The 144,179-nt window shown below is 37.4% G+C and overlaps 1 protein-coding gene across 1 annotated transcript; it reads left to right on the forward strand.

Annotated features, from left to right (window-relative positions):
• Positions 1–34,261: 34,261 nt before the first annotated feature.
• On the forward strand, positions 34,262–101,918 carry LOC111159948 (ethanolamine kinase 1). Its single transcript, XM_022522653.1, is given in 9 exon segments — positions 34,262–34,318; positions 34,321–34,689; positions 56,753–57,012; positions 71,243–71,383; positions 74,074–74,216; positions 83,358–83,441; positions 85,344–85,504; positions 95,711–95,784; positions 96,125–101,918. Coding segments are annotated over 9 exon segments (1,362 nt in total). The 3' UTR covers positions 96,198–101,918.
• The last annotated feature ends 42,261 nt before the right edge of the window (positions 101,919–144,179 follow it).

The following is a 144,179-nucleotide window of genomic DNA, read 5'->3' on the forward strand; positions in this document are numbered from 1 at the left end:
ATGGATATTAAAATTAGTAGGCAAATATATGCTGAGAAACAGGATAGCCATAGATACATAGCCATAAAGGATCTCCCAATAAGATACTTAGTAATTATGAAGAGAAAAATAATTTTATGGTGGAGAAACATAGTGGACATTATCTTAACCTAGAAACTAGAGCGATATCAGCATTATGCTTTTTCTGATATGATGCACAGAGGTGGACAAAACATCGCTTATATCGTATCCTTCTCAAAAGTACAAAATTTGATCACACCTGTTAGAATGGCTATTATCGGGTGCACAGGTGGCTCAGTTGGTTAAGCAACTGCCTTTGGCTCAAAGACTTGTACACTGTTGGGAATGTAAACTGGTGTAGTCACAATGTAAAACAGTATGAAGATTCCCCAAAAAATTTAAAAAAGGGGTGCCTGCATGGCTCAGTGGGTTAAAGCCTCTGCCTTCGGCTCAGGTCATGGTCTCAGGGTCCTGGGATTGAGATCCGCATTGGACTCTCTGCTCGGCAGGAGCCTGCCTCTCCTCTCCATCTCTGCCTGCCTCTCTGCCTACTTGTGATCTCTCTCTCTCTCTCTGTCAAATAAATAAATAAAATCTTTTAAAAAATTAAAAAGAAAAAAAATTAAAAAAAGAACCACCAGGTACAGCTCGGAATCCATTTCTGGTTATTTATCCAAAAAAAATGTGAAAACACTAATTTGAAAAGCTATATGCACTCCTAGGTTATTCAAGTGTTATTTATAAGAGCTGAGATAGGGAAGCAACCTAAGTGTTTATCAATGGATGAATGAAAAAAGAAGATGTGGTATATATACAAGGGGATACTACTCAGCCATAAGAAAGAAGAAAATCTTGCCATTTGTGACAACGTAAATGGACCTTGCAGACACTATGCTATGTGAAATAAGCCCGATGGAAAAAGGCAAATATATGATTTTACTTATATGTGGTACCAAAAAACAAAATAAACAAATAAAACATAACAAAAACAAACTCCTAGATATCGGTGGTTACCAGATGGGAAGGGGTTTGGGGGTAAGCATAGTCGGTGAGGAGCTTAACTGTATGGTGATGGATTGTAACTAGACTTATGGTGGTGATCACTTTGTAGTGTATGCAAATATTGAATTACAGCATTTTACACCTGAAACTTATTTAAGATTATATACCAATTTTACCTCAATGGAAAAAAAATACCCTTAGGATGCCTGGGTGGCTCAGTTGGTTAAGCATCTGCTTTTTACTCAGGTCATGATCCCAGGATCTGGGATCAAGCTCCACATTGGGCTCCTTGCTGGGCAAGGAGCCTGCTTCTCCCTCTGCCCGAAGGTCCCCCTGCTTGTGCGCTCTCTCGCTCTCTCTCTCTCTCTCTCTCTCACAAATAAATAAAATCTTAAAAAAAACCAAAAACTTGAGTGTCATTATAAGGAAAAACTAGATAAACCCAAATTGAGGGAGTTCTATAAAATAACTGTGCAGTACTCTTCAAAACTGTCAAGCTCATGAAATACAAAGAAAGACTTAAAATTTGTCAGGATTAAAGAAAGGAAATTTGACAATGTACTGGATTGAATCTGAGCCTAAAAAAAATGACATGAGTGGGCAATTGGAAAAATTTAAATATATCATTAATTAATGATGTGGTATTGGTGTTAAGTTCCTGATTTTAACCATTGTATTGTGCCTATTTAAAATGTAAACACTTGTGGGAAGCTATGTGAAAGGTATATAAGAATATTTTGTACTATTTTTGCAACTACTTGCAAGTCTAAAATTATTTCAAGATAGAAATTCCTAAAATACAAATATATGCTGTTTTAAAAGAGACATCTCAAAAGCAAAGCAACATGATAAGGCTGAAAATAAAATGGTGAAAAAAATTAAACAAGGAAATGTCAAGTAAAGAAAAATACTACACAAAAGATGAGTAATATAGAAATATTAACAGCAAATAAAAGTGTAAGGCAAAAATATCAACACAGTTAAAAATGAATGCTGCATAATGAGAAAGGATCAACTCATGGAGTTACAATAATGATGAATTGGAATATTCCTAATAATATAGTTTCAAGAAAAACTGTCAAATCTCTGATAACTCTACCAGAAACTCAAGAATCAGATTAATGATTTGAAACAATATAGAACATTTGAGTAATACAATTGAACATGTTTTTAAATATACCTATATACAACAACCAGAGAATATGTATATATTTTAACCACACGTGGAATGCTTACAAAAAGAATAATAAAGTATGCCAAAGAGAATAGAAAGAACTAATAAGAGTAGAAAATAATGAAAAGGAGAAAAAAAAAAAACAGACAAATTGAGAAGCTGAATGTTTGAAGAAATTAATAAAATAGTTTTGCATTTAGTGAAAATGAAAAATAAAGATATAAAATAATATTTGGGTGAAAAGAGAGTATAACTATAGATACAGTTTAGATTGTTAAAATCATAATGGAAATATGTCCCACTTATATCAAATAATATAAACATATGATGAAACGGATAATGTTTTAAAAAATTAAAACTTCCCAATATTTATTGAAAAAGTATTTGAAAAATCTTAAATATCAACAAAACAAAGAATACTTCAGAGTTTTTAAAATGTGAGATAAATTCTGTTGTAATCAAATTGTTTTAGAAAAAGAAAGAGAGGGGGGTGCCTGGGTGGCTCAGTGGGTTAAAGCCTCTGCCTTCAGCTCAGGTCATGGTCTCAGGGTCCTGGGATCAAGCCCCGCATCGGGCTCTCTGCTCTGCAGGGAGCCTGCTTCCTCCTCTCTCTCTCTGCCTGCCTCTCTGCCTGCTTGTGATCTTTCTCTGTCAAATAAATAAATAAAATCTAAAAAAAAAAAGAAAGAAAGAAATAGAAAGAGAGGGAAAGCTCCCCAAATTATTTTAGAAGGCTCTATAACCTTGGTAATAAATCAAGGACACTCTAAGAAAATAACATCATAAAAAAAAGAAAATAACATCATAGGCAAACCTCACTTATTTTTAAAAATTTTTTTTATTAACATATAATATATTATTTGTTTCAGGGGTATAGGTCTGTAGTTCATCAGTCTTGGACAACTCACAATACTCACCATAGCACATATCCTCCCCAGTGTCCATCAACCAGGCCCCCACCTATCTCCCTCCACTCCAGCAACCCTCTGATTTTTGAGATTAAGAGTCTCTTACGGTTTGTCTCACTCTCTGGTTTAGTCTTATTTCATTTTCCCTCCCTTCCCCTGTGATCCTCTGTTTTTTTTCCCCAAATTCTGCATGTCAGTGAGATCATAGGATAATTATCTTTCTCTGATTAATTTTTTTTTTTGCTTAGCATAATACCTTCTAGTTCCATCCACTTCATTGCAAATGGCAAGATTTCTTTTTTTGATGGCTGCATAATATTCCATTGTGTGTGTGTATACACACAAACACACACACACACACCCCATCTTCTTTATCCATTCATCTGTCAATGGACATCTAGGCTCTTTCCATAGTTTGATATTGTGGACATTGCTGCTATAAACATTTGGGTGCATGTGCCCCTTCGGATCACTACATTTGTATCTTTGGAGTAAATACCCAGTAGTGCAATTGCTGGGTCATAGGGGAGTTCTATTTTCAACTTTTTGAGGAACCTCCATATGGTGTCCAGAGTGGCTGCCCCAGCTTGCATTCCCACCATCAGTGTAGGAGAGTTCCCCTTTCTCCAGATCCTTGCCAACACCTGTCATTTCCTGACTGGTTAATTTTAGCCATTCTGACTGGTGTGAGGTGGTTATCTCATTGAGGTTTTGATTTGTGTTTCCCTGATGCCAAGTAATGTCGAGCACTTCTTCATGTGTCTGTTGGCCATTTGGATGTCTTCTTTGCAGAAATGTGTGTTCGTGTCTTTTGCTCATTTCTTGATTGGATTATTTGTTCTTTGGGTGTTGAGTTTGATAAATTCTTTATCGATTTTGGATACTAGCCCTTTATCTGATATGTCATTTGCAAATATCTTCTCCCATTCTGTCAGTTTTCTTTTGGTTTTATTGACTGTTTCTTTTGCTGTGCAAAAGCTTTTGATCTTGATGAAGTCCCAGTAGTTCACGTTTGCCCTTGCTTCCCTTGCCTTTGGTGATGTTTCTAGGAAGAAGTTCCTGTGGCTGAGGTCGAAGAGGTCACTGCCTGTGTTTTCCTCAAGGATTTTGATGGATTCCTGTCTCACATTGAGGTCTTTCGTCCATTGTGAGTCTATTTTTGTGTGTGGTGTAAGGAAATGGTCCAGTTTCATTCTTCTGCATATGGCTGTCCAATTTTCCCAACACCATTTGTTGAAGAGACTGTCTTTTTTTCATTGGACATTCTTTCCTGCTGACAAACCTCACTTATGAATGCAGCGCCAAAGTCATAAAAAAACCCTGAAAAAGTCATGACCAAATAAAGTTTATTTCATGAACATAAGCATGGTTTATCAAACATCAGAAAATCAGTAATGATTTATCATATTAACATTATTTCATGTTCTAATATTTACACTAAAGGGATTTGCATACATGTCAAGTCAGATACAAAGATATTTACTGCAGCTCTTTTAGTTTAATTTCCAAAACTGGAAATAATCTTTTTTCTTAAAGACTTATTTATTTAAATGAGAAAGATAGAGAGAGAGAGAGTACACATGCACATGTATGGGGGGAGGGGTAGAGAGAGATAATCTTCAAGCAGACTCCCCACTGAGCACAGAGCCCAAAGGGGCTTGATCCCATGACCCATGAGATCAAGACCTGAGCTGAAACCAAGAGTCAGACACTTAACCAACTACATCACCCAGGCATCTCAATCTTTTTTTCTTTTTTAAGTAAGCTCTATGTCCAACATGGGGCTCAAATTCACAGCCTCGAGATCAAGAGTCCTATGCTTTACCTACTGAGTCAATCCAGTGCCCCCCACAACTGGAAATAAATTAATGCGTTTCAATAAGAGAATAGATAAACAAATCGTATATTATGAAATATCTTATGGAATCATATGCAGCAATTTAAGGGAATCCACTGCATATATTTGTATGCTTAAATCTCAAACACATAATTTCTAATGAAGAAAGTTTGCAGAACACTGTGTATGCTATAACATTTGTGTAATATTTGTAAACATGGAGAATAATCTTATATAGCGTTAATGGGTATATAGATGTATGGTAAAATATATACAAACATGGAGAGGAAAAATCTACATATATTAATATCAACTTTGGGATAGCTGTTCTTCTGGGGAAAGAGAAAAGACAAGGCGAGAGGGCTTTGTCTCTGTTTTATTTCTTAGGAAAGATGGCTGAATGTTAGTATTTGTTAAATCTGCCTTATGTGCACATGGTTGGTTGTCACATTGTTCTTGGTATTCCTCTAGTCAGTCTTCATTACTTCATTTTGTGAAAGTTAGAGATGTTTGCTTGATGTGACTAAAAAAAAGTGTTTGATTATAAAGAGGGCAATAATAGCTCCTACCAAGACCATAAAGCCACAGTTAATTATACAGTAGTTCTAATATTGACATATGATTTCAGTTTATATGGAAATGTACTCTGTTTTAATACTACCTCCTTAGTTCCATTAGTTACCATTTCAAAAGCATGTATCTTCAGGGTTTGTATCCTTGGGAACCCTCCTGGTTGCTAGGTACACTAATAAAAGCCCTAAGACTCACAATCAGTTGTCTGTGACCGTTACTAAGCTAAAAAGAACCAAGGAGAGGTAGGGGAAGAACTTGTGTGTTCTGACTAAATTAGAGCTTTAGTCTAATGTTTAGCCCATATCTAAAATACCACAGTAAGCCCTTGAAGAGTGCAGAGAGATCTAGAATGCAGTCATTGCTCTCAAATAAGCTCAATTTTAGTTTATATATATATATGTATATACATATATATATACTTAAAATGTAGTAATAGAGAAGAGTATGAAAATGAATGGTAAAGGTAATAGGAATTCAGAGGCAGAAGAGTATCTTTGTGAAGTGAGATGCTTGGTGAGCTTTCAAGGGGGAAATGAGGCCTTGCATGGAAATCAAGGGTGAGAACTATTCGGATAAGGAAGCAAGTTGGGAACCAAGTCAGGGTTTAAGATGAAGAAGCTGGGGACCATAGAGCAGATTGTATGAAATTTGAATACCTCTTGCTTTGTCCACTACAACGGAATTTAGAGCTGAATTTAGGTAATTTAGAGCCGAATTTAGGTAATTTAGAGCTGAATTTCCAGATGATTTTAACGCAGTAGGTGGTGAAGGATGGGAAAATTCAAAGAGAGGTAAAAGTTTTGTCTTATTCAAGGAAAGGATGTTAAGTGCCAATTAATGGTTTATGTGTAAAACAGTATAAATATGTTTATTACTCTGCTTCTTTCCTTTTTTAAAGTGAGCTCTACACCCAACACCCAGAGATCAAGAGTCACATGCTCCACTGACTGAGCCAGCCAGATACCCCTTTCTCTACTTACTTTTGTATTATTTATGCATCATGAGTTAGACCTGCTAGTACAGATAAAAACTCCTTTCTCTACATTAATTGTATTTTAGGAGACATGCTGCCTTTTCCTACCGCTGGCCCTTGGATGAATGAAGTCTGCCTTCTCCATTCCAGTAGCATTCTTTAATTTGTATGTCAGAGAGGAGAACGTAGTAGGATATCCTCAGAGAGAATATTTAGGATTTATTTCCTCCCAGAAGGTCCTAAACTCTTTTTTTTTTTTTAAGATTTTATTTTTATTTATTTGAGAGAGACAGTGAGAGAGAGCATGAGCGAGGAGAAGGTCAGAGAGAGAAGCAGACTCCCCGTGGAGCTGGGAGCCCGATGCGGGACTCGATCCTGGGACTCCGGGATCATGACCTGAGTTGAAGGCAGCTGTCCAACCAACTGAGCCACCCAGGCGTCCCGGTCCTAAACTCTTTATACAAATTCATCTACTTCTGCGCTACATAACCAGATTTACATTTGAGGAGTCACAGTTAGTGACAGACTTGATGAAACAATGAAAGATATTTGCTCTACTCTTATCACAAGAGCATTACACCTCTAAAGATCTCTATCTGCCTGACATTTGAATAAGCAATAGGGCCATTCTAGTGACTCTCAAGAAATAAAAAACAAATATTTCTCACAAACAATATCAGAAAGTGTCTTACTCTGCTGTATGTAAAATATCCATAATACTGCCTTGGTCCATAATAGAGGACTTGAAACCTCTCTTTATTTACAACCACTCTTATTATTTGTCCTAGTTCTTCTAAAATTCTTTTTGATCCAAGAGTCTTTTTCTCTTGGATGTTATGTAGCTTATTTTTTATTCAAGTAAGTCAATAAGAGCAATAAAGTAAAATAAAAGGGTGTTTAGGGCTAAATCCAAGACTAAAATACAAGAAGAGGGGTGGGGTGGGAGGTGGGAAATACGGAAGAATCTGGGTATCGGGAGCGTTTGGATTTTTCACTGTGACAAGTATAAATTGGTGTTACTGTTAAGCATGCTGAATGTCAAAATGTCTTGAATCTGATATTTATCATTGAATAGGTTTTTTTTTTTTTCATCTTTAGAGAGTTAGAAAATTTTCAGGTATCAGAAATGTTCAATAGTATTCTGGATAAATTAAGATGCAACCAATCAAATTCTTCTTTGGTTGAACATGAACCTTTACTCTTTAAAGCTAAGAGCTTGATTGCCTTCAATGTAACCATAGATTTTAATCTTATGAAAATTTTTAACACCACAAAAGTGAAGAGGCTGGTACACTGAATGCTTATTAATACATGTTACACCTAGATTTAAAAATTATAAATTCTTTGCCATATTAGATTCATCTACCATCCTTTTCTTTCTTTTTGTTGCTAAAATATTTTAAAGTAAATTCAAGACCTCATGAGACTTCATCTCACCTACTTATAATTCTACTGACTTTTAATTGAATTATCAAGTAGTTAACAGAAAACAGGATATTACAGGAAGTATCTAGTGAGGTGCCAAGTGTAGCAATTAATCTTTTCTCATTTAATCAAAGAGAGCAGCAGGGCTCTAGTAATATCATTATATTTAGAAATGGAAAATTTTTTAAAAATCAAAAACAAGGAAGCAATATTAAGCCTTTACTTGTTTTCCTTCCTCTTGACCTATTCCCTATTAACTGGCTACTTCTTGGCACTCTGCTCCTCAGTGTAAATAGGATGTACGTAATCATACTTATGTAAACCATCAGGGAATTGGCAGGATCCTAGGACACAGTTCAAGTAGAAGTCTTTATTTTTATAGCAAAATCCTGGCCCTTCTGTCTGTGAGAACTTTGTAGTCCTTTTTATTTTAACACTTCCATTTAGGTTACTATTAATTTAAGTGTATAACAGTAACTTAAAACAATTTTACTTAGTTTCACATGAAGAAAGTGATGAAGAAATACCCAATGTTGATGAAGATATAGATGATGAATTTCTGGGGGAATACAATGTATCTGGTGGGATACATTGAAACCCAAACCTAGTTTAATAACAAAACCTGAAAACCAAGTTTCAATATTTGGCATCTAAAGTTCTGTTACCCTGTTCATAATTGAACAGGATGAAAAAGTCTTAATGTAGAAATGACCTTCCCTTGCTGAAAGATAGAATGCCAATGCTGACTGCTTTTTCTCCCCCACCTCATTCCAGCTTCCCACACTTTTCCTCCAGAGAAAAGGTCACTCTGCCAGCCTGGATTGAAGGACCTTTGAGATGTAAAATTCAAGATTGTGAAGGGTGTTAAGAAAAGAAAAAGCTAATTGATCAGGGTCATTTAAAATAGAGGAGCTGGAGGGATGCCTGGGTGGCTCAGTTGGTTGGCGGCTGCCTTCGGCTCAGGTCATAATCCCAGGGTCCCGGGGATCGAGTCCCACATTGGGCTCCCTGTTCATCTGGGAGCCTGCTTCTCTCTCTGTCTGCTACTCTCCCTACTTGTGCTTGCTCTCTACCCACCCCCCATGTCAAATAAATAAATAAAATCTTTAAAAAAATGAAAATAAAACAGAGGTGATAGAGAGAAAAGGAAAGCAGCTGAGAAAAAAGGGAAGAGAATATTGCAAAATACTCTCCAGAAGTGGCTCCAGAATAACATGGTGTTACAGAAAATCGAAAGGAAAGAAAAAGAAATGTGGGAAGTACTGGTGGGATTTATGAATTGAGTTTATTAACAACTTTAGAGGAGAGCCAAGTAAATTATTAGAATTCCTTTAAAAATATTTTGGCTATTTGAACTACACATCTCTGAGAATGTCTCCATTTATCAACAAATATTTTTCTATGCTGGTACATATTATTTGAAAACACCTTTTGGATGATTGTGTTGCAGGATATCTTTTTCTTTAGCATTCCCTGTTCTTGGTTACACTGAAGAATGAAGAGGTAGACCAGATGAAGAGTGGTGGGCAGCAAAGCAAAGCTTATTAAGCGATAGTACAAAGATCCTGTAGAGGGAGGGGACGCCAGGGGGTTGTCAGTTTGGTGTTTAAATCTATGGGTTTTTATGGGCTGTTATAATCTGATTAACCCTTCATGTACCTGTCACACCTAATCAGGTATTTTTCCTCTACCAGTCTCGTGGGAAAGGGTGGAGGGCTCCTTCCAGTGTGGTATTTTGTAGCCTTAGGAATCAAGTGGACAGTGGCTACCGCTGCCCTCAGGCACAAGCCACCAGATCAAGCTCTTTGTTTAAATATCCCATTGGCTATTGAACTGACCCTTGGGCCTGGGTTAGGATGCTCAAGACCATTCCCTTCCTTTCTGTCACATTCAAGATGTAAGTCCCCCCAATAGGATGTCTCAAAGCTGGCCACTGAGTAAAGAGCCTAGAATAATAGATGGGCTCTTTTCCTTTTAAGGGTAGTTTTCCTCTTAGAACGGGGGGCCCCTTGTCCCTGCTTGCCTTTCTTCCGACAATCCTTCATTAATAGCTTAAGCTTCTACCAAGTGCATATATTGTAGTTAATCTAACATTGTTCTATTATTGGATTGATATTATTTCCATTCTTCTACTACTTACAAGCCCTTGTTATGAATATATTTGTAATCATGGTTTCTTTCTTGTTTTAAATATTTCACTAGGATAGATGCACAGAAATTATAGGATGAAAGTTATAAATATTTTATATTGTAAGTTTTTTTCTTTTTTCTTTCTCTCTCTCTTTTTTTTTAAACTGTCTTGAGGGTTTTTTGTTTGTGTTTGTTTTTTATACTTATCATGCTGTGAGTTCATAGGGAATGGGTTCCAGGAGCTCAGGCTCCCTTCTATTGGTTCTCACAAAGTGTGTTTCTCTGGGCAGAACAGGCTGGAGCTTCCATTGAACCCAAGTACCTTTCTCTTTTGCTTCCTTCTTTTTCTGATCATTTTCCTTCATACCTTGCAGGCAGCTATCTCTGCTCTTTGAGTGCTTAATATGCATTAATCCTCTTGGCAACAGTCTTAACTCTTGTTTGTTGACATCGCCAACAGCATGCTGGGTAACATTGTAGACTCTTCCAGCTTTGCCACAGTAACATGTGTGGGTGTTCCTTTTTGAACAGTGCCTGTTCCCTTGATGTTCACAATATCACCTTTCTTGTAGATTTGCATATATGTGGCCAAAGGAATCACTCCATGTTTTCTAAAAGGCCTAGGGAATGGGGGTTGGGGGGCTCCTCTTTCCCTCTGTGTTGGTTATTTTGCGAGTTACTGGGAAATGGCAGTTCCCACGTGTTTTATTGCTTAGTGGCTTACTGTCTTTTTTTGTTTAAGAGAGTGAGCTCAAGCAGGGAGGGGCAGAGGGAAAGGGAGAGAAAGAATCTTAAGCAGACTCCATGCCCAGCATGGAGGTGGGTGAGGGAATGAGTGAAAGAAGTGAAGGGGATTAAGAGTACACTTATCTTGATGAACACTGATGTGACCACTGCTATTGGCAATATGACCCAGAGGCAGGAAGCTGGGCCTATTGATTTGGGGGCTGGGGGAGTCTTCAGTACTGACTCCATGGAGGACTATAGGACCCCTGGTGACCCCTTATGCCTCTTTGGCCCTGTTAACTCTGCTTTTAGACCCACTTTGTTCTTTTTTCCTCAAGATGTCTTTGTAAATCTCCAAAGTCAAAGATCACAAATTATACAAAAACAACTGTAGCATTTAAAATGGCAATCCATCAGCTACTCACTATTCCTCTTTTTTTTTTTTTTTTTAAAGATTTTACCTATTTATTTGTCAGAGAGAGAGAGCGAGCACAGGCAGACAGAGTGGCAGGCAGAGGCAGAGGGAGAAGCAGGCTCCCCACAGAACAAGGAGCCCGATGTGGGACTCGATCCCAGGACGCTGGGATCATGACCTGAGCCAAAGGCAGCTGCTTAACCAACTGAGCCACCCAGGCGTCCCCTCACTATTCCTCTTTCTCTGCTTTGTTTCTTCATCTTTTCACCTTCCAGCACGCCATACGGGGACTTGTGTGGGTATTCATGGTTCTACTCTCTGCACTAATATGGGTTTGTGTCACTTTTGTTCACTGTTGAGTCCCCATTACCTAACACAGGGCCTGGTATGCAGTAGACTCTCAATAAATGTTTATTGGCTCCAAATGAAGATGCTCTGTTGTTGGGCTCCACGCAAATGTCATCATCCGCCCCTTTCCCCTGGGCCACCGCAAGGACAGTCAGATCACTCACAGGGAGCAAGGACTCCTGCTACAGTTTTCTGATTGGTCTTCCTACTTCTGCCCGGCCCCCAGTGCTTCTGTGCTTCTGTATGGTGGTTGAATCTTTCTCAAACCACACTAGATCCCGTCACTTGCCTATTGAAAGAAGTTCAGTTTCTTTCCATTCCACTTGAAATAAAAACCACTTCTGGCCTATATACTTTGGCTTTCGCCTCCAAACACTTTCACCTCCAAACACTTCTTGCACTACTTTTACTTCACTACTTTCCAGCCATAAACACCAACTTTTAGGGTTTCGGGTGTTTTTTGTTGTTGTTGTTGTTGTCTGTTTTGTTTTGTTTGGTTTGGTATGAAACAAAAAACTTTTTCTCAAAGATTTTATTTCTTTATTTGATAGAGAGACAAAGAGAGCACCAGCAGGGAGGAAAAGAAGAGCAGGAAGGAGAGGGAGCAGCAGACTCCCCACTGAGCAGGGAACCCAACTTGGGCTGGTTCCTAGTACCCTAGGATCATGACCCGAGTCCAATGCAGACATTTAACTGACTGAGCCACCCATGAACCAAGCTCTTCTTACTTGAGAACTTCTACTTCTGTTTTTCTGTTTTTCCCACTGCTTGCAGCTCTTCTTTTTTTCATGCTGCATTTACTGTACCCAGCTTATCTTCTTTGGAGATTCTCTCAGATTATGAAAAGACTTGTTCGGTCAAAGAAAGTCCCTACTTTCTTGTCTTTCCTTCCTTTCTTTCTTCCTTTTCTTTCTTTCTTTTTTTTTTTTTTTTTTTTTAAGGGAGGAAGAGAATCTTAGATGGCTCCATGCCCAGCATGCAGCATGGAGCCCAACATGGGGCTCAACCCAATGACCCGGGGATCATGACCTATGCCACCCAGGTGTCCCTCTTAGTGTCTTTTTTTATGTGATTGTTTTTCTGATTTTTGTTATGCTTGTTAAATAGTAAGATTGTATACTTTCCTATTGTCGGAAAACAATGACTGCAGATGTGCCTGGGTGGCTCAGTTGGTTAAGCAACTGCTTTCAGCTCAGGTAATGATCTCGGTGTCTTAGGATCCATGTCCTGCATTGGGCTCCTTGCTCAACGGGAGTCTGCTTCTCCCTCTCCCTCTGCCTAAAGCTCTCCCTGCTTATGCTCTCTCTCTCTCTGTCAAATAAAATCTTAAAAAAAAAAAAAAAAGGAAAAGAATGACTATCATCTTTGAAAGACATCTTCAACTACTTCCCTCCACATCTCCCTCGAACTTTCTAATTGATTAAGTTTTTCTTACCAGCTTATCTCTTAATTTTGGCAAAATACCCTGTGGACAAGTGTCCCCTTTTAAGGCCTGCCCTGAACCAGCAAGACCCCATCTGTGACAATGATGACCTGATCTTTAACTGCCCGGCTGCTTGTACTCACCAACTTTTGTTCCACATTTTCAGTATACAAACCTTGAAGTATTTCAGCACTTTGAAGAGACAGTCTGAGACATTAGTCCATTGTCTTTCTGGTGTTGGCCTCACTGAAATAAATTCCTTTCCTGTTGCACCACTGCTTGTCTCTGTGCCTTTGGATTTTGTGAGCAGCGAGTGGCTGAACCTGGGCTGTCTGGGACTCCTGGATCCAGGTGTTTTTGTACCTCTGTGTCCTGGCTTACATCTTAACATTACTTTGCATTTACTTCTTAAAGTAATCTTTGATAGATTATCCCTATGTTTATCTCTCCTTTCCTCCCTTCAGTCCTCCTCCCTCCTTCCTTCTCTTCTTCCCTTTCTTTCCTTCCTCTCCTCCCATTTTTTGGTAAAGTTGTTTTATATTTTGAAATACATTTTAAAAGAACACAAATAGGGGTGCCCAGGTAGCTCAGATGGTTAAGCATCTGCCTTCAGCTCAGGTTCTGGGTCCTGGGATGGAACCCCACATTGGAACCCCACATTGCCTCTCCCTTTCCCTCTGCCTCTCCCCCAGCTCATGCTCTCTCTCATTGTCTCTCTCTTTCTCTCAAATGAATACAATCTTTTAAAAGAAAAGAAAAGAACAAAAACAAACTCTCCCCTCCATGTTAATCTTGAGTGCTTTCAGTCATGCAAAGGGACCCCATTCATTCACACACTCTCCCTTTACCTTTCTCATCTCATTTAACTTGTTTGTGCCTCAGAGCAACACAAAAATAAGATCTGATTTGTTTTGTACAAAATGCCCTTCAAATATCTAAAGATAGCTATAGAAGTTTTCTCTTCCCTGGGCCACAGAGCTACAGTGACGTTAACTTTTCCATAAGGAACAGCATTTGGAAATGTTTCATTAACCTGATCAAACTTCTCTTCTTCTCAACCATGCTCTTCATCATTATTTTCCCGAACTGACAGCCGGATTTCAGATGCAACATTACACATCATTTGTAAAACTGTGGGGTGCTCTGATTGGATGGAGGCTGGTGGCACTGTCAGTGGAAGTCTTCGCCAAACGCAGAATGAAGAACACAGAAGTTTATCAAATACACCACAAACAATTGGCAGGCAGGACAGTCAAGGAGAGACTGTTGCCACAAGACGGTGGTGACGGGCCCCAGTTATAGGGCAGAGTGAGGAAGTATGGGGACATATGTAATTTTCCCTTTTCTGGCAACTGTGCTTGGTTGTAAGTAGTTACATTGGTTAGTTAGGGACTATGGCTATTTCGAGGTAGGTTACTTAATGAGCTCGTTTGCATTCAGCTTGGCAGTCCCCGTGGGCCCTTAGGCCCTGCTCAAACATCCATTGCTCAAACCTGTTGCCTAAAAGCAGGTTCTACAAAAACTACAACTGAAAATAACTGGAGGGATGCCTGGCCAGCTCAGGTCATGATCCCAGGGTCGTAGAATCAAGCCTCACCTGGGGATCCTTGCTCAGCGGGGACCCTGCTTCTCCCTCTGCCTGCTGCACCCCCTGCTTGTGCTCTTTGTCTGTCTGACTTTGTGACAAATAAATAAACCAAATCTTTAAAAAAAAAAAAAAGAAAAGAATTGGAGATATCTTTTAAGAATAGATTCAGTTGCCTAAAATTGTGAAGTTTTAGTGAAAAGTTTTTCTCTCCTTGAAGAGAGCTATGTACCTCATCATGGTTCTCTCTCGCAGAGTGCTTGTGAAGATCAGTGATGTTCATAAAATGTGCAGAGCACTGGCTGGCATAGAATCATGTTCAATAAACGTTAGTTGTGTACTAGTACCTGACCTATTACTTTAACTCCCAGGAGGCACACATATAATCAGCCTAGATTTTCTGGTTATATTTATCCACATCCTCACTAAGAGTACTTATTCTTTTGTCTTTATTTTAATGGCATTATAAATTACTAACAATCCTATAAGGGTCTGATTTTAACTCAGTTCAGGGGAACTATTACTTTCTTTCATTGAGATACTCATCCATGTGTGGAAAACAGTTATAAGATTCTTTAATTGCAGTTCAGTTCAAATACTCTTTTTTTTTTTTTAAAGATTTTATTTATTTATTTCACAGACAGAGATCACAAGTAGGCAGAGAGGCAGGCAGAGAGAGGGGAAGAAGCAGGCCCCCCGCCGAGCAGAGAGCCCAAGGCAGTGCTCCATTCCAGGACCTCAGGACCATGAACCAAGCCAAAGGCAGAGGCCTTAACCCACTGAGCCACATAGGAGCCCCTCAAATACTCTTAAACTGTAAAATAATTAGTCAGGTTCCCTTCTTTGTCAGGAAACAAAAGATGAAAATATTCCAAATTATTTGAGGAAATTTTATGTCTACATTAGACAATTTATCTAAGTCAACAGATAGAAGGAGATGTGTAGCCAGACTTGTAACGCTGAGAAAATAGCCGTATTAAAACCAATGTTACTTTAAAGGTACACCATCATGTATAAGATCCTAAACTAAACAATATTAACTTTGCTTCTTACTAAAATGTTTTTTTCATTCATCACTGCATCACTATGTTTATTTCTTTGAAGAATATTTCCAAGCACATATTTAAGTATGTGCCAAATGGAAAGTTCCATTGTTATGAGAAATGAATCACAAAACAAAGTTCAAATGAAGGCTTTACAACCCTAACCACACCACATTTGAGGCTGTAATAGTTACATACAAAGGAAATATTTGAGGGAATATCCCAGTGAATGAAAGACAACTCACAAGCAGTAGAGCCCTCTGAGAGCATAAAATTATGAAGAATTTCCTATTTCCATAAACATTTATTAGTCTATTTAGTTACTTCAAAATCATCATGCATTTTCTATTCACAGTACAAATAGTTAATGAGTTACTTGAAGAAGTTAAGCAATCGTGTAGAATTGCAAGCCTTAGGTCATATTCCACCACCAAACTCGCTCTCACGTTACCAGGAAATTAAGATCTCTTAGAACTGTTTCACTGACTTCATGGTAATAAATTCGTCACAGCCTGAAGTAAACAAAGTGATCTTTAAAAAGCCAACAAAAGTTAGATGTTTTTCATAATTTTAACAGGTATATTAGTGTCAGCAATTTGGTGAGAAATGAAATCAATTATCAGCTCTGTCAGGTAAATCTCCTGTAATCTTATGAGAAAGGTCTGAATAACCTGGCACCTTCAGCATGTCATACTCAGGAACATCAATGACTTTTCCAAAATGTGCTAGCTATCCAAAACTTAACTTCAACTTTCTTGATAAAAATACATAAAAGGAAGGTGGTTTTTTTTTTTTACAATTAAAACCAAATTGATTTGTTTATTCCTCCAATCTTGTTAACCATAGAACACAGTTTATTTTCTCATCTAGAAAAGACGTTTTCATTTGTCATAGGTCTAAAATGGAAATAGTACAGGACATATAATTGGGTACTATTTTGCCACCAATATTAAAATTTTGTTTAAAAATGCCTCTTGTAGATTATTTCTATCACAATTACAACTTACTTTTTAACTCAGTGATTTTCTAAGTGCCTGCTATGTGGTAGGCATTGTGCTAGGTAGGGGATAAAAAAACAGGTAAACGTAGTTTCTATCTTTACAGAGCATACATCCAGTTAGGGGAAAAGAACATGGACAGATAATTATCACATAGGATGAAATGGAAGTATATTACCTGTGACTTTACTAAAGACGACATTTCTACTGGTCTTTTACTTTCTGTTTTCATTAAAATGAAATTGACATAACAAAAGTAACCATTTAAAACTGAACAATTCAGTGACATTTAGCCATAACATTCACAATGTTATACAATGACCATCTCTATCTAGTTCCAAACAGTTTCTTTTATTTTTTCATAGCTTTATTGAGATATAAATTGACATATCATATTGTGTAAGTTTAAGGTGCACAATGTGATGATTCGGTGTAGGTATATATCATGAGAGAAGACTAGTTAACATACGTAAGGTTAGTTAACACACACATCACCTCATAAAGTTACTTTTTTGTGTAATAAGAAACTTCAAGATTTACTCTTAGCAATTTTCAAGTATATAATATAGTATTGTTAGTTATAGTCACCTTGTTATTCATAAGATCTCCAGAACTTGTTCGTCTTAAAACTACAAGTTTGTGGTCTTTGACCATCTTCACTTATTCTTTCCCCATCACCCCTCCTCCTAAGCACTGACCAATCTGCTCTTTGGATATTAACCCTCTATAAGATACATAGTTTGCAAGTATTTTCTACCCTTCCAAAGGTTGCCTTTTCATTTTATTTTAATTTTTTTAAGATGTTATTTTTCAGTAAGCTCTACACCCAATGTAGAGCTCAACTCACAATCCAAGATCAAGAGTCTTATGCTCGGGGCGCCTGGGTGGCTCAGTGGGTTAAGCCGCTGCCTTCGGCTCAGGTCATGATCTCAGGGTCCTGGGATCGAGTCCCGCATCGGGCTCTCCGCTCAGCGGGGAGCCTGCTTCCCTCTCTTGCCCTCTCTGCCTGCCTCTCTGCCTACTTGTGATCTCTCTCTTTCAAATAAATAAATAAAATCTTTAAAAAAAAAAAAAAGAGTCTTATGCTCTACTGACTGAAACAACCATACACCTGTGCCTTTTCATTTTACTAGTCTGTACTGATCTTGAAATATGAGTAGGAGTTTGGGGGGGTACAAACCAAAGGAAGGACATGTTTACAGTGTTCCACTCCTTTTATGAAAAATTATTAATCACAACTCACAAGTGGCATTCTAGCATGATAAAATTAAGTGAAATAAATAATGTAACAGTTTTGGTATACAAGTTATTTGTTAAGAATGTTGGGCTCCTGAGTGGCTCAGTTGATTGAGCGGCTGCCTTCGGCTCAGGTCATGATCCCGGACTTCCAGGATCTAGTTCTGCATCGGGCTCCCAGCTCTTTGGAGAGTCTGCTTCTCCCTCTCACCTTCTCCTCTCTCATGCTCTCTTTCACTCATTCTCTCTCAAATAAATAAATAAAATCTTAAAAAGAAAAAAAAAGAATGTTGGTATCACATGATTCATATGTATTATAAGTTATTCTGAAGTATCTTATGGGCTCTTAAAATCTTTAAGGGCTCTGAAAGGTTTTCAAAGCCCTTTTACCAGAAAAATATAAAATAATTAAATTAATAAGCAGTCTCCCCTCAGTATGGTATAAACATAAAACTTATATTTTTCTAAATGATTTCAACTCTCCTATCAAAATCCCCTGATTCATCTCTTACTGACATCTCAGTCAGATCCCAGAGCTTTCCAGTGGTATTCAGTTACTAAAAGTTCACCTTAGTTTGACCTGCTAGGGTCTGGGTTCAGCTCACCAGAGTGTCTCCCTTCTCCTATGTCAGCTAGTTTGTGGCCTGAGGGATTTAGAATGGGAAGGAAAGCTCTGTTCCTTTTGCTCTTTATTGCACATCTTGTCAGGTAAGCATGGTAAGATGTTCTTCAGCACAACCCTAATGAAATATGTACTGTGGACTCTATTGTTTATTTATGGGAAGTCAATGAACTCATTAACATTTTATTATCTATCATTATCAACCCCAAGGCTTTCAGTGATATGTATCTTGTATGGACTCAGAATCAACATTTCACAGTTGGAAGCATGTGGTTGCCTCTTTATAACTTTGCAACACTGTTCATTCAAGAAACATCTATTGATTACCTACTCATGTCACCATGTTATGGAAACCACAGCACAAGAAAAAAATGGGTTTCATTCGCATATATTATTTTTTTAAAGTTATAAATACAGTCCTATGTACTCCAGACAGATATTTTCTTTCTTTTTTAAAAGAGATATTATTTATTTACTTATTTATCTGAGAGAGAGATAGAGAGAGCATGAGCAGGCATGAACGGGGGGAGGGGGAAAAGGGGCAGAGGTAGAGGGAGAAGCAGACTCCCTGCTGAGGAGGGAGCCTGACTCAGGGCTCTAACCCAGGACCCTGAGATCATGACCTGAGCCAAGGGCAGACACACTGACTGAGCCACCCAGTCACCCCAGATATTTTCTTTTTACTGATGCAAAATCTTCGTTGCCTTAAAGTATTTCAAGGTTCGCATTGTGATAAGTATTTCAGGTTGACATAAACTGACTAACTCTGTTAACAATAGCAAACATATTGAGTAGATACTATATGCCATTGTGTTAAACAATTTACATAACTTATTTAATCGAGGTAATAATCTGATGAGCTAATTAGTAATATCATTCATATTTTACAATGAGAAAACTAAGTATGAATAGTCATTAAACTAGCTTTGTTTTACCTCCCTGCTAAGCAAGCCTTGACCTCTGATTCAAGAGCCCGCTGTCTGACTGTAGCAGTGATAGGAATCTAGGTTTCACTCCTTACTAGCTTTGTGAATTATTTCACCTTTCTCTGTGTCAGTTTTCCAACCTGTAAAATAGAAATAACATCTGTACCTCTCTTCTTCTAAGTATTGTGAGATGAGTTAAGTTAAAATAAATAAAGCATTTGGAGTAGTCTAGTACAGACTATACATTAGGAAAAAAACTTAAATATTACAAGCCCATACCCCTTATCAAAAACCCATGAGGTCTGAAGTGTTTTGGAACTCAGAATTTTTCAGATTTTAGAAAGGTAAACCAGAGCATACAGCAAATTTGTATAAAATTTCCAGCAGAGTCTGAGAATCTACCTATAAGCAAATAAATGAATATACCTGATTTAAACTTATGAATTCACACAAAGTGGAATGAATGAGGACAATAAGTAATTTGGTTTCAGTTTAGCTCTGAATTGTTAATTAGTCTGTGGCAAATGTCAAAAAGAACTTTTGGTTTTTAGAGCTTTTAGGATTTGAGAATTTTGGTAAAGGGCCTATTATTAATAACTAAATTATATAGCTTAACCCATAATGGTCAGAATCATTTTTACTTTAGGCTTTAAAATTTCAAATGGAATTCGAAGGAACATTTCCCATATAAATTTTACCAGTTACTTGGCAGAATTCAACACAGTGATATTGTTTGACAACCAATTTCATTTTATCTGCTTCATAAAAGGGTCTTAATTGTGTTTCCATTTCAGAGATTCCAAAAGACATCATTTTAAATCATTGTAAAATTTTGACTAGCTCCCCCAATACAAAGAATTTGATTCATATTTAGATTTTATATTGTGCCATGAAGTCTCAAAAGCCATTTTAATACTTCCTAAACCTTAATCATTTGGTGCAGTAATCTGAAAACTTAAGTCACAACTCTCATTCAGAATAGACTGGGTTTTATTGCAGTTAACATACAGTTTCCCAAATCACTATGGTTTAAACAATAAATAAAAATAATATAAATAGGGGTGCCTGGGTGGCTCAGTGGGTTAAAGCCTCTGCCTTCGGCTCAGGTCATGATCCCAGAGAATTGAGCCCCACATCTGGCTCTCTGCTCAGCAGAAGGCCTGCTTCCCTTCCTCTCTCTCTGCCTGCCTCTCTGCCTACTTGTGATCTCTGTCAAATAAAGTCTTTAAATTTAAAAAAAAAAAAGGAAAAAAATATAAATAAATACTGACAAATTGTTAAATGGGACATCGTGTTTGAAAATTAAAATTGCTTTGAGGGGTAGGGAAGGAAAAAAATGAAACAAGATGGGATCGGGAGGGAGACAAACCATAAGAGACTCTTAATCTCACAAAACAAACTGAGGGTGGGCGGGGGGTATGGAGAGGGTGGTTGGGTTATGGACATTTGGGAGGGTATGTGCTATGGTGAGTGCTGTGAAGTGTGTAAGCGCCTGAAGATTCACAGACCTGTACCCCTGGGGCAAATGATACATTATATGTTAATAAAAAAAAAAAAGAAAATTAAAATTGCTGGGAATATGTCTTGGCCAATTGCCATTTTGATTAAATAATTTTAACCAAATCATCTGATACTAATGTTACTGATAATTATTGCTGAGCAGAAAAAAAATACAGGATTTTTTTCGTTATATATATTAATATTTTATAGTTTTTTACAAAATTAGTATGTACTATAGGAAAAAAATCCTTGCACATTTTTAGTTCTGGGTAATTTATTCTTTTTGCTATAATTGCCAATATAATCTTTTAGAAAATATTTTTTCTTCCACATTAGTTATTGGAGGTGTATAGATCCCATTTACTTTTTTTTTTTTTTTTTTTTTTTTTTTTGAGAGAGAGCATGAGAGAGAGAGCATATGTGAGTTGTGGGGGTTTGGGGGAAGCAGGGAGGAGCAGAGGAAGAGGGAGAGAGAGAGAGAATCTTTTTTTTTTAGATTTTATTTATTTGACAGAGACAGAGCAAGAGAGGGAACACAGCAGGGGGAGTGGGAGAGGGAGAAGCAGGCTTCCAGCAGAGCAGGCAACCTGATTCGGGACTTGATTCCAGGACTTTAGGACCATGACCTGGGCTGAGGGCAGCTGCTTAACGACTAAGCCACCCAGGTGCCCCAAGAGAGAAAAACTTAGGCAGGTTTTATACCCAACACGGAGTCTGATGCAGGGCAGAATCTCACGACCCTGAGATCATGGACCTGATCCAAAATCAAGAGTTGGACTCTAGGGGCACCTGGGTGGCTCAGTAGGTTAAGTGTGGCCTCAGCTCAGGTCATGATCCCAAGGTCCTGGCATCAAACCCCATGTTGGGCTCCCTGTTCAGTCAGGAACCTGCTCTCCTTCTGCCCCTCCCTCCAACTCGTGCTTTTTCTCTCTCTCTCAAGTGAATAAATGAAATCTCTAATAAGAAAATTTAAGGGGAGCCTGGGTGGCTTAGTTAAGTGAATGCCTTCAGCTCAGGTCATGATCCCAGGTTCCTGGGATCAAGCCCCACATTATGCTCTTTGCTTAGCAGAGAGCCTGCTTCTCCCACTCCTTCTGCCTGCCGCTCCCCCTGCTTGTGCGCTCTCTTTCACTCTCTCTCTCTCTGTCAAATGAATAAATACAATCTTTTAAAAATAAAATAAAATAATTTAAAAAGAAAGAGTCACACTCTTAACTGACTTAGCCACCAAGGTGCCCATTCATTTTTATATTCTATTGTAACTAAGGTAGCCGTGGCTGAGTTCAAAAAGAGATTGATTTTATGGGTCTCGTCGTGCCCCCACCTTTCCTTCCTTAGGGTGTTTTAATTTTATTTATCTATTTATTTAAGTAGGCTTCATGCCCAATGTGGAGCCCGACTCTAGACTCAAACTCATGACCCTGAGATCAAGACCTGAGCTGAATTCAAGAGTCAGTTCCTGAACCAACTAAGCCACCCAGATGCCCCTCCAGGGTGTTTTAAAATTATAAACACAGTGCTTACTAACTCTTTTCCTATTTTGATGACAAAACAGTCATTAATTAACCCACAAGTATAAGTTCTGATTTGGCAGCAGCCCATCTTGTATATATTGTTTTCATATCAATTACTTCCCAAATATTGTTAATGAATTTAAATTTCCTTTTCTACTCAGTTTTTATTTAGAGGAATGTTTCTTTGTTTCTGAATTTCTGACCCTTATTTTCAACCATAGGTTAATAATTTTGATTTTGTATGACTTAACATGTGTCCTGTTTTAATGTTTATTATTTTATGATCAACACAAAGTACAATTATATTAAAAGAATCAATTTGTATCTATAGAATACATACGTTTTAAATTTCTTTTATGGGTAGCTAGGACACTTTATATTAATTGGATTTTCCTCCCATTCTGCCTCTTCTCCTTCTCCCCCCAACCCAACTTTTAATTTTCTTTTCATCTGTTTTCTGCATATTGGTCACCTCTCATATGTTTATTTCAGACATATGGCTTTGGGTCAAGAAGGTGTAACTTGGTTTGACTACTATTATTTCTGGACACTGACTCAAAGTTGTAGGAGTAGGTAGAAACTATTACTGGTTTTAAAAAAAAAATGTCTCATACTTGTCACAGATTGAAAATCCCTGGGACTGATCCTTTAGTAGCCCCATTTGGCACATTTCGTCAGCTGTTGTACTGCAAACCATTTGGACAAGATATCCAGTCAATTTTCTCTTTACTGTATAATTCTCTCTACTGCATAATACCAGATTCTAGATCTTATGGTCCTAACATGTTGACAAGAAGAATCACATTTTACCAAAGTCCAAATACATGAAATCCAGTGTTTCCTCATTGTCACTAATGGCCTGACACCATCATAAAAGTTAATTAATTAGTTCAGTAGGCTTTGTCCTTTTTAAGCCATCAGGATTTAGCCTTGCTATGCTTAAAGCTCTGCTGGGTTGTTATATTACTGCATTGCCTGATAAGGTCTTATCTAGTGGTTACCTAGGCATCCTGGTTTATCTTGCCAGTTTACAATTAAGAGGGCTCATACTACCCATCTTCACTTAAAAAACACACCAAAACCAAAAAAAACAACTGGTATTTCACTTAACTCTTCAGCAGCAATCTTCAGAATTTTCATATCCGTAAATCCTCCAACAAAACAATTGCCAATCTCTCTGCATCTGCTTTGAGTTTAGGTGACTTGCAGACATTATCACTGAGCCGTAGTCACTGTGTCAGTCCTCATTCCTTGCTATTGTTCTCTTTCCAGGTCATGTTACTCAGGGCAGGTTTAAAATACACCATGGGAAGAAAAGGAGAGTAACATGAGCAGACATAGTGGATTACAAAGGGCCAGTGAAAGCAGGTCCTTGATATTCCCCTCACTGTTCTCCCAGAATATTCTCCTTTAAGCTCCATTAAATCTATCCCTAGAAAAGAAGAAAGAAATATCCTTGGGATAGGCAGACCCCAAAGCTGTAACTCAGTTTTGGGTTTTGAAACTCATTTACTGAACTAATGTCAAAACATTGGAACAACTCCCTGGGTTAAGAAAGTCTTTTTCCTTCCACGATTTATTAATAATAAAACCATCTCATTTTTAAAAAATTTTTAAAGATTTTACTTATGGGGGCGCCTGGATGGCTCAGTGGGTTAAAGCCTCTGCCTTCGGCTCAGGTCATGATCCCAAGGTCCTGGGATCGAGCCCCGCACAGGCTCTCTGCTCAGCGGGGAGCCTGCTTCCTCCTCTCTCTCTCTCTGCCTGCCTCTCTGCCTACTTGTGATCTCTGTCTGTCAAATAAGTAAAAATCTTTAAAAAAAAAAAAAGATTTTACTTATGTACTTGACACACAGAGAGAGAGGGCAGGGGAAATGGCAGGCAGAGGGAGAGGGAGAAGCAGACTCCCCGCTGAGCAGGGAGCCCCCTGTGGAACTATATGCCAGGACCCTGGGATCATGACCTGAGCTGAAGGCAGACATTTAACCAACTGAGCCACCCAGGTGCCCAGAACCATCTCATTTAATAATAACTATTTATTATGTACCATTTCATTTAGTTCGGATAAACATTTAGTAATAAGGACTCATAATATAAAATTTGAGATTTGAGCCCTTATTAGGACCAGAGGTTATTTTGAATATCCGACAACCATCTACTTAAATCTTCTTGACATCCCTGTTATTATCACTATTTTGCAGATAAGGAAACTGAGGTTCAAAAAGATTAGATAAGTTTCTCAAATTCTATAGCAGGAATTCTAACTACAAATCTCAAATCCTTTTAAACTCCTTCATTACCTCTCTAATCTCTGCGTAATATGCTTTAAAGAGCTAGAAAGCAAAACTATGTTTTGGACAAGATAGAATAAAATCTGAAGCTGCAGTAAGTGGTCATTACTTGATGTGTGTTTTTTGTATGTGGTGGTTACACAGGTAGTAGGCAATGGCCTTTTGTAATTCGTGTGCACACAAAGTTGCTCTGAAACCCTTACCTACGACTATCAAAATATTGCTTCAAACACTCCTTATGTGATATGGAATAGGCATAAGAGGAGAGATATTAAATGTTTAACTTAGGAATCAATGTTAAAGCGATTAGGTACATCTGGTAAAGTTGGAATGGTAGTAAAACAATATAGAGTGATTATTCAAATCAGTATGCCTTAGGAGTCTGAAAAAATATTTTTTTCTTTAGATCTTATTTATTTATTTGTCAGATTGAGAGAGAGAGAGAGAGAATGCACAAACAGGGGGAGCAGCAGTCAGAGGGAGAAGCAGGCTTCCTGTTGAGCAAGGAACACGATGGGGACTCTATCCCAGGACCCTGGGATCTTGATCTGAGCCGAAGGCAGACACCTAACCGACTGAGCCACCTAGGAGTCCCTAAAAAAAATTGTTTCAAACTATAATGTAGAACATATTTATCTTATCACCCATTTCATCATTTGACAAATTATTATTAAGTGCCTAGTAAATGCCAATCATCAGCTAAATCCTCGGAAAAATGAATTTAAAAAGAAAACACAGGATTTAAATAGGCAAAATATTTGTTCTTTTACCTGTAAGGTGATGTTTTTGCCACTGATTTATATAGAATTAAGATGAAGTATTGATCAACACTTGTGAACTTTTAATTAATACCACTTGAAGAACAATAATAAGCACTGCTAAACCCACTTCATTAAATTCTATGAAAAATATGATCTCAATATGATTTTTAAATTATTCTGTTTTCCCACTGATTTAGAATATTACCTTTATTGCATATTAGCTACCCATATATACTTGGGTTTTTTTCTTTCTCTTCTTTTTTCCTTAGGTCTAGTCCATGAATGATCTATTTGTTCCTGTGTTGACCTCACAATTTATGGCTTTATGAAATGACTCAACATTCGGTAAGGTGCATCCCCTTTCCTTACTCCTATAAAGATTTTTTTAAACAAATAGTCTCTTATTTTATTTAATTTTTAAAAGATTTTATTTATTTTGAGAGAGGGAGAGAAAGAGAGAGAGAGAGAGAACACGAGCAAGGGGAAAGGAAGAAGGAGAGGGAGAAACAAACTCCCTGCTAAACTGGGACCCCGACACGGGGGGGCTTGATCCCAGGACCCTGAGATCATGACCTGAGCTGAAGGCAGACACTCAACCAACTGACCCAGACAGGTGCCCCTGTTTTTTTTTTTTTTAAGTAATCTCTCTGCCCAACATGGGGCTTGAACCCACAACCTCAAGATCAAGAGTCACATGCTCTACCAGCTGAGCCAACGAAGTGCTTCATTCCTATGCAGATTTTTTTAAAGTTTTCCACTTATATATTTCAGATGGTTAAAACATTTTTTTAAAAAGATTTTATTTATTTATTTGTCAGAGATACAGAGAGAGCACAAGCAAGGGAACAGCAGGCAGAGGGGGGAGAAGCAGGCTCCCGTCTGAGCAAGGAGCCCAATGTGGGACTCAATCCAAGTACTCTGGGATCATGAGCAGAGTTGAAGGCAGACAGACGCCTAACCGACTGAGCCAACCAGGCGTCCCTAGATGGTAAAAATTACAATAAAACTTTCTCTGTTCAATTAAATCTATAATTGTATTTACAATATGCAAGACATTGCTTTGAGACCATGGAGGATGATGTAAAGAGGAAAATGATAGAATTCTTGCTCTCAAGGACTTCATCTATTGTGTGAAATAATGGAGTAATAATCTGATTATAGGAATATGAAAGAGAGGCAAGCTAGAACAAGCACTAATAGACATGTTTTATAGAGTTAAAATTAATTAGCTCTTATAACTGTGTATAACATGTGTAAGTAGCACAGCCTTTCTCCGATGTTTAATGTGGCTGTTGTAGTTTTAAACATGCCCAGGCCCCTTAGGCTGTCTTAAAATTGTGAAGTGCAGAACAGGTGTAGCCTCATTTTTATGCAGCATCTCTGAAAATCTAAGCATGTAGAAGGTCTTCCTTTTTCATTTTGGTGGGAGAATAGAAGAACAGAGTATTCATATCTTTTACATTTTTAAAAAAGTTTAATTTTTTTAAAAGATTTTATTTATTTGACACAGAGAGTGAGAGAGGATAGAAGCAGGGGGCACGGCAGGCAGAATGAGAGGGAGAAGCAGACTCCCAACTGAGCAAAGAACCCACATGGGGTGGGTCCCAGGACCCTGGGATCATGACTTGAGCTGAAGGCAGACACTTGATCCATTGAGCCCACCAGGCATCCCTATTTATTTATTAAGAAATCTCTGTACCCAATGTGGAGTTTAAACTCACACTCCCAGATCAAGAGTCATATGCTCTTCTGACTGAGCCAGCCATGCCCCACTACCACATCCTTTAATGTCAAGTATCACAGATGTTTTTGATTTCTGAATTTTCAATTCACTTTACAATGACATTAAATAACTCTGATTCTCTGTTAGGCACACAAGGGTGATTCTTTTTTTTTTTTTTTTAAGATTTTTATTTATTTATTTCAGAGGAAGGGAGTGGAAGGAGCAGAGAGAGAGGGGAGAGATAGACTCTTAAGTGGACTGCACTGAATGAGAGGCCAATGTGGGCTTGATCCCAGAACCCTAAGATCATGACCTAAGTCGAAATCAAGAGCCAGCTGTTTAATCCACTGAGCCACCCAGGTGCCCCAAGAATGATTCATTTTAAAGATTTTATTTATTTATTTATTTCACACAGAGAAAGAGAGAGAGATCACAAGTAGGCAGAGAGGCAGAGAGAGAGAGAGTGGGAAGCAGGTGCCCCACTGAGCAGAGAGCCCGATGTGGGGCTCGATCCGAGGACCCCAGGATCATGAACTGAGCCGAAGGCAGAGGCTTTAACCCACTGAGCCACCCAGGTGCCCTGAATGATTCATTTTAAACGTTTTCTTTTCTTTTTTTTTTAAATATAGTTAGACTTTTTTTTTTTTTAAGATTTTATTCATTTATTTGACAGAGAGATCACAAGTAGGCAGAGAGGTAGGCAGAGAGGAAGGGGGAAGCAGGCTCTCTGCTGAACAGAGAGCCGCACAGAGAGCCTGATGCGGGGCTCGATCCCAGGACCTTGAGATCATGACCTGAGCTGAAAGCAGAGACTTAACCCACTGAGTCACCAAAGCACACCTAAATATGTTTTCAATTTGATGTCTGATTTAGCTATTAGATGTCACCATATAATCTTGTCACAGAATATTTTCTTCTGCAAATTCTTTGTGAAGTTAACTCCACTGTAATTAAAAAATTTATGACCAGAGCCTCTGGAATTATATTCAATGATCCTTTCATTCCCTCATACAAAATGCTCATTATGTAACAGGTCTTAAATGTTTTACTAGTCTTTTATGTGTAGCACAATCTTTATGACTTACATCTACAATGTGGGTGGCATATGACAGAATTTGTTAGGTGTTCTAAAAGATGTATAAAAGAGAAAAGTAAATTTGGACTAGGGAAATCCAGATAGGTTTTTATAGGGATAGAAAAATTTTCCCTTCATCCATTCTATGTTTTTTTCGGTTGGTCTAAATTAAATTGATATAAATCAGGTTAACCGAAGAAAAACAAACAAAATTATGTATGTGGAAGCCCTATAAAGATGGGGATACTCAAAGGACAGCCAGGTAACTGAAGCTCATGAAACATCCTGAGCTAAGAAAAGGGGTAATGATTTGGGAATATGAAAGGGAGGAAGACCATCCATAGGTAGTCAGAGGAGATGTTTAGAAAACAGTTTGCCCTGCTATGCAGATAAGTTTCCTAGGGAAAAAGATACCTCTGGAATAGCTCTTTTTCCAGCCCCCCCTTCCAATGTAAATTTAGGCAGTTGAGGGGGAGGTAAAGAGATTTTCCTGAATCTGCTGGGTTTTGATTGCCTTTAGCTCAAAATAATCCTTATGCCAAAGTGACATGTTTTGAGATGGTAAATTCTGCTCCCCTTCAGCTCGATCAACCTGATCATTGGACAGTTAAACTCCGAAAAATGAGTGGGACTTTAAGAACCAGAGATAGGAGGCAGGTATTGGAGACCCCAATGTCATGCTAAATGCGGGAAGGGGATTAAAACATGTCTGACATTATATATCAGTGATGTATGTATGTATGTATGTATGTATGTATGTATGTATGTATGTATGTATTTGCCAGAGAGAGAGAGAGCATGCACAAGCAGGGGGAGCAGCAGGCAGAGGGAGAGAAGCATACTTCCTGCTGAGCAGGGACCCTGATGTGGGACTTGATCCCTGCACCCTGGGATCATGACCTGAATCGAAGGCCCATGCTTAACCAACTGAGCCACCCAGGTGCCCCCGATGTTATATTTTCATAACTATCTTCTATACTCTAGACCTGTTGCAAAGTGCTGGGCAGATTTAATGATACCCTGCAGTGAAGAATTTGTTCCAAAGCCAGAGATAATTTATGGGCTGGCCTGTGGTCTAGGAAGTAATCAGGTAGAACAGCTCAACATAATCAGAGTACTCCTATGGGGATGAGAAAATACAACCCTTGACTGAGGGCTATTCTTATGTGAGACTGGCGGAATTTCAGGAGCTAACTAGGTGGGCTTAAACATTTATTTATTGGGTACCTTTTATGCTCTAGGCACTATGCCAGTCAGTATGGCAACAGACAAGACAGACTGTGGCTTTGCTCTCCTGGGGGTAACATTGTAGTACAAAAGATAGATTCTAAAAAAGTAAATATGTTGATTTTAAGACAACTTACATGGTCATAAGTGATACCTAAAAAATAAAACAGCTTGGGGGGGCCTGGGTTGCTCAGTTGTTTAAGTGTCTGACTTTAGCTCAGGTCATGATCTCAGTGTCCTGGGATCCAGGCCTGCTCAGCAGGGAGTCTGCTTCTCTCTCTTCCTCTGCCCCTCCCCGCATTGATTCATATACATATTCTCTCTCTCAAATAAATAAATAAAATCTCAAGAAAAAAATTAAAAAGCTTGTTGTGATAAAGGAAGCAATGGGAAGGGCTCCCTGGGAACAATTTTTGGGTAAGATCTGAATGATAGGGACATACATGGAGAAAACCCAGTAGGAAGAAATCACAAGGAAGCACAAACAGATAATTAGAAGCAAAATACAGATAAAAACAGAGAGAAAAGACAGAGAAGCCAACTGTTTGCAAACTAAACAGAGGTGCTGTTGGATTCCCAGAGCTACTGCTTGATTTCTGACTTCTAGGGTCACTGTTATCTCCTAAATATATGCATATATACATGCATATATTTCACCTGCCATCTTTATTTTTTTGTAGGATATTCTTACCTACCTTCTTATCTTCATCCAGTCATTTCCCTAATGAAGGATAGCTAGGTTATCGATAGTTTTAGCTATTTTGAACAATACTGCAGAATACATTCTTACATACTTTCTCATGTGTATATGTGGGACTTTTGTATAATTTTGGAATTGAAATTTGTGGGTGGTAAAGAACACCTATCTTCATCTTTATTAAATATTACAATATTGGGCTGCCTGGGTGGCTCAGTGGGTTAAGCCTCTGCCTTCAGCTCAGGTCATGATCTCAGGGTCCTGGGATCGAGTCCCACATCAGGCTCTCTGCTAGGCAGGGAGCCTGCTTCCTCCTCTCTCTCTCTCTCTCTCCACTTGTGATCTCTCTCTGTCAAATAAATAAAATATTAAAAAAAAATTACAATATTGCTCTCCAGAGCTTTTTTTCCAAATAAATTTACTTTCCCATCAATAATGTACAATTGGAAAGAGAATAATAATGTAAAATTGGGATTATAGGAATTCATTTTTTTTCTAATCTAAAGGATATAAAATGGTATCTCATTATTGTTTGGAGTTACTTTATTTTCATAAGCTTATTGACTGGATTTCATCTTCTGAGAATTGATATTCTCTGCCCATTTTTCTACTGAGTGGTTTGGTTTTCTTGTTAGCAGTATTCTGAATAATAGTTCTTTTTTGATTATATTACATAGACAATTATATTACAAAAAACTTACCTGTCCTGTGTTGACTGGGTGGCTCAATCAGTTAAGCTTCTGACTCTTGATCTCAGCTCAGGTCTTTTTTTTTCTTTTCTTTTCTTTCTTTCTTTCTTTCTTTTTTTTTTTTTTTTTAAGATTTATTTATTTAGGGACGCCTGGGTGGCTCAGTTGGTTAAGCAGCTGCCTTCAGCTCAGGTCATGATCCCAGCGTCCTGGGATCGAGTCCCACATCGGGCTCCTTGCTCGTCAGGGAGCCTGCTTCTCCCTCTGCCTCTGCCTGCCATTCTGTCTGCCTGTGCTCGCTCTCTCTCCCTCTCTCTCTCTCTGACAAATAAATAAATAAAATCTTAAAAAAAAAAAAAAAAAGATTTATTTATTTATTTGAGAGAAAGAGGGAGGGAGAGAGAGTACTTGGGCAGTGGGGCTGAGGGAGAGGGAGAGAGAGAATCTTAAGTAGGCTCAACATGGGGCTCAATCTCATGACCCTGAGATCACGATCTGAGCCAAAATTGAGAGTCTGATGGTTAGCTGACTGAGCCACCCAGACACCTCCTCCTTTGCCCATTTTGAAATTGTTTTTTTCCCTATTGTTAAGAGTTCTTTGTGTATTTTGGACACAAGTCTTTTATTATATACGTGTTTTGAAAATATTTTCTCCCAGTCATGTAGTTTGGCTTTTCATTTTCTTAACTGTTCTTCACAGAGCAGAAGTTTTCAATTTTAATCAAGTCCCACTCACCATTTTTTCTTTCATGGGTTATGTTTTTGATATTGTGTCTAAAAAGTCATTGCCAAACCCAAGGTCACTTAAATTTTCTCCTATGTTTTGTCTTAACAATGTAATAGTTTTTCTTTTTTTTTTTTTTTTTTTTTCTCTTAGGTTTATAATTCTTTTTTTTTTTTTTTTTTTTTTTTTTGCACTTAGGTATATAATCCATTTTGAGTTAATTTTGGGAAAGAAATAAAGTCTATGTCTAGATTCCTCTTTTCGTGTATGTGGACATCAAGTCCTTCTAGCACTATTTATTGAAAAAATTATCCTTTCTCCATTGAATTGCCTTATGCTTTTTCAAAGATTAGTTAACTATATTTATATGAATCTATTTCTGCACTGCCTATTGTGTTACACTGATTTGTCTATTCTTTGCTAATACTTCACTGTCTTAATCACTGTAGCTTTATAGTAAGTCTTGAAGATGGGTAGTGTCTGTCTTCTGACTTTGTTCTTCTTCAGTATTTCATTGGCTAATCTGGGTCCCTTTCCTCTCCATATAAACTTGAAAGTTTGTCAATATGCACAAAAATAACTTGTTGGGATTTGGACTGGAACTGCATTGAACATATAGATCAAGTTGATAAGAATAGACATTTCTTATGTATTTTAAAGATTAATGTATTTATTTGAGAGAGAGAGAGAGAGAATGCAAGTTCTTGCAATTGTATAGCTAGGGCAGGGGCAGAGGGAGAGGGAGAAGGAGAGAAGCAGACTTCCCACTGAGTGTGGACCCTGATCCAGGGCTCAATCTGGTGCTGCCAAAATCATGACCTGAACGTAAATCAAGGATTGGACCCCCAACCAACTAAGCTACCCAGGCACCCCTTTTATGTAAAGTTTTGCTTATAACATTAAAGTTTATAATCTTCCAGAATTAATTTTTAGGTAATCTTTATATCCTACAAGGGGGTCAAATCAAAACCCCCGGATCAAGAGTCATATGCTCTACTGACTCAGCCAGCCAGGTGCCCCTCAAAATATTTTTTTAATAATTTGCTATTAAATTATTTCACAATTCAAAATACAATTTTTAAATTTTTGAAACGTCAACTGTTTAGTATAAAATACATACAAATTGTACAAAAATACAAGAGATAGTATCTGAAATGTGAAAGCATTAGTGTATTATTTCTCTCCAAATTGGAAGGAATAGATAGTTTTTTAAAGTACATGATTTAAAAAAAAAGCCAAAGTCTAGAAAATGTTGATTTAAGTTCCTTGCTGTATTATAACTCTATTTATTCTTCTTCCTTTTTTAAAGATTTTATTTATTTGAGAGAAGGAGACAGAGAGTGAGAGAGCATGAGCAGAGAGAGGGGCATAGGGAGAGGGAGAAACTGACTCCCTGCTTAGCAGGGAGCTGAAGATGGGGCTCAGTCCTAGGACTCTGAAATCATAACCTGAGTCAAAGGAGACACTTAACTGAGCCACCAGGGGCCCTGAAATTGATTTATTTGAGAGAGAGAGAGAGAGAGAGAGAGAGAGCGCGAGAGCGTGCACCTACATGTGGTGGGCAGGACTGGGAGAGGGAGAGAATTTCAAGCAGATTCCCTGCCGGGGCTCTATCTTACCCCCCTGAGTTCTTGACCTTAGCCAAAATCAGGAGTTGGAAGCTTAACCAATGGAGCCAGGCAGGTGCCCTTCTTGTTCTTTTTAGTTTATGAGTTTACTCTCATTGATAGTGAGCTGTTTATGATTTACAAAACTAAGTATGTTCATTTTGAATAATCAGAACGTAAACTCATGCTCAGGAGGCATTTAAGCATTTGAATGTTAGTTACGCTGAATTAGTGATTTAATTTGCCACTAATAAAGATATTCACCATGTCCTAAGTATTTCAGGGAAGACAGATTAATAAGTCACATCTCAAGCCATTTTCCTAAATCATAAAGAAAATTAGGAGGCCCCAGTACATTCCTTGTGGATTATTCAGTTTCCAATATTACGTTAACAGTGGAAATAGCTGTTATAAAACTTGTAAGCTACAAATCTTTAAGGTAGCTATTTTAAGGTCCATGCAGGGATACCCTGAAACAGGCAGGGAGCCACTGCAGCGCTGAGTCTCCAAACTATTTTTCTTTCCTTCCCTTTCATCTTCATCCTAGACTACAACCTGTTTTTCCTGGCTCTGAATAATTCTCAGTATGGTCAAACATTTGGCCTTAAAAATAAATCCTGAAGTGCTGTCGTTGTCTTACACAAGTATCTGAATTACATTTGCCCCAAATACTGTGATCTCAGTATACAGCTGATGGGAATGTGGTTGCCCACTCAGCTGTGCAGTCGCCAGTACAGGGCAGCTCCGTGATCGGGGCCCCGATCCAGTGCCTCCCCCATCGTCCATCCTCAGGCCAAATTCAGAGACTTTTCCGGGGGTTATCTCAGGACAGGCCCCTCGCTTCCCAAAACGACCTAGTCCCCAAACGCTCCTGATCAGCCGAGCTAAAGCTTCACTGCCCTGCGAGTCCTGTCGGAGCTCAGGCTCGTGCCTCATGGGTAGCCTGCGTTCTCAGACTAGCAGCACGCCCGGCGGGCTGTTGTAGGAGCAACAGCCCCCAGACTCCCGGCAGCCAGCCCATTGTGCTGGCGTTGGAGAGCCGGCGTTAGCCGGTGACGCAGACGGAGGCCCCGCCCCGCGCATGACGCCAGCGTCAGGCCAGTCCCGGCATGCTCCGCGGTGGCTGGCGGTGGAGCGCAGACGAGCGGAATTCTTCCCGTGAACATCCTCTGCTCTGCTCAGCTCAGCCGCTGTCCAGACCCGGGTCGGCGAGAGTGCCGTGTCCAGCCCTTCTCCTACCGCTCGGCCGTCCGTTGGAGCGCCCCTAGCCCTCCTGCGAGGGCGCCCCGGGACGGAAGGGTCCACCAGCCTGTCGGCGCCCGCCGTGCTCGTGGTCGCCGTCGCCGTCGTCGTGGTGGTAGTCTCTGCCGTCGCCTGGGCCATGGCCAATTACATCCACGTTCCGCACGGCTCCCCGGAGGTGCCCAAGTTGGACGTCACGGTTCAGGATCAGGAGGAGCAGCGCTGCCGGGAGGGCGCCCTAAGCCTCCTGCAGCACCTGCGGCCGCACTGGGACCCTCAGGAGGTGACCCTGCAGGTAACGCCCTCATCCCGCCCGGGGTCTCCCAACCTGGACTCGGCCGGTGGGGGGTGGCGGGGGCGCTCAGTCCCTTCAGTTCCCGGATGATGGGGCAGACCCGACGGGAGCCCTTGGGCAAGGGGCCCTGTGCTTCCTTCCTCAGACCTGCGAAGGTCACTCCCCCTCCCTTCACAATTGCTGATTGAGGTTGTCCCTAGGGCAGATTTCTTTCTGGAAGCAGCTACGTAAGTGACGCATCCATTCACCCCGGGAAAATTTCTGTTGATGGTCGCCCCTCCTCCCAGTCTCCGGTCCCTTCTAACTGCAAAGGAACCTTTTCCATTCCCCCTGCAAGGGGTCCTCTTCAGTCGGCCCTAGGTACCTTCTCGCCTGCCACAGATGATGTAGGAATTAATCCTTGTGATCTTTTCCTTTCCCTTCCCGCCCCTCCCCCTCCCCGGCGGTTTACTCCCATTGATGTCTCACCCTGCGTTGTATCTTAAATCCTCGGATGGGCGAGAGTACTCGATTTCAAAGTCATAACCATGGCCATGCATCACTCGATTGGCTTCTTGTGTAGCATTCCACATATTTTATTTGAATCGATATTTCTGAATTTTTTTAGTCGTATTAGTAAAATTAACCCTATTTGATGTTAGGTCAATCAGTGTGCCGTTGTATTCGTAGAATAAAAATTGGGAGAAAAAAATCCTTATGGATCTGGGTGTTTTCTAATAACTTATTTCTAATAAGTTATGATTTAGTATAGATGACATTTATTTTGAATATTTTAACTTTCAGAGTTTCAGGGTGTACAACAGTGAACCTCCATTTTCCTTGCATACTCTAAATATAAAGTCAATAATTTTGAAGACTGAGATATTTGGGGTTTGTTTCACATCTGAGCAATAATGCAAGAAGTAGCCAAATTATCTGCTTTATTTTGTTGACTAATTTATTCAGCAGTGTTATTGAATTAACAGTATCTCAGATTCTTTGCTAAAGTAGTCACCTATACAAAGATGAATAAAACATGAATAGTGCTCTAGGGCCCAGAACAGTTCCTGACACTTGGGCTTTCAGAAGTGTTAGTTTCGGTTCTTGTTGCCTAGAAGAGTTTTGAGCATATTGAAAGGACTCACATGTTCTGGGAAAAAAAAATTGTTAGACAAAAATTTTGAAGTTTTAAGGGAGTATTAGCTAACTAAACAGGACATAGTGAATCCAGAATGATTCTCATGTGTAATTTGAAAAAATAGTATGGCTGAGAAAGTTAAATTACTTGAAACTTCCCAATTGAAACTCTGAGCTTTGGTTTATTATTCATTAACTCTTACTACAGAAGAGTTTTGTATTTATTAAAATGATTTATATTCTGGCAGTCAACTATAAACTAAACAGATGCTAACTAAAGGCAGTGCTGCTTCCTGGGAACCTTTGGTACTGGCAGACTATGCTACTTTTTAAGTAGAGACTTTAAAATTTGAAGCTTTGAAGATTTGTGTTTCCATTGATGATGTATTTGTCTGTAGAACAGGAATAATAGATACCTTTAGGTACCAGTGTGCCAGGTTGTGAGTTAGGTCATGTATATATTTTATCATTTAATCCTACAAACAACTGTATTAGGTAGATATTTATTTATTTATTTATTTTAGAAGTGAAACTCCGTGAAATAAAGCCAGGGTATAGGTAAAAAAGGGACAAAATTTGGTAACATCAAACTTTTTGATTGTCAGAAAGTATTTGTGATTGAATCTTACCTTTTATTATGCAGCAACTTTTGACTTTAAGGCCTTTGGACTCCTAATCCAAATTTGTAATATACTTATTTGTCAGTGAAGGTAAATACTACCACTTATTTTGCTCTAAGGATGATTATGGGTTAGAAATCTAATCCTTCCCTATGCAAACAATGCTTTTGATCTAGAAGCTGAGACAGCTGTTATTCTGAATTGGTGGTCATTCATTGGTGGTTTCTCAACTCGAGAAAATCTGACTCCCATATTCTGTCATTCAAACTCTATGATGCTTCAGGATTTCTTTTGTAATTCTCAGTGGGAATATTTCTTTTTTCTTTCTTTCTTTTTTTTTTTTTAAACATTTTATTTATTTATTTGAGAGAAGAGAGAGAGCATGAGCGAGGAGAAGGTCAGAGGGAGAAGCAGACTCCCCGTGGAGCTGGGAGCCCGATGCGGGACTCGATCCCGGGACTCCAGGATCATGACCTGAGCTAAAGGCAGTCGCTTAACCAACTGAGCCACCCAGGCGCCCAACAGTGGGAATATTTCTTTTGAGATTTGCTTTTATTTCCTTTGAAGTATAAAGATAATACTTAACATTTCAGAAGGGGACGTATGTATCATATATTCAACAGATTAATACTGGTATATAGCCAATTTTTTCAAAGATTATATATTTAAAATTTGCTTTAAACATACCTTAGAAGCTTAGTGTAGTAGTACTTATTTTACTTGGTGATTACGTCTGAGCTGAACTATTCAGAACATACTGGAAAATCCAGAAGCAAGCAAAAAAGACTTTGATGCAGTCAGAATGATACAGGGCCCAGTCTTTGCTCAAAACTTACAGTCACATGGAATGCTGTATCTCTTTTTAGATGGGATTTTAACAAGTTCATTTTTTGGTTTTCCTATTCACACAAGATTGAAAAAATAAAGTATAAAAGGGGTGGTAAGCTTTTTGGAGTGTATCCTACTTAGAGTAGGCAGACTAGATCAGAAACAACTGTACCAGTCACGTGCTTTTTGTTTCATAATTTATTGAAATTCCTAGTCTAATAGGGAAGAGAAAACAATCACAATGTAGTGTTTTTGGAATGAACATTCATATTCATGTGCAGAGACTACAGAAGAACGTTTAAAAATCATACTATTTTTGCTGTACTATAAGTTTATGTTTTTGGATGCATAGCTTTGATATTCCTTTATTTTTTAAGCATACATATGCTACCTTGGAAACCAGTATTTGTGTTTGGTTATGTAGCTGCATAGCAGTTTTCATACCCTCTACCTTCTCTTTATTCAGCTGTGTTGGAGATAGTCACTAAAATATCCTATTAATAAATCTAGAATCCCTCTTATTTTAATATTGATATTTGATATTTCATATTTGATAATATTTTATTTATTAAAAAAGATTTTATTTATTTGATGAGAGAGTGTGCACGCACACACACTAGCAGGGGTAGAGGGAGAAGTAGGCTCCCTGAAGAGTAGGGAACCTGATGAGGGGCTTAATCCCAGGACCCTGAGATCATGACCAGAGCCAAAGGCAGAGGTTCAAGCAACTGAGCCACTCGGGTAGCCCTTTAATAATATTTTAAATGAAGAATCAAAACCAAAATATATATAGTTCTTTTTAAACTATGGGGCACCTGGGTGGCTCAGTGGGTTAAAGCCTCTGCCTTTCAGCTCGGGTCATGATCCCAGGGTCCTGGGATCGAGCCCCACATCGGGCTCTCTGCTCAGCGGGGAGTCTGCTTCCTCCTCTCTCTCTGCCTGCCTCTCTGCCTACTTGTGATTTCTGTCTGTCAAATAAATAAATAAAATTAAAAAAAAAATAAACTATATCTCCTTTAGTGTTCTAACTTTTTAAAGTATAGTTGGCACACAAGGTTACCTTAGTTTCAGGTGGGTTTTGTTTTTTTTTTTGTGTGTGTGTGTGTGTGTGTTTTTTTAAGATTTTATTTATTTATTTGACAGGCAGAGAGCAGGAACACAAGCAGGGGAAGTGGGAGAGGGAGAAGCAGGCTTCCTGAGGAGCAGGGAGCCTGATGTGGGGCTCAGTCCCAGGACCTTGGGATCATGACCCGAGCCAAGGGCAGATGCCTAACAACTGAGTCACCCAGGTACCCTTTTTCCCTGTTTTAAAAAATATGAGTTTGTGGGTGCCTGGGTGGCTCAGTAGGTTGAGCGTCTGACTTGATTTCAGCTTGGGTCATGATCTCCTGCTCCAGGCTCCATTCCATGTGGAGTCTGCTTGAGATTCTCTTACTCTCCCTCTGCACACACTGCTCCCCTCTTGTGCCTGCTCCCCCGCCCACCCTGGCTTGTGGCACACAGTCTCTCAAATATATAAATAAATAAATCTTTCAAAAACAAAACAAAACAAAAACAGAGTTTGTTCCTTACTTTAAGTGATAGAAGTCTCTGAAAAGTCTTACATAGATTTAAGTAATGTATTAAGTGTGCCAAAAGGATATGATATTTATAGGAATCTTGAATCCTGTAGATAAATATAAGGGGTCATAGTTTTTATTCAACACAACTTTTAATATTAGCACTTATGTCCAGTTTTCCATTTCTTATTCCTCCTCTTTTTGATTTCAGTGTTTTATAATAATAAAATATTTGATGGGTGGTAGGCCCTAAAACTTTGTTGAATATAGCTAAGAGAGGTGTATGTTTGATAGGCTGCTATCAAAGATGTATATATACACATATATAAATACATATTTTTTAAGTAATCTCTATACCCAGTGTGGGACTTGAACTCATGACCTTGACAGCAACAGTTGATGCTCTACCAATTGAGCTAGCTAGGCTCCCCAAAGATATAATAAGCTCCCATGTCTTTTACTGAGATGTGACTAAAAAGTTAGAAGCCTCACACACTAGTTCATTTTCAAGTATTAATGGCTGTGTGACTTGGGCTAAGCAAATAACTTGTCCTCTTTGGGGCTTCAGCACAATGTGGTAGAAAGAGGATGGTTTTTGAATCCTGATACCAGCTATTTGTAACCTTTGGCAAGTTTTAAATCTCTGGGAAATAGTAGACTAGCAGAAAATAATAGAATTTTCTACTCTAATATTGCTTTACTGTTAATAGTAATTTTACTACCAGCACCAGTTTTTACTATTTTACTACTAATAGTAGAATATCCTGAGAAATGAAATACATGAAATTATGCATAGTATATTTTAGTATTACGTGCCTCCTGCCACCTCCCATCTCCCTCAGGAAACCCCTCCATTTGTAAGTGAAATAATTGATTAGAAACCGTTGTAAACTCCTAAAATTCAGTAATTCTGACATATATGTATTTATTTATTTTTTATTTTAGAGAGGGAGAGAGTGAGCGTGGGCAGGTGAAGAGGGGGTGGGGGGGGAGAGAAAAAAGCAGACTCTGGATGAGCAAGGAGCCCGATGCAGGGCTTGATGTCACACCCTGAGACCTTGACCTGAGCCAAAATCAGGAGCCTGATACTTAACTGACTGAGCCACCCAGGTGCCCCTGATACATATTTTTTTGTAGCAGGTATGATGCTAATTTTAAGCAGCATTCTTCTGTACAACTAACCATAACAGAAGGTAGGCATGGGAAAACGTAGGAGGGGAGGCTTCATAGAGGAGGGGATACCTGAGCTGAGTTTTGAAGGAAAGATATGGTCAGATGGAGTGGGGGAGCAATGAAAAATCATTCTGGGCAATGAAAAATATGTTCACAAAGTTAGATTGTGAGGGGAAAAAAACCACAGCGAGGCCATAAGTATTTTGGGCAGAATGGAGTGTAAACCAGAAAAGAAGTGGGACTGATTTTTGAGAAACTGAGTTGTTAGATATGAAGGTTTTGTGCTTCAATAAGGAGGTGATATTTTATTATCTAGGATATAATGGGAAGCCAGTTAATATTTTTAAGCAGATGAGTTATATTGTGTATTTTTTAGAGCAGTGGCAGGCTGTATTGCAGGCAGCAGTAGTTGAATGAGATGTTTTGAACTGAGGAATAAGTGATTGCTTAGGACATTGGTTTTGAACTGGTGGTTACCCCACACTAATAGGATGTTAAAATCAATATAGTAGGTTGAAACCACTACAGTTTAAAAAGATGAATTAAAATAGGATGTGATAGGATAGATCTGAGAGCCTTGCATATAATAAGGTAAGGACTGATTGGTGAAGCTTGTTTTAGTTTCAGATGAAAGTATGTACTGAATTAGATGATAAATATATATTTTGGTCTGAATATCACATTAAAAAATGTTTTAGAAAGACTTAACCTGGGAGAGACTGTTATATTAGTCCAGACAAGAGGTGCTGTGATCCAAATTAGGACGGTGGCTTTGGAGATGAAAATAAAGGACAGATTTGATATTTCAGAAAATAAATATGCAGGAGTTAATTGCTTGCAGGTGAGAGAAAAGGGAAGCCTAAATATTTGTTGTTGTTGTTGTTGTTTTCTGTTTCTGTTGGTGATAAAGATGGTGAAATAATGGAAGACCCATGTTTAAGGAATCAGGTTATTTTTCATGATTTTGTCTTCTCAGGAGTTACTTTGCTCTTTGATATAACAGATGGGCCATAAATACATTTTTATCACCCTTTTAAAAATTGTTAGAACAAACATACAGGAAAATACATGAAACATAAATTTTTTTTGTAAAACAAATACTGTGTAACCCAAACCCCAGCAAAGAAAATATCAGCAACCCAGAATATTTCCCATTTTCCTTCCTGGCCCTAATCTCTCCCTCCCTCTAGTGGTAGTAACAATAGCAGTTTTTGTTTTTGTTTTTTGTTTTTTTTTTTTTTAAAACCAATGGACTATTTTGAATTAGTCATTTTTTTTGCAAGTCAGTGGTATGAGAAAATAATATATTAAGGGTATTTCCTTTCACAAGGGACATGAACATGAAATAATTTAGTTTTACTAAAAAAGACATCATAATATTGAAACTGACTAGGAAGAAAAACCATTTCCTATCCATATTTTATTTAAAAAATCAACTGTTCTTTTATTATCTTCTGTTTTTTCCATATATATTTTACATAGTTATTATCACACCATACGTACAGTTTTGTATTCCTTTTTTTCATGCTGCCTTTCTTTCACTTTTCCATGTTGGTATGTTACTGACTTTAGTGTTTGATAGCTGTAAACATAGTATTTGGTTATGTTAAACATCATGTGAATTAATTATTAAAATTAAATTTAAAAAATTCTGGAGAGTATTAAGTAGAAAATTAGAAAGGTTCATAGCCTATCTAAACCTCTTGACTTTGTTTAAAAAACATAAAAAAAACCATAAATAATATATGCTCTTTTGAACAGAATATTTAAAACATATACAAGGCTATGAGATGAAAAGTAAAAAGTTTAACTCCCTCAACTTCCAAGTCACTCATTCTCCTCACAGCAATTTGGTGAGCAGTTTTTGAACTTCTAAAAAATTAGCAGATACAGATTTATTACAGCACATACCTACATGTGTTAATAAATATCAGTAAATATAATTATATTCCTTTTGTATACACAACAAAGTTATTCTGTATGTTGCGCTTTAAAATAATATATCTTAGACATCCTCTTTTGTCAGTATATGTAGTCTGCCCCATGTATATTTTTTTAAAAGATTTTATTTATTTATTTGAGAGAGAGTGAGCATAAGTGGAGAGGAGGGGCAGAGAGAGAGAGGAAGCGGACTCCCTGCTGATCAGGGATCCTGGTGCGGGGCTCCATCCAAGGACCCTGAGATCATGACCTGAGCCGAAGATAGATGCTTAGCCGACTGAGCAACCCAGGCGCCCCTGCCCATATATTTTTTTAAGGGTTTATTTATTTGAAAGAGAGAGCCTGTGCACACATTGCATGCATGCTTGCTCAGATGGGGTGAGGGGCAGAGGGAGAGGGAGAATCTCCAGCAGACTCCCTGCTGGGCTTGGAGCCTGATGTGGGGCTCGATCTCATGATCCTGAGATCATGACCTGAGCGGAAACTGAGAGTTAGAGGCTCAACTGACTGAGCCACCCATATTTTTAAAATAACTGAATTGCCTTTATTTTTTGCATATTAAAAACAGTATTACATAAACTGCTTTTATATGTATATTTTGGAAAGCTTTTCTAAATGTGTCCTCAGAGTAAATTCTTTTTTTTTTTTTTTTTTTTTTTTTTTTTGAGTTTATTTAAAGTAATTTCTACACCCAGTATGGGACTGGAACTCACAATCCTAAGATCAAGAGTCACATGCTCCTCTGATGGAACCTTCTAGACACCCATAAACCTTATTAGTGGAATTAAAAGGGTGAAAACTGCCAGTTATGGTCGTTGTATCTGGGCTTTATTTCAAAGAATTGGCTTATACCAGTTGTAGAGGCTGATTAAGTCTGAATTGTAGCGCAGGATAATAGGTTAGAAACTTAGGAGTTGATTCTGTAGTCTTTTTTTTTTTTTTTTTTTTTTTTTAAGATTTATTTATTTGAGAGAGAGGGAAAGCCTGTGTGTGTGTGTGTGTGTGTGTGTGTGTGTGTGTGTGTGTCTGTGTGTGCGCGCGCGTGCGGGTGGGTGGGTGGGTGGGGGGGATATGAGTCAGGGGAGGGTCAGAGGGAGAGAATCTTCAAGCAGACTCCCTGCTGGGCATGGAGCTCCAGTGCAGAGCCTGATGTGGGGCTCAACCCCACCACCCATGAGACTGTTACGTGAGCCAAAACCAAGAGTCAGATGCTTAATTGACTGAACCACACAGGCACCCCAATGGCTGTAGTCTTAAGGTAGAATTAATTTCTTTCTTTCTTTCTTTTTTTTTTTTTTTTAAGATTTTGTTTATTTGTTTAACAGAGAGATCACAAGTAGGCAGAGAGGCAGGCAGAGAGAGGGCGTAGCAGGCTCCCTGCTGAGCAGAGAAGGCTGATGCGGGGCTCATCCCAGGACCTTGAGATCATGACCTGGGCAGAAGGCAGAGGCTTAACCCACTGAGCCACCCAGGCCCCCCTTAAGGCAGAATTTCTTCAGAGACACTTAAAACTTAGTTTTACTTTTACATTCCTTGAAGTGATTGGATGAGGCCCACCCATGTAACTGATAGTGGGTGTTAAGTGCATCTACAAAATACTTTCACAGCTGCATCTAAATTAGTGTTTGAGTAACTGAGTATTATAGCCAATCCAAGTTGACACATAAAACTATCAGGCTGTTTCTCACTTTAATATTGCTAATTGTCATGAAAGGTGTGTTAATTTATACTCCTCAACATAGTGTTGGACAGTATGTTTTTCCTTATACCTTATCCAATCCCTGATAACCAAATTAAAAAATTTTTGCCAGTGGGAGACACGAAAATGGTATTGTTTATTAGATTCCTTTTAATTTTGTTGTTTTGGAAGATGATGGAATCCGGTGGTTTCTTCTAACTGATAGGTATTAATTTTTACCTTTCTAGGCTTTATGGTTTGTTTAGTAATCATTATCTTAATTGTAGGTTGTCTTCATTATTTAATTGGCCTGAGATTTTATTCATTTAAATTCTAGGCCATAAATACATGTCAAAACAGGTTCCCTCCTTGGTATCTTAAATCATCCTTAGGACTAAAGAAGTTTCATAGTGGCTCGATAGAGTTTAGTATTTTTATCATCTCAGGGTTTGTAGTTGCAGGACAGTGCCACATACTGAAAGGAGTGGATTAATGTTTTGGGGGTCTTAAGATGACCTTCAAGTTTATTGATATTTATTTAGCTTCTAAGGTATCATTAAAGCTATCAACTCTTTTTGCCCACCAGGTATTCTATATTGCTGTAAATAGCATCCGTGGTAGGTTTGGGCAATTCTGTAAGTTTCCAATTGATACGGTCAGTAAGTCCAGACTGAAGGGTGAATTTATGTGTCTTCTGTTTTACAATAGTAGTAAATAATGGAAGCATTCGTATAAAAATAATTATTTAGTAATACATTCTGGCAGAGGAGACAAAACCACCTCATATAATATCTGTTCCAACACTTAATTTGCATCCAAAGGTTCCCATCAACAGTAGCATCCCCATATCTCTAGTTTTAATTGTTGGTCCTTTTAGAATCTCTCATGTAGGTGTTAGATTCAGTGCACTGGGCTTCCATATTAAGGAATCTCAAAAAGATTTCTTCTCTCCAACTCTAGGCCATTTTACCCACATATGTGCATTGGTCTTGGATCCCTGGCTACTGAGGGTCAGGATCCTACCTTCATAGTCTTTTTTCATCTTGATTAAGATCTTGAATAAGAGTGTGCCCCACATTGATGGCACACTCTTATTAATCATCTTTGTATTCTCTTCGTGTTCTGGTTTTTTGAGGTATCCCAAACTAGAGTAAATAGAATGAATTTGTTAGGGGCCCTTCAATGCTGGGAGACTAGTAGCAGCTCCTGTCAGTCCACCAAGTCTCTGATAATGTTGGATTAAAAACTTTTGCTTCAACCTCATCGATACCTGCTTTATTTATCTGCTTTTTCGATACCACGGAAAACTGACATTTTGTTGGGGCAAGTAGATTTGCCAGCTTCCGTATCTTTTCCACTTGCTAGTGAGGCATTCTAATTTTCTTGGTATTAATTCCTAAGACCCATGACAGAGAGCTTGAGACAGCAAATCTGATCCAATATCTGAATAGTTTCTTGTGTTGGTAACAGTAAAGGTATATGGGGGACCCATGTAGTAGGAGCAATCTTTATCACAGTATTCACCATGTCTTGGGGGTGGGACATATTAAGTGGTTGAATATCTTGGTCACTATAAAGCAAGTCTAGCATGGCCTGCATGTTTAGCATATCAGCTACTTCATCTGGACTATTCCACTTTGCATGCGAAGGACAGGACAGTTCTCTTCTCAGGATAAACAAACTTTCTAGCCACTTTGATTCATTGTACCAGACTAGCACTCTTGTTTGGGTTAGTCACTGCCATTAAGAACGGTCATTAGTGAGGTGTGGATCCTGCATTAATGCAAACATGCCAGGGTCTTCAAACCATAGACTCCTTATTAACAATCTTTATGGGCCATATTAATACAGTTTTTTTAGGGAGCTGGCTTGAGCCACTGAATGAGACAACTTTGACACTATATGCCATGGTTTCAGTAGTTTCCTGATTCTGTCTCCTTGCCACCTGAATCATTTTGGTAAGCAGCTCTAAATCTACTATTCAGCATGATTTTTCTCTTTTGTGTTGGTTTTGAGGTTAGCATCTTGATGTTGCATTGGACCAGTTGGAATCTGGGTCTGTGTAACGTCACAATCCACCCTAAAAGTGTCTTTAGTTTTCTGTTCTAGGTACTGTGCTAACAATAGCCAGGGAATTGTGTATTTAGCCAATTTCTCATTTTGCATCTTATTGTGGATTCAGTGACTAAACTCCTGGGGTTAGGTCTGTCATTGCTAGGTTTCATTTACTTTTACCTCCTGTAACAGATGGCAGCGTGCCTACTGTTTAATACTCTGGGTGATTTGGCAAGCAGCTGGCATCAGGAATTTATCATCCTCTAACTGCTTCTTTATATTTTCCCCCAAATAATGTTTTAGCAATATTACAGTGAGTCTAGGATCATGCTAGTGAACTTGATTGATATCCTTGAAGCAGATTAAGAGTCACGATACCAGCTTTTTAACCTGTTCTGCCATTGTATAACTTTGGATAAATAAGGGAACTTATCGGGGTGCCTGGGTGGCTCAGTGGGTTAAAGCCTCTGCCTTCGGTTCAGGTCATGATCCCAGGGTCCTGAGATTGAGCCCCACATTAGGCTCTCTGCTCAGCAGGGAGCCTGCTTCCACCTCTCTCTCTGCCTGCCTCTCTGCCTACTTGTGATCTCTGTCTGTCGAATAAATAAATAAAATCTTTAAAAAAAAAAATAAGGGAACTTATCTAGGCCATAGTGTTCTCATCCCATAAATTGATTATTTCCAAGGTATTTTACAATCAGTCTCTGCATAAGCAAACATTTATTGAATATGTCTGTGTTGTAGGCCATTGTTTCTCAACCCTTTTAATAATTACTCTCTAAACAGAAAGTTGAAATTAATTAAAAAAAATTTTTTTTCTACCTAGCAGAAATTATCTACCAAAGAATAGGATTTTGTCATTGTTGAGTTTTGGTGATCCACAAACTATTTTAATACCTAAGATTTTTTTTTTTGCTCCTTTGGTGGTGATCTGTGTTGAGAATACATGCAATAGGCTGAGAAATTTCATTTCATTTCATATCCTTTGACTTAGGTTGTAGTTACGTCCTAATACCAGTGTAAGTAAAAAATATCCTAAATCAAAAATGCATTTTACACACATGACCTACTGCACATCATTAGTTTAGCCTGGCTTATCTTTTTTTTTTTTTTTTAAGATTTTATTTATTTATTTGACAGAGATCACAAGTAAGTGGAGAGGCAGGCACAGGAAGAGGGGAAAGCAGGCTCCCTGCTGAGCAGAGAGCCTGATGCAGGGCTGGATCCCAGGACTCTGAGACCATGACCTGAGCCGAAGGCAGAGGCTTAACCCACTGAGCCACCAGGGTTCCCCTCGCCTAGCCTACCTAGCCTATCCTAAATGTGCCTGAACAGTGATACTTGCCTACAGCTGGGCAAAATCATCTAATACAAAGACTATTTTATAATAGTGTTGAAAATTCTATGTAATTTATTGAATACTGTACTGTAAGTGAAAAATAGAATGGTTGTATGGGTACAGAATGGCTGTAAGTATATCAGTTGTTTACTCTCATGATCATGTTGATTGAGAGTTGCAACTACTGCTGCCCATCATCATGGGAGAGCATCATATTGCATGTTGCCAGCCCTAATTCAGATTCAAAGTATGGTTTCTACTGAATGTATATTGCTTTTACAGCATTGTAAAGTTGGAAAATTGTAAGTTGGACCATCCACTGTAAGTTGGGGACCATCTGTATATATTCATATCTGTATCTCCTCTCTAAATTACTAAGGTGGAAGGCACCTGGGTGGTTCAGCTGGTTAAGTGTCTGCTTTTGGCTTGGTCATGATCCCAGGATCCTGGGATGGAGTCTCCAGTCAGGCTCCCCACTCAGTGGGGAGTTAGCCTCTCCCTCTGCCCCTCCCCCCGACTCATGCGAATGCTCTCTCTCTCTCATTCTCTCTCTCTTGCAAAAATAAATAAAATCTTTTTTTTTTTTTTTTTAATATTTTATTTATTTATTTGACATAGAGAAGCAAGAGCGAGCACAGGCAGACAGAGTGGCAGGCAGAGGCAGAGGGAGAAGCAGGCTCCCTGCCAAGCAAGGAGCCCGATGTGGGACTCGATCCCAGGACGCCGGGATCATGACCTGAGCCGAAGGCAGCTGCTTAACCAACTGAGCCACCCAGGCGTCCCAATAAATAAAATCTTTTAAAAAAATGGAAAAAAATACTAAGGTAGAAGTTAGAGAAGTGCCAAAGGACCTGTATAATTCTTTTTAGCTTTAAAAACCATAAAGCTTTGGGGAATATTCTCTGAGAATACTATGAGAAGATTTCTGTGAAAGTACGTTCTTCCTGATCTGAATATTACATTAACGCTTTCTAATAAAAATTTGTTTGTTGATAAGTGATAATAAAAAGTATACATCATTAAGCATAGAACCTGATGAAATGCTATGGGTATTGGTATGTGATATAATTACCGTAGTCCTTGGTATAGGATTCTGACTTTGTTCTTTAAAATTGCTGTGACTGTTCTTGACTTTTTTTTTTTTTTTTAAGATTTTACTTATTAATTTGATAGACAGAGATCACAAGTAGGCAAAGAGGCAGGTGGGGAGAGAGGAAGGGAAACAGGCTCCCTGCCGAGCAGAGAGCTCGAAGTGGGGCTCAATCCCAGTACCCTGGGATCATGACCTGAGCCAAAGGCAGAGGCTTTAACGTACTGAGCCACCCAGGCGCCCCTGTTCTTGACTTTTTTTTTTTTTTAAGATTTTGTTTATTTATTTGACAGAGAGAGATCACAAGTAGACAGAGAGGCAGGCAGAGAGAGAGAGAGAGAGGCGGGGTGGGGGGAGAAGCAGGCTCCCTGCTGAGCAGAGAGCCCAATGCGGGACTTGATCCCAGGACCCTGAGATCATGACCTGACCCGAAGGCAGCGGCTCAACCCACTGAGCCACCCAGGCGCGCCTGTTCTTGACTTTTTAAATTGCCATATAAATTGCACACTTATTAGCTTTTCAGTTTTCACGAAAGAAACTGGATGACAGTTTGATACTTTGTGGAATCTATAGATTTTTGAGAAGTAAAATCATTAATAATATTGTTTTAAAATCCATAAACAAAGTATATCCTATTTATTTAGTCCTTTTATTTCTCTCAAACTTTTTCTTAAAGTAAACTCTACTTGAACTCATGTGGGACTCGAACTCATGTCCTCAAGATCAAGAGTTGCATGTCTTACAGCCTGAGCTAGCCAGGCACACCTTCTCTCAGACTTTTGAAGTTTTCAATGTAGTGATATTGCATGTTTCATTTGATCTCCTGCCCAGGAATTTGATGTTTTTTGATATTATAAAAGGTTCATTTAAAAAAAGTGGATTGTTGGTATATAGAAATTCAGTTGATTGTTCTGTATTGAATTTTTCTTTTTAAAAAGATTTTATTTATTTATTTGACAGACAGAGATCACAAGTAGGCAGAGAGGCAGGCAGAGAGAGAGAGGAGGAAGCAGGCTCCCTGCCAAGTGGAGAGCCTGATGTGGGGCTCGATCCCAGGACCCTGGGATCATGGCCTGAGCCAAAGGCAGAGGCTTTAACCCACTGAGCCACCCAGGCGCCCTGTATTGAATTTTTCAAACATTAACTAATGTTTAATCTGTATGCTTTTTGCATTTTTTCTATCTGCAAATAATGACAGTTTTGTTTTTCCCTTTCCTATTTCTATTCTATTATTATTATTATTATTATTATTATTATTATTTTTGCCTTACTGCACTGGCCAGGATGTCCAGCACAGTGTTGAAATAGAAGGTGATAGTGGGCATCTTTATCTGGTTCCCAGTCTCAGGGAGAACACTTAGAATAATTTATTATGAGGTATGATGTGTGTAGGTTTTCTTTGGCTACTCTGTCAGATTAAGGAAGTTTCCTCTTTTAACTTAGGTGTGTATGCATTTTTAAGTGATCTTTGTACCCAGTGTAGGGCTCGAACTCAGAACCCCCAGATCAAGAGTCCCATGCTCTATGGACTGAGCCAGCTAGGGGCTCTGAGTTTTCATTTTATTCTTAGTTTGCAAATGTTTTCATCATAGATGAGCATTGAGTTTTGTCATGTGGTTTTTTTTCATCTAATAATGGTTGTATGATTTGCCTCCACTTTTCGTTACTCAGCAGAATAACATAGAGTTTTAAAAAAAAATTTGAATGTTGGGGCGCCTGGGTGGCTCAGTGGGTTGAGCCGCTGCCTTCGGCTCAGGTCGTGATCTCAGGGTCCTGGGATCGAGCCCCACATCGGGCTCTCTGCTCGGCGGGGAGCCTGCTTCCTCCTCTCTCTCTGCCTCCCTCTCTGCCTGCTTGTGATCTCTGTCTGTCAAATAAATAAATTAAAAAAAAATTATAAAAAAAAATAATAAAAAAAAATTTGAATGTTAAAAACCTTTGCTTTCATAGAGTAAGTCCTATTTGGTTCTGATGTTCTTTTTTAAAATATTGTATTAGTTATTAATACATATTTTTAAGTTTTTATTTAAGTAATCTCTACACCTGTCTTGGGGCTTGAACTCACCACCTTGAGATCAAGAGTCTCATGCTCTTCTGACTGAGCCAGCCCAGTGCCCCCGTAAATAATATTTTGACTAAGATTTTGCAACTATGTTCATGAGAAGAGTGGTCTTTGTAATTTTCTTGTAATGTCCTTGACATGTTTTGGTATCTTACTGATAGTTTGTGGTCTTTTTTTTTTCTTTGATAGTTTTGCTCAGAAGTAATCAACATTATCTTGAAAAAGAACAATTTTTGATTGTTGAGTTTTTCTGTTTTGTTGATAATTTTCCCCTTTGTTTTCTTCCTAACTTTTTCTTTTTTCTTTTTAAGATTAATTGCCTGTTCTTTTTCTAGTTTCTTGAGCTGGAAGCTTAAATCATTAATTTTCTGCCTTTTTTATTTTTATATTTTCTTTTACGTGACCCTTCAGGTACCCATACGTTTTGAAATGTCTTTATTATCATTCAGTTCAGAATGTTTTCTAATTATCTTTTTTCCTTCATCCCATGGATTACTTACATCCATTATGGCTTCATTTCAAATGAGTGGGAGAATTTTAAAGTCTTTTTCTTTACTGTGGTGAAAAACAACATAAAATTTACTATCTTAATCTATTTGGGGTGTATAAGTTTATGTGCAGTTTGTATTATTGATGTCCAGTACATATTCTCTTGTAGTTTGAGAAAGTACTCTGAATGATTTAATCTTTGATGTTTGTTGAGGCTTGTTTATAATCAAGCCTTTAGTCAATTTTGGTAATATTTAGTGTAGGCTTGAAAATTGTGTGTATTGTTGGATACATCATTCTGTGTATGTCAAATAAGTTGGATTTTTAATTCTGTTGTTCAGATCGCTTGTGTACATAATGATTTTTTTCCTGTTTTTAAAAAATCAGCTCTTGAGAACTGTGTTCAAGATTCAAACAGTTATGGGGCGCCTGGGTGGCTCAGTGGATTAAAGCCTCTGCCTTCGGCTCAGGTCATGATCCCAGGGTCCTGAGATCGAGCCCCACATTAGGCTCTCTGCTCAGCAGGGAGCCTGCTTCCCCTCTCTCTCTGCCTGCCTCTCTGCCTATTTGTGATCTCTGTCTGTCAAATAAATAAATAAAATCTTTAAAAAAAAAAGATTCAAACAGTTATGAAATTAATTTGTCAGTTTTACTAAATATATTTGAAGCTGTGTTATTGGATGGATACACATCTAGAATTGTTACATCTTCTTAATGATCCATTCTTTCATTATTATAAAATGTCCCTTTATCTCTCAGAACATGTTGCTAAGATCTATTTTGTTTAATATGGTGTAACTACATCAACTTTCTTTTGCATGTCTTTTGTAAAAGAAGCATATATAAATATATATTTTTCACACTTAGTGTTTTAATTGGATTTAGTTCTTTCACATTTAGTGTAACTACTTACAGAGTTGAGTTCTTCTCTCAAAGTAATCTTTTTTTTTTGTTTGACCTATTTGTCAAACATTCCTGTTTTTAACTTACTTTTTTCCTTTTTTCAGTTTGTTCCAAATCTCAGAGGAGCTTCTAGTAGAACATGGAGTGGCAAATATAATTAAGCAATTACAGTGCATTTTAGTAAATGCTATATATAGGGTTCTAGTTAACCACTGAGAAGTATTTATGCCTTACCTGAGTTTAGGGACTGTGTCCTAGAAAAGAGAACTCTTGTGTTGGATGTTTTTAAAAGATTATTTATTTGTTTATTTATTAGAGAGAGAGAGAGAGTGAGCGAGCGAGCACATGCACGTGAGCAAGCATGGGCATGGGGAGGAGCAGAGGGAGAGGGACAAGCAGACTCTATACTCGACCCCACGACCCTGAGATTATGACCTGAGCCAAAATCAAGAGTAAGATGCTTAACCACCTGAGCTACCCAGGTGCCCCTTTTGTGTTGGAATTTTATTTTATTTTATTTTGTTTTATTTTTTTAAGATTTTATTTGAGAGAGGGAGAGAGAGAGTGAGAGAGAGACGAGTGGGGGGAGCAGGGAGAGGGAGAAGCAGTCTCCCCACTGATCAGGGAGCCCAGTGTAGGAAATCATGACCTGAGCTGAAGGCAGACACTTAACTGAGTCACCCAAGTGCTCCTCATGTTAGAACTTTAGAAGAGGTTAGACGTTGGTGAAGTGAAGAAAAAAGAAGGGTGAAATCGTGGGGTAGATTGCTAGATAACTTGAGGGCGGAGATATCAAGGAACTTGTGTGCCCTAAGGAGCTTGAAATTTTCCTCGGAGCAGTGTGGGGCCATTTGAAGATTCCCATTTATCATGTTCATATTTGTATTTTATTTATTTATTAATTTTAAAAATATTTTATTTGAGAGAGAGAGCAGAGCGAGGAAGAGATGGAGAGTGTGTGCACAAGTAGTGGGGAAGGGCCGAGAGGAAGCAGACTCCTCACTGAGCAGGGAACCCAATGCTGAGATGATGACCTGAGCCAAAGGCAAACTCTTAACTGACTGAGCCACCCAGCCATCCCAAGAAACAGAAGTTTTTTTTTTTTTGTTTTGTTTCGTTTATTTTATCTGTTTGAGAGAGCGCGCGTGCATGTGAACAGAAGGGAGAGAGAGAAGGAGAAGCAGATTCCCTGCTGAGTAGGGAGCCCCATGTGGGACTTGATCCCAGGACCCAGGGATCATTACCTGAGCCACCCAGGCACCCCAGAAACAGAGGTCTTAAGAATTACATCTAGGTTTTAAGAATTATCTATTTATGTGGGGAATGGAGGGAGAGGGTTCAAGGATGGCTCTCTGAAATTTGCCTGAGTAGATGGAAAGTAAGATGAATGGGTACTGTTACCATTAAATGATTCATCTTTGGTTTTAAACAATTTTATTGTGAGATGTGTTGGTATCGTTTTCCTTATATTTCTTGGGTTCAGGCTTATTGAGTTTCTAGGATCTTTGAGTTTATAGTTTTTCATCAAATTTGGGTAAATTTTGGCCATTTAAAAAATACTGTTTCTCTTTTCCTCTTTTAAGGGATACAGATTCTCTCTGCTCATGGATACTTTGCTTATTCACTCATGCTCACTTTTTCTCTCAATTAGCTAATTTTCCCCCTGTGTTTTGTTTTGGATAGTTTCTATTGCTCTCTTTCCAAGTTTGCTTTTTTGGGGGGCAGTATCTAACTTACTGTTAAATACATCTAGTGTATTTTTCTCCTTAGACTTCTTGAGAAGCTTGACTTTTGTCTTTTTATATTCAGTGTTTCTGCGTACGTTTTTGTTATAGAATGCAGAACATATTTGTTTTAATGTCTGCTGATCCTAACATCTGTGTCAATTCTGGTTGGTTTCAGTTAATTGATTTTCCCCCTCATTATGGATTATATTTTTCTTCCTTTTTTATATACCTGGTAATTTTTAATTGAATGTCAGATTGTGAATTTTTACCTTCTTAGGCACTGAATAGTTTTTGTAGTTATTTGGGAATAGTTTGAGTCTTTTGGGTCTTGCTTTTAAGGTATGCTATGTGGGACCAGTGTAGCTTAGAGTCTAGGGCTAATATATAAATTTGTAACATAGGTTTTATCTTAATTCATTCTTTTATTGTGAATTATTTTGCTGTTTTTTGTTAAAATGTGAAAAATGTAGTTCTCTACATACATGTTAAGATCTTAGTGTGTGCCAGTCACTGTTCTAAATACTTTTATGTATATTAATTCATTAATCCAAATAATGCTATGAAATAGATTCCAGTATGTTAATATTATATGTAAGGAGAATGAAGCGCATAGGGGTTAAGTGACTTGCCCAGGGTTACTCAGCTTATAGATAACACAGCTAGAATTTAGACTCATGTCTTGCTTTGTAGCTCCTCCTCTGAGCTAGTACTATCCTAAATACGTGATAAACAGTATAGGATAATCCTGGAGAAAAGGAGCTCTGTGAAATTTGTGTTAGTTTTTTGTCCCACCTCCATTGAGATGAAATTTTACATTTTTTTCCCTTAAGATTTTATTTGATGGGGGGAGAGAGAGAGAGAGAGCACGAGCAGGGGAAGGTGGGGGAGGACAGCAGGAGTAGCAGATGCTCCACTGAGCAGAGAACCCGACTTAGGGCTCTATCCTAGGACCCTGAGATCATGACCTGAGCTAAAGGCAGATGCTTAACTGACTGAGTCACCCAGGCTCCCCTAAATTTTATATTTTTAGTATATATCTAGTACACTGTATGTATCTAATAAATATCGAGTGTATTTTGTTGTATGTTTCAGAAGGTTCAGCACACTGAATTTCTTATAGGTGTATATATGAGGTGGGAACCATCCAAGGGCAAAAATCATTTATCCATACACCTTTAAAGCCAGTGACAGACCATCAGGAACACACTGATAGGTGAACAAGTTGGGTTTAAGAGAGAATGTATATTGCTCAGAATGGTAGGGCTCTTAGTAAGTAGGTGTTAGAAGGGACTTAATATAGAATTTGGTTTGCTGATTTGGGAGAGTGTTCAAGGAAGCAGGCTTTCCTCTGGATTGGGAGCTGTCAGGAAGAAAGTGGGCTAAGTCTGTGACTGATATCTTAATCTTACCTAGAAGACCGAAGGAATGAAGCAGGGTCAGAGCTGTGGCTGGAAAAGGAACAGCAGTCATTCATATTAACCCAAATAGGGGGATATTTAGTCATTTTTGTGTCTTGAAAATTTTTTTAATTTTGTCTATGTTCAGACATGATTACAAAGTGCCTTTGTTTTTGTCTTGGTCCATTGTGGTCAGAGTGGCCTCATCTGATGTTGGTGTTGTGTAAAATTATTTATGTTCAGCAGAACCACAAGGCCGTACTGTGTAGGCCTGGTCAGTTCCTCACTTTTGGGCCTCATTGCAGGAAAAAGAAAGTGAGAAAAAATACATAAGCCAAAAAAAAAAAAAAAAAAGTTTAAATTAGAGAAACAAAAGAAAAAAACCAAGATTTAATTTTCCTAAAGTTTTGTTGAATATCTTTGCAGGTGTTTTTATCCCTTATTTATACATAAAATATTTTTATAGATGCGAAGTTTTATTATTCGTGTGTTTGTTTTTACTCTAAAGGATTTATTGTGACTGTCATTTCACTGGAAGTATGTGGCTGTTGTACAATAGAGGATGTTAGGATTAGTTTCTCAATCTTTGTTACAGTAAATTGAAATATTTTATCTGTACATGACATCTGAAAAAGTTACAGAATAACTTGTGTAAATTGACACGGCTTTGTAATAAACAACATGCTTTTCAACACAGTTTTTAATAAAATGATTAACATTTAGTTTAAGTGAATATACTTCTCGTCAATGCTGTATACTATTTTTGTGAAATCTAGGTGGAAAGGGATACTTGTATCTCTGCATACCTGAAAAAGTAGATATTTAAAATAAGTCTCTTTACATTAGCTCATACAATTTACCTACATTGGGTAAGGTAGTCAGTAATAGTCAAGTCTTGTATACAATAAAGAAATTTATATAAAAACTAGTAACTAGTAACTAGTATTACCTTAAGAAATACCTTTAAAATTTTCATCTGAAGATGTAAAGCCTTTTCCAGTGTCATTTATCATTACAATAATCTTCTTGAAAGAGAAACATTTATATTCTTTCTCAGGCATTAGGTAAATATGTGTTCATTTAAAATTTACTCTTTGGCCCTTTTTCCTTTTGCTTTTTGCCAGTTTTCTTGGGAAAAAAATTTCGTTAACTCTTGGTTACACTTTTATCCCTTCATTCCACCTGAGAGCCTCCAAAAGCTTTAGATTATAATTGAGCAAATAGAAAAATTAATTTTAGTATCAGAGGAAAATGAAAGTTGCACTTTTTGAGTGGATTTGAACTAATACTGCTAATATCTGTTTGCTTTTTAAAGGTACCATTTGTGCTCAGATATAAAAAAAGAACTTGAAATTTTTGACTTAAGCTCTTGAAAAGTCCCAAAAGTCCCTTTTAGAAACTATTGTAGAAATCTCTACTTAACCTCTCACTTCCTCTAATTAGGGTTGTGCATTTTTAGCCATAGCATTCAAGTTTGAATTATAATCTGAATGCTTAAAAACAATTTCTAATGCATGTTGTATTAAGTAACCCTTAAAATTAACATTTAAAATTAAATTTTAGAAGTTGGAGATTTACCACAATGTGTAACTTATGGTAGATTTATATTTGTATATTTGTGTATACACTTGTAAACAGTATTAAAGATCTTTTATATGTTATATGCCATGCTGGAGGAGAGCAGTGTCTCTGTCTTCAGAGACTTTTGAATTTATTAGACATAGGAGAAATTGTGTGTGTGTGTGTATATGCACACATTTGCAATGATTGCAGTACAAGCATACTTTGAGATATAATAGGTATCAAAACATTGTGTGGAAGTACTGAAGATTGAATAATTAACACTTTTGGATCAAGAAAGATATAATGTTATAGGAATTATAGCATTCCTTTATCTTTATATCTAGAATTAAAATTATAGACATGTTAGATAAAATTGTATTTAAAAGTTTTTTATGTTAAAAAGTAGATACTTTTAATTAGTACTTAATTATTTTAATCTATCTGCTGTTTCATTCGTTAAATAATTGCTTTTTCCCTCATTTTTTCTTTTCTTTCCTTTCCTTTTCTTTTTTTTTTTTGGCAGCTTTTCACAGATGGAATCACAAATAAACTTATTGGCTGTTATGTGAGTAATACAATGGAGGATGTAGTCCTGGTGCGAATTTATGGCAATAAGACTGAGTTGTTAGTTGATCGAGATGAGGAAGTGAAGAGTTTCCGAGTGTTGCAGGCTCATGGTTGTGCACCACAACTCTACTGTACCTTCAATAATGGACTATGCTATGAATTTATACAGGGAGAAGCATTGGATCCAAAGCATGTCTGCAACCCTGCCATTTTCAGGTACATTTCTTTTTCTAAATAATTTTTCTTTTTTGAAAAATAAGAGTGTTAAGTATGCTAAAGAAATTATTTTTTAAAACTGCCTTTTCTTCCTTTGAGCAACTATTTGGTTATATTAGAAACTTTCTTTAGTTAGGGTTCTGTTTTGGTTTTGTTGAAGAAAAAAATCCTGTTTGCTCTTTCATCGTTGACTGCAAAAAAAAGACTGTGAGATGTGGTTTTGGATTAGTCTTCAGAGTGTCAAGGCTTCCCCTTAATCAATTAATTATTTATTTTACTTTATTTTGTTTTTTAAAATCTTAATTCCGTTAATTAACATATGGTGTATTATTAATTTCAGAGGTAGAGTTCAGTGATTCATCATTTGTATATAACACCCAGTGCTCATTACATCGTAATGCCTTCCTTAATGCCTATCACCCAGTGACCCTGTTTCCTACCCCCTCCTCTCCAGCCACCCTCAGTTTGTTTCCTGTAATTAAGTTGTCTCTTATGGTTTGTCTCCCTCTCTGGTTTCATCTTGTTTTATTTTTTGCTGCCTTCCCCTATGTTCCTCTGTTTGTTTCTTAATTCCACAAATGAGTGAGATCATAAAATTATCTTGTTCTGATTGACTTAATTCTGCTTAGCCTAATATCCTCTAGTTCCATCCATGTCTTTGCAGATGGCAAGATTTCATTTTTAAAAAAATTATTTACTTATTTATTTGACAGAGAGCATGCACATGTGTGAGCGCACAACAGGGGGAGCAGCATGCAGAGAGAGGGAGGGAGAAGCAGGCTCCCGCTGAGCAAGGATCCTGATGTGGGGCTTGATCCCAGGAACCTGGGATCATGACCCTAGCCGAAGGCAGTTGCTTAACCGACTGAGCCACCTAGGCGCCCCCTCTGCTTTTTTGATGGCTGAGTAATATTCCATTGTATGTGTGTGTGTGTGTGTGTGTGTGTGTGAGTACCACATCTTCTTTATCCTTTCATCTGTCGATGGACATCGGGGCTCGTTCCATAGTTGGGCTGTTGTGGACATTGCTACTATAAACATTGGGGTGCAGGTGCCTCCTCAGATCACCTACATTTTACCTGTGGGGTAAATACCCAGTAGTGCAATTTCTGGGTCATAGGGCAGCTCTATTTTTACCTTTATGAAGAATCTGTATATTGTTTTTTTGCTCTAGTTTGCATTCCCACCAGCACTGTGAGAAAGTTCCATTCTCTCCACATCCTTTCCAACATTTGTTGTTTCCCTGACTTGTTAATTTTAGCCATTCTGACTGCTGTGAAGTGGTCCCCTTAATTTTTTAAACTAGTACTTGGACTAAAGAATTACACATTTCTCATTGCTAACTTTTGTAAGCCAGTTGCTTGTATTTTCAGAGTTTCTGCTTACTAAGATTCTTTAAATTCTGTTAACACTGTTACTTTTTAAACTTGTTATTTAATTTAGTGTGTTATGTCTTTTTATTAAACTTTAATTCAGTACATTATGTTTTCTGTAAGAATAATTTCTTGAATATGCTAGATCATTTGTTCAATTACAGTTCTTTTTCTGCTCTTAAAAATTAGTGTATGAGCTTAATTTGAAAACTGCAAAAGTTCTTAAGTATTTTTTTCTTAAGACCCATTTATAACTCTTAAAGGTTATTGAAGACTGAAAGAGTTTCTGTGAGTTTTACCTATCAGTATTTACCATGTTAGAAATGAAAACAACTTTTTTTGAGTACAAAAATATCAAGCACACATTGTTAGCTGTCAGGGTGATAACGTTATCACACCACTTCATGTAGCTTCTTGAAAACTACAGCATTTACTCATGAGAGAATTAGAGTGAAAAAGGTAAATAGTATTTTATGAAAGTAGTTTTAATTTCATAAACCTGAAGTTTTGAGTTAAACTTAAACCAAGTGTTTGAATCTCTAGGGTTCCTGGATCATATATATTTTTTAAAATTTTATTTATTTACTTGAGAAAGAGAGAGAGCAATTGTGAGCATGAGCAGGGGGAGGGGCAGAGGGTTAGGGAGAGAGAAGCAGACTCCCCACAGAGCGGGGAGCCTGATGGAGGGGTCCATCGGCCCTGGGATCAGGACCTGAGCCGAAGGCAGTTGCTTAACGACTAAGCCACCCAGGCCCCAGGCCCCCCCTCTTCTCTTCTCTTTTCTTTCTTTCTCTCATTCTTTCTTTCTTTCTTCTTCTTTTAAATATGTTTATTTATTTGAGAGAGAGAGAGAGCCTGGACCATATTTTAAGAGTTGCTTCATTAACTGATGAAAATGAAATGGCCCAGTATTTACCTTTTTTTTTTTTAAAGATTTTATTTATTTATTTGACACAGAGAGATCACAAGTAGGTAGAGCAGCAGGCGGGGCGGGGGGGGGGGGGAAGCAGGCTCCCTGCTGAGCAGAGAGCCCGATGCGGGGCTCAATCCCAGGACCTTGAGACCAGACCTGGGCCGAAGGCAGAGGCCTAACCCACTGAGCCACCCAGGTGCCTCAGTATTTGCCTATTTTAAACTGGTTTCAAATAATATTTTAAAATATTTTGGCATAGAAATCTATCTACTCAAACCCCAGTTTTTACCCAGGTAAGAGTCTCTTCCCTTACGTGAGTGTACTGTTGAGAATGTATTGAAGAACTCTGATTAATAGATAATATGTTTTTTCTTTTGGGTCACAATTTTTTGTGGTCTTTAGTTTTGTGTATATCAGATTCATTTATAAATTCTCAGCCTTTTTTTTTTTAATATTTTATTTATTTGAGAGAGAGAATGACGGGGAGAGAGAGAGAGAGAGAGAGAGAGAGTGAGCGAGCACATGAGCAGAGACAGAGCGGGGAGGGAGCAGCAGACTCCCCAGCTGAGCAGGGAGCCACACATGGGGTTCAATCCCAGGACCCTGGTATCATGACCTTAGTGGTAGGCAGATGGTTTGAGATGTTTGAGATACATATATATAACAGGATTAAAAGTGATTAGATGAAATTAGGCCAAAGGAAAAGCTGGAGTTAGATTCAGATACAAGAAGTATATTCCATAAGGTTGTTAGAGAAGGGCCATATTAGCTTCTTGGTAACTAAAGCAGGAAGAAGAATACTAGTTTTAAGAGTCAGTGTCCAAAAGATGTAAGAAGAAAGTTGCTTAAGGGTAATACCACCTTTACTGGTGTAGCAGTCTTAACTGCCTTTGTAAAACCCATACTTACATGGATTTGACGTTGATATTCCTAAACTGTCTTTAACACACCAAATTTTAGCTTTCAGTTGAAAGAACTATCCAGTGGTTACTATTTGTTGGTCAGAGTTTCGCATTCAGATTTCTCCTTTCTATTTACTTTGTAGCCTCATGATGAAAACTGGATGCCTAGGGCAGGTTTTTTTCTCTTTGAGTGATTGTGGAACGTTATGGAATCTAAAGCCTTGTGAAATTCTATATATGGCATTATATCTTCATCACGAAGGACACACAGTGGAACCAGACTGCTTCAGATTTACGGGCTATGTGAATTTGGGCATAGCCCTTAAACATTTTGTGCCTCAGTTTCCTTATCTAAAAAATGAGAATAATAATAGCACCTACTTCTAGGGTTGTTGGAAGGATTAAAGTTGTTAGTATATGTAAAAAGTTTAGAACAAGGCCTGGCGTATGTTAAACACTATGTAAATGTTAGCTTTTATAGTTATTACAATTTTTTTTTCCTAAAGACTTTTCACATTTTATTTGACTTAGGCAGATCTTACAATAACTTGGACATTAAGGTATTAAAGTATTTAGGCAAATTATAGATATTACTAGGATATTACTAATCAGTTGACTTTATTATGCTTTTATTATTTATTTAAAGATTTTATTTGTTTGAGGGAGAGAGAGTGTGCAAGCACAAGCATGGAGAGAGGGAGAAGCAAACTCTCCACTGAGCAGGAAGTCTGATGTGGGGCTCCATCCCAGGACCCTGGGTTCATGACGTGAGCCAAAGGCAGACGCATACCCCACTGAGCCACCTGGGCATCCTTTATTGTGCTTGTAGAAGCATATTTTCTGAATTTTAAAATTCATAGACTTTTTTGCTGTTATGTACTGTTTATTATAACATATTCTGTAGTATTCCTTAAGGTGAACCTTAGCAGCATATAGATGTAGCATAGCAAGTAATTATTGCCATCACTAAACCCCCCTTCTTGTTTATGACAGACAAAACTAACCAGTCTTGAAGCTCTTTACCTCTGAACATAGATGAGATTTCGGAATCTTTCTTAACTAAGTGATTTTGGGTAATTACTACCCATGAGTTGTCCCTTGATTTGGTTTTTATTTTAACTTCCTCTGAGAAACCATTTTATGTTAAAAAGTCAAGATTTTAGGAGCACCTGGATGGCTCAGTTGGTTAAGCGTCTGACTCTTGGTTTCAGCTAAGGTAATAATCTCATAAGTCATGGGATCTAGCCCTGCATTGGGCTTCACACTCAGGGGAATCTGCTTGAAGACTTTCTCTCTCTGCTCCTCCCCCGAACTCATGTGCTTGCTGTCTCTCAAATAAATAAATCTTAAAAAAAGAAAAGAAAGCTGGGGTTCCTGCGTGGCTGGCTCAGTTAGTTATGTGGTTGCCTCCAGCTCAGGTCATGATCCCAGGGTTCTGGAATCAAGTCTGGCATTGAGCTTCCTGCTCAGCGGGAAGTCTGCTTCTCCTTATCCATCTGCCTTTCTCCCTGGCTTATGCTCACGCACGCATGCTCCCCCACCCCACCTCTCTCAAATAAATAAGTAAAATCTTAAAAAAAAAAAGGTGCATGCTTTTATTAAAAAATTTAAAAAGTCAAGGTTTTATTTTTAATTGATACTAAAAAAGTGGAAATAGGTATGTTAACAATTCTTATTAGAGAAATAATATATTAAAGTGATGGAGGCTAATATTGATTCAGCACTGAATATGAACTGGACACTCTTCTAAATACCTCTTTGTGTGTGTGTATGTGTGTATTTGTTTTTAAAGGTTTATTTTAGAGAGAGAGATTGGAGGGGAGGGGCAAAGGGAGAGGGAGAGAGAGAATGCCAGGTAGACTCCCTACTGAGCATGGAGCCTGAAGTGGAGCTCCATCTCACAATCCTGAGATCGTGACCTGAGCCAAAACCAAGAGTCAGACACTCAACCGACTGACCCACCCAGGCATTTCTATATATGTTTTTTAATATTTTCTTATTAAGTAAACTATGCTCAGTGTGGGGCTTGAACTCATGACCCTGATATCAAGAGTTGCATGCTACACGACTGAGCCAGCCAGGTGCTCCAAAACTTACCTATTGTGTATTAATAAATTCAACTCACAATAATCCCAGGGTATAGGTAATATTAAGATCCTATTTTAATAGATGAGAAAAATAAGGTACAAAGATTTTAAGTAATTTGCCAAAGGTCACGTGGCTAGTAAAAGTATATCCTAAAGATACTAATGAGTATCTTTTTACTTACTGGGAAAAGCTCATAAAATATAAAGGAAAATAGTAAGGCCTTTGTTAATCACATAAAAAAATAACATTATGAAAATTTGTAGGATTGAAGTGAAAAGACTCAAGAAGAAAATAAATGCAGACTTTCTCCCATTTATTGACTTGTGATCATTTTATATAATTAAATAATTGTCATTAAGCTTACTATAGAATTTCTGTTTTAAAAGGAAAGGTTTACATAATTGATTTTAAATAATCTTAAGTACAAAGAATAATTATAGTATTTTTTGAATTTTTTTTTAAAGGTTTATTTATTTTAGAGAGGGGGAGTAAGAGCGTGAGATGGGGAAGGGACAGTGGAGAGGGAGCGGGAAAGACAGAATCTCAAGCAGAATTGCTGCTGAGCGTGGAGCCCCACACAGGACTCAATCTCACAACCCTGAGATCATAACCTGAGCTGAAATCAAGAGTTGGATGCTTAACTGACTGAGCCACCCAGGTGCCCGAATAATTAACAGTATTTGATCAAGAACAGTGAAATTTTGGTAAGGCTCACTTTGGTATTTGATACCATGTCATAAACTTGTTTGCATTAAATTAACTATATGATATTCAGAAAAAGATAAAACTGTGGAGACACTAAAAAGATCAGTGATTGCTAAGGGTTAGTGGGGAAGGAGGTGAATAGGAGAATAGGTGAAACAGGATTTTTAGGGCAGTGAAAATGTCTGTATGATACTTTATGGTGGATACCTGTCATAAATTTGTTCAGACCCATAGAATGTACACCACTAAGTGTGTACCCTGATGTAAACTATGGACTTTGGGTGTCAGTGTGTGTTCTTCAGTTGCAACAAATGCACTGCTCTGGTGTTGATAATGGAGGAGGTGATGCTAGTGTTGGATAGGGGGAATTTGGGAAATCTCTGAATCTTCCCCTCAATTTTGCTGTGAACCTAAAACTGCTCTAAAAAGTCACTACAAGTAGCCTTTTCCTATACTTTGTTAGATCTACTTATTTAGAGTATATGATACTAATACAGGCATATACACCTTTCATTTAAAAAAAATGCTGTTAGAGACCAAATAGCAATAGTTTTAATTAAGTTCTGTTATAATTGGCTTGAAATGAATGATACACGGAGTTGACTCACAATTTTGGAAAAAAAGCAGAATAGAGTTTGAGAAAGGAAGGAAAAAAAGATGATAGTAAGGATATAGTTAGTTGACACTATGAGTAGTTAATACTGGCTATTTATTTTGCAATTAAATTTATTTCAGGTAATGTCATTCTCATGGGATAGTAAAATGTTCATACAGTTTTGCTAATTACTATAAAACAAAATACAGAAGGAACTCATTGAAGGAAGGGCATATTAATAAAATAGGTAAATTATAAATGATTTCAAAAGGAATGTTTTATTATTTTTGAGTATGTACAGTGAAGTATTTTTTAAAGAAATATCAAGTAAGCAATTGAATGAATGATAATTATAGAGCCCCAAGAAGAGGTTAGGGATGTAAATATAGGATAATGTGCTTTATATATTTAGCTTTTCTCCTTTAAAAAATGAATTTTGGGGTGCCAGGGTGGCTCAGTGGGTTAAAGCCTCTGCTTTCGGCTCAGGTCATGATCCCAGGGTCCTGGGATGGAGCCCTGCATAGTGCTCTCTGTTCAGCAGGGAGCTGCTTCCCCCCACCCTGCCCTCTCTGCCTGCCTCTCTGCCTACTTGTGATCTCTGTCAAATAAAATCTTTAAAAATTTTTAAAAATTTAAAAAATGAATTTCATATATTTATGATAAAAAGGGTCTTTCATTTATCAATTTATAGGGCTTATTACTAATTTTGGATTAGTTAGGTATCACATTTTGAGCCATTGTTATTAGGTGAACTGATACACAGCCAACAGTAAATGTTGATTGAGCCTTAGATCAAAGTCCACAGTGCTCTTTTGCTATGGTTCATTCAGACATAGCTACTTGCCTGTGTTATGATTTTTCTAGAGTATCTGCTTTGACTATTAAAAATCTGACATGTATTTATGTTTAGTCTAGGGAAAGAAAAAGAATTCAGGTAGTCCCTGCCTTCCTTCCAAGTAATTTGCAGTGTGTGACAGACAATAATCTTGGAAAAAAGTAAGCAAATAGTATACACAGAAGAACAGAAAAGGTTTTCAAAAAAAGTAACTGTGGGAAGTTAGGCAGTGTTCCACTGAGATCACATTTGAACTGGAGTTTAAAGGAAGAGGCAGAGCATATGGAAGAGGCAGTGAGGGAATGGTATGATAAAGACCACCAGGTTAACGATTAGCGAGTAATTCAGCTTAAGGAAATTTATCATGACGTGTTTTATTTGAACTTTTCTGTGGCAATCAAGCTCCACAGAGATATTCAGAAAATTTTTAAAAATTCACAGTTTAGGGATTTTCTCATCTGGTATTTCTTTAAAACTTGCCTTTTGCTAGGAATCCTGTCTGCAGTTTAATTAAAAACCACCCAGCAACAGATATAATAGGACAAAATGCAGTTTAAAATTAATTATTGCACATTTATCAAAAAGCATAAGTAGAAAACACTGACTTCCAGTGCTGGATTGTATTGTAGTGTAACTGGTACATTGTGAGTTACAAGTAATACTGGTAATATTCTCTTAGAAATTAATAGGGCAATATATAATAATTCATAAAAGTTATATGTTTATGTCATGACAGTGCTTATATTCAGATATAACCAAGGCATATCAGCACAAATACTATGCTACTTGTTGAAATGATAATTTTGATTATTGTCTAAAATACGCAGAATGGCTGATGCAGGGTTAAGATGGAAGAAACCAGCTTAATTGCTGAACTGTGGCTATAATCACAATAATTGGCTTATGTGAAAATCCAAAGGGTGTATGTAAAGATGAAGTAAACTATTGGAGTGGTAGGATTAGGGATTATTTTTCAGTTAAAAAATTCTTGTTATTGTTAACAATGCTCTTAAATTTTTTTTTTAAGAATTTATTTATCTGGGGGAGAGAGATAACACAGGGGTTGTGGGGAGCAGGGAGTCTAGCATGGGGCTTGATCCCAGGATCCTGGGATCATGACCTGAGCCGAAGGCAGCTGCTTAACCAACTGAGCCACCAAGGTGCCCCTTGCTCTTAATTTTTTAAAAGCCTCCAAGAGTGGGGACAGTTAGTATTACTGGATATTTAAGAAAATTCTCTGAAGTGTTGAAATTTTTAAATGTTTTGCTTTACTGAGGATGGGATTTTAAAGTAGCATTTGCCTTGGATGTTAGTGCAGTGAAGCCTTATTTATTATTTTTTTAGGGGGGCAAGTTTTTTAAAAATTGAGATTCAGTTAACTAACATATAATGTGTTACTGGTTTCTGAGGTAGAGGTCAGTGATACATCACTCTTAAATAGTACCCAGTGCTCTTTACATCGTGTGCCCTCCTTAATGCCCATCACCCAGCGACCCCATCCCCATGCCCCCTCTTCCCCAGCAACCTTCAGTTTGTTTCCTATGATTAAGAGTCTCTTATGGTTTGTCTCCCTCTTTGATTTCTTCTTGTTTTCATCTTTTCCTCTCTTTTCTTATGCTCCTTTTGTTTTTTAAGTTCCACATATGAGTGAGATCATATGATAGTCTTTCTCTGATTGACTTTTTCGCTTAGCACAATACCCTACAGTTCCATTTACGTTGTTGCAAATGGCAAGGTGTTTTTGTTTTTGTTTTTGTTTTTTTTTTTGATGGCTGAGAGGTAGTCCATTGTATATATATGCCACATCTTCTTTACCCATTCATCTGTTGATGGACATATGGGCTTTTTCCATAGTTTGGCTATTGTAGACATTGCTGGTATATAAACACTGGGGTGCATGTGCTTCTTTGGATCACTACATTTGATTCTTTAGGGTAAATACCCAGTAGTGCAATTGCTCGGTTGTTAGGGTAGCTCTATTTTTATCTTTTTGTGGAACCTCCATATGGTGTCCAGAGTGGCTGTGCCAGCTTTCATTCCCATCAACAGTGTAGGAGGGTTCCCCTTTCTTTGCATCCTTGCCAACACCTGTCCGTTTCCTGACTTGTTAATTTTAGTCATTCTGACTGGTGTGAGGTGGTATGTCATTGCGGTTTTGATTTGTGTTTCCCTGATGCCGAGTTGAGCACTTTTTCATGTGTCTTTTGGCCATTTGGATGTCTTCTTTACAGAAATGTGTGTTCATGTCTTCTACCTATTTCTTGATTGGATTATTTGTTCTTTGGGTGTTGAGTCTGATAAATTCTTTATGGATTTTGGATACTGGCCATTTATCTGATATGTCATTTGCAAATATCTTCTCCCATTCTGTCAGTTGTCTTTTTGTTTTGTTGACTATTTCCTTTGGTGTGCAAAACCTTTACATCTTGATGAAGTCCCAATAGTTCATTTTTGCCCTTGCTTCCCTTGCCTTTGGCGATGTTCCTAGGAAAAAGTTGCTGTGGCTGAGGTCAAAGAGGTTGCTGCCTATGTTCTCCTCAAGGATTTTGATGGATTCCTGTCTCACATTGAGGTCTTTCATCCATTTTTGAGTCTATTTTTGTGTGTGGTATAAGGAAATGGTTCAGTTTCATTCTTCTGCATGTGGCTGTCCAGTTTTCCTGACACCATTTGTTGAAGAGACTGTTTTTTTTCCATTGACATTCTTTCCTGCTTTGTCGAACAGTAGTTGACCATAGAGTTGAGAGTTCATTTCTGAGTTCTCTGTTCTGTTCCATTGATTTATGTGTCTGTTTTTGGGCCAGGACCGTGCTGTCTTGTTGATTATAGCTTTGTAATAGAGCTTGAAGTTCCAAATTATGATGCCACCGACTTTGGTTTTCTTTTTCAACATTCCTCTAGTTATTCGGGGTCTATTCTGGTTCCATACAAATTTTAGGATTATTTGTTCCATTTCTGTGGAAAAAAAAAATGATGGTATTTTGATAGGGATTGCATTGAATATGTAGATTGCTCCAGGTAGCATAGACATTTTCACAATATTTGTTCTTCTAGTCCATGAGCATGGAACATTTTTCCATTTCTTTGTGTGTTCCTCGGTTTCTTTCCTGAGTACTTTGTTGTTTTTTGCGTACAGATCCTTTGCCTCTTTGTTTAGATTTATTCCTAGGTATCTTATGGTTTTGGGTGCAATTGTAAATGGTATTGACTCCTTATTTCTTTTTCTTCTGTCTTTTTGTTGATTTATAGAAATGCAACTGATTTCTAAAGATTTCATTTATTTATTTGACAGACAGAGACCACAAGTAGGCAGAGAGGCAGGCAGAGAGAGAGGGGGAAGCAGGCTTCCCGCTGAGCAGAGAGCCTGACTTCTATGCATTGATTTTATATCCTGCCTCTTTACTGAATTCCTGTATAAGTTCTAGCAGTTTTGGGGTGGAGACTTTTGGGTTTTCCACATAAAGTATCATATCATCTGCAAAGAGTGAGAGTGTGACTACTTCTTTGCTGATTCATGTGCCTTTTATTTCTTTTTTTGTCTGATTGCTAAGGCTAGGACTTCTAGTACAATGTTGAATAGCAGTGGTGATAGTAGTCATCCCTGCCATGTTCCTGAACTTAGGGGAAAAGCTCTCACTTTTTCCCTATTGAGAATGATATTTGCTGTGGGTTTTTCATAGATGGCTTTTTTTGATATTGAGGTATATACTCTCTATCCTTAGAGTGTGAAGAGTTTTAATTAAGAAAGGATGCTGTACTTTGTCAAATGCTTTTTCTGCATCTGTTGAGAGTATCATATGGTTCTTGTCCTTTCTTTTATTAATGTAGTGTATCACATTGATTTGTGGATATTGAACCAATCTTGCAGACCAGGAATAAATCCCATTTGGTCTGGTGATTAATCCTTTTAATGTACTGTTGGATCCTATTGGCTAGTATTTTGGTGAGAATTTTTGCATCCATGTTCATTAGCATGGGTCTGTAATTGGTCTATAATTCTGTAATTCTCCTTTTTGGTGGGGTCTTTGGTTTTGGGATCAAGGTAACGCTGGCCTCATAAAATGAGTTTGGAAGTGTTCCTTCCATTTCTATTTTTTGGAACAGTTTCAGAAAAATAGGTATTATTTCTTTAAATGTTTGATAGAATTCCCCTGGGGAGCCATCTGGCCCTGGGCTCTTGTTTGTGGGAGATTTTTGATTACTGCTTTAATTTCTTTGCTGGTTATGGGTCTGTTTAGGTTTTCTTTTTCTTCCTGGTTCAGTTTTGGTAGTTTATATGTCTCTAGGAATGCATCCATTTCTTCCAGATTGTCTAATTTGCCGGTGTATAGTTGCTCATAATATGTTTTTGTAATTGTTTGTATTTCTTTGGTGTTGGTTGTGATCTCTCCTCTTTCATTCATGATTTTATTACTTTGGGTCCTTTCTTTTTTCTTTTTGATAAGTCTGGCCAGGGGTTTATCAGTCTCACTAATTCTTTCAAAGAACCTCCTCCTAGTTTCATGTCCTACTGTTGTTTTGGTTTCTGGTTCATTGACTTCTGCTCTGATCTTTATTATTTCTTTTTAACTGCTGGGTTTAGGCTTTAATTGCTATTCTTTCTTCAGTTCCTTTAGGTGTAGGGTTAGGTTCTATATTTGAGACCTTTCCTGTTTCTGGAGAAAGGCTTGTATTGCTCTGTATTTTCCTCTTAGGATTGCCTTTGCTGAAACCAAAAGAGTTTGAACAGTTGTGTTCTCATTTTCATTTGTTTCCATAAATTTTTAAAATTGTTCTTTCTTTAATTTCGTGGTTGACCCATTCATTCTTTAGTAGGATGCTCTTAGCATCCATGCATTTGAGTTCTTTCCAACTTTTCTCTTGTGATTCAGTTCCAGTTTCAAAGCATTGTGGTCTGAAAATATGCAGGGACCTAATCTTTTGGTACCTGTTGAGACCTGATTTATGACCCAGGTTGTGATCTGTTCTGGAGAATGTTCCATTTGTACTAGAGAAGAATGTGTATTCTGTTGCTTGGGAATGGAATGTTCTAAATATATCTGTGATGTCCGTCTGGGCCAGTGTGTCATTTAAAGCCCTTATTTTCTTGTTGATCTTTTGCTTAAATGATCTGTCCATTTCAATGAGGGTTTGGTGTTGAAGTCCCCTTCTATTATTGTATTATTGTCCATATGTTTCTTTGATTTTGTTATTAATTGGCTTATATAATTGGCTGCTCCCATGTTAGGGGCATAAATATTTATAATTGTTAGATCTTTTTAATGGATAGACCCATTAAGTATGATATAGTGCCCTTCCTCATCTCTTATAGTCTTTGGTTTAAAATCTAATGTCTGATACAAGGATTGCCACCCCAGCTTTCTTTGGATATCTGTTAGCATGATAAATGTTTTTTACCACCTCACTTTAAATCTGGAGCTGTCTTTGCATCTAAAATGAATGTCTTGCAGACAGCATATCAGTGGGTCTTGGCTTTTTTTTTAACCGACCTGATACCCTGTGTCTTGATTGTGGCATTTAGTCCATTTACATTCAGGGTACCTATTGAAAGATACGAATTTAATGCCATTGTATTGCCTATAAGGTGACTGTTACTGTATATTGTCTCTGTTCTTTCCTGGTCTATGTTACTTTTGGGCTTTCTCTCTGCTTAGAAGGACCCCTTTCAATATTTCCTGTAGAGCTGGTTTGGTGATTGCAAATTCTTTTAGTTTCTGTTTTGTCCTGGAAGCTTTTTATCCCTCCTTCTATTTTCAGTGACAGCCTAACTGAAGAAAGTATTCTTAGCATAAAATTCTCATTTAGTACCCTGAATATATCATGCCAATCCCTTCTGGCTTGCCAGGTCCCTGTGCATAGGTCTGCTGACAATCTAATGTTTCTACCCTTGTAGGTTACAGACCTCTTGTCCCAATGTGCTTTCAGGATTTTCTCTTTGCTTTGAGATTTGTTAAGTTTTACTATTAGATGTTGGGGTGTTGGCTTATTTTTATTGATTTTGAGGGGGTTCCCTGGGCTTCCTGGATTTCGATGCCTGTTTTCTTCCCCAAATTGGGGAAGTTCTCTGCTATAATTTGCTGCAGCATACCTTCTTTCCCCTCTCTCTTTCTTCTTCTTGGATCCCAATTATTCTAATATTGTTTCACCTTATGATATCATTGATCTCTTATTCCCCCCTCATGATCCAACTTATTTCTCTTTTGTGTGCTTATTCTTATGTTAATGTTTGCTGTTCTTGGTTCTACAGATACAAAGATAGCATGGATACATGTATATACAGCTTCAAATTATTTTATTGTTGAATAAAGAAGATTAATTCTGACATCATAGAATCTTAATGTTTGTTCAGGAAATTTGTCTTTAACACAGTTACAAGAATGAACTTCTGTAAACCATTTTTCTGCCCAGTTACCTTTTTACTTTAGTCCCCTTTTGTCCTTTAACCTCATTGACGAGGCTCAAACTTTAAATGTATCCCTGATTAATGTCTAATATGGGCTTTGAAATTATTTATAATTGTGTTTTGGTCCTAACCATTGTTTATGTAATCAGAATAGCCCCCCTACTTGCAGACACTCAACCTGTTTTGGACACAATATTTATTCACTGAATTAATTGTAAGTGTTTCTTCCTACTAATATTTTAAACATTTCCTTGCCTTTCCTTTGTGAGAGTTGACTTGACAAATTATTTTGACTCTTATATTAGGTAAAAATGAAATCATGTTATAAAATGAATGCACACTAAGTTTACTCATGAATAGACATGAACTCTATGATGCTTAACATTTTCTTTTTATGCTGCTTTGTTTTAAAACAGGCTAATAGCACGTCAGCTTGCTAAAATCCATGCTATCCATGCACACAATGGCTGGATTCCCAAATCTAATCTATGGCTAAAGATGGGAAAATATTTCTCTCTCATTCCCACAGGATTTGCAGATGAAGACCTTAATAAAAGGTAAATTAACTATTACATTTGAAATTGTTTTACCTTGTTTTGCTATGAAGTTTTTGAGAGAGCTTACAAGGTTTTTGTATATATAATCTGGTTTGGTTGCTATCTTTGCATTTGATTAAGTTTGCACTGATTCATTTGACTCTCAGGTGGCACTACGTTAATATGACTGTCTACCTCAGCCAACTCAAAAACAAAAGAGGACAACAACAACAAAACCCTACAAAAGCCTGGGGTACAGGTGGGGAGTGGGTAGAGGTGACCAGCCAAGAAACAAATATAGAACATTTATTTGGAAGTAAATACAGTGATTGCTATGAATGGTACTTTTTGCACAGAATGAGTTGGCCATGGAGCCCTTTTTATAAGAATTCTTTTTTTTTCAAAGCTGTTTTAAATAGACCTAGAGATTTGCATTGGGGCAGTATAGTAATATTAGAGTGTGAAAAAGTTTAGCTTGTCTTAGTTTACTGAGACTATTCAAGTCCTAGATAATGAGGTTGAAAATTCAATTACTGGAGTCCTACTCAGCTTTTATAAATCTTACTCCCCAGGTTCCAAGTAAGGTATTTCATTATTTTTTATTAAAAAATTTATAAATTAGCATTTAGAGTCTAAATTATATGAACATGTTTTTATAGTGTGATTACTATTGGTACAAAAATTAGGAATTCTATTTTCTCCTTTATATCCAAAACATACTCCCAACTCTTGTATTTAGGAATTTTTCATTTTAAGAATAGTAGAGACAGGGAGGACCTATAGAGTTTTACTTATTTCTTCCAATTCACAATTCTTTTTACTTCTTATAATTCATTGCTCTGTTGAGTTATTATTTCAGAGTTTAGTTTGATTCACTCAGTGAATATGTTTTTATTTGTAGGTAGTTTATCAAACTCTGAATTTGTTAGGAATAGTATACCCTTTTAACTGGGATAGGCAAACATCTGCAAATGTGTCCGTTGTGCTAGATATCCAGGAAATGACAAAATTCTCTTTTGAAGTAACTATTTTATTGAAAAATTTAAAAATAATGAAGAAGTAGGTGACAGTAGTGAATGTATGATTTTCTCAACTTTTTGAGATATAGCAGTATAGTATTGTGTAGGTTAAGAGTACCAGACTGTGGAGCCAGACTGTCTAGGATGAAGCCTTAATTCTGCCACTTAATAGTTCTGCTGTGATGGGGCACCTGGGTGGCTCAGTGGGTTAATAAAGCCTCTGCCTTCGGCTCAGGTCATGATTCCAGGTCCTGGGATCAAGCCCTGCATCAGGCTCTCTGCTCAGCAGGGAGCCTGCTTTCCCCTCTCTCTCTGCCTGCCTCTCTGCCTACTTGTGATCTCTGTCTGTCAAATAAATTAATAAAATCCTAAAAAAAAGAAAATAGTTCTGCTGTGTTATCTTAGGCAAAATTAAAATGGAAATAACAAGAGTAGTATATTTACCTTTTAGAGTTTTTATGAGGGTTAATTGAGTTAGTATATACAACATATGTAGAACAGCATGCAAAAAGCACCCTGCCCTAATAGATCATCTAAAACTAAAACTTTAAAAACAATTAAAATATTAAAAAAATCTGTTCACATTCTGTTCCTTTTTGTTTGTATATGATTGTAATTATCATGTTCAGTCCTTTCAGTTCTGTTACTTCTAGTCAACTCTGTACCTTTCAGATAGATTCTTGAACCATTACACCATCTTGAAAAAAGTATATAAGGATTATTTTTGGTAGCTGTATGTAAAGAAGAATACAGTAGTGGGAAAATAACAGGCAGCAACCACCTGAATAGGCAAATTCATTAAAGTTAAGTTCACTAGTAGAGAATCTTTATTATATTGTAAAATGGAAAAGTAAGGCTGCAATTTGAGAGACTGTTGAGAGAGAATGAAGAAAACAGTGCTAAGAGGAGAGAAAGAATAAACTAACAGCAATTTTTAAAGCCAGATGGTGCTATTGAGGAATGAGTGGTGGCACCATATTTTTGTTTCATTTTACTTTTATCAAATGAATATACATGTAGTGTAATGAAGAGTTCAGAAGACTGAAGAATTAAAAAGCCATGATCTCCAGTCCTGTTTGCCACTCTACCTACCATACTTCCCAGGCTCACTATTCTGAGACAGTTTCTATAATAGATAATGGAGTATTCTATGATATGATTATCATAGATAATGTCTATGATTATCATAGAATTGATAAGGTATATCAATAGTAGTTGTCTGTTGACTGTGATAGGTAAATTTAGCTGATTTGTACAGCATTCACCCTTCAAAGCTTGAAATAGATGTTTTAGTTCTTTAATAAACTGTCTTGTAACTTTAAATAATATACTTAAACTTCTTTTTATTAAACTTTTTTTGTCTTGGAGACAAATGTAAAACATTTAGAATAGTGCTTACTAAATGTTATCTATTAAGTATATATATTACTTTTCTCCTCCAATTTTGTAATAACAGATTTTTTACTTTACTGCCCTGCATTTTAACTTGCTTAGTTTGTTTTATTCATATTAAGTTCATTAAGTAAAGATTTTCCTTTATTCCAGCTTTTGTAATAATTGGCTTGGTTTAAATCAGGAGTCTATGTAATTGAATGGAAAGAATTCACTAAAAATAGATGTTAGTCTTTAAATGTGAAAAAAGTTATTAATATAAGCAATATATAACTTTTTTTTTTTTTTTTAAACTAAAAGGTTTTTAAGTGATATCCCAAGCTCTCAGATTCTTCAGGAAGAAATGACTTGGATGAAGGAGATTCTTTCCAACCTGGGCTCACCTGTTGTGCTTTGCCATAATGACCTATTGTGTAAGAATATAATCTACAATGAGAAACAAGGTAGGTATCTGACCTTAGCAGTAAGTAAAGTTGATTTCTTTGATGTTTTTAACGGTCCTTTGATCTTTATACCGCTAAATTTAATTCAGATGTAAGGATTAAAAACATGAAGTCTTAAAAGATTTTCTTTTAGGTTGTAAAGTCATGGTAACTGCTAAATTAGGAATATATATTCTTTATATATTTGTATAAAATATGTTTCTTAGAAAGTTTGTGGTTCTTGTTAAGAGTTTTAAATGAAAAATGATAAAATGACTTTGTTTTTAAATTTAACTGTGAAACCTATTTGGTAATTCATGGTTTGAAAATGGACCTGCTTGTAATTGGGGTTATTGAAAAACCAACTGACATTGCACTGCTCTTAATAAATACAGAATTTTCTCAGTATTAGGAAGGACAACAATATTAGAAGCAAATATGTCTCCAGATTTTCTATTACCTGTTGATTCTGATTTGTTAGATATTTTGATGTTAAGGAGAGAGCCACATATGGAGGAAATGTTATTTGTACTTGTTGAAATTTATATCTGTTAAAGTAGTAATCAAGAAGCTTTGGAAATAGTTTTAGTAATTTTGAGGTACAGATAGTGATAGTTTTTGGTGAAATGTTTTCTGTGATTGTTCATATCTTGGTGTATCCAAATTCTCTGTTTCCGTATTTAGGAGACACTGGTTGTATTATATTATTGGATAAAGTGGTTTGAGGTTTGGTTGCTAAAATGTAGATGCCCCTTCAGTGCTGAATTGAAATTTGAAAATACAATTTTGGTTGAAGGATTATTAGTATTAATTCAAAAAGTCTGAAACATGAAACTTGCATTTTAAAGGAAACCAGTTTTGAGAAGAGGCATTATAGTTGGAAGACTATTTTCAGTCAAAATTGTGCTTTTGTAAAGATACTAAAGTCAAACAGTTTGATTAAGTGGTCATAATACTATGAAATTACTATTGTGACCATTCTTAATAGAGTTTAAGTTGTTCCTGTTCTAATGCAAAGGTGGTTTATATTTATAACTAACTTTAACTTGAAGAAAATCAACCAAAGAGCACTGTCAAGGATGGTAGATTGAAGCACGTATTCTTAAAAACATGTTTGAATACATTTTATATTTTATATTTTAGTGTGGATTAGAGATTCTATTTTTTAAAAATACATTGAGCTGACATCTTTATTTTGAATGTTGTGAAGTCTTTGTATGGAAACTTTTTAAAAAAAAAATCTTCAGGTGTACCCTAAACCATGGTGTACTTGACAGTGTTCTTTATTATTTATTGTCCATAAATTATATATAATTGTTATGTATAGAATATGTTATATACTAGTAACCAAATCTCAATGCCATTTGTGAGACAGAGAAGGGTATTAGTTATACATTAAAACGATGTATTAGCTTTTAAGCTCAGTGCAAGACCAAATAACACATCCTATATAATGGAATTTCAAATGAGGGACTTCATCTTGTTGAAGTGGACACTCAGCTTTATTTTTAACTGCAAGTTAATCAAAGAGAATCTGTTATTTCCTTTGGAATATATTTTAACTTCATATTTTTATTTTATAAGTTTCTTTTGCATATTCATTTCACAGAGCAAACTTGTTTATAAAACTAAAATATAAGGGACCAAAAAAATCAGATTACTTTGTCTTAGGTATTAAAAAAATGCATTTTTATTTTCAATCAGTTGCCTATCTAGACTGTTGATCAGTGATATGAAAAGTTCTCATATTTTCAGACAGAATCTTTCTGTTTCAGTTTGACTCTAAGATTTTAAGATTGTCATTTGCTTATTTTACCAGGAGTTACCTAAATCATATTTTTGTGCCTAATTTTTCTTCCCTACACAGAAGAATGAATTTCACAGTTCAACAAATGTAACTATTTTGTATATTTTTTTTAGAGTTTTCCTTTCTTCAAGAAGTCTGTTATGCACCATTTGTTTCTTCTTGTCTTTGTGGTTATATTTGTGTGTTAGTTATGGACATGTTCTGTTGTTTTTCCTTACCAGTGGTTTTATAGTGTCTTTTAGGAAGGCAAGTTTGGACTTTATGGCATCCATTAAAAAAAAAGAATCAATTGCTATGTGATTAGTTGATACATAGCATTAAGAAAATACAGTTGGAATGTTCGAGTAGAATCTAAAACTCATGAGAGTGTGGCAGAAGCTTTGTTCCGTGTATTATTATGTGTTTCAAATTAGGAGCTAATTGTTTAAAGTAATATAACTGTATGACATATTTGCCTTTAGTTATAAGGAGAACATAGCATTCCTTGTGCTTAAGAAATTATAAACTCTGTAAATTTAGTTATTAATGAACAAAAAGTTTAGACTATAGATTTAGTACTTAACAGCTGCAATCTCAAGGAGGATAATTATAATTAGAACTAGGAACTGCAAAAATTCTTTACCTTAACTGGTTAACTTGTTACAGTATCTAAAAGCTAAGGGTGAAGTCTTTTGAGATTAAAATAATTTTTACGTAGAATAAGTAAGTTGTATATTATATTCACAGATGTGTTTAATTTGTTATCACTTGTTAAGTCATTCATGTGGTTTGAGTTCAGCACTTCACTATTTTGTACCCACTTGAATTAAAAATATATAAATATAATAAGATGAAAGCTGAGAGATGGGCTTTAACATCATCAAGCTCAGTATCTCTCTGTAGTATGTTTCAGACCCTTCATTTCTCAGAAGTGCAGATTTTAGTTAAACTTCATGAATTTATACTGGATCAATTTGTAGTCTCCACTGTAATTTTCAACCATAATAAGATTTTTTATATTGTCACCAGATTAAACATTTCTAAGTAACTCTTAAAAGCAGATGTATTAGAGCTTAGTTACAACTAAGAAAAAGTTGGAAAGAATGTAGATGTTGGAACTGGTGCACTTAAGTTTACATTCTTGCTCAATCACATACAGAACTAGGTGATACTAGACAAATTATTTTAAATTTTTTTTTTTTAAATATTATCGTTAAGTAATCTCTTACACCTGACATGGGGCTTGGATTTACAACTGCGAGGTCTAGCATGCTACATGCTTCACTGATTGAGCCAGCCAGGCACCTGCTTTGTATATCTTTATTAAGTGCTTGTATTTGATTCTTGGCTTTCTGCACCAGAATCACCCCAAGGTACTTGGAAAAAATGGAGGTTTCTGGGTTCCATCTAAGAACAAGAATTTCTATAGATGGGTTTAGGAATCTGCATCTTTAACAGGTTTCCATGCAGTTTTTATACTTTTTAATAATCTAGAACTTTTAATTTGCTTTATTTCTAATTTAGAGGTAATACCTACTTAAAATGGTTGCTGACAAAATTTTAGATCATGTATATAAAGTACATAGCATTGGAGTAGGTACTTGGTAGCTCACAGCTGCTGTTATTATAATAGGGGTTGGCAGACTTTTTCTCTAAGGTGAAGATAGTACATATTTTAGTCTTTGTGTACCATATTACAGCCTCTTTTGAAACTGTTCAACTCCTTTGTAGCACAAACACAGCCACAGATAATACATTAATAAATGCATGTGACTGTGTTCCACACTATTTACAAAACCACACAGTGGGCTGGGTTTAGCCTGAGCATACATAGTTTGCCAACCTCTTTATTATGTTTATAGGATGCATTTTACAAAATGTACTTGATTCTGAAAAAGTGAAAATAGTTACATAAGCCAGTGATTGACTGTGTCTCATAACTAGGGCAATTATGGCTTGTAGGTATGAGATGACAATTCAGTTTGTCTTCAAGTACAGCTTTCAGATTTTATCTTAACTCTAACTTGAGTGACTAAAGTTTAAATATGTATATATGTTTGTGTGTATGAATGTGTAAGTACATATTTATACACACACACATACACAAAGACTGTGAGCACCTGCAGTTTATAGGCTTCTGCACCTGTGAATGTTACAGGAGATGGTAGGCATCACAGGAAGAAATACTGCCTCTACCTGTTCTCACCATGTCAGTTGACAGGACACAGGAATGTGGGAGAAGAGTGAGCTTCCTTTCTGAAGGTGATGGTAGCTGTCAAGATTTTTGAAAAGTTAGTGCCAGGAATTAGGTGGTTGGTAAACAACGGCCCATTCCTTGCCTTCAGTGAAATGACATCTTAAAAAGGTAAGGAAAGAATACTTAATGATATGATGATAGAATTTATTACATACTAAGAGAACCGGAAGCAGTGTTCTTGCTTCCAGAACTGTCAGTCATGTTTTAAATTAATCATTATTTTAAAAAAGAATTTATTAAGTAGAATGAATTGTAGTATTGCTTATAGACTAACTGACTTCAATTCTAATATTTTAATTTCAACTTAGACTAACTGACTTCAATTCTAATATTTTAATTTCAACTAACCCTTTTAACTGCTGCCATGTTAGAAGTTAATTGCTAAAGCTTTTGAGTATGTTTTCTCATGTCTTGGTGCTCTGTCTGAATGTTTATTGGTAGCTGTTTCATTTCTCTCCCTCTCCCCATTTCTTCATTAAAAGGTCATATAAAGATCTAATTACAGAACTTTAAATTTCAGTAATGGCAGTCATTAATTTTTTTTTTCCTCACTGTCAGTGAAATACAAGATGCTGATTTACAGCTATTTTAAAGAAATATACATGAGTGGAAGAAAAAGAAAGCTTTTTCTGGGAATTATAATGTAAATCAGGTTTTTCTTTAGAGTTTATACATTTACACATTATAAATAAAAAATGTGTGAGGCACCATTCTCAGTCACTTGATTGGCTCCAAATCTTCCCACTCTAGTTAGTATTCATGAAAGATATTGTGGTTTGGTTGTCTCATTGATATTTTAATGACAGGTTTTTTTTGTTGTTGGTTTTGTTTTAAAATTTAAGTAAATACAAATTTATTTTTATATTTGGTAACCTGTACTTTCCAAGGTGAAGTTTTTATGAAGGATAGTCTTAACCTTGTTTAACGTGTATTCTGGTTACTGTTTACCATCAAATAAAATACCCTTAAAATCAGGTTATCGAAAGCTTAAATGGACTATAAAAACCTGAACTATAAAGGAAGAGCTGCCTAAAATAGTTACTAGCTCAGTGTTTTTTCTTTCTCATTCATTCATCCCACTATATGTCCAAGCATATACATGGATAAGAATGTCAGAAATGCCATACTTTGTTCTTAGTGTTTAATGCTTATTCCTTCTTTGCCACTACCCATTTAAATATGTGTGTTATGATTGTGTCTAGCATTCTGTGCAAAACCCTCCATTTATAAGCATTTAAATACTTACTGTGTGCTAGAGATTACTGTGTGGATTGCATGATGAACAATGAAAGGGACCTAGTGTCCTTCCAGGAAGCCATATTCCATATAGTGGAGGAGTCAGATCATGAAACAGATATTTATGTTCAGAATGATGAGTGTTGTGGTGAAGCTATACACAGGTACTACTGGACACCAGAGTGAGGGATGAAGGGAAAGTTTCTCAGAGCAGAATATTCCCTTTCATTGTATGAGAGAAAAAGCATTTTGCTAACCGTACTGTAATTGTGGTTATTTTTTCTCTTTGTTCTCTTTCTGCCTTACCTAACACTGCAGAGTAAGTAGAGTGAGTCGAAAAGGTTTTCAAGTTCTCATATTGGTTATTTTACTTTTTATTTTTATCCCTTTCTCCTTAACAAAATAAGGGAAGCCAAACAAATGTAGCATGTGAATTTTATAGCCTTAACTAATAAATTAATTTTTTGGGTTTTGAAGTACTTTAAAAATTGGCTGACTGTTTTCAGCTGCACTAAGATTTGAACAACTAAACTCAGTAATGTGTGGATTTCATTTCTGTGAAGATACACAGGAAATAAAGTAATGAAAAGAAAAATGTAGCTTTTGAAAAATCGGGATATAATGTTATTCATTAATCTTATGATTTACCCCTTATGTGCAGTCAGTGTGCTAAAGATAAATAATACATAGTCTTAACCCTTAAAGCAGTGCTTCTTTACTTTTTTAGAGGTCAGGGATCCCTTGAGTTTCTAGAAATTTGAGAATGCCCTCAGAAAATGAACATACATATAAAGTTTTGTAAAAGAAAATTTAGGGAGTAGTCTCATTTTTTTCCACCCTTGAAACCTCAATTAAAAATTCATGTCTTAAAGAATTTAACAAGATAGTTGTCTCATATGAGCAATTAATTTTTAATTGTGATGTGGATGTTCCTCTCAACAATTGGAAATTTAAGAAATCAGAAGTTAAATTTATACAAGGAAAAAAGTTTTCTGTTAGTAGGAAACCATTTTCCAGTAATTTGATTTTTCTGGCACCCAAAATAAGTGAAGTAGGCCTCTTTAATTTTATTTTGTTGCAGAAGATTAAATTTAAGGTTGAGTTCCACTTTGTTTGCCATAGTTTGAAAAAAGAATAGTTAATACAGATTTTTTTTTAAAACAATTTTCCTTTTAAGCTTTGTGTCTTGTAAAATGTGAGTTTGCCAAATTTTCTTCATCTGCTACAGATTAGGTATGCCATTGTTGCTGCCATGTGGCGGCGCACCCCGTGCTTCTTAAACGCACTGACTGGAGGTTTATCGCATCACTTGTTCACATGCACGGAGCCTGGTAACAGCCTCATCTGTATCTTGTTAGCTTCATTTTCTTATTTTTTAAATTTCATTATTTATAAACTCAACATTGCATTTAAAAATAAAGGCTAGTTTTAATGAATTAATGCTACTGCAAAAAGTCATTGCTAAAATTTTCATACTGAAACAGATTTTTAGCTTTTGTTAAAATGATCTATGCTTTATTTAAATTGTATTTACAAGCAGGCATTTTTACCTGCCATTTTAACTGTATTTGCCAAATTCTAAATATAATTTTGAAAATCGAAATTGAAGCTTCTGTTTATGTGGCAAAAGTAAGCTTCAGGACTGGGCTGTGTATTTTTATTGGCATGTAACAGTTAATATGAGCTCTACAAGAATTTGTGTTTAAAGAGTTAAAGCAGTCAACAGCTGCAATTTAAAAAAACCTGTGTATTAAAACTGTTTGGTTGGCTCAGCTGTGCAACCTGTTGAATCTTCTTGAATCCTGATTTCATTAGGCTGGCTGGATAGGTATATCCCAGATCACTGTTTATTATTAGTCTCTTATCTATTGACAATTTTGTTTAGAGAATTCATAATCTTTTTAAACTGTCATTTTTTTCCTTCTAAAAGTAATGTTTATTGTAAGTAATTTAAAATACAAGGGAAAAAAGGTCACTTGTCTCTCACCTGTAAAGAAACCAGTTGAAACGTATTGTTTTGGTTAATTTCCATTCATCTTTTTCCCCCTATGCATTATGTGTTCTTTTCTCTCTCTCCAGGCATAATATTTTAATAATTTGGATCACTGTGTTTACTATTTTGTATCTTTTTTTCATATAACATTTGTAATTTTCCTGGTCATCAAATAATTTTTGAAAATGAAACTTTTCTCGCTTCTCGGCCTTTTGGCTAAGATTAAGTTTGAAAATGAAACTTTTTTTCATGGGTGCAGAGTATTTAATCATGATGGTGGTCTTCACCCTCTTATTCCCAGTGGTATCTAGAACAAACTCTAAAACATGTTCTCACTTTCTGCAATTTAGTCAAGTGATTTGGTTAACTTTAAGATTTTCTGTGGGATAGTTTTTTGAATTCAAGACTATAATACTTGTGGTGGTTGAATTGCAGTGATTTATTGTAGTCACCAACATTTTAAAACTTTATATTTATTTTGTCAGTATGTAGGTTTTGATAATGGTTTCGATACTTTGGAGATGCTCACTTAATTTACTCTAGATTTGACTGTTATTTATACAAATTCAGAATTACATACTAATGCAATTACATTAAAAACTTTTTTGCTTTTATGTAAAATACTCCATTTGCCATGATATTTTTGTGTCATGTAATTCTCTTTTTCTGAGTTTGGATATGCTCAACATATACCCCTAAATTAAACATATATATATCTGTATCAAGATGATATAGTTCAAGAGTTCTTTTATTTAGGAAATGCCATTGCGTGCAGACCAGGATTTTGTTTCGTTCCTTTAGTTTGATGTTTAAAAGACAGTGTAACTAGGCATTTGCTATGCATTTTCTCAATATAAGCTGCTTAGAAACTGTTCTTACAGCCATCTCTGTTCGTGTATCCATTTTAACTGTATGACCCTGTAAGCCTTTGAGTTTGTGATGCCTGGTGTTGACAGTGACCCATTTTTATTTTTATTTTTATTTTTTTAACGTCTCTAACTTTCTCTCTCTCTCTCAAACTTTTTCTCTTATCTCTCTTTAAGAAGGACCTGTATCTTTGTTGAGACAAACCCTCTATAATACTTAGTACTCAAAAATGAATGTTCCTGAGCAGGAGTCTGTCCCTTGGGCAGGTGGAACAGGATTGTCTTTGGAGAAATATAATGAAATATGCATATATATTTAGCATTAATTTAGAATAGGAATCTAGCTTATGTAAAAATTTCTCAAAAAAAGTTTATTATAAATGACTATACCTTTGTTTTTTTTAAAAGATAAAACAACCACCTTAATGCTGCTCAGGTATACTATTAGAAATCTTATTTACGTAGCATTGCAGGAAAATAAGAGTTTATAGCAACTGATTTCTTAAATTAGGGATATTGTTAAGTTTGTCATCTAGTATGATAGCATAACTGCAGGGTTCACAGAATTTAAGTCTTTTAAAGTTTATATTTGATTTATATATGTAAAGTAGCTTGTCAGTTTACTTTCAGAGTATCATACTTTGTTAAAATTGTGATAGCTTATTAACAGTTTTCAAAGATTAACTTCATTTCTAATTAAACTTGAATTTTTAAGTGACTGATGCCCCCTTGTGGTGAAAGAGATATTTTGCTTTTGTTTGAATTTGGAGAATGATTATTTTGACTTTTCTTTAATATAGTGGACATTAATGTTCACAGAGAAGCTGTTGACAGTATATAATTTGAATTTTGTAAAGCTCATTGCCATAAAATTCACAGCCTTACCCTGTATTGTCTCAGAAGTGCATGTAACCAAGCACATACAATGAGACAAAATTTTGGAAGCTGTTTAATTACAAATAGCATAGGGATTTTCTCATCTTATATATGATTTCTTATGTCTTTGTTTTTGTGTCTCACATAGGTGATGTTCAGTTCATTGATTATGAATATTCTGGATACAACTACTTGGCATATGATATCGGAAATCATTTCAATGAATTTGCAGGTAAAATCCAGGCTTAACTAGTGGAGCAACATATATAACTTTGAAATGATACCTTTAGAATTGTAGTTTTGGTTTGCAGTTTTTCCTTAGAGAAGTTCACCTGGGAGTAGGAACAATATTTTTTAACCTTTTTCTGACCTTGCTCTTTGTTTTTGTTTATTACTGGAGGAAGAAGAGATGACCCTTTCCTTAATTCCTTAAGGAAAATAAGAAAAGAAATAATACTTGTGGCTTAGAGTAAGACCTGATGTAGTATAAGGTGCTTCATAAATCTCATCTCATTTTTTCCTCCACATTCCTATCAGTTAGGTTATTCCCAGTTTACAAATGGAGAAAGTAATTTACCAAGATCACAGTAAAATACAGAGAACTTGGATTTAAAATTAAAAAATCATTTAAAAGACTTTGTTATTTTCATGGTATACTTGAACTTTAGGAATAAGAAGCTCAATAATTTTTTTTTTTTTTGTCTTTGGCTATGAATAATTGTAAAGCTTTCCATTTTACCCCTGAAAATTAGTCTTTTATCACTCTCAAGTATAAAAGTTTCAGGTTTATTTTAAAAGGAATTAATTTAAAATACATTTTATGACTATATTTGGAAACACACAAAATGTTCTAAAACTAAAGATTAGGAAATTCTCCTATATGGTTTACACTTTGTAGGAACTTTTCATTGCTGAATTTCTATTTGTATACATTCATGCATTTCTATATTTTCATATACTTTAGGTTATGACTAGGAAAAAATTATAAGGGGTTTTAATTTACATGTTTTCAGTTATTTCCCTATACCAAACTTTTCATATACATGCTAATATCCCCACACATGTGCTGTATATATTTTCACATATCTGTAGGGAGGGAGAGAGCTGTGTGTATATGAGATGACTAGGAAAATATTGGAAGGGGTTTTAATTTACATGTTTTCAGTTATTTCCCTATACCAAACTTTTCATACGCATGCTAATATCCCCACTCATGTGCTGTATATATTTTCACATATCTGTAGGGAGGGAAGAGAGCTGTGCGTGTATGAGATACCACCATATCCTTGTTGGTATGGTGGGTAGTCACTGCTGTCGATCTGAAAGAGGAAACTACGGTGATCCTAGTATGATTTTTCTGTAGGAAAAAATCAAGCTAAAGCTTGCAAGTTAGGTAGAATTTGAGATGTGCAGATAGAACAAAAGGAAGGCACTGCAGGAAGGAGGAAGAAAATGTCAAGGTGAATGTACCTGCTTGTAGGATATAAACTCATGAAGGAGAATTTAGGGCTTGGGTTATAAGACCAGGTAAGTAAAGTTTGGATCAACTTAAGAAGAACGTTGAGTGTTAGGCAAAATACTATGAACTTTATTTTTTAAGTTAGCATTTTTCAAACTGCACATCTTAAAATCAGATTTGTGGGGTAATTATTTTAAAGCAAGGAATGGAGAAGGAAAGAATTAGAAAATACCAGAGTTGAAGGTATAGTTAGGGTACATATTTTTTGTGGAACTTAATGGTAAGGGAGTGTATCAAGTTTCAATATAAAATGTATTTCTTACTCTGTGAGTAATGGTAAAAATGTTTTTAGAGCTGCAGTTCTAGGAAATGCTCTAAATATTATTAGTGTGCAAAAGAATTTCCTGAAGTGCTGCTTAAAATGAAGATTTGGGGCTTCTGTGGGTGGTTGAAGCTTTCACACTTTGAGGAGAAATTGAAGCACTAAGAATTGATTATGATGGTGAAATGTATTGTGCGTTAGAATTTAAGTTGGAATACATTATGATTTTTTGGTTTATTATTTTAATAAATGCTATTAACATCTAGTTATTTTAGGATTCCTTTAAGGATTATTAAAGTATATAGGAGATTATGTGTTTTTAAAATCTTTAGTGTACTTTTTTTCCATTTCAGGTGTGAGTGATGTAGACTATAGTCTCTATCCAGACAGACAACTACAGGGCCAGTGGTTGCGTTCTTACCTTGAAGCATACAAAGAATTTAAGGGCTTTGGGACTGAAGTTACTGAAAAGGAGGTGGAAGTACTCTTCATTCAGGTCAACCAGTTTGCATTGGTAAGTTTAAATATAAACAATGAGAGATTTTTTTTTTTGTAAGATTCTTTTTTTTTTTTTTTAAAGATTTTTATTTATTTATTTGACAGAGAGAGATCACAAGTAGATGGAGAGGCAGGCAGAGAGAGAGAGAGAGAGAGAGAGAGAGAGAGAGAGAGGGAAGCAGGCTCCCTGCTGAGCAGAGAGCCCAATACGGGACTCGATCCCAGGACCCTGAGATCATGACCTGAGCCGAAGGCAGTGGCTTAACCCACTGAGCCACCCAGGCGCCCCGTAAGATTCTTAATATACTTTTAAAAAGCTTTTAAATTTTCATCATCTTCTAAAAGTTTCCCTTTTTGAGTTCTGAGCGTTTTTGTTCAAATAAGGACAAAACACTATTGTTTATAGTTCCTCTGTTGTAATGCTTTTGAGGACAGAGATTTTGTTTCATTCACTGATGTATCCCTAACCTTTAGAATAATAGTGCCTACCCACATGGTAAGTGCCCAGTAATTATTTAATGAATGGATTCTAGTTAGAGTTAAGGTTAATTGTGAGACAGTTCTTTATATTATATCTATTTTCTTTCTTTATGTTACAAAAATCATATAATCAAAAACAGATTTATGGGAAATGAGATTTTCCACAGTATGTTTAATCATCACATCTTAAGATGTTAAAAGTAGATTGGAAGAGCCAGTAGACTTATGTTTTCATAACGTAACCAGTATTTTGTCTTCATCTTCTTTTGATGAGCAGTTATTTCTAGACCTACTTCTCTGTACTCTCAAGCACATTTATTTTTTAAATAATAGTTCATTTAAATTACCTTTTGAGATTGATGTGATAAATTAGAATGAGCTTTCAGCTAAGGTGTTAACACAAGTGAATACTAGGTTGAAGTTATTTTAACTACTTATTTTTTTAGTTTTAATATAATTTGGTACAGTTGACATGGGGAATATTTGCTGTATTGTCTTTACAAATAGACCCTGTTGATGGCTCATGGGTTACTGTTTGCATTGTCTTAAGAGCGACATTTTCCCAGAGCCATTCAGAATACATCTCAGGAAGAGGGTGTGCTGAAACTTGACTCCTGTTCTGGTATCTACTTTCAATAGAAGTGTTGACTAAATTAATGGCATGCTCTCCAGCTGGTACTAGGATGCCTGCTGCTTCTATATATTCTATTTAAGGATGATCTTAAAGTAGGGAATGTAGGGTTTTCATTCTCACAAGGTCATTTAATGAACTTGAGAATCACTGTAATACTTCTGTTTAGCCAATTTCTATATTAACACGAGGAATATTATTGTTGCTATAATTTATATTTTTTTATGTACCCATTAACATAAATTGTTCCTAATGCATTAGTTTATTAATTTCCACAAAAAGTCCACATAGCTTATAAATTGTTAGTCAAACAGAACCACTGCTGACTATTAAGAGAGCTAACTGGGGTTCCCTTATAAACTTTTGATGATAAAAATTTAGTAGCTTTGGGGGCACGTGGGTGGCCCAGTGGGTTAAAGCCTCTGCTTTTGGCTCAGGTCATGATCCAGGGTCCTGGGATCGAGCCCTGCATCGGGCTCTCTGCTCCGCGGAGAGCCTGCTTCCTCCTCTCTCCCTCTGCCTGCCTCTCTTGCCTACTTGTAATCTCTGTCTGTCAAATAAATAAAATCTTTTTAAAAAAAAAAAATTAGCACCTTTGGGTACTGTAGTTGTTATATATACATGGTATTGAAAAATAATTACTTCTGGTTTGATTATCAAGTTTTTTATACATATCCATTAATCAGATATCTACTAATTATTATTACTTTGGGTCATATAGATTGGAGGCTTAAAAGAAGAAGAAAACAGTGCATCTCTTCAATGTATTAATTATTTGGAAAGGCAAATAATTTGTACAAAATACTTCTTTTCGGGTAACATTTAACACCCATCGCTATTTTAAATATCTTTTTTTTTTTTTTTTGCTATTTTAAATATCTTAGCAGATTAGAATTCGAAGGAAATTTATTTAACTTGATTAAAAAAAAAAAACACTATTTAACCTGATTTTTAAAAAAAGAATATATGAGGGTGCCTGGGTGGCTCCGTGGGTTAAGCCTCTGCCTTTGGCTCAGTTCATGAACTCAGGGTCCTGGAATCGAGGCCCGCATCAGGCTCTCTGCTCAGCAGGGAGCCTGCTTACCCTCTCTGTCTCTGCCTGCCTCTCTGTCTACTTGTGGCCCCTCTCTCTGTGAAATAAATAAATAAAATCTTAAAAAAAAAAAAAATATATATATATATATATATATGAAATGTACAGCAAACATATTTCACGAAACGTCACGTTCAGTAGAAGATCTTACAGAAAAAGAATTAGAGGGTGGTTAATGAGATATAAAACTTCAGTACTTTTTAAATAATACTTCTCACTTAGCATGTCAATTTACACAATCTTTAGTTTTATATAATCATTATATAGTAAGTTTATTATACTCTGAGATTCTCATACCATTGTCCAGTTTTTCCTCATTAAGAAACCATTGAGAACCAGTTCTGAAGCCATCTTTGGTTTGAGTTCCTCTTCTAGTTTAAATTGTGCTGGAGTCCTCTCTCTCTCTCTCTTTTTTTTTTTTTTTTTTTTAAAGATTTTATTTATTTATTTGTCAGAGAGAGGGAGAGAGAGCAAGCACAGGCAGACAGAATGGCAGGCAGAGGCAGAGGGAGAAGCAGGCTCCCTGATGAGCAAGGAGCCCGATGTGGGACTCGATCCCAGGACGCTGGGATCATGACCTGAGCCGAAGGCAGCTGCTTAACCAACTGAGCCACCCAGGCGTCCCGAGTCCTCTCTCTTTTGAGGTGGGTTACTTTCTTGCGTCAGGGGCTCTTTTCCATCTTCAGAATAGAAACAATATAACAGAATTTTAGATGAATGCTCACATTTGGCTTCATCAACCCCTCTTACTGAGATTACTAATTCTCCTGAGATTTGATGTATCTGCCTTTCTTTTTCAAGATTGTTTTTGTAGGTTTTTTGTTTTTTTTGTTTGTTTGTTTGTTTTTTTAAAGATTTTATTTATTTATTTGACAGGCAGAGATCACATGTAGGCAGAGAGTCAGGCAGAGAGAGAGGAGGAAGCAGGCTCCCTGCTGAGCAGAGAGCCCAATGCGGGGCTCGATCCCAGGACCCTGGGATCATGACCCGAGCCGAAGGCAGAGGCTTTAACCCACTGAGCCACCCAGGCGCCCCTGTTTTTTTTGTTTTTTAAGCTAGCCAGTTTACGTAATTCTCTTACCAACTCTTAATTTCATCCCATAATCATTTAGTAAATGTCTGTCACATTCTCAGGTGTTTGAATGAGTAAATAATTGGGAAGGTAGGGGGAAATAAAAGCAAACCCTCAATCTTTTTTCTTTTTCATCTTTCATGCATTCCTCCTCATACCATTGCTGTCTTGTCTTCTCCCATCATTATTTAAAAAAAAAAAAAAAGTTCATGTCCGGGTTACCAGTAATGACATAATTACTAAGTCCAGTTTAAACTTTGTCTTTTTTTTTTTTTTTTAACTTAATCTTACTTGCTCTGCCCATATCATTTAACAGTATTTACCATTGATGTTTACAGTTTTCTCTTTCATTACTTTTTGTGATAACTATTCTTCCTTGGTTCTTCTCATTTGTGTTTTTCTGCTCAGTTTCCTTCCCTGACTCTTCCTTTTCTTCCTCTTCTCCCGATCCTCTTATAATACTGGTGTTCTCTGGTGTCCTGAATTTGGGCTCCTCTCCCCTCTCCTTTCACTTCATGTACTTTCATTGGGTAATCTAATTATTACATGGCTTTTTTTTTTTTAAGATTTTTAAAATTCATTAGAGAGAGCTGGCACAAGTGAGGGCAGGAGCAGGGGTAGGGTCATTGGGAGAGAGAGAAGCATATTCCCCTCTGAGCAGGGAGCCTAACTTGGGGTTGATCCCAGGACCAGCTGAGCCACTCAGGCACCCCTAATTCCATGACTTTTATTGTCCTTTCTGTTAATGAGCCCAAGTTGAATTTCTTTCCTATGTCAATCTCCCAGTCAGTATCTATCTGTCTCTGTCTGGTGTTCCTTTAGTAATTGAGTGGAGTATGTCCAGACTTGAATTTTATTTCATGCACCGAGTCCTCTGTCCCATTATTTATTCTTTATTCCATCTTGATGTAATTAAAATACCATCTGAATTCTGTTTTCTGAAACCAGGGAAGAAGGAATTTTCTTTTATGTCTTTTGTTCCTCTTCATTCTCATATTTTTTTCTATTTCCAAGTTTTGTTACTCCCAGTTCCTAAAATTCTCTCAATTCTAACCCTTTCTCCTTAGTTGTATAACCTTCGATTAAGGATTAAGCTCTTAATCTCTCACCTGTGTTAGCCTTTGCCAGTCTCTTTGCCTCCAGGTTTTTTTCGGTCTGTATTTCATCCTGTACACTTAAAAAGTTATCTTCTTAATAACTAGATCTAATTCATGAATCTAATTGTATCACTTTCAATCTTTATGGTCCCCTGTGACCTTCAGAGTGAAATCCAAATGATAACGTTCTTCAAATTCTTACTTCCCATTTTCTACCTCCCATTTCTGCTCTAGCAGAGTCATGTTGTTTTCTGTACACTCCATGTTTGAAGCCTGTATCCTTTTTTATAGTTATTTCTTCCTACCTAGAATGCCCTTTCCCTGCATCCTTTAGCAAGTTCCTCTTGGTCCATTTGGACATGTCTTAAATACTGTTCCTCTTTTGGGACTCTTCCTTCCTTGATGACTTGTCACGAAGACAGCATATACATATATTATAAAACTGATTTGATAAGTGGGGAAAAGAGGTTTTTTTTTTTAAGGTTTTATTTATTTTTAGAGAAAGAGTACGTGTGTGTGTTCACATGCATGCACACACACACATGCACACAGAGGCAGGGAAAGGTGTAGAGAGGGAGAGGGAGAGAATCCCAGGTAGACTCCACCCCTAGTGAGCATGAAACCCAGTGCAGGGCTCCATCCCATGACCCCGAGATCATGACCTGAGCCAAATGGGATGCTCAACCGACTGAGCCACGCAGGTGCCCTTGAAAATGGCTGATCAAATGTTTGTTTATTGCCGAAGACTTCATGTTTCACTGATTGTTTACTGTAACTAATATAAGATGGCAAACAAGGTATTTGCACTATAAAATCAACTGGCGTATACATACAGGTTTTTAAAGCTATTCAGAGTCTTTAGACACATTGTTTTTAGACTTTGGAAATTTTAGAATTTGGATAATTTCTAAGTTTTTAGGGATTTTTAAGAAAGGATACATTTTAGTTATTTTTTTCATCATAAAAATCCTTGAATTTTTCTTTGCTGCAGAGATGAGTAGCCTAGAAATGAAAATGCCCTTTGATAGTCTTAAATATCTGTAATTTCCAAATCTGAAGGAAATAGGTAAATCACACAACATTATTACATTATTTTATTTGGACTTAAATATTCTCTTTGGGGAGTACAAATAATTAACGGACTGTTTCCTGCATTTCTTTTTCATCCATTTAAGACTGTCATGTTACACATAAATTTTTCATTTTTCACCCTATAAAAGGTGTTATCTGCCAAAATGAGATTTTTGTGAAGTTTTTTATACATAATCCTCTAGTGTAGAATCACTTACTTATATGAATGAATGTTGCTTGAGATGGTGGGAAGAGCTGGTTTGATACTATTTTTAGGTGTCGAATTTCCCACTTTCAGTCTTTTCTACTTACAGAACTAGCCCAATAGAAGAGATTACAGTAGCATCCACAGAAGATTTTTGTATTACTTAAAGTATGTCTAGGTGATTTAGACTAGTGGATCTCAAACTTTTTGGTTTCAGGATTCCCCCTTTAGACGTCCAGATTTTTTTGAATACCTCTATGAGCTTTTGTTTATTTAGGTTAGTTATCAAAATTTATCATATTGAAAGTTAAAACAAATTGAAAATATTTATTAAATAAATATTTTTAAAAATAATAAACTTAGAAGCATGCCTGAGTGGCACAGCCTGTTAAGCATTTGACTTTTGGTTTTGGCTCAGGTTCTGATCTCCGGATTGTAGAATTGAGCCCTGCATTTGGGCTCTACGCTCAGCGTGAAGTCTACTTGAGATACTCTCTTCCTCTCCCTTTACCCCTCCTGCTTCTTTCCCCCCCAAAAGAAATGAGTTAAAAAAAAAAAAATTGCATTTTAAATGAAAAATAACTTTTCCAAAACAAAAACCAGAAGAATGGCATTATTTAGACTTTTGCAAAGCTCTGTAATGTCTGGCTTAATAAAAGCTAGATTCTTATATCTACTTTTAGATTTCATCTGTTGCAACATACTGGTTTGGTTAAAGTATATAAAGAAAGTTCTGTTTCACATATGTGTTGTTGGAAGAGATGAATATTTTGGCTTTTCAGATAATTGTGGATATTCTTTTTGATACTTCACCAAAACTCAGCAAGTAATCATTTCCTAAAGGTTAGTTGTAATGTGCAGTCTGAAAACATCAGTTAACTTTTTGTACTTCAGTACATTATAAACCATTGCTTTATATATACTTCCAATGGCTCTTTTATTTTATTTTTTATTTTTATTTTTTAAGATTTTATTTATTTACTTGAGAGAGAGAGAATATTAGAGAGAGTATGAGAGGAGAGAGGTCAGTGGGAGAAGCAGATTCCCTGCTGAGCAGGGAGCCAGATGTGGGACTTGATCCTGGGACTCAAGGATCATGACCTGAGCCGAAGGCAGTTGCTTAACCAACTGAGCCACCCAGACGCCCCTCCAATGGCTCTTTTAGCAGTGTGTGATTTTGTAATTAGTAAGCATTATTTGGAAAATATGGATTTGAGTTGTATAGATCTTACAAATGTTGATACATCTCCTTATGTGATATAAAAATATCACATCCATTGATACCACAATTAGTATCATTAGAAAAAGTTTTAAGTACTGTATTGAGAAGCCGTGAAACTCACAGAGTCAAATATAGGTTTTCCAAAGTTCTAATTTTAGGTTGAATACTTGAAGACTATGATTGGCAACAGTTACTGTCAATTAGTTTCACTGAAATGACAGATCTCTGAGAAATATCTGCCAAATGCCCAAGTCTAATAACTAGTTCGAATATCAGTTATTCTTTCAAGTAAAAATGATGTTCCATTAAACAGTGGAGCAAGTTCAGCTCATAACTCAGTTATAAATGTTTTTCCTTGAAAGAATCTTCCTCCTTTGGGTAGAAATATAATAAAATTAATAGTTTCAATTGCTTCATAAAAGACATTCTTTAGTGAGACGGGCCTTTTATTTACTGTGTGTCGTGATGATGTGTGTATGTGTTTGTGTGTGTGTATGTTTGGTGCCACTGCCTTGACATACTGTATGGTACCATTAGCTTCATCCACCATTGCTTTTAAACCATCGGTGCAGATGTTAAAATAGAAAGGCAAGTAACACATTAATAATACTAAAAAAAATAGTTTTGGGCCTCAGGAATTTCCCATGGTTGAGAATCACTGTTCTATACTTTAAAAAGAAGGAAGGTTCATTTTTTCTCATAATTCACTTCTTGATACTTGAGACTTCCTCAGGTAGAGAGAAGACCATTTTTGAAAATTTTTATTATTTTTATCATTTTTATTTTATATAATATTAGCATTTTATTGAATGTTTGTTACATACTGGATATAAGGACTAGGTTCCAGTGTGTGTTTTTTCCACACCACCAAGTAGTTCTCCAATTCTCAGCCATGACTGTGTGTCCTACAATTCTGTGTAAGTGTCAGATCCCACAGGTTAAGGATTCAGACTTAACAAGCCCACTGTCTTCCTTTTCAGATGTCAGTCTCAAGTCTCACTTGTTCCTTATCCTTCTTACCTACTGGCTATAAAGTGGAGGTTTCCAAAACTTCCTCTGTGGGAGGAAATAATTTGCTAGAGTGGCTCACAGAACTCAGGCATTTAATTATGTTTATCAGTTTATCATAAAGGATGCAGAAGAACAGTCAGATGAAGACGTAATTAGGGCGAGGTCCAGAAGGGTTCTAAGCACAGGAACTTCTGTTCTCCAAGAGCTTAGGGTGTAACCACCCTCTAGCTTGTAGATGTGTTCTGGTTCACTGGGCCTGGAAGCTCTCTGAACCCCTTCCTTTTGGGTTATATAGAGACTTAATTACCTAGGCAAGATTGATTAAAACATTGGCCATTGAAAGACTGAACTCAGTCTCACTTCTCCCCTCCCTGAAGGTGGTGAGATGGTGGGGCTGGAAGATCATCTCTCTGATCACATGGTTGGTTCCCCTGGCAACCAGTCTTCCTCTGGAGGGGGTTTCCAAAAGTCACCTCATTAACATAAACAGGTGTAGTTGAAAGGGGCTTGTTATGAATAACAAGATACTTCCTTTCACTTTTATTGCTCTGGAACTGTTCTAGAAACTTAAGATACAAGATCAAATATTATAACAAAAATATGTTCCCATTGCTCTTAATATGAAATTCTAAGGATTTGGGGAACTATGAGCCAGAAACAGTAGTTGAAGACCAATACATAATTCTTATTATTATAAAGCATAGTATCATTTCTTCATTTTACAGATGGGGAAACAGAGGTATAGGTGGGTTAATTAAATTGCTCAAAGCCATTCAGCTAGTAATTTTTGCAGTTTGACTCCAGAGCTCAGCTTTTTTTTTTTTTTTCTTAAGTTAACCATTAGGCTTCATGTGCGTGTACTTTCTGTTTACTCTTTACTGCATCGTTTATTCTTTTCTGTATCTGTATTTGATGGGAAGTTATATATCCTGATAGTGGTTTTTTTGGGAAGTTAAACACAAAGCGCATTATTAATTTTTAAATAGATATTTTTACAACATACTTTAAAGAGCATTTTAGAGGGTAAAAATTTATATCTATCCATCTATCCATCTATCTATAATTTCCATTAATCATTAAAACAATCCTGTGTGGAATACAGAATGGCTAATAATTAGTTTCTCATATTTTTAAAGTGATGATTTGGTCCTTAAAAATTTGTGACTTACTGAAAGTTGAAAAAGGAGTTAGTGGCAGGACCTGGACTTGAACCCCCACAGTTCTCAATTCAAATTAAGAATCCTTTCTCATACACCTTGTTGTTTCGTCTGTCAAATTGGGTTGTTTGGTTGTTTTAATAATAAGATCACAGCTGTGGAGCAATTTTCTTCTTAGTTGCCTTTGTTGTTACTATAGGGAATTTAGCTGAAATAAAACCCTTATCTTTAAGACTTTTTTTCCTAGTTGGCATATTTCTAGTTGGAGTAGGCTGCTTTGAGGGAAGTGAAGTTTTATTAGTTATTATCAGAATCTTAAAATATTTTCATGTTTAACTGGAAATAGATTGTACAGCACACATACAAGTAGTTATTTTACAGCTCCTACACATTCATCTGTTTTTCTTAAAGTATTAAGATGCATTTTTCTCTGACATAAGTAAAATCATGTTACTTTATGTCATGGTTGGTTATGCAGAATTGTTGGGCTAATAAAAATTGTTTTCAGTTGTTTGTCATGTCTAGAACATTTTTCATATTTAAATATGAAATTAAATATTTAAATAATTTTTGTTTTTGAGATTTGGATTTCCCTTTTTGTTTTTATTTTTATGTCAAAAAACAAAGTCTTTTGGTAATTATGTATTTTATAGGAAAGCCTGTTAGCAATTATAATCAATATCTATTAGGGCTTATGCTGAACTCTGTCTTCACAAAACAGTTACAGGAATTGGGCTCTGTGTTGTTTTTTTTTTTTAAAGATTTTATTTATTTATTTGACAGACAGAGATCACAAGTAGGCAGAGAGAGGAGGAAGCAGGCTCCCTGCTGAGCAGAGAGCCCGGATCCCAGGACCCAGGACCCAGGACCCAGGACCCAGGACCCAGGGATCACGCCCAAGCTGAAGACAGAGGCTTTAACCCACTGAGCCACCCAGGCGCCCCTGGGCTCTGTGTTTTAAACAGTTATAATACAGTCTAACCTCTTTTGGTGTGGACAGAAGTGATCTGTAGCCATCTAGGTTACTGTACACTTCAGTATTACCTGTATTTTAAGTATTTTATGTAAAAAAAGCATCAAGACAGTATCCTGCATTGAGTTGATAAAAAAGGGAAACATTATTTGATAATTGTTTTATAGAGAAGTGTATTATAATTCTTGATTTTCCTTTTCTCCTTTTTAGGCTTCTCATTTCTTTTGGGGATTGTGGGCTTTGATTCAAGCCAAATACTCCACTATTGATTTTGATTTCCTTGGGTAAGTTTAATTGTGCTGTATGTATTACATTTGTCTCTACTTTTTTTTTTTTTTTAACATACACAAAAGACTCATAGACTACACCGTAGTTATTATTCTCAATCAAATGTTATAAGGGTTGCATACATTTAAATAATTGGTCTGCTAGGAAATCTGGTATAATCTGTTAAATACTGTATTAGAAAAGTGTCCAGTAGATGGTGCAATAAACTAAAAATACATCCTTTGAAAAATCCTAAAACTTAAAAAAAAAATCAGCTTAGAAGGGTGAGTGGAAAATGAAGGAAAGATTAAGTTTTTCATTTTTTTATTAATTCTGTTGTTATTCTTTTCGCACTAGGTATGCAATTGTTCGTTTTAACCAGTACTTTAAAATGAAGCCTGAAGTTACTGCATTAAAAGTGCCTGAGTAAAGAAGAAATTTGATTATTCTCAAGTGGCTGAACAATGCTTGTGTATCTTTTCTTAAGAAATTTTGAAAAGCCAGTGTTTGTTAAAATTCTGTTGTTTAATTTGGTTATCTTGCTTTACAAATTATGCCTCTAAACAACCAATCTATTTTTTAAATAGACTGAATGATGTCAAGAAGTATACCTACTGCTATCAGTATGTGGTGGATTAGAAGTTTGTTAAATCTGCAAAACGTATAAATATGTCTGTTTAATCCTTTCTTTGATAATTTAATCTATGTTATATGTGAATTATTTATTATAAATTTAACATAATTCTGTGACTGCTTTCATCTGTTTCATCTGTTGGTTGAGTGTAAGCAATGAAAATGTTCCAGAGAAAAATTTTTTTAAAGTTTTAATTTAGGAATTTTAATTTTAGCAAACAATCTAGGTGTTCATTGTAACCTTTTTATCTTGATACACTATAAGAAATATGAATCATTCACTCTTAAAATGCCAGATACTGGTATAGATAACTTAGGGTGGTCATAGAAAAATATCTGTGTATGAGGGTGAATTACATTTACTGTCTACTTTTAGTGGTACATCTTTTTGAATCGAATATTGGAAAGTGTTTTTCTTGGGGGGGAATATATCTTTAAATTATCCTTTCATACATAGTCTGACAGTATAAATATTAATATTTACCTATAATCCTGGAATAGATATGATTTAATGTTACCAAAATCTGCATTAAATAATGTTTTCACATACTAAATACAGTCATTTAAGTTGCTAGTTTGTTCTTAAAATTTGATAATATCACATTTTTTTTTTACCAAAAATTTTACTTACTGAAATATTCTTTGTTTCTGTCTGTTTAGCTAGTTAGAACAAATGCTAATTTCTGAAACAAAGAATGGTTATCATATTTGGGAACAAGAAAATAGCATTTAGATAGATTCTTTTTTACCTTTCCAGATTCATTCCTTAACACTTTGTTTCATGTTTCAATTTGGCTCCATGTCTTTAGAATGATAGCAAATGATTACGTGATATATGTAGCTTCAGAGAAATAAATTAAAAGCAGTTAAAAGAAATAACATTTAGGACATTGATCTAATACACTTAAAATCTAACAAAATGTGAATTAAACAGAAATATTCATGGTAGGAGGGCTTCTGTTTTAGTTTCTCTTGGTTTTATTTGTATTTTTTTCTTTGGGAATAGGAGGGTGGCAATTACTATATGGAAGGAAGTTAGATCTTTGCAATCAGTAGTCTTCAAGTTTTGAAGACTGATGGTTTGTGGAGTTGAGCAGTCATGGTTAACTTAGAAAATTAGTCTGACAGGCTTTGCACTTTGGTCACATAAGTGCCCATGTACAAAGTTGACTTAATGAATCTGCATATTCAGAATATGCAACTACAAATATATCCTCTGAGAAATCTTCTGGGGAGTTTGATGTATTATTCCAAATGACTTATATACTCAGATAAGTGCTTTAAAATACTTGGATTATCTCAAGATGTTTAAAGCTAATAAAGTAAGTAGAAACACTTGAAGGCCATTTTAAATGGTAAATTCTAGTTACATAAATAGAATCTTAAAATCTGCTTGTTTCTATAACAGTGTTAGACTAAAATTTGTTTTCTACCTCCCCAATGTTAAAATGTTCACTTCTGTTTTTATAAACCATATTATTATAGGATCAGTAGAATTTTACCTAATTGACTAAATGAATGGAACCAATTAATTGATAGCTTTTTACATAATGTTAGAGTGAGCTTGAAGAATTGTTTTTGGTGGAATTTTCATCTGCGATTGGAACATTTTTTTAGACAATGAAAAAAATATTAAAAAACCCTTTATTTTTTTTTTTTTTTTTCTTTCTGACTTCTTAAAGTGCAACAATATATATCTTGGAGAACTGTGGGAGGAGAGAAGATCTGTTTTCTACCTTATTCCATATTCTTCCAACTATCTTGAGTAGAGATTCACTGAGCCTTTGCTGGTAGACTGTGTGTAGCTGCTAGCTGTAATACTCTTGTTTTTCAGAGAGGTTCATATAGAACTGAATGTAAAGGGGAATAGAGGCTTTCACTTTAGCCCTGGGAGTATGCAGTGGAAGTTGGAAACAAAATGAGACATATAAGATATTTTCCCCACTCTTAGCTAGATATTGGGTGTCATGATGCTACCACATCCTGTACAGGTCTTTGGTATCATGCTGCAGACTAATAAGTGGGTTCAAAATTGCTTTTCTTTTTATCCACCATTTAAAGGATTCTAAAGGAAAAACATCCCTCTAAAATTTGTCCTTTGGCTTGCTGAGATGTCTGTTGCCTTTTTATGTTACGCTAAGGAACTTGAATGCCTTACCTAATGACTCAGCTGGTAGTAAGTTCATTTTGTAAATATGAAAATGGTTGTTAGAGAGCGGCATTCATGTGTACTCATTGTTGTCAGTCAGTAGACCATAGTGGCCTGGATGCTTTAACAAGCAAAATTCCACATTTTTTCCTTTTGTTCCTTACGTACTTATATGATCTTACCTGACCAGTAATATTTTTTTTTCCCCCTCTTGACCCCATGCTACCACCTGATTTTCTGGAAATCAGAGAGATGTGGTAGTGAATCATACTGTTCACATGGTCATTTGAGATCAACATGAGCACAAAACTCAGCTAGGTCTGCCTGGAATGTATATAAAACAGTGTAAATAAAGATTGTAAACTAGTGTGAATTGTATCTTGCATATGAGATTGTGTATTGTTTTGCGTTCTCTTTTGTAGATTTTTTTTTTCCTTTTTTTGGTAAGGAAATGATTCAGCTCTTTGGTTTTAGACTGGAAATAGCCAAAAGTTCTGGCTGCATAGTGGGATAACAAGGGGAACTGGAAAAATAGGGTTTATCAGTTTTTGTTAATGTCAGTACTTATTTATTTAGCCTCTCAGTGCCTAATATGACTTTTCTTCATTCTTTAGTTGGCCATTAGTTTTTGTGAGATTAGATTCCTATGAGCAGTAAATTGATAAACTAACTGCTAGAGCTACTTTTTTGAGTCATGATTCTAAGCTAAAGCAAATTAAAAATATAATGTGATGATTGCAGACTGAAGTATTATCCTTTCCTATTTTCAAGGTTGTTTACCTTTTTCTACAAAAAAAAAAAACTTGAAATTTTGCACAACTCTGTGTGAATCAAAATCCTATATATATGAGATATGATACTAGCTCTTGGTTCAACTTAAGATTATCTCATTTGGCTTCTCTAAATATAAAGTTGTTCATTAGGGGATTGTAAAAGACAAAAAAGATGTAAGTCATGACTAATCTTTTAATGACTGCTATTTTCATCTTTGCTGAACTACAAATATTTGTTTTAGCTTATAAATATGTTACTAAGCTTCCAGATTTAAAGGAAAAAAGTTTCCCCAAGCACTCTCAATTAAAAAATTAAAAACCTTCACTTTAAAAATTATATAGATTTCTTATTTTTTATATTATATGAAGATTTCTGTATCATTACATTTCTGTATCATTACACATAATAAGACTGTGAATACTATCAGTTTGATTTTCTGCTTTAAATTGCTTTTAAAAAGCATTTTAGTTGGATTCCAAAGTGATATAGACTTAAGATTCTGATATTAATCAGTCATTCTGTTGATAGACAAAGGTACCAATGCTTTATGCTAGGAAGAGAATTTTGTTATTGGCAGCAACTTACACTACTTTCCTCAAAAGGCAAACACAAGTAATTATTATGCAAGAAGGAAATGAATTATAAATATGTGGTAAAGCAGCTTTCGCTTCATTTCAGAATTGATTTGCTCTGATTTTTCTTCCTTAGATTACTAGATTTTAGAATGTCCTTAGACTGGAAACTTAGCTACATATTAAGGCAATCTGTTTTGCTTTATTTTCTTTAAAAAAAAAAAAAAGACGTTAGTTATATTGAACCACCTTTTTTTTCCAGTTACATGTCACTTGTGTGATTATAGTGTTATGTTTTGGGTTTGATGTCTTTGGACAGAAAAGCATATCAGTTATTTTAAATGATTTTTTCCCTCATCTTTGAAGCTTAGTCTGTAACTGTGTTGATATAAAAGAAAATGCTTGGGTTTGCATTACTTGAACACTTGAAAACTGAAATCAGTAAGGTATCTTACATAATGAATTAGATTTTTCTGAACACAGTTTTTATACAAACAACTTTCATTTCTGGATCATAATTTGAAATAGAAGGTTTCAACTCTTTGAGCAAAAATGACAGGCTTATAGAAAAATATCCTTTTGTGTTTCAGGCACCCCAAATTCAACTTTTTTGTAGGTTTCTGTCCTAAAATCTGCTTTCTCTTTTCTCCTGTACTTAATGCACTTGCTATTCTATAGATGTTATCAAACAACAGGTTAAAGTAAAATCTGTGTTCATTATGAACCTTTCAGCTTTTCTAGTTATGAAAAATTAATCTGTAAAATACTCTTAATCCCTAAATATAGGCATATTTTTGTTTACATCTTACCCATTAATGGTATAATACCATTAATCATTTTACAAAACATACAATGTTTAAAAAAATTGAAAACATTACATGTTGTATTGCAACTAGTTAGTGAAGGGTAAGATGAAGCTGGCTGATTTGAGTTGTTTCATTAATTAAATTTCAAAACTCTTTAATAAAGGAATTTTCAGAGATAGGTTGAGACCTGGTAGTATCCATGTAAACTAGCTTTTGTGACCTGGAGAAAACCCCCCCCAAAACAATGGAGGAGCCAAGAGGATTTACTTGGCATGGTTGTGGTGTGCTGCTACTTCAGTTTAGGTAGTGACACACTGAAATTTTTATTATCCAGTAATCTGAAGACGTTTCCTGTTGTTTATATGTATTAAAACTAACTATAAATTGGTAGAATCCGCTAAGAGGAAACTTTAACTGTACTGTATTGAGGAATCTTTTTACAGCTAGGTGAAGTTTCCATGATAGGAAGTATTTGACTTTTAAAATAATACTGTTATCTTAAGAAATAAGACATGGCATTATTCCATGTTCTCAAGTGATAATTTCCTTAATTGAGTTTCAGAAGAAAAAAAAACAACCAAAATAAATAATTGTCACTGCGTTAGCTGTGTGTTGAATTGAAAAATTGTGGCATAAAGCTTAAATTTGTGTTTATCAAATGTGAACCATAGTAGTATAATGCTGCTTTGTATATACTGTAAGTGCTACAAATAGTCTCAGCACTGAAAATGTATTGATACCTCTCAAATGAATGCAAATTTTGATGTAGGTGTTTTGATATGCCTCAGAAAGTATCTGAGTGTCTGAGAACTTGTTAATCTGTTTGGTAATGGAGATACTTCCTGTTTTTCGTTGCATATTTTCATGTTTAAAATTTAATTTTTACATTTTTACTACTGTTAATTTAAGTGTAAAATTTGTTCTGTGGATAAAAATGGGGTTGCCAGTGAAGAAAATTTAAAACAGCCTCATTCATGTAACTGCTTAAGTAAAAATACATTTTTGCTGTATGTTCAGAAACTTTTAATGAAGTCGTTTGTATTTCTGTTTGAATATGAGTGATGTTTAGGCTTTATTTCTGTTTAATAAGGCCTTTCACCATTGATTAAATGAAGGAATGTATCTTTTTGAAGAGATTTATATTCTGTAAATAAAAATCAGTTGTAACAATAAAGTTGGGTTCTAACTGCAGTGTACCATAAATCTTGTTATTGCAACTTACTTTGTTGGTGGTTTTTCTTTTTTGGGAGGGGCAGAAAACAAGGCTTTTCATAGTGTATAACTATGTATTTGAAGTGATCATTTAAATTTCTCTAATTCTCTGGTTTTATATAGTGTTAAAAAGTTTTGAAAAAAGTTTGCTTTCAGAAACTTAGTTGAGAGTGTGGAATGTTATGTAACTTAGTAAACAAATTCTATTTACTTTTTTTAAAAAATATTTTTAAATTTATTTCACAGAGAGCAGAGGTAGGTGGAGCAGTAGGCAAGAGGGAGAGGGAGAAGCAGGTTCCCCACTAGGAAGGAGCCCAATGCGGGACTTGATCCCAGGACTCTGGGATGACAAACAAAGCTGAAGGCAGCCACTTAACTGACTGAGCCACCCAGGCGTCCCAACAAATTCTATTTACTTAGTTTAAAAATTCATTATTCTTCCAACCACTATGCTTTGTATCTTCACTGTGAATTAGGGCCAAAAACAGATAAATAAAGACACTCTTTGGGACTTAGCATCTTAGTCTATGCAGGGAGTATCCACCCAGTGTTTATTAAACTTTAATTATCAGGTAATGTGAAAGATATGATCCCTACTGTCAGATATCATGAAAATCAGTTCTCCATAACAAAAATAGCCTTGTGTGTGTGATAAAATGTTTTCCACTTTGGGTTTATCTCATGTTTTCTAGATAAATTTCTATTAGAATAAGGTTATGTATTGCCAGTCAAAATACTACAAAAGTGATGTCTTTTTGAGGATATCACATCTGAGGAACTAATTGTCAATGTTGATTTTGATCAGTTGGCCGAAGTATTATTCTGTGTCTTTACCTTGTAGTGTTTATTTTTTCCCTTGTGGGGAAATAAGCAATCTGTGGGGAAAAACTTCAAGATTGTGTAAGTATCTTGCTTGTTGTCAAACATCCCATTTCCCTCCGGACTTAGCAACACTTGATATTTGTCTAAATCAATCTTTATTATGATGGCTACAAAATACTCATTTTTCAGTTCTGTTACATGATACACATATTTCACCATTTTTTAAAAAAGATTTTTTTTATTTGACAGATCACAAGTAGGGAGAGAGGCAGGCAGGCGGGGGATGAGAAGCTGAGCAGAGAGCCTGATGCGGGGCTCGATCCCAGGACCCTAAGATCATGACCTGAGGCAAAGGCAGAGTCTTAACCCACTGGGCCACCCAGGCACCCCCATATATCACCATTTTATTGTAAGGAATCCTCTGTATATCTATATGTCATCTATCATTCATGTGGCAGTATTTTAAGTATAGACTTTCAGATTTAGTGGATTATAATCTGATACTATACTTATGTATGTTGATGTTAAAATGTCTGAGATTTGGCTTGGGGGAGCCCCATCAGATCTAGCTCCTTCTGATGTACCAGAACTTGTTTTGAGCACTTTCTTACTTTATAGTAAATCCTTCCAGAGCCATAGAATCAGCCATTTTTCCAAGGAATTTTTTTTAATGGTCCTTAGAAACTTAAATCTGGTAACTGGGTATGCTCAGTAGTTTGTGATATCACATCCTAGGCCCTTTTAGCTGGCAGAGCAAGGAAACACATTTATGTGTAAATACTACATTTTATAAATTAACTACATACTGACACTTCAGTTTTTAATCCAATTCCAGAGTTCTCCCTTGCCTCTCCCATTTCGTATTTGTTCTCCCTTTTCTTTATCTGATGATATATATTTTGTTAAGAATACTATAGAATTGGGGCGCCTGGGTGGCTCAGTCGGTTTAAAGCCTCGCCTTCGGCTCGGGTCATGATTCCAGGGTCCTGGGATCGAGCCCCACATCAGGCTCTCTGCTCGGCAGGGAGCCTGCTTCCTCCTCTCTCTCTCTCTCTCTGCCTGCCTCTCTGCCTACTTGTGATCTCTGTCAAATTAATCTTTAAAAAAAAAAAAGAATACTATAGAATTAATGTGCCCTTTTCATTCATTGTATCACATGAGGTATGAAATGTTAATAAAGTTCACTAGTCATAGTGACTTTAACCATAGTCATTTGATTAAAGTGGTGTCTGCCAAGTGTCTCCCCATTTTATTTTTTTTAGGATTTTATTTATTAGTGTCCCTGTGTGCGAGCTTGAGCATAAGGGTGGAGAGGGGAGGGGTGGGGAGGGGGCAGAGGGAGAAGGAGAGGGAGAGGGAGAAGCAGACTCCCTGCTGAGCAGGGAGCCGAATGGGGGCTCATCTCAGGCCTTCAGGATCATGACTTGAGCTGAAGGCAGATGCTTAAATCAACTGAGCCCCCGAGGCGCTCCTCCCATTTTCTATGTTTAATTAATAAGCATCTTGTGGGAGGAGATTCTCTGAAACTATGGGATTTTATGCTATTTTAGCACCCATCAGTTTTTGCCTGCAGCAGTTACTGTGATGTTTGCCTGTTGCTCATATGCTATTTCTCTCTTCTACTTTCAGTTTTAATTCTAAAATTGGAATTTTACTGTAGGAAGAGTTATTTTCCTCCAATTTACTTATTTATTCAACTATATCAGAATACAAGGATACTTAATTCTATAGGCTGTAATATATTCAGTCATTTTGTTGCTCAATTTGTTCCAGTTTGGTAATTGAGTGAGAGCTCCTCTAAGTTGGTTGCTGTAACCTTTCAATATGCTCATATTGTTTCTTGAGCATTTCCTTTTCTGGCAACATATGGCTTTCCAGGCTAGTCTTGTAACTTCTCTTCCCCAACCCTCAATTCAATTATTTCTTCAAGGAGCCCTGACTTTATAGAGAATGAGATTTAGAAACCAAGATCTGGGTGTCAGGTGTGCTCATTGTTGCTGGGGTGTTACTGCTTCTATATTCTGTCAGCTGACAGAATCAGGAAATTATATATATATGTGATATATGTATATATATATATCTAAACACACCCATGCATCTATATTTCTTTATCCATCTGCTTTTATGACTTTATTTTGAAATCATTTAAGATTTACAGAAAAGTCTCAAGAATAGTTCAGTGCACTGCCATATATCCTTATTCAAACTCCCTTGACATTTCTTTATCATTTTCTCTTTATTTCTTTTCGTGAATTATTTGAGAGCAGTTTGCACACATGAATCTCATTTATCCCTCAATACTTGTATTTCATAAGAAAGTTGTCTTCTCACCTCCATTTTTTCCCGTGTATGTAGTATGTTATTTTTTTTTTCCTGGCTGTTTTCTTCCTTTCTTTCATTTCTAACATTTCCTTTCTCTCTTTATTCCTTCATCCCTTCCTTCAGTTTATTTATTTGAGATAAAATGAGAGCACAAGCAGGGGAGGAGCGGCAGGCAGAGAAAGAGGGAAAAGCAGATTCCGTGCTGAGTGGAGAGCCTACATGGGGCTTGACCCCAGGACCCTGGGATCATGACCAGAGCCAAATGCAGAGTTAACTGGGACTGAGCCACCCAATTGCCCCATTTCTGGCTCTTTTTTCAAGATTTTTTTTTTCTTTTTAGTTGCTTTTTAGTGATTTGATTATGATGTATTTAAATGTGCATCCTTTGTATTATCCTGCTTAGGTTTTGACCTTTTTCAATCTGTAAGTTTATCTTTTATCAAATTTGGGGGGAATTTCCACCATTTCTTCAAGTATATATTCTGACCCATTCTCTTTTCTTTGTGAGTCTCCAAAGACTGATATTGTTTGATAGGTCTCTAATGTTCAGTTCATTTTTTCCCTAATATCTATTTTCTTTTTCTCAGGTTTGGAATATTTCTGTTGGTCTGTCTTCATATTTCACTGATACTTTCTCCCATCTCATTTCCAAACTGCTGTTATGCCTGTCCAGTGACTTTTTTCATTTTGGTGGTATTTTCTCTTTTAAAAAGATTTTATTTGACAGAGAGGGAGACAGCGAGAGCAGGAACACCAGCAGGGGGAGTGGGAGAGGGAGAAGCAGGGAGCTGGATGTGGGACTTGATCCCAGGACCCTGGGATCATGACCTGAGCCGAAGGCAGATGCTTAACGACTGAGCCACCCAGGCAACCCCTGCCCCCTTTGCTTTGGTATTATTTTTAAAAGTTCTGAACTCTCCATTTGATTATTTTTAAAGTTTCTGTGTCTTTCCTGAGATTTCCTATTTATCAAGTGCAGAGTCACCTTTATGTCCCTGAGCATAGCTGTAAAGCAGCTTTAAAATCCTCATCCAATAATCTCAGTAACCAAGTCATCTCGGAGACTATCTGTTGATTAGGTTTCTTTTGCATGTGGCTCATATTTTCTTGTTTCTTTGTATGTCTTGTGGTTTTGATTTGTATCCTGGACATTGTGATTGATTTGTAGAGACTCCTGATTCTATTATGATCCTCTGAAAAGTATTGATTTTCTTTGTTTTAGCAGGTAGTATAACTTGGCTGTACCGAAGACTCAAACTCTGGTTCCTCTTTGGTAAGAGGCAGCTAAAATTTTCAGGGTTTAATTTTTATTTTTTTTGGGGGGGGGGCTTCTTTTTGGGGGGGGCTTGTCTGCTTGGAGTATGCCCCATACATGCATATTTCAGAGGTCAGTCAGAGATTTGGGCAGAGTAGATATATGCAGATTTTACTGCCATTTCTCTCTGGGTCTTTTTGAAATTTTTCATACTTTTCCAGCTGTGAGGTTGTTTTGAACTCTGTCCTCTTGTTCTTCAAGTAAGACTATAGGTTTTCTAGGTTTTAGTGACACCACAAACCTCTGGCTTGTGGCTTGCCCTCAGGCATAATGCTAGTAAAATGGGAAACTCTGTAAGGGCCTATTTAGCCAGAGCGACTCCATCTCAGTTAAATAGCCATTTTGTTGATTTGTGCAGTAAACTTACACTGACCCTGCACCCCCTTCCCCCCCAGAGGAACTTACTTAGAGGCAACCTGGGAAACCAGTAAAATATGGTTGACCAGTCCCTGATAACAGAGCCCAAATACAAGGATGGGTCAGGTCAGGTGGAAATAACAGAGCCCAGAATGCAAGGACAAGTCAGGCCAGGTAGAGACGTCCAATCAGTAAAGCACACATACCGTTTCCTAACCACCAAAGAATGTAAACCCCACCTTTTGGGCGCCAATTCTGACCAGAGTGATAGGCTAGTTCAAACAGCCACTATAGGGTAAATTGTAATTCAACTAGCCACCTGCGTGTGACCTGACACGACTATGCAACTTTCTCTGTGTGTTACAATCTCATTGGCCAGGCTCAACCACATGGCCTTTGCTCTATAAAAGCTAGTCTGTGAGGCTGGGGGTCGTTGCTCTCTCTGCAAGAGACGGCCCTGACCGGTTGGTTTGATTCTCGATACTGGTGCGAAATAAAGCCTTGCTTGACCTTCACTTTGTATCAGTCTCGCTCCTTTGATCACGGACCCTAACAACTCCATCTCATTCTCTTTTATCTAACTGTAAATTCTGCTTTAGTTTCTTTTTGCTATTGGTTGCTCTCTAGTGTTTTTACATAATTTCATATATCTCAAGTTTATGATGATCTATGGGAACCCTGGTCCAATAGGAGTTACTCCTCCATTCAATGTAGAACCTTTTTATCTTAGCTTTTTCAGTTGGGAATATAATTGACACTTTAAATTGGTATGGGTGTTAAATGTTCTGAAATTTTCTCTAAAAACTACCTTCAAGCAAATACTATGTATTATAACTTGCAGTGCTTTAATTACTGTTTTTTAGGAATCGCATAATTTGTTCCTTGTTCAATAGAAAGTTGTTTAATTTCTAGGTGGAAGGACCTAGATATTTGGTTTTGTTCTTAGTATCTTGATTTATTTCAAGTGTTTGTATTATTTCTACTTGATGGAAATTTGGAAAAAATTTTTTTTTTTTTTTTTTTAGAAAATGTCCTACAGTGTGCATTTTATTCTATACCATTATACAATGTTTACATATAGTTATAACTCTTAAATGTTTTTTTCTTTACCAATTGTACGTAGTGCCTAAATTTTTCATTTTAACATGGAGAAATGGAGAGTGGAAAACCACACTGAATGCTATCCTACAAGTTGTAATGAGCCGCAAGTGTGCCAATGAGAAGGAGATAGAAGTCTTACAAGAGTAGCGTGCCTTACAAATCCCTGGCTTTAGTGAATTCAGGCATACAGGACCCACAGCCTCATCTTGTAGTAAAACTCAAGACAAAATAAATTAGTGTTGGACAGAATTCTAAATTGTACACTATTGAACGAAAGACCACAGTGGGGCTTTTTGTTTAAAGTAGCACCAATCCACACCTGATTGTGTTTTCAACATTAATCTGCCTGTTGAATACATTGTTGGCACTTTTGAGTGGAAATCTTTCTGCTTTCATGAGGATTCCTGGGCTGGCTGAGTACCCTGTGTTGCAAAACTCTCTATGAAGTGTGGCAATGGCAACCTGGGAAATGGCACATTTAAGTCATTACGGCCCTGCCACGGGCTCACCACTGTGTGTGTGTGTGTGTGTGTTTTCTCCCCATCCCCTGATCTAGCTGGTATTTTGTGGATGTTTTCTGTGACAGTGTAAAAGTAAATAAAAATGCGTTTAAGGGGTTTCATGGTAAGCATGGTGTTTCAAAACAAAACAAAACAAAAAACAAAATAAAACAACAGAACAACATGAAAGAATGTGGTCGCAGCTAAGGAGGTTTTCACATGTTGTTTAACTCCAGTAAAGTCTGATCCAGCATCTGATGCATACTAAGGTTTTCTTCTTTGGCATGAGCCACTTTCTCTTCTAAGTCATCAATGCTTTTCTCCAATTTAGTTACTGACCTCTCTGCAAACTCAGCCCGAGTCTCGGCCTCCTTCAGCTTGTCAGAAAGGACCTTGACTTTATAGTCAGGATTAAGTCAAGGATGTTTGACTTAATATGTGATCCAATTCTGAGAATGTCCCATGTATTTTTGAGAAGAAGGTATATTCTGTATCGTCAGGGTGTGGTGGTACACACCCAAACACAGTCTATCCTCACTATTTATGGATTCCATATTTATGAATTTGCTTATTTGCCAAAATTTATTTGCAACCCCAAAGTTGGTTCTTGGGGCTCTTTTGTGGTCATTTGTAGACATGTACACGTGCAGAGTGATGAAAAATTTTGAGTGTCTGACATGCACATTCCCAGCTGAGATTGAACAAGCTGACACTCTACGTTCTTTTCAGCTCCCATACTGTAAACAAAATCCTTTTCACCGTATATTTAGTGCCACGTAGTTCACATTTTTTTTTGCTTTTTGCATAAGTGGGTGGGGCAGGGGCAGAGGGAAAAGCAGACTCCTGGCGGGGCCCAGGTTGGGACTGGATCCCAGGACCTGGAGATCATGACCTGAGCTGGAGTCAGATGCCCAGACGACTGAGCCATCCAGGTGTCCCTTCCCCGAGTAGATTTACATAATGGGACCTCACTTAGTTTGTTAAATGAATGAATCAAAGTCTTAGGAAATATTTCTAGTCAAGCAAAAAATAAGACTGTGTTTGGTCTTGGAGAGAGATAAGCCCTGGAAATGACTGGCTGGAATAACTTTTCCTGATCTGACATGATACCTGAGAAGCTACCTCACAGGGGAAGCTGCACTGAACTATTTTGGAAGTCAGAGAACCATTTTTTTTTTTTTAAGCCATATCATTCTGTATGATTTGGTTTTAGTTTATTTAGTTGAGCCAAAATTTACAGAAGTATGTTGATATTTTGTTAACTGTTACTGATTTCTTAGAGGTGTCCAGAATATAGTGTTCTTAGAACCTAGCATGCTAACAGCTTTTCAAGCCCCACCCAGAGGATAGTTTTTAAAAATGTATGTCTATAACTGAGATAAGCAGTACAAAATTTTTTTTCCTTTACATGAATTCAGTCAAAATCTGTAATTGTTATTCTCATAATACTGTGTAAATACTTTTCTTTTTTTTAAGATTTTATTTTTGTTTGACACACAGAGAGAGAAATCACAAGCAGGCAGAGAGGCAGGCAGAGAGAGAGAGAGAGGAGGAAGCAGGCTCCCTGCTCAGCAGAGAGCCCGACGCGGGGCTCGATCCCAGGACCCCGAGATCATGACCTGAGCCGAAGGCAGAGGCTTTAACCCACTGAGCCACCCAGGCGCCCCTACTGTGTAAATACTTTTATTCACAATAAAACCCAAGGCAAGCATCACTGACTTTATTATTTAAAGTGGCCATCATTAATAACTCATTACACAGGGAACAACTTACTTTTCCTTAAGATTTGGCATTTGCATTGGATTACATCCTCTGTTCCTTACCCAGGACATCACAAAAGAGGAATCAGTCTAAAACACTACTCTTTGACATACCATTTCTTTTAAACTGTATTATTTTAATTAAACACAAGATCATGAAACAAACATCTTAGTTTCTACTGCAATTTCTCTAGTTGGTTTTCTCAACTATTTATATTGTGAATCTTAATAGTTGAAAATTTATTTGGTCTCTTATAAAAACATGTATTAGTAATTAGTTGATAAAGGATTGCCATTTTAATCTCACCACATTTTAAGAATCTAACTCAAACTGTTCTCTTTTTTCCCAGTTTTGTAACACTTGGAAAGAATTTAAAATTTTATTGTGCTTCTAGCAGTTTTTTTTCACATGGAAGCAGAAGGCTGTGTAGGTGCCTTGTAAAAGGCTGTCTTAGTGACATCCCTAACAAGAACCCAAAGCAATCCTGTTAAAAAAGATTTCTGAGTTTTAGCTTTGCAATATTCTAAGAAAAATAAACAAGAAAGAAAATGTAACCGCTTGACCACATTTGCCAGTGCCAGCTTCCTTCCTTGGTTAGAGGAGCAATTTTTTTTTCTCTTGTGTTAGCTGATTCTGTGTTGACAAATCAGCTCAGATTATCTTTTGCAATGAAAAAATGAAAGCTAAGGGGGGTTGCTAATAGCACCAGACTTTGTAATGGTGGAGTGGAATTTAGTTTCTGCTTTTCTTTTTCCTTGTGAAAAAGAGTATCTCACTGGAGACATTCAGAAACTAGAGATAAGTGTTGGGTAGTGGAAAGACCCTATTCAGGTTACAGGAACTCCCAATGATGATATGGGTTTTATGGGCTTCGTTTTCTCATTACAATAACCAAAACACCTTTGAAAAAGATGTCATAAAAATTGGGAGTCTTTCATATAACTTTGTCATGTCGCCATATCACTTTTTTCCTTTGTTGCATTCCCTCCTTAAAATTCCTATTTCAGAAGGTAAGCAAGCTGACAATCCTTCTGTATCAGAACACTGGCTACCACAGGGAGGTACCTTTGGAGCTCTCATGTCAAGTCCTTGATCTGTGAAATATCATGTAGGTTCTTTTTTGAATAGGGTCCATTTTTACCTAGTTTTTGGATTGTTAGGCACTGAATGTGTTGCCCTAAAATTGATGTGTTGTAATTCTAACCCCCCAGTGTGGCTGTATTTGGGGATGGAGCTTCTGAGGAAATAATTAAGGTTAAAGGAGCTCAGAAGGGTGGAACCCTGATTTGATAGGATTAGTGTCCTTATAAGAAGAGACACTAGAGAACTTAACTCCCTCCTCTCCCAAGTACACAGGTGAGGAAATGCTACTTGACCACACAGCTTTTACAATCCAGGAAGAGAGTTCTTGGAAACTAAATCAAATGGCACCTTGATTATGGACTTCTAGCCTCTAGACTGAGAAAATAAGTGTCTATCGTTTAAGCCATCCAGTCTACGGTATTTTTGTTATGGCAGCCTTAGCCAACTAATACAGATGGTAGGAACATGGATCATCATAGAACTTTTCTAAGTATGTAAGGGGAGGGGTGTGTGTATGTGTGTGTTGGAGGTGGGGTTTAAGAGATGGAAGTATGTAAATATTAGCTGTTTTACAGGGTACTTTCTTAGCCTTTCTTCTGAGGATACCAGTTAGTCATAGTTCCCAAAGCAAAGACTGTGCATTCTTTCATTAAGCCGTGTGTCTAGGGCTCAGAGCACTGTGGATATTTTCTTAGCCTCTCACTGCTATTTCTCTCCTACAAACGCTTGCCCCTATGTGAAGTTCATGAAACATAGTTCCATCATACTGCACTTGTTCTTCATACTGTTATTTTTTATTCTTCTGGTTTCACCTCCTTACTCATGAAGGACTTCATTCAGTACCTGAACCACAGTCCTCTCTCTTTCTCACTGCTGCCATCACCACAGAAAACTTAGCTGGACTTTGAATATCCCTTCCAGTAACTCAAGGTGAAAGTTCTTTGGCTTCTTCAAATTTTAGTGTTCTTCATTTTCATTTCATATCAATAGCCTATTTGCATGGTCATAGTCTGTGCCTAATTCATCATCTGAAGACGTGCCACAAAAATGTGAAACGTCATTATGCCGATCGTTGGTTACATTCTCCTGTTTATCTAGACTGATCCTTCCTCCTTCCTTCCTTTCTTCCTTCCTTCCTCCCTCCCTCTTTCTTTTCTCTCTCTCTTTTTGTTGTTCTGCCTAACCTTTTCTTTTAGTTCATTAAAACCTCCAGAACTTGGACCTATCACTGTTGCCTAGACTAGACACTGGTGTGTCACCTCAGACCCTCCAGCCAGGCATCCTTCACTACTGATCCCCACTGTTTCTCTTCCACCACCGTCCAACCAGTCTTTAGACTTGGCTATGTCCAACCATGTGCCTCATCTACTCCTACTCCTGGGGCTGGCCCTGCATGATGACACAATTGTGCTAGCTGATGCCTCTACAGTCCCAAAATCTCTAATGTAGCCTGGGCCCCGAAGAGCACTTGGCTTCCAGAGCAGAGGGCTGAGCTACCTGTATTCCTAAATCTGTGTTACCACTCCTGGTCCTAACAAAGCCCTTCTAGTTAGTTAATCCTTTTTTAATTCATTCCCTTTTTATCCATATCCTCTACTCCTATTCCCCTACTCCTCATAAACAACCATTTTTATTGTATACCTTTTTTTTGAATGTAGTTTTACAATATGTGCATAGTTTTGTGACCATTTGTTTTTAACTCACACAACTGATATTATTGATTTTATTCCTGTTTTTCACCAAGTACTTTTTCACCAAGTACTATATTTTATTTATTTATTTACTTATTTTATTTAGAGAGAGAGAGAGGAGAGCACAAGCAGGAAGGGGGCAGAGAAAAAGAATCCCAAGCACAGTCCACACTGAGTGTGGAGCACGACTTGGGATTCAATCCCACGATTCCAAGGTCATGACCTGAAACAAAATCAAGAGTTGGATGCTCAACCAACTGAGCCACACAGGGAGTACTATATTTTAAAGACTAATTTTGTGTAGCTATATGAATATGTGCCTCTAAGGTACTGTGTCTTTCAGCTGCAAAATACTTCATGGTGCTCATCCCAACACATTTCACTTATCCTTTCTCCCAGTAATGGATACCCAGGTGGCTTCTAACTCTGCCACCACCAACAGTGATATGATAATGAGCTTCCTCATTATATACCGACTAGTGGACATGAGTAATAATTTCACTGGGATATATCCAAGGAGAAGAATTGCTGGGTCATAGAGTATACATATATTTATTTTATTTTTTATTTTTTTTAAAGATTTTATTTATTTGACAGAGAGACAGCAAAAGAGGGAACACTAGCAGGGGGAGTGGGAGGAGAAGCAGGCCTCCTGCTGAGCAGGGAGCCCGATGCAGACTCCATCCCAGGACCGTGGGATCGTGACCTGAGTCAAAGGCAGACACTTAACTGCTGAGCCACCCGGGCACCCCTGAACATATTTGTTTTAATAAGAAGAGCCAGATAGCTCTCTGGACTGTTCTAATGTTCCTTTTATCAGTGAATGACATTTCTATTATATCTCTATCTATCATCATCTATCTTATAAGAATATGTATATATTGTCAGATATTAAACCTGCTACTATAGATTACCAAGCTTTATTTTGATTCATATTTGCCTGGTGTACCTTTTTTCCATTGTTCATGTTTAATCTTTCTGTGTCGTTTTGCTCTGAATGGCTCTTAAAGGCAACATATCATCAAATTCATTCTGAGAGTCTCTTTTAATTGGTGAGATAAAACACTTACTTTTAGTGCAATATTAAAACAGTTCTATTTCAGTATTTCATATGATGTATTACTGTACCTTCTGTTTTATTTCCAACTTTCTGTTGTATGTGTAAAATTTACTTATGGCTGGGTTAAAAGTTATATATTCTATTTTTACTCTTAACATGGCTAACCTTAATTACAAACATGTTCATATATATTTATCCTATCAAGGTAAGTATCTTAAAAACTTACCAATATTTGCATATTTGTGGCAGATTTGGAAACGTGCTGCTCAGATCTCCCTTCAAGAAAAAACTTTGTATGGGGGCATCTGGGTGGCTCAGTGGGTTAAGCCTCTGCCTTCGGCTCAGGTCATGGTCTCAGGATCCTGGGATTGAACCCCGAATAGGGCTCTCTGTTCAGTGGGGAGCCTGCTTCCCTCTCTCTCTCTCTGCCTGCCTCTCTGCCTACTTGTGATCTCTCTGTCAAATAAGTAAATAAAATCTTAAAAAAACAAACAAAACTTTGTATGGAGTGTGATTAGCTGGTAGTCTCCAGCTGTAATCCCCTTTAGGCTCTGCCTCATTCAAACTGACATCACATTTCTTTCAGGGCAGCCCCCAGCCAATGGTACAAAGACCTAAGGATTTCTGCCCTGTGTGGGACTCTTCCAGTGGGGAGTTTTTGCTCTGGAGCTCCCCACTGATCTAGTAGAGTCTGTCAGGCCTGCCTCGTGCTCTGGAATTTTCCCCTGAGAAATCCTGCTTCTTCCTCTTTTCTTTCACAGATACTATTCCCCAGTAATAAGCCTTTTACATTTCAGACTCTTGTCCTGGCATTTGTTTTCCAGAAATACCCACCTGCAATAGTTGGTGATGAGTCGTCCAAGAAAGCAGCAATAAGATAGAAGCTTGGAGCTGGTTTACTCACCGCCCTAGTAGGTGGTACACAGACAGACCCTGGTACTTAAGTGGCAAACTAATTGATAATGCTTTCACTGTTGATGAAATAGGATGGTGTGCTGGAGGATGAAAATGTATTGGTCAGTGTGATCATTCAGGAGTTTGAAATAACAGGAAGAATGATAAATCTGAAGGTAATAGAATTGGATTGTTGTTAGTAAATTACATTGACATCCTGCAGTTGGATAATGAAAAACTGAGGTCAGTTAACTAAGGATTGCAAACCAAGTAATAGAGCTCATCTCAATGACCGCTTACAATGAATTGACTGATTTGGGGCATTCTCTTGGGATATGCAATTTAATTTTCTAGTGAGGGCTCCAGGGAGTGATGCAAACTTACTGCTAGGATGATTCCAAGAAGTTGCAAAAAGCAGTGGCCCGGTGAGTGAGATTGAAATGCCTGAATCACCATGGTAGACATTAGAAAAAGGTACTAAAGGTTTGGGAAGTTGTACATGCTGAAATTGGATATATGAGGCCAGAAAACTCAACAGAAGATCATTTCACAGGGAGACTTGGAGGACACACTACTCACCAATGCCGTCAAGAATGGGCAGGTGAATGGGTCACTGACATCACGAAGAAGTTCAGTTAATGGACTTCCTCTGGAAGCCAGGGTTGATGGTAGGAAAAGCTATCACAGAATGTGTCTCAGCAATAGCAAGGATGATAGTGCTTCTAAGTGTATAGGAGAGATGGTGATGGCTAATTAGGTGGTCATGATTATCAAAGCAAACAATAAGCCTGAAGTAGCAGCCAAGGGAGCCTGACCAGTTGACAATTATGAGAGTTTCCCATCACCATTAGATATGAGGAAGGAGAACCCCTGCCATGAGCCCCATGCTTTGGAGTACCTTAAGTCTTCCTCTGGTGCCTAGTCCCAGTTGGGGCTGGGTTGTCATCCAGGCAGGATATTGCAAGACTAGACCAGGTTTCACTGGCTCCAGTTCCCATTTTTCTCCTTTCAGAGCTCTTTGGTTCTCTACCCTTCATCTGGGGCCAACCAGATTCCCCAAAAAGCCCAGGGACTCATCTTCTGAGGTTGTCCTGGAGCCCTGTGGTCAGGCCTCAGTTATAGAGGCCAGCCAGAAAAAATAGATCACTCCTGCTCATCATGGTATTTCTCTCATGGGATCATGTCAGCAGTGTGCTGATAAATGTTTAACAACTAGCTCTCTCACAAAAAAAGCCCCTGAAGTTTGACCAGTTCTGAAGGTGTAAATATTATGATGACCAATTTCAGGCTACTGCCATGATGTCACTGAATGCAAAGCTGGGGAGAGATGTTAGCAGTTGGCTCTCATAAGCTAGTACCAGCCACTGTTAGCATATCAACAGATCATTAAGATTACTACCTAAATAGTTCTGACATTCTGCTTTTGCAGTGACTCCTGTAGGACCAGAATGAGTTTAGGATTCTGGCCTACCAATAGTCTACTGCTGATTCTTGGGATTGAACCACATGTAAGCCCATGCATTGCTCTCACCTGTATATGTTTTGGTCATGGTACCAGCTCTCTTCTACAGCACCCAAGGGCAGTTGGCATGATTTTAGGCATCATTTACTCCGCTAGCCCTTCTCCTGCTAGTACTCAGAGTGGTCACTCCACTCTCTCCTTTAGCTCAGGAAGGCTTCCTGGGGTGATTGCACCTACCTTCTTTGAGGGTTTTCAAGACTATTGCTCTGTGGTAACAAAGAGTCCTTCTGACTGATGTCTTCTTTTGCCTCTGATTAACATGGATCACAACTGAGCCACGCTAGATGAAAGACAGACAATCCTTTTGCAATTAAGACCATTCACCTCACTCCCATGGGTTCCTTATCTATTCTCCTGCTGGTGGTAGTATGTGGAAGACAGTGATGTCAAATAAAAAGGGACTATATTTTTGGAATGTAGTGGTAGGGCCTAAAGAGTTCAAGAGAAGACATGGTTGGAAGATACACTGTTCTATTTTTTTTTCATTGCTCTACATTTTTGCTATAAAACCACAAATGGTAAATTTAACACATTTTTGGTCACATTTTTTTTCATAGTTTGGGTAAGACTCACATTTGCAGTTATCATCAATAAAGCACAGGAATAACTTTGAGAGAGTCATTGGAAGCCAGTATTCATGGCAACTACAAAGGATGATGCAAAATCACAAGTAATGTTGTAACCAGCATTAAATAAATGGTATAAAGGAACTGCAGGCAGAGACAAGAAGATCTTTAATGTTTCAAAATACTCTGCAGAGCCATCACACTGTGATTAATAACTGTGTTGCTATTTTTTTTTAATAGTAGAGGATCTGAAATTAGCCAGAAATGGTGAATTTGAGAATAAAGATTAAGAGATTGTTCCTAAACCTAAACACAAAGAGATGGTTTCTGGACACTACAAAGAATCTTATGTGCACTGATTGAGCAGAAAAACAATATAATTACCTCTTCTCTAGCCATTGTGTTAAATCTTCATTGATAAGTCACTAGACATGGGCTCATGGATTTTGTGATACATTTAAATCTAATTTAAATACAGACTGGGCTCTATAAAACATTTACTCAGAGCCCTACACACCTAAGGATTGGGTCTAGTGGAGATGGTTAATAGAAAATAGTATCTCCTTGCTGGCGAGGATGCGGAGAAAGGGGAACCCTCTTACACTGTTGGTGGGAATGCAAGCTGGTGCAACCACTCTGGAAAACATCATGGAGGTTCCTCAAAATGTTGAAAATAGAACTACCCTATAACCCAGCAATTGCACTACTGGGTATTTACCCTAAAGATACAAACGTAGTGATCCGAAGGGGCACGTGCACCCGAATGTTTATAGCAGCAATGTCTACAATAGCCAAACTATGGAAAGAACCTAGATGTCCATCAACAGACGAATGGATAAAGAAGATGTGGTATATATACACAATGGAATACTATGCAGCCATCAAAAGAAATGAAATCTTGCCATTTGCGACGACGTGGATGGAACTAGAGGGTATCATGCTTAGTGAAGTAAGTCAATCGGAGAAAGACAACTATCATATGATCTCCCTGATATGAGGAAGTGGAGATGCAACGTGGGGAGTTAGGGGGGTAGGAGAAGAGTAAATGAAACAAGATGGGATTGGGAGGGAGACAAACCATAAGTGACTCTTAATCTCGCAAAACAAACTGAGGGTTGATGGGGGGAGGGGTGTTGGGAGGGGGGGTGGGGCTATGGACATTGGGGAGGGTATGTGCTATGGTGAGTGCTGTGAAGTGTGTAAACCTGGCGATTCACAGACCTGTACCCCTGGGGATAAAAATATATTATATGTTTATAAAAAATAAAATAAAATTTTTAAAAAATGGAAAAAAAAAAAAAGAAAATAGCATCTCCTGGGGCAAAGAGATGAGCATATTATATGTAAATAAGAGCAAAACTGGATGAGCCTGAGGGCAGTTTTGCTAATAAAAATCTCCCGCCCAATTGTTAGGAATGATTTTCAAATTTGAAATCCATTTACAAAAGAGTTGGCCTGATCCTCAGGGGGGTCATAAGTGCAACACCATAGTTAAATAAAACTGTAATGACTTGTCCTTATTTAAAGGGACCTCCACTGAGACTGTATACTGGAGAAAGAGAATTTTCCTGGAAAATCTGAGGTCTGTTGAACACAGATTAATAACTGGAAACAGAAATATCATGATGGTTACCCCATTAGAGTGGGGACATGTAGAAATCAGGCCCTAAGTGGAGTCCTTGTCAAAGTCTGGCTGTACTGGATACACTGGGTTCATACAACTTTTCGGTGGTAATTTTCCCAGTACCCACTGAAAACTTGGAATCGAGATATTTGGAAGTTGGAGTACCTTCCATATTGGATCGTTGACCTATGAAGTGATGTTAGTCATAGTGGGGAAGGCCATGTGGAAGCACTGCCCCCACCCAAGCCAATAAAATAAAAAAATTATTGCATCCTGAGGAAGACAGTGGAGATTAGTCCTATTCTTAAAGATCTAGATGTTGCAGAAATGGTAGGCCCTGTCATGTCTCTAATTGCCCATTTGGCTTTTGTAGAAAGTGTATGGCTTTCCGCAGGGCTTGCAGTTTTTGAAGGCCATAGCTGCGGTAGCCTCCTTTGCCTAGAAAAGTAACAAAGCTATTGTTCCTCTTTATCCCACACTCTATCTTTGTGTTATATTTTGGCTCCAAAGCACAGAGCTTGGTTTTTGACAACAACAATACATCTGAGGCAAAATATGAGCAGTACCAAAAGATATAAGCAGATTGAGCAGATAACCTATCCCCTATGTCATCATATTTGCACTATTGTCCCTCTTCCAACTCATACCTATGGTCATATGAGAGGTCCTGTCTGACCAGCTGAAGGAAGGAGAACGAGCCTCAACCTGACTTATAGACTGGTTGGTTTGATATGTAGATGTAAGCTGGATGTGGACAGGAACTGAATTACTGCTCCACTCAGGGTAACCCCTGAGGGTGGTCTTGAAAAATATAGTGGTGAAAGAAAACATTCCCAGTGGACAGAATACTGTATGGTACAATAGACTAACTACTTTGGGTGGAAGAAAGTTACGCTATATAAGGATTTGTAAGCAGTGACAAGCTGGTCAGAGATGCATAAAGGTTGAGACATCAGTGACAAGATCTGAGATAGAGACATATAGATGAATATATGGGAGTGGACAAGAATGCAAAATCTATCAACCATTAACATGCCCCAGAGAGAATCCATCATCACAGAGGCTCTAACCAACCAAGTAGACAAAATGGCTTGGCCATTGACATTAGCCAGCCTTTACCAGTGGCCACTGGAGGCTAGCATGATAGGCACATGAAGTGGCCGTATTAGCAGTGATGGAGGCTATGCATGGGCTTAATAGCACAAATTCCTACCTACCAAGTTGGATCTGATGCTTTTGAATGTCCAACCAACAAAACAGAACAACCCTGAACTTCTGGGATGGCCTAAGTCCTCTTTCATAGGTGTTACTTTCCAGTGATCCTTTGTACTCCCAACTTGGTCTCTGTGTCTGCTTCCCAGAGGACACCTCCTGGGACATGTCTTTTCCAAGAAGGCATTATTTGTGGTGGTTCTTCCAAAAATATATCATGCTCCTAAAAACCACTATTTCACCCTGCACCTCCCTCTCTCTCTAGCAGTTGATCTTGCCTCCAATTTAACAAAGAATCAAAAAGTCGCACCATATCACATCTTCAAAACTACAAGGATTATGTATCCTCCTCATCTGCTTTTCTGCAGCTTTAGAAGTAGAGATGCTTTAATGCCCTTTATCTCGTTCAATACCAATGCCTCCCTCTGTGTCCTCTCCTTTATGCTCAGTATTTCCCCTTTAATAGCTTTCCTCACAGGACATGAGAATACTGAAGTTTCTTATCTTAAAACAGAGAAACAAAATAACAATAAGTAACTATCCCCCTTTACCAGCACACTTCTATATTTAACTTCATAGCCAAAGTTCTTGAAAGATCAGTTTACTCTTGCCATCTCCACTTCTTTACCTTTGTATGAGTTCGCTGGAGAAACAGAACCAATAAGAAATATATATAAAATAATGTATTGGCTTACATGATTATGGAGGCTGAGAAGTCCCATGATCTGCCATCTGCAAGCTGGAGACCCAGGAGAGCTGGTGTAGTTCAAAGGCCTGAGAGCCCAAGAACCAATGGTGTAGGTTCCACTCTGGATCCGAAGGCCTGAGAACCAAGAGAATCAAGGGCAGTGAAAGACTGATGGCCCCGCTCAAACAGTGAGATAGCATATCTTCCCTTCTTCTGCCTTTTTTGTTCTATTCAGCCCCTCAACAGATTGAATGATGCTCACCCACACTGGGGAGGGCCATCTGCTTTACTCAGTCTACCAATTCAGATCCCAATCTCCTGGAAACACCCTCACAGGCACACCCAGACATACTGTTTAACCAGCTATCTGGGCATCTCTTGGCCCAGTCAAGTTAACACATAGAACAAACCATTATAATCTCCAACTTCCTCTTTCTTCTAACATGGTTTTTTATTTTTATTTTTTTTTTGTCAGAACAAAAGGTTTTAAAAATGAATATGTGATATCTATTCTAATGAGAGCAGAGAGTTCTTTATTGGTTTTCTTTGTAAATCAACCAGTGCAAAATTTTTGGTGAAACCTAAACTTAGATAAATTTCCAAGCACTTGGCAAGAATCTGTCCATTCACCTCTGGTTAGGAGAGGGAAGCCCAAGTCTAGTGAAGCAGATCAGGATATACTGGGCAGGTACATGGCCTAGATACTCTTCTTGCATTAATTCCATGGAGACCCTTCCTGTTCTCCACGGACAAATGTAAGTTTCTAGTATTCTCCAAGTCCCTATAGTAAGGATGGGGACACAGTATGGGGTGGGAGTAGGGCTGTTGCAACCAAGGAAAGAAAGGTTATGTGAATAGGCTGACCCCTAATATTGACACACATCACCTTCACATCACCTTTTCCCTCTAGCTACCTCCTCCCCAGATCATTTCCATCCACTGACACTGACCTCAAGTACATATTGATCTGAATATTTGACACTACAGCACGTACGACCACTTGGCTTAACCTTCTGTAAAATTCCATAGGTCTTCCTGTTATTGAGATTCAGATGCTCTTTTAAATTCAGGCCAGCTTCATCTGTTCCACTTTCCTGATGGCTTTGGGGACTCAGCCTCCTTTCCTTTCCTCCTCTTCTTTTACAAAAACACACCACTTTATTTTTTCCCCTTATTATTATAAAGACAATACCTGTTTGCTGGAGAAAAATCAGAAAATAGAGAAGCCAACAAATTACTTAAAAGCCTATTTTCATTTTTGTATATATATTTTCCAAACTTCCATTATGCATGGCTATCTTGTGTTTGTTTATAGGTGTATATATGTACATGAATCTATTACATTAGTCCATCGTAGGAATGAACACAGAAAGAAAGACACACAGACACACAGACACACACACACTACAATTGACCATGTCTGTTTTATAACCATAATCTGTTTTTTGCTTTTTAGGAGAATAATTTTCAGTTTCATACTATATCATTTTTAATGGCTGCCTAGAATTCCATTCCACAATTTGCTTTGCTAAGTTCCTATTCTGGGTATTTTGGGTTCCTAGATTTAAACAACAATAACAAAAAAAACTTCATTAATAGTGATGGGACAAACATCCTTATGTCTAAATCTTTGTGTACATTATCAATTGCAATCCTTACAAGTAGAATTCTGGGTCCAATGATGTACATAATTTAAAAAAATGTTTTATTTATTTATTTACTTGAGAGAGAAAGAGAGTGAGCACAGGGGCGCGCAGGGGGAGGAGCAGAGCAAGAGGGAGGAGTGAGGAAAAAATCTCAAGCGGACGTTGCTGAGCACGGAGCCGGAGCCTAAGGGCCCAAGTTCATGACCTGAGCCAAACCAAGTGGGACACTTAACAGACTGAGTCACCCAGGCTCCCCAATGTGCATTTACTCCTACCTGAAATTTGAAGATCCTTGCAACACTGGCTGATTATTTAAAATACAGCCAAATCCAGTAAGTCCCAAATGGTATCTTCTTTCTCTCATTAAAGCTTTGGCCACCCACTCTGTTTCTCAACCCCTGCATTTTGGAGATTAGATTCTCACAAACAGCTGCAGGGGAGAAGGCAGCCAGTCTTTACTGCATATAGGCACGCCTTCCCCGGCACTGGGCTAAATTCTGGGAAAGCTTAAGTAAATCCAGTAATCCCCCACCATCCGCAGTTTCGCTGTCCGTGGTTTCAGCTACCCCGGGTCAACCGCAGGCCTGGAACAGGTGATCTTCCTTCTGACAAATGGGCAGAAAGGCAATAGTACGTAACACTACGTCATAATAGCGGCGTCCCCCACTTCATCTGCTCTGGTAGGCATTTCATCGTCTCACGTCACTGCGGGAAGACCGGTGAGTACCTCGTAGTAAGAAATTCCAGAGAGACAGAGAGACCACATTCGCCTAACTTTCTTTACAATATGTCGTGGTAATTGCGCTTTTATTATTAGCTATTGTTAACTTCTTACTGCACCGAATTTATAAGTTAAACTTTATCACAGTTATGTATGCATAGGAAATAAAATAGTAGCTGTGGTTTCTGGTACCCGCGGGGGTCCTGGAACATATCCCTTGTGTGTCAGGAGGGACAGCTGCGTAGCACTGTTCAGGTTACCTTACATTTGAGTTTAAGGGAGCCTGAAGGCAGGGGTTGAGAGACACTACAAAACACGTTCTTACGATACTGTGAGTTGAGAGTAATGGTGGTGGTGGGGGGTAAGCCTGGGTGGCTTAGATGGTTAAGGGTCTGCCTTCCACTCGGGTCCTGATTCTGGGGTCCTGGGATCGAGTCCTACATCGGGCTCCCTGCCCCGGCGGTGATGCTCCTACTCCCTCTGCCTGTTGCTCCGCCTGCTTGTGTTCTGTCTCTCTTTCTCTCTCTGTCTCAAATAAATAAAAATCTTTAAAAGGAGCAATAGTGTGAATGAGGTATCTGGGAATCCTCAGTTGGGAAAATGAGGTTAGGTCTGAGGGTTAACTCAGTGTCGGAGTTAAGACAAATCAAGATTAGGCGTTGGCCGGCCTAAAAATGGGGTTTTGGAAAGGGATAACAACATGTGCCAAGGCAAGGAAGCGCGAAGCGCAGAGTGGCTTGTTGGGAACCCCAAGTAGGCTGGTTTGGCTGGCGCGGAGGGCGTAAATTGGGAGAAGAGCCGTAGCAGTTGGGTTGTGCAGGTTGGCAGAGGTTGGCTGTCCGTATTCGGGGTTCTTTTCTGGTGGGTGTTGAAGTGTGTTGGAAACAGAGTCACATGGTTAGATTTGCGTTTTGGAGAAGTAGCTGGACGCAGCGTGAGGGTCGGCGGGAGAGGCTGCGGACACGAAGCAGGGAGGCTCCTGGGCATCTAGCGCGTTCCGCACGCAGCCGCGGCCCCACGGCACGCGCTCACGCAGGAAGCATTGCGCGGGAGGAGGGTTGACTGAACAGTTCACACGGGCGGGGCAGCCCTTTTGGGTTCTCTCCCTCTTAGGGAGGTTTGTGCTATTCCTCAGTAAACCTTACTATTCCTCAATTAGAAAAAAAAAAATAAATGTAACACAGGTGATAGAGGATTTGGGCTATTTGGGCTGTTGAGTGTGAGGGAGGTGGCGTGGTCTGGTGTGGGTCGCCTGGCTGAATGGTGGGGCCATTTTAGCTTTAGAATCCTTCCGGTTCTACGTTCTTAACTGTTTCCTTTGTCCACCCCCCCCCCCACCCCCCCCCATACTGTATGAACACATATGCTGCTTTGTCATGCACTGCAAGAAGAATGACTTCTGTGGGGTTGGGAAGGGTTAGAGAAAGGGGAGAAGGAAGCTCAAAGAAGAGTTAGAAATTAGGGGGCGCCCGGGGGGCTCAGTCGGTTAAGTGTCTGGCTTCAGCTTAGGTCATGATCCCAGAGTCCTGGGATAGAGTCCTGCGTTGGGCTCCCTGCTCAGCCGGGAGCCTGCTTCTCCCTCTCTCTCTGCCTGCTGAGCCACCTGCTTTTGCTCTGTCAAATAAATAAAATCATTAAAAAAAAATTAAGATTAGTCAGGCTGGAGATAAGATGAAAAGATGATATAAATGGAGACAATGAATGTTTATTACCTTGATTGTGGTGATGGTCTTACGGGAGTGTGCATATCTCCAAGCTCATCAGATGGCATATATTAAATATGTCCAACTTTTTGGTATATCAGTTATACCTCGGTAAAACTTTTTTTTTTTTAATTAAATCATTAGGGGTTTGGATCAAGTGAATAAGGATCTATCTGTTCATAATTTCCTGAAATACCAAATTAGGAGCTAACCATGAATATATAAAGGGAAATTTCGGACGATAAAGCTTAGGAAATGTATGGACCTGTGACAATGAGTGGAGGTACAATCTAAAAATATTGGAAGAGTCAAGAAGGTTTAAGGCACAAGTGAGAGACCTCCCGACTGAAGCTTAGGAATGGGCTTTAACTCAGTTACACCTGGTGCAAGGGTAGACTTGATAACCCCACAAATGCCTACAGGTGTGAAAAAACATCATGGTTTGCCTGTTTGGGGGCAATCTCCTAAAAGACCACAAGGTGGTAATGTCATTACACAAGTCTGTCCTTCACTCTGGTTGCTTCCTCTTTTTCTGTTTATATTTATGCCTTTATTTCTCTGTGTTTCAATCTGTTTGATATCTCTGCCCCTTTCTGCCTTACATGTCCTCCCTCTCTTATCTGTATCTTCCTTAACTGGCCATCATTCGAAGTAATGCATTTTTTTCCATTTTTCACAGAATAGAGCTTTGTCACAGAATTAAACAAAACCTATTGTAGAAAAATGGAAACCAGTTTGAAAGGGCACAGAATAGTATAATGAATCTCTATGTACCTATTTTCCAGCTGCAAAGGCTGCTCTTATTTTACCTATTTCCCCACCCATTTCCTTGCTTTTCAAATTATTTTGAAGCAAGCTCCAGTTCTGTAACAAGTTCATCTGTAAGTATGTCTGTATGTATCGCTCATACATGAGGACTCTTAAGCAAAACAGTGCCAATATTACTCCAAAAATGTTAACAATTCCTTAATATTAGAAAATTCAGTTAATGTTCAAATTTCCAATGCCTCTACCATGTAAATTTTTAATACTATTTTAAATTTGTCTTTTGGAATCTGTAGTCAGATAAAGTACATACACTGTAACTGGTTGATTTTTTTCTCCTATTATTTTTTTTTACTGTACACATTCCCAGCTTTCTCTCTCTTTTTCTTTCTTTCTTTCTTTTTTTTTTTTAAAGATTTTATTTATTTGACAGACAGAGATCACAAGTAGGCAGAGAGGCAGGCAGAGAGAGAGAGGAGGAAGCAGGCTCCCCGAAGAGCAGAGAGCCCGATGTGGGGCTCGATCCCAGGACCCTGGGATCATGACCCAAGCCGAAGGCAGAGGCTTTAACCCACTGAGCCACCCAGGCGCCCCCTCTCTCTTTTTCAACTTGCAGTTTATTTGTTGAGGAAACTAAGTTACTTTTCCTGTAGTTTCCTAGAGTCTAGATTTTTGTGATTGATGTCAATTTTTAAAATGGGTAGTGAAGCATTTTGTAATTTTCTAAAACATTTTAAGGTGAAGATAACCATCTCCTTTCTTTTGCTGAGCTTCTGAACACTGATGGAAGAAAATTATACACCTGCACAATTTGTGGCACCAGTATCAGAACAGATGAGATCATCATTTTCTTGTCCTTAGTACGTTTTATTGTCCCGTTTCAAACCTTTGCCGTGCTTCCTAAACTCTGAGGCATATTCTTTCTGCATTCTGAATGTACCACACTGGTGAGCTTTTCTCCTTTATCTTAGATTGACTTTTCCATTGGTCCTTGTGTTCTGGTTGGGGCACGTGGGAGGGGGGGGCTCTGCCTGCTGGTCCACGCATCCTGGTGCAAGGTTGCCTCTGTCCAGAAGTTCTGCCTTCCTCTAAGGTGCACAAAGGGGTCCATGAGCTCCTGGTAGGCCCACTTCTACCTCCTCTGTGTCAACAGTTTACTTTCAGCCCTTGCCTCTGTGTCTCCAGCTCTTCTCTCTAGAGGTTCTGATGGTCAGAAACAAGTGGCCCATCTTCCATGCTATTTTTATAGCTAAGGGCACAACTGATCATCCCCAAATGTGCCAGGCTCTGCTTTCCTGGGCTCTCTCTTTTCGTGTTTACAGGAACACCTTTCCTTCCAGTTCTCTTGATTTTTTCACTGTTTCTTCTTTGTTTCTTTGGCTGGCTTCTCCTAGCTCTTAAATTTCATGGTTGCTTATGGCTTTCCTGTTCCCCTCCTCTCTTCCCCTGCCTCAGAGGCTCTGCCTGGTTTTATCAATTTCCATAGCTTTGGTACCTAACTCTGTGCAGATGCCTCCAGACTCTCTCAAACTAGTCTCAACTCTTCTCTTGCAATCCAGTCCCCAACTTTAAATGGCCTGCAACATACATCAATCCAGAATTCTGCCAACACTTCGAAATGGTTCTGTCTGGTGAGTTCTGGATCTCCCGTCACCATCCATTCAGTCTTCCAAACTAGATATTTGGATAGTCTAACACTCTCATCTATGAAATCCAGCCAATTCCTAGTCTTTTAAATTTACTTCATTGATTCTAAATCTACTTGTGGAGGTTCTGTGGGATAGTGTCCTAGGCACTATGGATCAGCAAAAATCTTGGATCTCATGGGACTTATAATTCAGTGGGAGACAGAGAATACAAAAATCATTAAGTAAATATATGGCATAAAAGATGATGGTATCTAATGTGGAGAAATTTTAAAATGTATCTTGTGCTGGCCTTTCTTTTCCACTGGTGCTGCCACGGGTCTGGCTTTCTTTCTTTTTAAAGATTTTATTTATTTATTTGAAAGAGAGAGTGAGAGAGAGCACAAGCAGGCAGAGCAGCAGAGGGAGAGGGAGAAGCAGACTCCCCACTGAGCAAGGAGGCCCAACTCGGGGCTCGATTCCAGGACTCTGGGATCATGACCTGAGCTGAAGGCAGTTGCTTAACCGACTGAGCCACCCGAGCACCCCCTGGTCTGTCTTTCTGAATACCTCATTTTCCCTGTTGTCCTGGCCTCCAGACAGGTTCTATTGCTTCTAGTTTCTCTCTACGCTATTCCATTAGCCTTACTTCCACTTGGCTAATATTCCTTGAAGTAAAAAGTCAGCATGAATAAAACTTTTTTTTTTTTTGCTTAAGAGCAATGGGCTCCCTTACCTGATAATAAAAGATAAAAAATAAAATCCAAAAATATATAAAAAATAATATCCAAACTTTTTGGCATGGCAGTTAAGGCCCAAATTAACCTTTTTTAGTCTCCTGTTCCTGCCCACTCTATTGGTGTCATGTCAAGCTTCTTGACTTTCTTGGTATATGTCCTCTTCTAACACTGTACTTATATTTATTTATTTGTCTGTTTAAAAATTTTTTTAAACATTTATTTATTTGAGAGAGAGAGCAAGAGAGTTCACAGACGGGGAGGAAGAGGGAGAAGCAGACTCACTGCTGAGCATGGGACTTGATCCCAGGACCCTGAGATCATGGCCTGAGCTGAAGGCAGACGCTTAACTGCCTGCAGTGCCCAGATGGCCCCTCTAACACTGTACTTTAGACCATTGCTTATTCTCCATTCTCCTGCCTTGAATATTCTTCATCACGTTTACAGCTTGAATCTTCCCTGTCTCGAGAAGTTTTCTTCAGTCTTCCAAGCTGAGTTAGCTGTCTCAATCTCCATGCTGGACCACCACACTGTTCTTTGTTCTGTAATAGCTTTTAACATGTTTTCCTTGGAATTAAAACCCCGGGAGAGGTGGGGCAGAAATGCTGTCTTCTGCTTCCATGTGACTCATCCGTCCATGTGATTCTAGAACCCACTGACTGTAGAGGTTCACCTGGGGTGAAGAAGGCCCAGGCTCCAAGGCCAGGCAGGCCAGGGTCTGACTCCTGGCCTGGCCACTCACTAGCTGGGTGGCTTTGGGCAAGCTATGTACCCTTCTAGTGCCTCAGTCTCCTCAGGTTTAAATGGATATTGGTACTTGACTATATCTCACAGAGTTGTAGAGATTGGTGGAAATAATGCATATACTTCGCTTTACACGGTGCATGGTCACCATACTTGCTCAGTAATGCTAGCTTTAACAGGCTTGTAAGATGAATGGAATTAGCATAACCTGTATGCTCTGCACCCAAGTGATTATCCTGTAAGTTAGTAGCCCCCAAGGGAGAAAAAAGGTCACTCACCACTGGTTTAGAGGCTACAAAGGGAACAATTCCATCAAGTGTAATTAGGGGGATCTGGGAATACTTTCATGGCACACATGCCGTTTTATGTCTCCATCTGGGTCTGACCTGTACCCTTCAGTGGGAAACAAAGCCTCGATGGCACTTTATTTAGGGCATCCTCAGGCCTGTTCCAAACTGAGGCAAAGAGTTTGTTTTGAGGAATAAAGGAGGGAGAGGATCTGAGGGAACCATTAAGGAGCCCAGCTGCCATTTCACACACAAGAAGCAGGTTTGCCGCATGCACCTCTTAGGAAGGGAAGAGAAAATGTCAAGGATTGTACTGGGAAGGTGATGGAACATTTTGTGTGAACGTGGATATTTGGATGAAATGCTTCTAGTACCCCGAGATAGCACCTCAGGCTGTAAATAGACAAGGGAGAAAGAAGTCAGAAGAAGAGGGTACTTCCCTGTGATGAATACATAGACTGTGTACAATTTGGATGGGTCAGGGGTCAGTGGAATAAAAAAATGTCCAGTATCCTTTCTTCAGAATGGCATACCAGAAGAGCTATGACTAATTCATTCTGGACTATATGTTTCATTCTGCTGCTGCTCCTGATTATCTAGAATGATTAAAAAAGGGTGAGTCAAAAAAAAAAAAAAAAAAAGGGTGAGTCAATGAATTCTGCTTTACAGCGTCAAGCAGGCCTGATATACTTGTCAAAGATTCTGGTACACTAGGGCAAAACAGAATTCCTTTGGATGTTCTAATATGAATTGGAAATGTTCCATTAGTATGGAGAGTATCAGGATGTGTGTTTTCTTAGGTTGATCAGGAGATGGCTCATGCTGTCACCTGGGAGAAATGTCAGTCAGCCTTTCCCCCAGCCCTTAGATGGCTCCTATTAATCACCTGCATTGACACCACCCACTAGTTTGCAGTCTGGAAGGATCTGCGAAAGGTTAATCTTGCATAGTATCTTGGGATTTGGAGGGCAGCTTTCTGAAAAACCTAGTTTTAATTTTGATAAATGAATTTAGCAAGTAGTTAATCCCTGAAAAGGACCAAGATTTACAAATCAGTCAAGAGATGGAGTTAGCAATTTATTATACACATGGGATGCTCCAATCACAAAACAAGCACTTTGACAAATTGAATGAGAAGTAATCAAATGCCGCGTATGGAGATAAATTTACTACTAGGATTTGCCCCTTCTCTCTGTAGAGACAGAGTCTCTCTTTCCTTCATCAGGAGACCTTTTTTGGCAAACCCAGCTGTGCACTGGTCACTCCTCTATTTTTACCTCTTGCGAGCTTGGTGTATTACTTAAAATAACAGAGGTTCCTTGGGAAAAGTTTTTCTCAATCTCCCCATCAGGCATGTTTGTTCTTCTCCTGAACAATTTATCTCCTGTGGATACAATGACATTTGTAACTGACCACGTTTCCTGTGTCCCTTTGACTTCAGGGACAAAATGAAATTTTACCCTACCTGGCAACAATAGATGAAGATGTGGTATGACTTAGATGTGCTAATCTTCTCCCCTAAATTTTATTCTCTTTTGCCTTTTGCTTTTGAGTCTTTCAGCTATTTAATCAAAAGTCATGTGTGTATATCGGTGGTAAGCTAGAGGAGGAGGGTCACTTTTTTTTTTTCCTGGTGTATAAGCTTTGTCCCTGGGCAAAGAATAGATGCTACGTACTTTTTTTCAGATTAAAGAATTTCTGAGAGCATGCCACAGTAATCTGGAATAGCTTCTGGAGTTATTTTTTGCTACATATTCCCTCTTTGTCCCACAAATACTTGTTCAAATAAATTGCCTCTTTTTTTTTTTTTTTTTTAAGATTTATTTATTTATTTTAGGAAGAGAGAGAGAGTGCACGGAACAAGTGCAGGGAAGGACAAAAGGAGAAACTTTAGCAGACTCCTCACTGACTTGGGAGCCTGGGATGGGCCTTGATTTCAAGACCCAGAGATCTTGACCTGAGCAGAAACCAAGAGTCAGAAGCCCAATTGACTGTGCCACCAACGGCCCCATAAATTGCCCTCTTTATCTTTCTTACTCCTCTCTAGAGCCATTCTTCTAAAATGCAGATCTGACCCTTCCATTCTAACATTTTTGTTCTTAAAAACCTTCACTCCTTCAGTGGTTTCTAACTGTTGCTAGGACAACGGCCACATTCCCTATATGGCATAAAAAGTCCTGTGTGACTTAGCCTCTATATCTTTAGCTTTCTCCCACTTGCCACCTGTCACTCTGTTTCAGACATCTTAAATAATTTGTGGTTTCCAGCTGTAATTAAAGTCTCTAGTCAGTTGAATTTCTGTGAATCAAAACAGAGATTACCCTAAGAGGTCCTAACCTAACCAGGTGAACCCATAAAACAAGTTAAGAGAGATCTGAAGCATGAGAGAGATTTATCTGCTGACTTTGAAGAAGTAGGCTACATGTTGCAGGAGGACTTTGTAGTTGGAACCTGAGGGCAGCCTTTAGAGACTGACAGTGACCCCCCAGCCAAAACTCAGCAAGAATACTGGGATCTCAGTCCTACAACCACAAGGAACTGAATTCGGCCAAAAACCTGAATGAGCTTGGAACAGGATCTTAAGTCACAGTTGAGATCCCAGCCCTGACCACACCTGTTTTCAGCCTGGTGAGACCCTGAGCAGAATATGTAGTTAATCTGTGACCAAACTTCTGACTCACAGAAACTGTGAAATAATTAATTTTTTTATTTATTAGAGAGAGAGAGAGAGAGAGAGAACATGAGTCGGGGGAGGGACAGAGGGAGAAGGAGAAACACATTCCTTGCTGAGCAGGAAGCCCTTTGTGGGGCTCGATTCCAGGACCCTGGGATCATGACTGGAGCTGAGGGCATATACTTTAACAAACTGAGCCACCTGGGCACCCCTGTTTTGTTTTGTTTTAAGCTGCTAATTTTTTTTTTTTTGGTAATTTGTTCTGCAGTAATAGAAAACAAATGCAGAAGGGGACAAAAAGGGTGGGAGGAGCGAGAGAAGGAAAAGGAAGGAAGGAAGAAAGAGAAGGAAGGAGGGACAAAAGGAAGAAAAGAGGAAAGGAAGGAAAAAAGGATATTTGGTCATAGTTTTCATCTTTTGCTCTCTTTCCTAGGACAGAAAGATATACTTAACTACAATTAGTAAATTTCAAGGAGAATAATAAATAAGGCTTCATCAACTCCTATGTGGTTTTTAAGCTACTAGATTATACTTTATGGAAAGTTTAGGAAATTTTCTAAAGGACATTATAAGCCCGTGTCACCTTTGGTTTGGTTTATTTCTGAAGTTGAAGGACACTGAAATGTTAAGATTTCTAAGGGAGTTTGCTTATCTCTTTCCACCTTATTGAGATTTTTAGATTTTTACTTCCCTGTAGGCTTTTCAACATCCTTTTGCACCTAAAATTTTTGTTTAAGACATATATATTTAATATATTTGTTTAAGAGACATGTATGGTAAATCATATCATATAGAAAATAGCATATATGTGTACAGTTTAAAAACATCAATAAAATAAACATTCATATACATATTGCCCAATTAAAACATTTCATATGGTATTAACTTGTATTTCCTCTATAACTAATGATTTGAACATGTTTTAACATATATATGGTCTATTTGTACTTTTTCATCTGTGAGATGCCTGTATCTGTCCACTTTTTCTATAAAGTTGTTTTTCATTTTCCTCAAAGATTTGTAAAATTTTTTATAAAACATAGATATTAATCTTTGAGTTATAGGAGTTGAAAAGTCATGTGAGTTGAAAAGTAATCTATTTCCAGATTCTAGAATTGTTTACTCTCTCTTCTTTTAAAATTTTATTTATTTAAGTAATCTCTATACCCTACATGAGGCTTAAACTCATGACCCTGAGATCAAGAGTTGCATGCTTTTCCAACCGAGCCAGCCAGGCACCTCAGTCTTTTGCTCTCTTTATGCCATCTTTTGTTGAACAGTAGTTTTTAATTTTAATGTAATAAAATTTATCTTACAATACATTACACTGATCTTTTCCTTTATGGGTTATGTTTTTTTGTCATTAAAAAAACCTTTCCCCTTTACAAAGATAGTTAGAAGATACATTTACCTTTTTTTCTAAGTTTTAAAGCTTTGTCTCTAATATTTTTATTATTTTTAATATGCATAGCTTATTTTTCTAGCACGATTTATTGAGTGGTCTATCCCTTCCCCAAGGTCTATAGTATCAGATCTGCCACAAATCAAGTTTTCACAAATGCCCACACTCTATTATATTCCATTTTTTCATCTTTCTGTTCTCAAACCAATGCCACCCTCTCTTAATTGTTATAACTTTTATTCGAACTTTTCCTATATGGTAAAACAGCTGGCTTTTCCTTTTCAGGAGTGTCTGGCCTATTCTAGTCCTTGAACTTTTCATGTGATTTTTCCTCAATATTTCAAAATGAAAAGTTTCAAAAATGAAAAGAAGTTGAAAGAATTGTATAGTAAGCTAACACCTCTGAACCCACTACTTAGATGCTACAATGAACATTTTACTATATTGATTTGTCACATAACTATCCATCTTTCTTCATCCATTATTCTACATGTGATTTTGAAAATAGCTTTTAATGACTTATAAAACCTTATTGGACTGTTAATGGAACTAAATTGGATATATAGAACATGCTAGTAATGATGTGGTTGCAATACATACATGTTTATATAACCCATAAAAGTGGTATATCTCTCATTTATTTATATTTTATGCCTTCCAGTAAAGTATTCACTTTTATTCTCAGTGATCTTACAAAGCTTTTGTTAAATCCATTCTTTTTTTAAATTGTTGACTTTTATTTTTAATTTTTTTAATCTTTTTTAAAAAAATAAATGTCTTTTATTTATTTTTTTAAGATTTTATTTATTTATTTGACACACAGAGAGAGAGATCACAACTAGGCAGAGAGGCAGGTAGAGAGAGAGGGGGAAGCAGTGTCCCTGCTGAGCGGAGAGCCTGATAACGGGGCTCCATCCCATAACCCTGAGATCATGACCTGAGCCAAAGGCAGAGGCTTAACCCACTGAGTCATCCAGGTGCCCCGAAATTGTTGATTTTTTTTTTCCAAAGATTTTATTTATTTATTTGACAGAGATCACAAGTAGGCAGAGAAGCAGGTAGAGAGAGAGGAAGGGAAGCAGGCTCCCCGCCGAGCAGAGAGCCCAGTGTGGGGCTGGATCCCAGTGCCTGAGCCAAAGGCAGAGGCTTTAACCACCTAGGCGCCCCTAAATTGTTGACTTTTTTTTTTTTTTAAAGATTTTATTTATTTATTTGTCAGAGAGAGAGAGAGAGAGGGAGAGAGAGTGAGCACAGGCAGACAGAATGGCAGGCAGAGGCAGAGGGAGAAGCAGGCTCCCTGACGAGCAAGGAGCCCGATGTGGGACTCGATCCCAGGACGCTGGGATCATGACCTGAGCCGAAGGCAGCTGCTTAACCAACTGAGCCACCCAGGCGTCCCAAATTGTTGACTTTTAAATGAGATTTTTTAAAAGTTATATATTCTAAATGTCTGTTCCTGGGATATAAAAGTATAATTGACTTTTTTAATATTGGTTAATATTAATTAATTAGCTATCTTGTTAAAATCCCTGGATAGTTCTAATACTTTGTCTGTATAATCTTTTGAGGTTTCTATATATACATAATCATATATTCTGTGAATAATGATGGTTGTTGATTTTTTTCCTTTCCATTTCTCATACTTTTGACTTCTTTTTTCTTTCTTATTTTACTGTTTCAGAGAACCTGTATAATGTGAACAGCAGTGGTGGTATTAGCCTTCTTTGTCCTATTTCTTTTCATTTTTAAGTTTTTTTAATTTTAAAAAATTTTTATTTAAATTCAATTAGCCAGGGTATAATACATCATCATTTTTTGATCTAATCTTCAATGGTTCATTAGCTCAGTATAACACCCAGTGTTCATCATATCACATGCCCTCTTTAATGCCCATTACCCAGTTAGTTACCCCATCTCCCCCCACTGACCTCCCCTTTGGCAACCTTCAGTTTGTTTCCCTGGAGTCAGGAGTCTCAGTTTGTCTTATTTCTAATTTTAAACTTAATGCTTCAAAATTTTCACCATTATGTTGATGTTTGCTGTAGGTTTCATCTATGTGTGGGGGCAGATGTTTTAGTTTGTTAGCAAATTAAAATTTATTTTTTAAGCAAAATATGACTTTCCTTGCAGTTCTGAATGTTTTGGGATTTGAAACAATGTATTTGAACCTCTGAGAGTCTCTTTTTAATGGGGATAAAATTTCTCAAGGGAAGATCTCTCTTTCTCATACTCTTATTTTTAGCTGCTCCCAAGTACCCACTCCTGACTTGCCACCTTTACCCTCGGCTTACTATTGCATAAGCACTCAACAAACACCTATCAGTTAATACCAGAAATTTATATATTTCTGGTCCTGGGAGTTGATGGTCTATTTTGAATGAAAAACTTTTATTGATCTGCTTTGCTCTTGTTCATCCTAAAGCTGATGTGTTGCTTGAGTCACACTGTAGATGTCTCGTTGTCTTTACATCTCACACAGAGCAACCGTCCCCACTCCCCACTCTCCAAAAGGGAGAGGGACAAAGTTTTTAGTTCTTTGGTAATCAAAATTTCTGTGAGTTCCTTGGAGATCTCTTTCCAAATAAAATCCTTAACTTCCAGCAATGAGCACAAGTTAGAGTCAAGGTATCTAAATTGAGACAAATAGGTAGACCGGGAAAAAACTGGGAATATAATTCTTTTGAACTGTTCTGACGATGAGCACAAATTCTTTCTCTTTGTCTAGGCCTCCAAATTAGTCAGCTGTTGCCAAAATAATGCCACATACTAATCTGCCCTGAACTCAGTGGCTTACCACAGCATTAATTTTCCTAGCTCATGGGTCTGCAGGTTTGTTGGGGCATATCTGTTTCAGAATACTCATTAGTTGGTTTTGGCTCTAGGCTTCAGGTTGAGTTTAGGTTTGTTCCATATGTTTTTTAATTTTCCTTGGATCAGCAAGGATATCAAGAATGCAAGATGACAAGTCCAATCATACAAATACACATAATTCCTCTACTTGTGTTACATGTGCTAACAAAACATTAGTCAAAGCAAGACATGGCCAAGCCCACTATCCGTGGGGGATGAGGGGGAGAAGTGTACTTTCCCCACTGCAGTGCACTTAAGGTTCCCTAGCAGAAGGAAGGAGGGAGTGAAGACCCAAGAACAGTAATTAAATCGACCACAGCCTTTCTTAGGATTAAATGAAATAACATATATAAAGTGCTTAAGACATAGTAAATGCTCACTAGGGTTGCCTATCACTGTTGTTATTATTTTGTGTAAAACAAGAATTAAACTAGTTGATCTTTAGAATCCTTGGTATATCTAAATTTTTATGATTTTGCTTTTCAGTTTACCATTTAAGATTTCTTCTCCCAGCCCCTTTGTTCCTCTGTTCCTTTTCTATTACAATATAAATAATAACTTCAGTGTATGTTTCCAGGTTTTGGCTTTAATTAATAAATCTCTGGTAGCCTTGTGATTATAGTCTTATAATGTTTAATACTCTAAAAATCTTTATCTGCTGTGAAATTCAGTGCTGTGCTTGGTTTGAAGAAACATTGGTTGTTTATTTACACTCTTCTGTGTCTGTACTGGTTGAATGTTATCTTGTGCAGATAACTGCTTTTGATTCAAAGAGGCAACATGATTTCAGACCTAATTACTGCAGAAGTAATTGCTCCTTGGCAAATGGGACCTGCCAGTCTGCCCAGACTTCAAATGTCAAAGAGCCAACTGAACGCAGGGCATGTTCAGCTCCTCTAATGGAAATCCATTGCCCTTCTCAGTCTGGCAGTCTAAAGGACTAGGATTTTAGCCACCCAGTTGCAAAATGGGACTCTTTAAATCCCTGTTTCATCTGAGGTCTAAAGACAATGGAAACACTGTGTGCCAAGGGTGGGTGCAAGATCACTTAAACTCATTTTGAGAAGATGGTTGTTATGAACTGATTTTACAGAGCATCCACTTCCAATCTATGAAGGAAGTTGGAGAGATCAAGAGGAGGTGGTTGCAGATATGAGGCAAGTTTTCAGAGATGGTTTTTAGTACGCTACTCATCCCCTTCCCTCATTCAGACGGACTAAAGGAAAGACTTCTTCTATACCTCAAGTCAAGCAGAATGTGCTTCAAAGGGATAAATTAGAGATCCTGATATTGTTTTCTGCTGTTTGGGGGATGCAGTTGTCTGGTGTTTGAGAGGCTTGAAGCCCCTCAAGTACATCTCAAAGTAAGATGCTCTGGCTAGAGCTTCCTACCTTGATGGTGGGACATGGAATGACACATAAGTCTTTTCCATGAATTAAATGTGGGCCACAAGTGTGAAAGAAAGCTGGCTTCAGACTGCCTTAGAATGCTGCCCAGGTCCCTTGGGGTAGAGAGGGCAAGGGGAGCTCATCTGAGAAAGGCTGTGGGTATATGGGGGAAATCAGGAACTGAATGGAGGAATTGTGAGTCATGTACCTGAGCAAATGAATTCTCCTACTTCTGCAGGTAAGCAGTTTCACTGACCGCAGGGGTCTCCAAAGAAACTTTCATTGCACTTCACCAGTGAGAGTCAACTTTATAAATCAGCCAGAGGGAGCCAGTGTCAGATTGCATCAATTTTGGTCAGCCAAAGCATTTCTCTTTGTATCCTTCCTCCTTCTCCTTTCTCTCTTCTGACCCCAGTCCCACTTTTAGTCTTTCATGGGCGGCGGGGGGGGCAGTGCAGAGAGTAGAGGGGGTGGAGAAACAAGAGGAAATTGAGAAAAAGTTGAATGTGTAGGCCCAAACTGGGAGTGCAGGTTGAAATGGAGAAGGAGGGAAAATTTAACTTTAAACCCTGCAGTTTTGACTTGATTTTTAAGTATAAAATTAGAGTTTTTCAGATAAAATGACTTTGTTATCTGAGAATGCCGGGAAAAACCAGTTCTGTCTTCCCAGAATTTCTTACAGGAGGAAAGGAAGAATCAGCTCCTTAAAATAAACCAAAATTGAGGACAGAAGTGAAGAAATAGTGAGGTTTTATGATTGAATTCTACTAGTTCTGCATGTCCACACTGTCAGAGATGATTTTTTTTTTCTCCAGGCAGTTCCTTGACTCATCATTCCAAAGAGTATTGGTTCTCAGCTTGGGGATCTGATCACCCTGGGTGCTATACCTTCTCTCTACTGGCACAGAAAAAAATCGGGGGGTTGGGAGCAGAGGATGATAAACTGAAATGTTACCCAACTGATGACTTCCCTACTCAGCACCCTCACTTGAAAATTCTTCCTGTAGGTACAACTCTTCTGAGTGGTCCCCAGAGTGACTATTAGAATTATCTGGAAATATTTTTAAAATTTCAGATTTCTGGGCTTCACTGTGGACCCAGTTTGGGGGTTTAGGAAGAGTCTTAACAAACCTTTCAGTTGATTTTTGTTCACTGAGCTATAAGGTTTGACATTTGGAAGGCTGGGTGAGATCTTTTGAGAGTACTAGAATATGCAATGAATTTATTGCTCTAAAAGGACAAGATATGGTAGTGAAAGGAGTGAGTTTCTTTAGAGCTTCTGCTATGTTTTCTTTCTTATTTTTTCTCTTCACCTCTCAACATTTAGATTGCTATTTCAAGCCACTGGATACATGTTAGAATGTTTACAGGGTTGGTCTTTTTCCACTATATTGGAACATTACTTCTATTCTAGTGGCTTCTTGGCCATCTGGTAATTCTGTTGATGGGAGCAAAAATGGAAAACAGAGGGCACTATTAGCCCACAACTCCAAAACATAACAGTTGTTTGATTTTCCACCAATCCTGCCAAAACTAGGCCAATGACAATATTGTTTCTAACCCACATGCCTCCCTAAGGCCAATTTGGAAACCTAACTCTTGTGGCAGAACAAGACTGCCCCTGATGGAAAAGGATCAATAGGTTAAAAAATAAAGATTGGGTCCAGGAGTTTTGCCAGCTGCAAGAAATGTGCTTCATCAGTAGGGTTGGGTATAGGGTAATGATAATTCTAATTTTCTTTGTCTTTTGCTTTGGAACTCTTTGCCATTGTTGAATAAGGACCAAATGAAATGAAATGCACTGCTTTATTAGTGTTCTTTTAGCCAGTATACTAATTATTTTTCCTGACAAATGTCTGCGAGGAGGGGTGTTACAGTAGCCTGATTTATGGCTACTTCACTTTGCAAGTCATATGCTCATGTTAGGATAGCACAAATAGAGGAATATTTTAAGTGCCAAAAATATGAAATGTTAAACTTTATTTCTGGGTGATTTTATTTTTGTTCTTGATTTAGAAGTATTAATATATTTTCTGGATAACTGAAAAGTGAGGGAGATGTTTTGGCTGGTGTAAATACCTATAAGCTGAAGAGGACTGAATCTATCAGCTCACTGAGCTTTGGGTCTATTACTGAGTTGAAGAAATTTTACATAAGCCATCCTCTAATTAAGTACTGGAAGATAGTAGGACTGGGGAATGGCATTTTATTGTTCTTAGGTTGAAGAGATGAGGATGAGTTTGTTTGAAGGGTGAGGAAAAGAATATGATAATTATCCTCAAATAACTGAAGAGGTATCATAGGGAAGAATTTTGTGATGCCCCACAGGGCAGAAGGAGAGCCCTCTTCCTCGATCCCCATATTGAATTGGTTGCTAAGTCCTGATAATGATCTCACTATCTATATTTATATCCTTTATCTATATCCTTACTTCTGCTACCTTGGTTTAGAAATATTTCCTATTTCTAGAGGAAGAAAGAGAAGAAATAAACAGGAAGAAACTTATAAACACTTTATAGCTCTCCTCTCCATTCTTCTTTATGTTTTCCCCTTTCTCTGAGTCATTCTCTATACTTCAGTGTAATTGTTCTAATCAGAACTGAACATTCTTTCCTGATTCCCCAGTCCCTGGAGAATGAAGTACTAAACTCCTTATGATGTACAAGTCTCTTCCTAATTTGTCCCTTCTAGATTTGTGCCAGTCTTATCTTTTAATCCCCCAACCTTTTATTCTGGACATACCGAGCTATTTGAAGTTTCCCAAGTATATCATGTTCTCTTATGCCTCCATGCCTGTACCATACTCTTAGTATATCTGGAATGTTCTTTGTCTTTTGATTCCTGCTCATTTTTTAGAACTCTCTTTAATACCATCTTATCTCTAAAGCCTTCTCTGACCACTCCTTTATCAGTTAGTGGCTTGTTCCTCCATGTTCTCAAAGCACTTTGAACATCTGTGCACTGGCATTTATTAATTTCATTGTCAGATTAATTCCATTGTCAGGAGGAGGAGAGGAAAAGGTGGTGGCTGAGGAGAGAGTCCCGGGAGCACAGAGGTTCCAGGTACATGAATGAGGAAGTCATCTTGGAATCACTTGTCCCTACCCTCGTGACACTGTAAGCTCCCTGAAGGCAGTTGAATCTCTAACCCTGGCTCTTAGCACCCTGTGTTTCTGCAACAGAGCTGTGTTGAGGCTATTTACAAGAAGGTTTTCATCTCAGTATGAGTTACAACTTTTAAACAATTGTAGTTGTTCAGAAATTGAAGAGGCTGCCTGATACAGAGTAGGTGCTTAACAAATAAGTATGATATTGAATGAGCTGTGAACACTTGAATCTCCTGTCACCAGGAAGTATTCAAGTTGTTTGACAGGCTCATTCAAGCATCATAAGTGCTTCATGATAAACCACTGAAAATTTTCCACTGAGACTGGACTGTACTTTCACTATATTTGAATATACACATGTACACACACACACACACACACACACACGTACATATAATATATATAAATAGATGTCCAACTATCTAATTAAAAAATACATCTTTTTCCAGGTCATAATTTTTCTCTTTTTTTTCCACTTGTAGATTTGATTTAAAATGATCAAGTGTGACTATTATTTAAAGCATTACTTCTATTACTTTTAGTGACTAGGGCTATTCATACCTTTTTAATTCCTTTAAAGAGTCTTCTGGGTAGTTCTTGCTGCTATTGACAACTAAAGTACCTACATGATGGGAGTGAACTAGAAAAAGTAAACACTCTAAAGAGAAACCTTGTAGTTCCTCTTTAGAGTTAGAGAAAAAGAAAAGGAATTACACAAAAAGGGAAAGTGGCAGAAAATACATTCCATACTTTAATTTTTATGACTGACTTATATAGGACAATTTATAAATTGTATCTATTTGAATATAGTATATTAATGTAACTTTATTATTTATCCAGCTTTTCAAAATGTCAGAATTTATATAGGAAAGGTATTAGCTATTGCTGTGATATACCCATCAGTGAACAGTCCTTGCCAACACAGTCCTTGGCATGAAGTGATGCCCTGATACTATCATTGAGATAAACAGTTTATCTGAAAAGAGAATCCCCCCGACACAAGGGCAGGATACTATCACATAGAGGGAAGATGGGGATATAGTTAGGGATAGGGTAAGTTGGGATAACAGAGAGACAAATATTAGAAATGTCTCAAGCAAGAGAAGTTTATTTCTCTGTCATCTGAGAAGATGGAGGTGAGCTGGGAATCCTGCGAGAGTGGGCAACCCTGATCTGTGGGGTTATTCAGCCAACCAGGTTCTAACTGATGCTTTGCAGTCAGAAGGTGGTTCTTTTCAAATGTTAGCACACATTGGAACCATCTGAAGGGCTTTTAAAAATGCTGTTGGGGGGACGCCTGGGTGGCTCAGTTGGTTAAGCAGCTGCCTTCGGCTCAGGTCATGATCCCAGCATCCTGGGATCGAGTCCCACATCGGGCTCCTTGCTCGTCAGGGAGCCTGCTTCTCCCTCTGCCTCTGCCTGCCATTCTGTCTGCCTGTGCTCGCTCTCTCTCCCTCTCTCTCTCTGACAAATAAATAAAATCTTTAAAAAAAAAAATGCTGTTGGGCCCCAACTCCAGTTTCTGATTCAGTAGCTCTGGGGTAGGGACCAAGAATTTGCATTTCTAATGCTGTTGCTGCTGGTCAGGGGACCACAGTGAAGAGGCATTGCCCTAGAGTGCTGACTTCATCCTCACCAGCCCACAGGAAGGGAAAAACAGAAAGTGAAAAAGATATGAACCAGAGGTTACGCATGTGTCTTTTGCTTAGATTCTTTCAGGCAGAACAGAGTTAAATGGCCCCACCTACCTCCAGGAGAAGCTAAGGAGTGATGACTATTATTAAAAGAAGAAGAGCAGTGCCTGGGTGGCTCAGTGGGTTAAAGCCTCTGCCTTCGGCTCGGGTCATGATTCCAGGGTCCTGGGATGGAGCCCCACATCGGGCTCTCTGCTCAGCAGGGAGCCTGCTTCCTCCTCTCTCTCTCTCTCTGCCTGCCTCTGTGCCTACTTGTGATCTGCATTTGTCAAATAAATAAATAAAATCTAAAAAAAAAAAAATACGTCCAATATCAAGTATTTGATTGATGAACAAGGCATTTCAGTTCAGTTACTTAGGTCTTCTGTAATTACCTCAGCATTGTTTTGTAGTGTTCAGTGAACAGGTCTTTCACATCTCTATCAGACCTATTTTTAAGTATTTTATGTTTTTGATGCTGTTGTAAGTGGCATCATTTTTAATTTTGGGGAGTTGCACATACATAGAAATAAAATTGTCAGTTCTCTCCAAAATGATTTATAGATTCAATATAAATCTGATTAAAATCCTAGAAGGCTTTGTGGGTGTTTGTATGTCTATGTGTGAGAGAGAGAGATATTGACAAGCTGATTCTAAAATTCACATGGAAATGCAAAAGATCTAGAGTACCTAAGTGATTCTGAAAACTAAAAACAAAACTAGAAGGCTAATATCACCTGATATAAAGACTTGTTAAAAGGCTACAGTAATCAATAAGGATGGTAATGGTGTAAGGATAGACAAATAGATCAATGGAATAGAATGAAGCATAGAAACAGACACACATATATGTAGGCCAATTGATTTCTGACAAACATGCAGAAATAATCCAATGGAAAAAGGATAGTCTTTTCAACAAATGGTGCTGGAATAATTGGATATCTATATATAAAACAAAATAAACTTCAAACCTTCTACTATAAGCAAAAATTAACTCAAAATCTCAAAATGGATCACAGACCTAAATGTGAAACTGAAAAGTATAAAATGTCTAGAAAAAAGAGAAAAATCTTTGTGATCTTAGGTTAGGCAAAGATTTCTCTTAGATATGACACCAAAAGTCTATAAAGTAAAATATTGGTAAATTAAAGCTCATAAAAATTAGAAATTTCTTTCCAAAGGGTGCTGTTAAGAGATTGAAAAGACAAGCCATAGAGTGGGAGAAAATATTCATAAAGCAAATATCTGCTAAGAGACTGTATCCACAATATATAAAGAACTCTTAAAACAATAATATGAAAACAACCCAATTAAAGATGGGCAACAGATTTAAGTAGTCTCTACCAATGAAGTTATATGGATGGCAAATAAACACATGAACGGATGCTTAATATAATTATTCATTAGGGAAATACAAATTAAAACCACAATGAGATACCGTTCAATGAGATAACATACCTATTAGAAAAGCTAAAATAAAAAAGTGTTGACCAAGATGTAAGGGAACTGGAATTCTCAGATGATGCTGTTGGGAATATAAAATGGTACAGTCACTTTTGGAAAAGTTTGGCAATTTCTTAAAAGTTAAACATACACTTATAGAGGATCTAGTCATTCCAGTGTAAGGTATTAACCTAAGAGAAAAGAAGTCGTATGTCTACGCAAAGACTTTTTTTTTTTTTTTTTTTTAAAGATTTTATTTATTTATTTGACAGACAGAGATCACAAGTAGGCAGAGAAGCAGGCAGAGAGAGAGGAGGAAGCAGGCTCCCTGCTGAGCAGAGAGCCTGATACGGGGCTTGATCCCAGGACCCTGGGATCATGACCTGAGCCGAAAGCAGAGGCTTTAACCCACTGAGCCACCCAGGTGCCCCTACGCAAAGACTTTTAAGAAAAGATTTTATTTATTTATTTTTCAGAGAGAGTGAGAGCACAAGCAGGGGGAGCGGCAGGCAGAGGGAGAAGTAGGCTCCCAACTGAGCAAGGAACCCGATGCAGGACTTGAAGCCAGGACCCTGGGATCATGACCTGAGCTGAAGGCAGATGCCTAACCCACTAAGCCACCCAGGCGTCCCTATACAAAGACGTAGCAGCTTCATTTGTAATAGCTCCAAACTGGAAAACAGCTGAATGTCCTTCAGAAGGTGAATGGAGAAACAAATTGTAGCATATCCATACAATGGAATGCTCTCAGTAATAAAATGGAAGGAACTATTAATATATGCAACAACATGAGTATATCTCAAAATGATTATGCTGAGTGAAAGAGGACACATAAAGGCTATATATTGTATGAATCCATTTTTATAAAACTTTGAAAATGAAAACTTATCTATATTGACATAAAGCAGATCAGGTGTTGCCTGGTTTGTGTGTGGGGTAGGTGGGATGGGTAGGTGAGAAGGATTATAAAAGGCACAAGGAAA

This window comes from Enhydra lutris, unplaced genomic scaffold, assembly GCF_002288905.1.
Source record: "Enhydra lutris kenyoni isolate GAN:26980312 unplaced genomic scaffold, ASM228890v2 scaffoldscaffold72, whole genome shotgun sequence".
Lineage (NCBI taxonomy): Eukaryota > Metazoa > Chordata > Mammalia > Carnivora > Mustelidae > Enhydra > Enhydra lutris.